This window comes from Leiobunum rupestre, chromosome 4 (genome assembly GCF_980474605.1).
Source record: "Leiobunum rupestre chromosome 4, qqLeiRupe1.1.hap1, whole genome shotgun sequence".
Classification (NCBI taxonomy): Eukaryota; Metazoa; Arthropoda; class Arachnida; order Opiliones; family Sclerosomatidae; genus Leiobunum; species Leiobunum rupestre.
The window spans coordinates 21901502-22043416 of NC_143387.1; the positions used below are offsets into that span (position 1 = coordinate 21901502).

Here is a 141915-nt window from a genome sequence, read left to right on the forward strand (position 1 = left end):
AAAATCACCCAATTTGAGATTAATCAAGTTTTCCATGCTAAAAGTTTTATACAATACGAAAATTGTGTGGAATGATTGCCATCTAATTAAAAAAATTATAGAAATATTAAATTGCGAGAATTTTCGAAGCTCAATATTATAACTTTAATTTTCTTAAGGGTTAATTAGCTAAAAGCTATCGATATATATCATTCTAATCCATGAAGAAGCAACCAGGACATTTCTATATGCCTCATTATTTATGTTTGTATTGGACTGATACCACGTCATTCAGTTCAACAGTACTGTCTCGTTAATTTAAAATCTAACAAGATCATTTTAAGTTTTCATTATCTTTGTTACTTTTGGGAGACTTTAAACTGACCTGGTCCTTTAGATGGCTGAGCAACCAACCCACTCTCAATACCTACTGAACGAAGCATTTATCTTATTTCCCCAATCATCCTGGAGCTAGTTTTGGTGGGGGGCTTGTCTTTGGTATGGTACCTGTTAACCTGAAACATCCGGTATTTCGTGAGCGTGTGGAGTGCCATTCTCTCGATGAAATATGTGGTTGGACAATAGGGTTAGACTGGGATATGTCGTTATCACTTTTCCTAGCATTCGTCATTTGATGGAATTTTTATGAAATTTAATATTTCAATTTTTAGCACGATTCCTGTTGGAATGACAATAGGAAAAAAATGGTACGTAATTTTTTTCTTAGATGTTAAGTAGATGAGGATGTGGTAAAAATTAGCAAATAAATAAATATATTTTGAATTTAGGGCTTCAACGAGGAAGATGCCGATAATATGATGATGCCTTTCTTTGTAAGTACTACAGTAAATTCATCAATAAATTCAATAATTTCAGAAGCAGGTATTTAGGATATTAACATAAGTATCATAATACCAAAAATTGTGACACCGAAGATTTCAATTAACGATAATCTGTAGCAGAGTGATTGTGTCATCGGGCCGTTCGGTTGATGACCAGTTCATTTGATAGCTATAAATATGAGGAAAAACGCATTTAGGTCTCAAAATTCTAAAATAAATACACCGAGAAACCACGTGAGGGTTAATAACAGTCAATTTTATGTTTCGAATCAATAATGTTTCATAACTTCGTTAAAATAACCACTATTTTTCTTTTAAAAAACATTTCAATAAGCTTTGGTTGATCCGTCTAAAATATAAATTTACACGGTCATTGGCAAACAGATTATCGTAACTAACAAATGTAAATTTTAAATATAAATAAAAAAATTTATGGCGTAGTTCTTTGGGTCCTAATGAGTCACAAATGTCCTATGAACATGGGTCCTTAAATGCTTTGTTTCGGAGTTTTAGGCGAACAAAAACTGGGCCCCAAAACCACGAAATTGCCAGTAATGTGAAGTTCGGTATTCTACCTTGAACCCAATTGTTCCCATTTATTATTCATGGGTTTTTTTTAAAGTGAAGCAATAAACACAATAGAAAATACCTGAAGTTCGTTATTGAACTAGCAGAAGGGTGCTACACCCTACAATGATTTTACTAATTTCAAGTTCCATTATTTCAAAGAATTGAGTTTAATCGACACTGTTAAACATGGTCAGAAATTTTGGAAATAGGCCACTTGCACGAGGCGAATGCCAATTCAAAGTACTTTACCCGATGGATGCTGAAATAGTGCTTCTTATTTTGTAAAGCGCACAAATACGAGTGTTAAGGAAACGAAATGTTACTTTTACTGTTGAAAACACGGAATGGTACTTGTTAGTCTTGAATACGCGAAATGGTACTTTAAAATGCTTATAATTGCTTTTATTTAGTAAATATTTGTTTTTTTTTACGGCGAAACGATAATGACCATAACCGGCGTCAATAATAGACTTTAGTATTAATTGTCAAAAGTCCTACAATTGATTTTATAACATTTGTATAAACGTTTTTAAAGAATCGACATCAATGAATTACAGTTACAAATTCAAATTTCAGTTTTACTTAAAACATTGCAAAAATGATTCAAAATGGGCACCTCCGGCTCTAATACAGGCACGAGCTCGTCGTAGAAACGATTCTAAAACTCTTTTAAAGATTCTAATTGTGCTTAATAACCCTCAATTATGCGTTGTCGTCGGTCGTGAACGTCCTGGACTTCAGTCGTGTAAACTAAGTCTTTAAAGGCCTAGGTTTTCTTCTGCCGGTCACCCTTTAAATTTACTTTCCTTCCAAACAAATACCTTGGTGGTAGGCCAACCTGTTCGGCTGTTGGCCTACTACCAGGGTATTTGTTTGCAAGGAAAGTAATTTTAAAGTTGGCCTGACCATTTAACCTAGGCGGAAGGAAAAACAGACCAACTAAATTAAATGGTTACCAACAACACCACACCAAACATTTAGACTAAACTGCACTTGGTGAGATCTAACACTAGTCCCGTGAGGACTACCTTGACTCCACTGGTGAGTTTTCTGCAAGTTGAGTATACCGTAACGGGAAAAATTGGTTTCATCGGCTGTTAACAGAATACTCCAGTACTGATGGACACGACCTACTTTGTCAACAAACCACTGAGAAAAGTCAACTAGCCTAGGATAGTCTGCGTCGTTCAGTGCTTGAACCTTTTAAAGGCGATACGGGTGAAATTGATGGTTATGCAGAATTCGATAAAATATAACTTGATTTACACCCAATTGTCTCCCAACTCGTCGGGTACTTGTTCCAGGATCGTTTTCGGCAATGGTAAGAACCTAAATCGATTATTGTTTAAATCCACTTGGTGAAGCTATTTACTTAACTAAAAGGCTTGGCGAATCATATCGAATAACACGTTTTAATCTAAAACTAGTTGAATCAAATTGGTACCGGTTCCTCAATGTCTTCTGATACGTTTTGGACTCTCTCAGGAGTTTGTCCAGGTTATCTCAAGCGTCTGGCAACAGCGGAAAATGTGCATCGATCTGGTAACGTTCTTAGAGATAACTGTACTCGGTTCAGTTTTTGGGCTTCTACACTATTTCAATGAGCATAACCGCTTTCGCTGAATTAGTAAACTGAGCTATACTTATCTTAAATTTGGAAAAAAAATAATGAATTGTCGATACAGCACCTTTTTCTGTTCTTTAAAATGCATCGTGCCTTTAATAGTAAAGTATAAATAAATTATAATAGTCTAAAGGGCCTCGCTGACTTTCAAAAAAGTCACATAATGATTTTTACATCTATCCCTCTGACCTAATGCGTTCCGAGGGGATTAAGTTAGATAATCCCGACACAACTAGTGTTAGGTATAATTCAGTACACAGCTTAGGCAAAAACGTTCGGTGTGGTTTTGTTAGTGTAATATTTTTCCTCTCGTATTTCGCTCCTGTGCGCTTTCCAAAATAAGACGCACTATCTAAGAAATCTTTTGACCATGTTAATCAGTGTCGTTTAAACTCCATTTTTTGAAATTATGGAACTTGTTATTATAGATACTCGCGAATTTTTCCAAGCGGTGTTCCACTAACCCTGTGTATTATTAATGTTTGATAATTTCTATTTAGGAGTGCCTGTTCAGGAAATCATTTGATTAAGAAACCACCACCATCATGGATAAATAAATTCATTATTTTGAAAAACAAACTGACTTAAGATTCTTTATCTAGGCAACTTATTGGGCCTAAGCTACTGAATTCCAAATGTGACGTAATAAAAATATATGAATCCATGCTGTTAACAAAACCATAAACAGTCGCGGCGAATATAAAATATTTAGTAGGGTTCAAAGTATCCCCCCATGCTCCAAGAACACATTTTATAATTCGAGAAAATAACGTAATAATTAAAATTCAATTTTTAATATTTTACTAACTAATACTCTGGTGGTACTGTACTCGTGTGTCCTGCCTTACCATACAATAACTAAAATCGACTAAATTGCTTTATTCAAGCATTTATTATCCGTACACCATTTTCGATTTTCCTCCTCTAACCAAATTTTCTATAAATCGAATATATTTGGATCATTATAGACTAAAATGAGTTTTATAGAGTTTTTGGTAGTGCAATCTTTTTTTGGGTGACTAGGGACATATTCTACATACATACAATGTACCCCTGTCACCACTGTATATATAAATCAAACGAATGCAAATAGAAATAAAACTTTATTTACGCAATTAAGGTTATAAACAGAAATGCGTTTACTTTAATTATACAATAAAAGTTGTAATTTCTATTTTAATTGGTTTGTCCATCCAATTCTAATCTTCAATGTGGTTTATGTTGTTAATATCGTTCGGTAGATATTTTGCATTAGAAGGTAAAGAAACTGGCACGCTTGATGACTACGTCACTTATGAAGAGGTTATAATTTGTGAATTGATTGGCCACTTCGAACGCAGTGACTGAGTTGACACCGTGTTAAACAAGACGGCCCAGACGAAATATAAGTTTCACATCGTATGTGTTAAGCTACTTCAATAGACATGCCCAAATCACAAACAAAATTTTATATCTTAAAGGGGAATCAAGAAACGTGGAAAAAAGCGAACAACGTCATTTAGTACCATACTTATTGGTATTGCGTTACTTATGATTGAACGTTACCTAGCTTCACTTACAAGTTAGTGTCATACTTGTGGGCATTGCTACGTATGATTGAACGTTAATCACACGGCTCACAGCTTCATTTATCGTCGTACTTGTTGATATCGTTACTTATGATTGTACGTTAAACACCATTCACAGCTTCATTTAGAGTCGAAATTATTTATATTGTTACTTAGGATTTTACGTAAAAAAAGCTTAATTTAGTGTCGTACTAATTGATATTGTTTCTTATGATTGTACGTAACAACGCGTCATTTAGTGGCATACTAATGGCTATTATTACTTATGACTGTCCGTTACACAGCTTAATTCATTTAGTGTCATACTTATAGGTATTGTTACTTATGATTTCATATAAAAACATGGCTTACAGTTTCATTTTGTGGCATACTTAGGGTCTTATTTATATTGTTACTTATGATTGTCATTGTCCGTTAAATATCATTGCTTAGGAAGACAGATAATATATTAAATATTAATTCTTAAATCATTTCTGACTAGGAGTTTCTGGTTGCCAATAATAATAAGGCGTGAGTGACCGTGTGTCAGACTATGATAGAGTTGCAGAGTATTTTGAAAAATCGGTTCAATATTATCGACAGGGACAATAGTTTTCGTACGTCTGGCAACGCTGCCCTCTATAGAAATTTCGCGCAAGTGCATTGAGAAACCAACGGAGATAATAGGAGAACAGCAGAGATCAGAGGGCGTTCCAGAACGTTACGAAATGTTATCTCCTTGGCCGTGAGCGTAAGCACTCCGTCAGGCACGCAAAGAGGCTGGGGATCAAAACCCACTAACTAGTTTAAAAAAATATATATATATATTCACTTGGCACTGGCGCCACCTCGGCGGATTGGGTAGCCTGCTGTGGGGCGGCGGGCCTCCATATGCGGGCACGGCGGTCCTGTTTCCCGGCCTTTTGGGGTCCACCGGGATCTCCGGTGCCAGCTGTGCCGGGTTACTTGGGCTGCTGTGTGCTCGTCGTTCCCCTTTAGGAGCTCTCTCCAAAGGGTTTGACTCCTTACCTACGTAGGTAGGGTGTCGGCTGGAGTTGCTACAGCATCCACTCTTAATCCCACTGCTGTGTGCGAAGTATGGATTGGTCCACCCATTGCTGCACTTTCTGCTGGGTTGAGTGGCTTGCGTCAAAGGTGAGACCATCAGTAGTAGGGTTCTGCTACCCATGCTGGCTTTGTCACCTGTCCGGGCTTGGGGACGCTGGCGTAGGGCACTATGATGATAGGCCTCCGGTGGTATGGTCTTTGTTACTAGGTACACTGGGCTATAAATTCTGACACACTGGCACTGGCGCCATCTCTAATACTGTAGGGGCCCAAGACTACTACTATTACAACTACTACATTTCGATCAGACCAATAGTCCCACTCGATATGTATCTTTATGAGAGCTAAAGATGAAAAATAATATCGTAAAAATGCCTAGTCGTAATTTCACAAATTAAACCTTGTGAAATGTAAAAACCCCTTATTTGGGGAAATCGAGGGGCTAACCACTTGTGGGCCCGGGGTCCTATTGTAATTCTTTCTATGTGTTCTAAAACTTAATTTGCAATAATAAAACAATTACATGAGGCGTAAAAACATTTGGGTAGTACCAACTTATTTGTTTTTCATGACCAATTATTTCAGTTATGAAATGTCTGATTTCCACCATACCAATTCCGTTAAAGGTTTGCGAGCATGCTCTACAACTTGCTCGTTGAAACTTTTCGTCTACCACGTAGCGTTCAAAAACTAACACTTCTAAAACCGTGAAAAATTTCACGATTTTTCTGAAATTTACAAATAACAACGATCTTCCCCGAGATAATACATACTGAAAATTTCCCATTTCTAGAAAGTATAGTTTTTGGGAAAAATGCCTGGGCCGATCAAATGAAGACACCCTGTACACTAGAAATAAATGATTCTAATATCACAGCTTTCAATCACTACTTTCAATTACCTTCTACTCTCGCAAAAATGAGAGGTAATGGCGCCGATGGTGTTGTGTATGTCTATACAGATAACAATGAGATAACCTTGTTCCAAAGTAAGATAAAATATTGTAACATAATTATGGATCTGAAATTATTTAAAAAAAAGGTTTTATATAATCAAATCAAATTTAGTCAAACGAAACAGCGCGTTATTTTTACAGAAAATTATAGCAAACTATTAGAATTTCATTATGCAATCCTAAATAATGAGGTAAAATAAGTGAAACTTGATTCGCAATCTTTACGCATACGTATAAGATCACATTAGAATTAACTTACAACTGATGGTTTCGTCATTTTCCTTTCTTCGTCTTTCGAAATGCCCTAAAACATTTAGAGCGTAATTTTTCTCAAACTGTTTCGAATGTTTGATCATACAAAAACTACCACCAATTTGTGTAATTTTCGATTATTTTTTATGAAAATATTTGACTTTAGGTAATACAAAAACCACTGTCGAAGTATTACAAATTATTCACGACGTCACAGGACTCTTCTTTCTCTAGTCGCCTTTCAAAATCAAGCACGCGTATTGGCCCATCTCCAAATTTATTTATATTTTGTGCGATACTACCTCTACATGTAGTAGACTTAGTACGTGACGCGTTGTAGGCCCACTTTTTTCACAGGCAAAAAATTATTTCTAAATTTAAGAAAATGAACTAACATTAGAACCGCCACCGCTGAGTCATTTACATTTACGGCGCGCCACCGCCGCCGATGATAATCCCGCCATCGAAACTATTTTTAGTTTTTTCGGCGCGCCACCGCCGCCGATGGCAATTCGGCCATCGAAATTATTTTTAGTTTTTTCGGCGCGCCACCGCCGCCGATGATTGATTATTGATTGATTAATTTATTGATGCCATACACAGAGTACATATACACATACACGAGTAATTACATCACCCTAATCCACATGAGCCAAAAGTTCGTGCGTGGAATGGGATTCTAAATAAGCTACCTTTTGAAACGGCAGAAACTATGTTTGTAACATAAAAAAAGAACAATTTAACGAACTTCAAAAAATTAACATCACGATAAATAATTTCACATTAGTACGAAAATACTATAATAAAGTTTACATTTATACATTAATCAAAAGATAAAGAAGAATAGAGTCTATCATATCCATATTCAATCAACCATTGACATATTTTTTTTTAAATATGGATATATTCAGTTTTTTTAATATCAGAATTCAATATATTATATAACTTAGGTCCTAAATAAAGGACATATTTTTGTCCAATTGATTTAGTCATTTTGTCTATAGCTAAATTATCACTCCCAATGAAACGGGTGTTATACATATTAGGTGGTTTTAATCTTTCTCTAATTTTATATGTATATAAAAGTATAGATTTAGCGTATAACTGCCTAACGGAAAAAACACTAAAATTATTATACAAATTTAATCGGTGTTCATATCTGTCTTTTTTTAAACAAATTCTAATTATATTTCTTTGTAATACCTCTAATGGTTCTATAAAGCATTTATATGTCCCTCCCCAGCCAACTATACCGTAAGCTAGCGTTGACTGGATTAGGGCACAATAAACCGTTCTTAACCATGATAATGGGAGGAAGTTTCTAATCTCATAAAATTTATATAAACAGAATCTTAGTTTTTTTATGACATTGTTAATATGAGCATTCCATTTAAGATTTTTATCTATGGTTATTCCTAAATATTTAATTTCTGAAACTTCCTCTATTTCCAGACAGTTGCAATTACACAAATGATCATTATGATACTCGTGTATTATTATATTAAAGTCATGAACATTTTGTAAGGTTCTGCTAGAAAAACAGATATATTTAGTTTTAGACACATTAAGAGTTAGTAATCTATCATTTAATGCTTTATGAACCGAGTTTAGTGATGTTTGCGCTATTTCAAAAACTTCAGCCCAAGTATTTCCATGGCTTAATGTTAAGGTATCATCAGCAAAATATATAAAACGTCCGTTAATTGGGATATTGCAGAGTTCGTTTACATATATTAAAAAAAGTATTGGGCCCAATATAGTTCCCTGTGGTATACCAAAATAAGTCCTGCAGGGATAAATTAGAAAATTACTCAATTTAACAATAGACGAAAGATATCTCAAATAACTATTAAACCAGTTCAAGGCTAGACCTCTTATTCCAATTTTATGTAGTTTTTTTAAGAGTATAGAATGATCAACTGTATCAAAGGCTTTTTTTAAATCTATAAATATACCTATGGTTTTAATATTTTTATCTAAAGAATTATAAAGGTTTTTAGTTACTTCAAACAACGCATCGGTAGTACTTGGGCTATTACGAAAACCAAACTGATTCCCTGACAAAATATTATTTTATCAAGAAAATCAGCCAGCTGGTTTTTTATAAATTTTTCGAAAATCTTTGAAACATTGCTAATTAACGAAATAGGTCTATAGTTTTCTAGAAGCTCTTTTTTACCAGATTTAAATATTGGTACAACTATAGATTTCTTAAATACGTCTGGAAAAATTCCATTACACAAAGATAAATTTAATATATGGGAGAGGGGTTTTGATAATTCAGCCTTCAGCAATTTTAAACTCTTTACATCTATATTGTCATAACCAGTTGATTGAGTATTATTTAAATCGAGAATAATCCAAGGTGCAGGGCGTCTAAGGATTGCGTACGATCCGACGCCTTACTTGTTTTCTCACAAAAAAATCAAAAATAATATTCTCAATATCGTTCGGGGTACATTGACTAAAGAAAATACTATGGACATTAACATCATTATTTTCAGTGTAAAGGACAGTTTGTCAGAATTTATAGCCCGGTGTACCTAGTAACAGAGACCATACCACCAGAGGCCTATCATCATAGTGCCCTACTCCAGCGTCCACCTAGCCCGGACAGGTGACAAATCCAGCTTGGGTAGCAGAACCCTACTACTGATGGTGGCACCTTTGACGCAAGCCACTCAACCCAGCAGAAGGTGCGGCAACGGGTGGACCAATCCCCACTTCGCACACAGCAGTGGGATTAAGAGTGGATGCTATAGCAACTCCAGCCGACACCCTACCTATGAAGGTAAAGAGTCAAACCCTTTGGAGAGAGCTCCTAAAGGGGAACGACGAGCACACAGCAGCCCGCATAAACCGGCACAGCTGGCACCGGAGATCCCGGTGGGAGTCCAAAAGGCCGGGAGATGGGTCCGCCGTGCCCTCATACGGAGGCTCGCCGCCCCACAGCAGGCTACCCAATCCGCCGAGGCGACCAGTTTGCCTGGACCCTCTAAGTTAGCCTGAACCGAAGTTCAGTATCCAGCCCAAACCTGACCGAAGTCGGAGGTGGAGATAGGACCATTTGATCAGAGCTAACATCTCCCAGTGCGCCACCGCCCTTATGGGTTACAAGAGCTGGACCCCAACTCCCCGGTAAAGCCACCAGTTATTGCACACCCCAACCCCTTGAGGGGGTGTAGCTGTTTTACGAAGTCTACCCGAATGTTTTCACAAACTAGACCTCAGTTTACCGACAATCAAAAACTTAAGGGACGCCTCTGGAAATAACGATTATAATATACTAACTTATTTAAGGCGTTTACAATTATTTAAAGCCTTCCATATGCTTTCCCAATTCCAATACGTTAAGTCTAGCAGGTTGCCCACACAGTTGAAAGGTCTGGTTCCAGCGTTTTTTATATTAGCCTCTATGGAGAGATGACCCTAAAAAAGAGTGATCAATGAAGATGGCGTCAACGGTCACCGTCGAGCTGAGGATGTGGTGGACGACCACCCGCTGGTTAGTTGGAGTACCAACACCGCTTATATCCTTGGGGAAAAGGGGGATATAAAACCTTACGAAGGTACTTTTTGAACTGTATACTAAGTGACGTGTAGGCAGTGTCCACTTAAGTGTTGCGTTCGTACGCGGGCTTGCAAACCAAACGTTCTAATTACAAAATCAACTAAATTCTGCGCCAAAGAAATGCGGGGTAAATGGTATTCACTGGAACTTAATGGTTTTTTACATACTATCCCTAAGGTATTTGTTTCTATTGAATATAAAATAGCTGTTTTTGGGATAATAATATGATGTAAAAAATCTGGCATATTTTCATATTTAAAATAGATATTTGCGGTTTTTAAAAGTATTAAGATTACGTTTTTCTTACAAATGACCTAATTGCCTTTAGTCTTCTGGCGGATTTTGAATTATTAGGCCCACTTTTTATAAAGTGTTATTTGATGCGGTCAGTTGAGTTTTTTTTATTAGTACTTTTACTGTTAATGTAGAGTTGTTTGCTGTTTTATAACACTAATTTTCGCAATTGGTTTTTACAGATACTTGTATGTCGTTAGTCAAACTGAAACAAAACCATTTGCTTTTCATCTTTTTATTAACATAAAAAATTTAGCTAATTATTTCCCGGTTAAATAGTTTTTATTTATATTTAAGAACACACAATTTATTAAACACTATCAATAATTATTTCTAATGGCCTATAAAAAGCTCATTTTTATTGGAAACATTTAGCCCTTACCTTTTTTGTCATTAAATCTAAAACTTGTTTAATTAAAATGTCAAATAATAATGGCCTAAAATATGAAACAAAAATCGCGATGAGAACAGAAAATAAAATTTTCAAATATCTAAAAGCTCTTATCCCGTAACAGTTAATCGCGCTATTGTATGTTTAGAAATTTGATTATACCGGACTCCCCGGTGAAGCCACCAGTTATTGCACACTCTAACCCATTTAGGGCCAGTGTAAAGGACAGTATCAGAATTATTCATATGTTTTTTTCTATAATTTTTTTTAGCAAGAGTGGGACCTACAGATGAAAAAAATCTATTAAAGATATTGGGCACTTCTATTGGATTATCTTTTGTTAACACAATTGTATCTCTAAAGTAATTATATTTTGTTATTTTAATGAGCGAATTTAATTTATTTCTATAGGACCGATAGTTTTTTCTTAAATCAAAATTAAAAGGCTCTTTTTTATTTTTTTTGCCATTTTATCTCTATTTCTTATAGCGTTAATCCGGCCAACGAAATTATTTTTAGTTTTTTCGGCGCGCCACCGCCGCCGATGATAATCCCGCCATCGAAAATATTTTTAGTTTTGTCGGCGCGCCACCGCCGCCGATGATAATCCGGCCATCGAAAATATTTTTAGTTTTTTCGGCGCGCCATTGCCGCCGATGATAATCCCGCCATCGAAAATATTTTTAGTTTTGTCGGCGCGCCACCGCCGCCGATGATAATCCGGCCATCGAAATTACTTTTAGTTTTTTCGGCGCGCCATTGCCGCCGATGATAATCCCGCCATCGAAAATATTTTTAGTTTTGTCGGCGCGCCACCGCCGCCGATGATAATCCGGCCATCGAAATTACTTTTAGTTTTTTCGGCGCGCCATTGCCGCCGATGATAATCCCGCCATCGAAAATATTTTTAGTTTTGTCGGCGCGCCACCGCCGCCGATGATAATCCCGATATCGAAAATATTTTTAGTTTTTTCGGCGCGCCACCGCCGCCGATGATAATCCGGCCATCGAAAATATTTTTAGTTTTGTCGGCGCGCCATTGCCGCCGATGATAATCCCGCCATCGAAAATATTTTTAGTTTTTTCGGCGCGCCACCGCCGCCGATGATAATCCGGCCATCGAAAATATTTTTAGTTTTGTCGGCGCGCCACCGCCGCCGATGATAATCCCGCCATCGAAAATATTTTTAGTTTTGTCGGCGCGCCACCGCCGCCGATGATAATCCCGATATCGAAAATATTTTTAGTTTTTTCGGCGCGCCACCGCCGCCGATGATAATCCGGCCATCGAAATTACTTTTAGTTTTTTCGGCGCGCCATTGCCGCCGATGATAATCCCGCCATCGAAAATATTTTTAGTTTTTTCGGCGCGCCACCGCCGCCGATGATAATCCGGCCATCGAAATTACTTTTAGTTTTTTCGGCGCGCCATTGCCGCCGATGATAATCCCGCCATCGAAAATATTTTTAGTTTTGTCGGCGCGCCACCGCCGCCGATGATAATCCGGCCATCGAAATTACTTTTAGTTTTTTCGGCGCGCCATTGCCGCCGATGATAATCCCGCCATCGAAAATATTTTTAGTTTTGTCGGCGCGCCACCGCCGCCGATGATAATCCGGCCATCGAAATTACTTTTAGTTTTTTCGGCGCGCCATTGCCGCCGATGATAATCCCGCCATCGAAAATATTTTTAGTTTTGTCGGCGCGCCACCGCCGCCGATGATAATCCCGATATCGAAAATATTTTTAGTTTTTTCGGCGCGCCACCGCCGCCGATGATAATCCGGCCATCGAAAATATTTTTAGTTTTGTCGGCGCGCCATTGCCGCCGATGATAATCCCGCCATCGAAAATATTTTTAGTTTTTTCGGCGCGCCACCGCCGCCGATGATAATCCGGCCATCGAAATTACTTTTAGTTTTTTCGGCGCGCCATTGCCGCCGATGATAATCCCGCCATCGAAAATATTTTTAGTTTTGTCGGCGCGCCACCGCCGCCGATGATAATCCGGCCATCGAAATTACTTTTAGTTTTTTCGGCGCGCCACCGCCGCCGATGATAATCCGGCCATCGAAAATATTTTTAGTTTTGTCGGCGCGCCATTGCCGCCGATGATAATCCCGCCATCGAAAATATTTTTAGTTTTTTCGGCGCGCCACCGCCGCCGATGATAATCCGGCCATCGAAATTACTTTTAGTTTTTTCGGCGCGCCATTGCCGCCGATGATAATCCCGCCATCGAAAATATTTTTAGTTTTGTCGGCGCGCCACCGCCGCCGATGATAATCCGGCCATCGAAAATATTTTTAGTTTTGTCGGCGCGCCACCGCCGCCGATGATAATCCCGCCATCGAAAATATTTTTAGTTTTGTCGGCGCGCCACCGCCGCCGATGATAATCCCGATATCGAAAATATTTTTAGTTTTTTCGGCGCGCCACCGCCGCCGATGATAATCCGGCCATCGAAATTACTTTTAGTTTTTTCGGCGCGCCATTGCCGCCGATGATAATCCCGCCATCGAAAATATTTTTAGTTTTGTCGGCGCGCCACCGCCGCCGATGATAATCCGGCCATCGAAATTACTTTTAGTTTTTTCGGCGCGCCATTGCCGCCGATGATAATCCGGCCATCGAAATTACTTTTAGTTTTGTCGGCGCGCCATTGCCGCCGATGATAATCCCGCCATCGAAAATATTTTTAGTTTTTTCGGCGCGCCACCGCCGCCGATGATAATCCGGCCATCGAAATTACTTTTAGTTTTTTCGGCGCGCCATTGCCGCCGATGATAATCCCGCCATCGAAAATATTTTTAGTTTTTTCGGCGCGCCACCGCCGCCGATGATAATCCGGCCATCGAAATTACTTTTAGTTTTTTCGGCGCGCCATTGCCGCCGATGATAATCCCGCCATCGAAAATATTTTTAGTTTTTTCGGCGCGCCACCGCCGCCGATGATAATCCGGCCATCGAAAATATTTTTAGTTTTGTCGGCGCGCCACCGCCGCCGATGATAATCCCGATATCGAAAATATTTTTAGTTTTTTCGGCGCGCCACCGCCGCCGATGATAATCCGGCCATCGAAATTACTTTTAGTTTTGTCGGCGCGCCATTGCCGCCGATGATAATCCCGCCATCGAAAATATTTTTAGTTTTTTCGGCGCGCCACCGCCGCCGATGATAATCCGGCCATCGAAATTACTTTTAGTTTTTTCGGCGCGCCATTGCCGCCGATGATAATCCCGCCATCGAAAATATTTTTAGTTTTGTCGGCGCGCCACCGCCGCCGATGATAATCCGGCCATCGAAATTACTTTTAGTTTTTTCGGCGCGCCATTGCCGCCGATGATAATCCCGCCATCGAAAATATTTTTAGTTTTGTCGGCGCGCCACCGCCGCCGATGATAATCCCGATATCGAAAATATTTTTAGTTTTTTCGGCGCGCCACCGCCGCCGATGATAATCCGGCCATCGAAAATATTTTTAGTTTTGTCGGCGCGCCATTGCCGCCGATGATAATCCCGCCATCGAAAATATTTTTAGTTTTTTCGGCGCGCCACCGCCGCCGATGATAATCCGGCCATCGAAATTACTTTTAGTTTTTTCGGCGCGCCATTGCCGCCGATGATAATCCCGCCATCGAAAATATTTTTAGTTTTGTCGGCGCGCCACCGCCGCCGATGATAATCCGGCCATCGAAATTACTTTTAGTTTTTTCGGCGCGCCACCGCCGCCGATGATAATCCGGCCATCGAAAATATTTTTAGTTTTGTCGGCGCGCCATTGCCGCCGATGATAATCCCGCCATCGAAAATATTTTTAGTTTTTTCGGCGCGCCACCGCCGCCGATGATAATCCCGCCATCGAAATTATTTTTAGTTTTTTCGGCGCGCCACCGCCGCCAATGATAATTCCCCATCGAAATTATTTTTAGTTTTTTCGGCGCGCCACCACCGCCGATGATAATCCCGCCATCGAAAATATTTTTAGTTTTATCGGCGCGCTACCGCCGCCGATGATAATTCCCCATCGAAATTATTTTTAGTTTTTCGGCGCGCCACTGCCGCCGATGATAATCCCGCCATCGAAAATATATTTAGTTTTTTCGGCGCGCCACCACCGCCGATGATAATCCGGCCATCGAAATTATTTTTAGTTAAAATTTATTTCTAGTATGGTGGTCTGATAAAATCTTTTCGGTTTTTTCAGATTCTCATCGTTACAAGTTTCATGCTGCAAAATAATACAACCGAATTAGTCACGACAAGTCAAGACTAGACAATATTCGTAAAAGGTTTTTTGTAAAAATAAGCTTGAAACTCTGTAACTTGGGCAAACGCAACTTTAACTTATTGAATTCGAAATATTAGGAATCATGTGAAGTTAATCAAATCAAAATTAAGTCGTTAGAAACCGATTAAAGAAATATACTACCAAAGTCATATTTAATTTTTCGGGAACGCATAAGGCGACCCGTTCACCGAAGTAACCAAATATCTAATCCAGAATTAAATTATCCATTCAAAATGAAACGGTCACTCCATCTGTAGGGAACTTTTTTTAAAAGTTTTTATTGACACAATAATTAAGAATCGATCTACCAACTAGTTAACAGCTTATGATTGAAAGCGTGATAAAGTGGGACGTGGACGGTTTCGAGTTCAGAAACTAGCTTATGTTACGTAGGTTCTCTGTAAACTAATTATGATCCTGATAGAGCGTATTGTGACATTTTTTACCTTTAAATAGAGATCTTTTCCGTTATAGCCACTAAATAGCTTTAGTTGTGCTGCTATTTCGTTTTTTGGAACGCCAATCTTTTCGTTGCAAATTGCTGTGCTCTCTTTGATCATTTTAAAGCATTTTAAATTATATTTAGTCTTCAGAAATTTTTTTCATAAGCTAATAATGTTCAAAATTCTGTAGGCTATTCGATTTACGACACTCAGGCTTGCTCCTAGGCATTATTTCAATTCAGGGGCCCACAAATCGATTTCAGGGAAATGTGATTTTATAAGAATTAGCCAATCAATAGGTTATTCAATCAATGTTCCATTTATGGTGAAAAGTGTTCAAGAAACACTTGATTTGGAGCGTTGTCGTTAAAACACTTGTCTGATCACTCGAGTATTTTCGGTTGATTTAAAATAGCTAAAAAAATAAATATATTTATCTTAGGTGGAAATTTTACTTAATGCATAAAATCTCGACCGCAATTTCGTTTTAGGAAATGAGAACCAATAACGAAATTTAAAATTAAAACGTTAAATTCGTAGAAGTACGAAACATATAAATTTCCTTCATCCTTATCTCCAATTTACTTAATTACCACAAATTTCCTTTCTTTGTTTTTCAAGTTCCTCGGCAGTTTTGCCCTCACAAACTGAAGATGCCAACAGACAAACACTTGCAAAAGCGGCCAAAACTACCATTTTGATCATCGTTAATGGTTTTTTGTTCAAATTAAGTAACTTTGACGAGAATGCCTGAAGCATTGCCGCCTTATATTTACTTAATTTTGCATTTCGAGTCGTCTCTTTCACTATTTAACCAGGCGCTCAAGAATTTCTCTTAAAATTCCTGGAAGCCATTTAAACGATTAAAATTATTTCTTAAGTAAATAATTTAGTACCATGTTCGTGTTGGTTTATTTTAACGGAAGGATCACGTGGTAACCTTGAAATTCTGAATTTATTCAATCGAAAATTGAGCATGTCAAAGTTTTTCCACGTGTCGTCAATCTAACTTGATAATAAGGTCAATTTACGATAACTTTCACTTTGAAAGTATACTTTCAAAATCCTCTTGTATACAAGAGGATTTTGTCGAACATCTACCAAAAATTTAGATATCCTCGTTTAGCGTTCGTATCAGAATTACGTCGCTTCCATTCGCGACCTTTTTACAGATTTAGACTCCCTGTTTATCCAGATGGTTCAATAAATACACAGACTTGATTTTTACTCGAAATCGTTTCAAGGATTGCAGCGATGGCTGAAGTTACATAACGTTACTAATTTCATTAATTGACGTCATAATGTTACATGGTCTTACCAAAGGCGGTTTTGAAGTAAGAGACGTAAGGCATACTTAAATAATATTAGAATAAGGATCCGAGCCATAGTTGAGGCAGAATGCTCTATTAAAAATAGCATGATAAATAATATACATAATTAATTTTGCCCACTAGTTTAGAGTACTTTAACGATGAAATCAAACAAATACTTTGTCGTAATAGGCTTCGAATTTCTAATAGCAGGTCTACTATCATTTTTGAAATTCTTTACGCAATTTAATAATATAAATTTGAAAGTAAAGTAACACCACAACTTTAGACAAATAAGAAAATTTTACAAACGTTTTTAAATTTAAACATGAATGTAAATAATTCAAATGCTTCACTCGTGGTTAGCGTTATTTAACTGATCTCTTTTATGACTATAAAACTGAACTTAAATTCGTTTTAATGTATTACCTTTGATATTCCCTATTCATATACGTGCAGTTAATCTCTCTAAATTATATTTTTTTAATTTATACCGATATTCCGACGAACTATAATTTTGATATTCCGCTATGAACTTTTGCTTAATCTAATAGAAAAAAGACCCCCCCCCCCGGTGTATTAATTAATGTATTTTAAATATTAAAAATAAATTTGAAACAATTTCCAATCATCTTGAGGAATTTTATCGAAAAATTATTTTTAGAGTTACCTGGTCTTGTAAATAAGGTAGCGAAACGCTAATGTTTTTTGGAGTTAGATGGCGCCTACATCAATTGGTACGATATTCAAATATCACCATGTAATGCGTACGCGGGTTATGAGGTCAAGCAGATTGGCCAGAAATCTCACTTAAAATTAAAATTTCCTAATTAAACCGAAAACGTAGTTCGGAAATGATAAGTACTAACTAAAAACCAAGTCGATCTTAATTTGAAAAATTCTAAAGGGCTACCGAGGGGATGATATTTCGTTGCGATTAAGATATCACTACCTTTTCTTACCCTAATTCTGGGAGCGTAATATAGAATACGGCGGCATAGGCATCGGCTACACTGTACGTGGGCCCAATACACACAAATCCCTCAGGGATTGTGTGTAAAATGTGGAAAAGACGCATCAGGGGAACAAAGGTAAAATGGATATCGAAAAACGCATTATTGTAGAATTTACAAAAACTGTTCCAATTCATAGATATAATTGCAATGATTTAAGCGAGCTGGCGACCGAAAGGACCTTCAAACATATTTGACCATAGCACAAAAATTGAAGTTAGCTCACGATCAAGACCATAAGTTTAGAGCTCTCTATATCCCTTTCGTGAATAAATGTCGCTAATTCTAAAATATCCAGCAGGGTACTTCTTCGCTGGGTGTGGCGCCGGAGACCGCAAATATTGCATTTCCCCATCGCACCACCAAAGGATCAATGAAATAAAAATGGATTTTCTAAACGATTCGAACTATTATTAGTGCGGTCTCCGTAATACCCTCTCCAGCCACGAAATTATACCGTTATAGTTACCAGCCCTTGTTTAAAAATAATGTTAGTTTACTTAACCCGGTTTTTAATGCCTCGTTTTCAAAGGGAATTTAAACATGTAAATGGAATAAAGTAAGCTGATTTGCGAAAATAAGCCTCACAATCAAGCAAATTAAAATGGGACAGGCACAAAGTTTGAAAATTATTTCGGAAAATGTATCTTTATTTTTCTAAATCAAATTTAATCAAACGAAACAGTAAAGTGTAAAGTAATGTTTTTTAAAAGAAAATATCGATAACTATTCGGCTTTAACTATGCATTCCTAAATAAGAGAAAAATGGTCAAGGTTAATTTTTTTCTTCAGGAAAAACTTGGTAATAACTTACAAATACCGGTTTTGCCATTTTTTCTTCTTGCTCAGTTGAAATGCCCTGAAAAGAAATTTGAAATGAAAAAAAAAACACCTTCTCATCATGCAGTGCACTTTTATTTAAACTATTTCATTTTTCGTCTAATAATTATCTTTCCCACTTTCGGCGTAACCGAGCTACAGGTCCTCTAAGCAGACGACGCATTTTTTTTTTATCATTTCTAGTCTGGACAAAGTGCATTTTCAAGGAAGTGGTCTTGATGACGAATATTTATAAATTTTAACCCGCGTAGAGGACCTCTAACATGGCGAAAGCTTCCATATTCATTATACGTTTAATTTGCGTGCTCTCAATCTCACTATTGACGACATTTGCCATTTAATAAATATTTACTCGGAGTTGATGGAAGCCTACATTTTCGTGTCCCGTTTCATTACTTTACGTACAGAAACAAGATGTCACGGACATTTAAATACACACAGTCCCACGATGTACTAAATATATTTTAAATATTAAATTTAAATTTGAACAGATTTTCAATCATCTTGTACTTAATAAACCCAATAGGAATTTAATCCAAATTGATGTTTTCGAGTTAACTTCTTTTAGAAATAAGGTAGCGAAAGGCGAACACCGCAATTTAAATTAATTTTAAGACAAAGCGAATTGTTCGAGTTACCTGGTTTTCGAAATATGGAATTGAAATGCGAACGCGTTGAACGCGTTATTTTTTCTTAATTCGGATTATAACGTGTGGGACAAATTCAGTCCGCTCGTCCACCACACGCCGACGGGGGGATACGTGGGGACAGGGTGGGGACACCCGTGGCGGAAGTATTCCGACCACCCGTTTGGGGATTGGTGGTCGTCCTCACACGCCCATCCACAAACTCTGCCTCCCAGAAGCTGGGGATTACAGTAGTACGCCACTACTCCCGGCGAACGCGTTAATTTCAATAATTTTCACTCAAGCCGAATGTTTTTTGACGTTAGATGACGCCGGTATAATTAGTACGAAATTCAAATATTCCAATTGTGCGTACTCGGGTTGTTGGGTCCCACGAATGACCCGGAAATCTCACTTAAAATTAAAATTTCTTTATGGAACTGAAAACGTAGTTCATAAATGATCGGCACTATCTAAAACTATAGTTTTCAACCAAGTCGGTATTAACTTAAAAAGTCAAAAAATTATGTTCATTTAAATTCGAAAATCTAATATTCGAAAATCATTAAATTGGATAAATACCCCACTTCCGGGGGCCCAATCCCCTAATTTTAACAATGCCGACTAGAGCATGATATTTCCAATCGATTGACGTATAATGTGTCTTTTTACCTCTAACGTACCGCGAGAAATCGTGCGAACACCGGCACCAGCGGCGGCGGACACAGTACGTGAAACTAATACACACAAATCGCAAAGGATTGTGTGTAAAAATTAAATGTTTTTGCGCAGGGCACATTGTTGGACCTACGAACGCCAGCTACTTTTCTGTCAACGTTTGTCCTAATTTAAGCCACAATGATTCGAGTGATTAAATATTCTACTCAAAGTATAAAAGTTAAAGCTTTACTGGTTGAGCTAGTGCCAGTCAATACGAGGTCAAAAGCAATCAGACTTGAATCTTACAGATGCGATTAATGGCGTAATTCTTGTATAATTACTTTTTGATCATAGATAAAGTTTCAGACTGACCCAAAGTAATTAAATTAGGGAGCCAATAGTTCTTTTTATAAACTAACGTGGCCTTCTTGTTGAAATGTTGCTCTTACGTCACAGTCTCTTACTTTGACAAGCCTACGAGCGCGCGCTACAGTCGCGAGGAATACAGCTTTTTCTAGAGCGCGTGCAAATCGCTCGTGCGAAGAATACACTAATAAAGCTGGGTCTTGTGACGTAAGAGCAACATTTTAACAAGTTGGGCAAGACCACTTTTTATTTTATAAAATCAACTATAGGCGTAATAGGTCGATTACGAAAGTCAGTGGCTGGAAATTCCCTTCCCCCTATATTGTAAAGACTCACTCAACCACGCCATAATGTCTGCTTCCTCGTCCAGTGGCGGCGCCAGGAATTTTCGCGAGGGTAGGCAAACAAAATAAATGGGCCCCCGACCCAGTACCTCCCTTTTCCCAACGAAATAAAGTAGTGATGTACATGACGAACAAAAAAGTTCTAAAAACAGTAAAACGAGTCCAAATATAACAGAACTGGTTTTATTTACTAGGAGATACCTCAAAAATTTCTAAATATATTATCGACAATTGTTTCATTGTTATTTATTAATAATTTTATCTCTTGGGGCAATTTTGAGACCCTTTCTAGATCAATTTGGGGCCCCTTATAGGATGATTTTGGGGCCCCTCAAAATTCTAAGGTAGGCAGTGGCCTACCTGGCCTACCCCCTAGCGCCGCCACTCTCCTCGACTACTCCCAAGCTTCAAAGAAGCCGACGGATAAGATGACGTTATGATTAATTTCTTGCGTTCTACAGGCTAGAATACAAATCGTAGGTAATGTACCTCTGGCATTACTAATTTTAGAACTTATTTCTGTTCCATCCAAAAAAAATGTTTTTTAAGGAAAACTACTACAATAGAGCCGAAAGTTAGTTAAATAGAAGTACGGTCTATACAGGTACACATTTTTGAAATATGTAAAAAATTTAAGATTAATTTTCTTAATTATTTATAACCTCATCCAGCCTCATAGTTTCGTAACAGATTAAACTAAATCCTACACTAGAAAATAACCCTATCTATTACCACTAACAAAAGCTTAAAAACCACCACGTTTAACTTATCTTATTTTTGGGTAAAATTGATAGTGTAGTAGTATCTTCAATAGAAAAACTAAAGATACTCTTGGGAAAACATAGCTTGAAGTTATGATATCATACCTGTTTTTCCAAGTTTTCGTCGTTACAAGTTTCATGCTGAAAATTAACGTAAGTGAATTAATTACGATTTTCAGATAATAAAAATTATTTATTTTACTCTCTTGCAATTATGCATTTTATGTTGAACTAACTAATTACTGAATTGAAATTTAAGTTTAATTTGAAAACCATAGGTTATCTGAATGTAGATATGTTTATAGGATTTTAAAGCACATAGGTAGGTTACATAGAATGTACAATTTGAACATATTACCGAAATAACGTCTACTGCCTAACCCGGACTGTAACAGAAACTGTAATGCTGGGGATTTAATTTTAAACATTTTTCGTTAAGAATCTACCAAAGATTTTACTATTAATCAATGACGGTATTTTTTTAAATCTATAGATAGCTCACAAGCGGCTCATGTTAACTTGACATATATTTCTTTAATAATAATCATCTACGCTAATATAATACCAAAGGCACAACCCTGGGCCCAAGTCATCTAGCAAATTTAAAGGCCTTTAATTCAGGTGGTCTGGTTAAAAGGTGGTGGCAAGCCCTTCATGCCACGCGAGACAACAGCTCCTAACATTAACTATTACCGTTAACCTCTACAAGTTTTAACCAGCGGGTAGAGAACTTGCAAACTCTACGCCAAATTAGTTGTTCCGAGTTTTCACCCAGTGCCACAAGGTTAGTTCGAACGGCTTAGGTAATATTTATCTGTCATAGCAACGCACTCAGATCCAACGTGTTTACTGATAACTCATCTCTTGTCTTATCTCAAATTTCTAAGGAAAGTGCCAGATCTCTCATTCGCTTCATTACGAAATGATTAATGCTAAAGTTTTATTACGCGGGGCTCAATAAATAATAATAGATTCTGCTCTTCACATCAAACCGGTCACCGAACATTGATAATGGAATCAGCTCTTTAAAAACCTTTAAAATCGGAAAACAAATTACCAAAATAATATAAAATTTAGAAAAATGCACGTGAATGCATTTTAGAGCCGAGAAACAACGATTTTAATTCTAATTATCATTCGTCTCACTTGTCAGTTTGACGAGAGTTTAAGAACGAACAAGAAAGCTCTGCTCTTCACTGAAGCGCTCATCTTTATAGGGTCTGCTCACCTATCTTCTGCTCATTCAATCAAGCTAAAATTTAGGTTCTCGATCGTCTTTCTCATTAATAGCTAAATTACTAATAATTACTAAAATTATTGAATAGCTCTCAATTATTTGAAAGTTACAGCTCATTCTGATTACAAACGCTCCAACCCTTTGTAAAATGAGTGGATCTCGCCCATCTCCGTAATTAATTAAATGGTAGCGTAATAAAATTGGGAAATAAAGGGTTTCCGCTTCAAGAGGTTGCTCTTGGTAACCTAAATATGTTCTTTATTATAGATATTTATTTTTTAAAACCATGGTTAATTTATAATATTAAAAACGTTAAATAAAAGTACTTCGACTTCTTGAAGTACCAGTACTTTTATTTAGCACATTTCATATTATGTTTTGATATTACTAATTGAGACATTTGCTCACCTTAAAGTAGATATCTTTTCCTTCATCGCCACAAAATAGTTTTAATGATGCGGCTATTCCGTTTTTTGGCACACCAATCTTTTCGTTACAAATGGCTGTGATATCTTTCATCTGTTTTGAAGTATTTTAAATTATATTTATTCTTCAGAAAAATTATAAATATAGGTCCTGGATGTTATTTTTTAAAGGTAATATGACCTAACACGTGTTTTTTACTAAAAATCTCAACAATTTGAGGGATAATATATGCCAGTGTTGCTGTTGGGATACCTTGGATACGGTCTACTTTCCATTTCACTCAATTTATTGAGGGTAAAAACTTGCTAAGAAATACGTTTCCGTAGCGCTTCACTAATCAATCGGAGTGATGTTTCATTTATGGTTAATCTTGTTCAAGGAACACTTACTTGTTTTGGAGCATTGCCGTTGAAGCATTTGTCCGCTCGTTGGAGTATTTCTGGCTTATTTAACATAGCTAATAAAATAAAATTAAACTATATTAAATGCATTTTACTGAATACATTTTATATCTACAGCAAATTTCCTATTCAGAATTCAGTGATGGGTGTTTTAGATTTATGAAAATTATATAAAATACTTAAAATATTAGCGGAAAATTGATAATTTTATAGCCCAAAATAACCAGTTTTTAGGCTAATTATCATTTTGTAGAGAGTTTAAAAGTGGAAAAGACAGCTTTAGTTCAATTAAGGACTGCTTCATGTGCTTATTTCTAAATTCCGCTCAACAATAAACCACTCATTTATGGTCCCACTCAATTTCCCAAACTAATATTTGGATTTTGGATCATCTAGCTCAATAATAGTTAAATAGGCTCTTCTCGGGTCAATTATTTAAAATATCCGCTCATTTTGACTCCAAACGCTCCAAACCGCTCTAAAATGACTAAAAACTAGATACAATTAAATTGCGGAGATGAACAAAAACTCTCCAGCCCATTGTCATAACATCAAAAGAATTAAAGCAAATTATTTGGTATTAAATTATTAACCACATATTCCTTTTCTGTCTTTTTCGATTTCCTCGGCGGTTTTTCCCTCGCAAAGTGAAGGAACCAGCAGACAAACAGTTGCTAAAACAGCCAAAACTAACATTTCGATAATCGCGAATGACTTTCGCTTTCAACACAAAGTAAAAGAAAAGTACAAGTTACTTTGACGGAGTGGGCCGTACACGTGAATAGCTAAATCTTTATATATTTTCCACTTTATATACACAACAATATCCAACAGGAATAATTTCTTTCAATATTTAACCAGTTGCTCAACTATAATTTTTATATTTTATAAGAGCAACAGTAATATAATTATAGAAGCAATTCAATCGCTCTCTTCGTAAATATACCAGGGTCATTTTTGTGTACTTCAAATACAACGGGATAACCTAAAAGTGCTCGATTTGTTAAAATCAAATTTGATCAGTCAATATTCAAACGTCAAATGTTTTTTTTAACGGTTTTAGTGTTTTCTATCCTCGTTTAGCGTTTGTATCGGAAGCCGCTTCCATTCGCGACCTATATTCAGACTTACACTCGACGTTTGTCCAGATGTCTTAATAAATAAATATACTAGAATCGTAATTGCTGATTATCCTTTTTTCTTAACGTAAATAGTTCTCGGCTGCCCCATGACAAAACCTTGTAACCAACAAATTTATGAAAAATTAGATTTTTACGCATCTGTATTACTAAGGAATGTACAAAAGTACTGTAAAAGTTTCAGGTAAAAGTCATAAATATTTAACTATTTATGACTTAAAAATGGTTTTGGATTTTATAATTTTCGCATTAAAAACCACGTTAAAATCTTATAACTTAGGTTTTTAAAAAGTCAAATATCTCAAAATTACGATCGTGTTGCTTAAAAGGTTTTGCCATGGGACAGCCGTTCTAGGATAACAATTACGGTTAAGTTACATGATGTTACTCATTCCCTAAGTTTACATCACGATGTTACCTAAACTAACAAAGAAGAGACGTAAGGCAACAGTTGTTACAGCGCTAGAATATTACATAGAAATAGATAAACATAAATAACATACATAAATAATTATACCCACTTGGTTAGAGTAAAATTTATGTTCTAAAAATAATCAAGTCCATTATGGTAAATATTAAAATGCTATCAGGTCTTGTAAATTTTTTAAATGTTTCTGATCTAAAGGGAGTAGAAGTAAAATGAGTTTGAAGACAAAGCAATTTTAATTTTATTGACACTGTTCCAAATAAAATAAAAACATTTTGTCGTTACGAACGATTTTAATTATCAAAATTTAAGATACAAATGTCATAAGATTTCTAAGTTTGTCTAATTTATCTTAGCTGTCTATCTACAGACTCAAACGCCAGTCGATCTGACACCAGTCTTTTAGGAATCTACTGCTGGTTGAATCTTTGAGCTTCTAACCCAATTTTCTTGAGCCCGTCCGTGCAATAAGCGTTCCTGGACCAATGTGCCATATTAGCTACAGAACATTTGTATCTTTAAATTTAATAATTAAAATCGTATCACTAAATTAAAATGGCTTTGTCTTCAAACTCATTTTACTTCTAAAAGGACATTAATGAACTTTTGCCACTTGTTATTAAAGTTTCTCGCCTCACGGATAAAACACAATTGATAGTTTAATGAAAACAATTTGGTTCAAGGAAGAATATTGTTTGCCAGATTTAAGGCTGTGTCTGGTTTTTTGGGAGCCCATATCTCTGAAACGAAGCACTTTAGGACCCATGTTCATTAGACATTTTGTACTTATAGAGACCCATAGAACGCATATAGAAAGCTTCGGTACTCTTATCCGTAACACCCTGTATATTAACTTACCTGATTTTCTCTTTTTTTAACCATATAAATACCTAAAATTAGGTATCACTTTACTTGTTTTTGCGCATTACATTATAAATCTTCAGTACGATAACAAATTGAGGTTTGGTCGTAGCTTTGGCCATGGCCGCCATTGTGGTGATATTTTTCTCCCCACGATAAAAACTATTGAAAAAAAACAGTGACGTAGCACTGCCAAAACTTTTCATTGAGCCTTGTCCCAGTTATTATAGACTCATTTTTTTTGGAATTTTGCTGGGCGCGTTCATTCTCCATATCCTGGGACCAAAGACCCGAGCCTAGACCCCCCACCGATGGTTCCAGGTAATGGCCGACTAGCGGGCGGCCAAAAAGAGGGGTCGAAAAGACCGCGAAAAAGAGTGTATAGTTTCCTGATATTACGTACATGCGTGTGCTCTGATATGGCTGTGTTCTTTTTTTGTCTAAGTCTTCCTACCCAGGGTTTCGTGGCGCTGCCTGCGTTTCTGTAATTCACAACTTTAATACGATTTCGCGGTGCTTTTTCAACATTACCGTGTCGATATTGGTTTTTTAGAACTTACAGTCTAGGATTTATTACCTTTGATCATATTACAATTTGTGTATTAAATAGTTGATTTTATAAAAGGGGGGAGTCTAGCTTGAAAATGTTGCCACCTACGTCACTGTCTATCTTTATCAAGTCTACGAGCGCGAGCTAGAATCGTGAGACGTCGATTTTATTCTTTCGCCCGTGTGAAGAATATTATATCTCGTGATGTAGAGAGCAACATTTTAACAAGTTGGCTAAGACCACAAGTTATTTATAAAATTAACTACTCAAATAGACCCATGATGAAAGTTGGGGGCCATAAATTACCATTTTTACCTGGCAACTCAGCATTTGGACGTAACATCCGTTTCCTTACTTCCGCCTGTATATTTCAATGGCGGTCACGTGGTTCAAAACGTCACAAACAGGATGTTCCGTCCAGAGGTCTCACTTAAGCCTCGTCTGCGGCCTCTCTTTTGTTATGGATCTATTAGGCATTTGAAAAAGTATTGATTTTGGATTTTATAAATAAATTAAAAACACCATTCGTATCGAGATAATATATACATCCACCAACTTTATTCTGACAAGGCTCAATCGAACATTTGGTTTGGAAATCAAATGGGTTGGTCACGTATTTTAGCTATCAACGCTTTAATCCTCGTCCCTTTCATAAAATATCCCAAAAACCCTGACACCTTCCATCAGAATGTTGGCGCCAAAAATACACTTATAAATGGCGTCGCCATTGACGAGTTTAAAAATAATGGGTTACCACTTTTTGCCCACCCCAATCTGTCCGAACACTGCGGGCCAATACCAAATATTTCCATTCTTGCCCGTAAAAGCTTAGGAAGGCCTAACAATAGGCTAAAGACATGGACAAAAGCACTACTTTAATCCCAAAATATTTGCCCCCCAAAAAAGGGGGTTTTCCAATTTCGGCCGAAGGTATGAGGAATTGAGGATTCCTCATATTTTGGTTTACTTCGACACATTTTCTGAAAAAGTATAACACGTATGTACCGTGATCTCGCGTTCTCGTACAGTGTAGAACTCCATTAAAGAGTCGTCATGGAACGACAACGGAATAAACCAGACGTACAACGGTCAGAATACACACAATCCTTCTAATGTATTACGTTTGTTTGAGTTATTCAGAGCAGCCTGCAACGCCGATATCACAATCAATATATATCCACACCTATTTACTTATTTGTTACTTCTATTCATAATTTGAAAGCATCGAAGATTTCTTTTACTTCTGACACTTATTTTTTATTTTGGATCACACTTATTTGTTACTTCAGGTCATACGTTGTAAGCATCGCGTATTACTCCGATAAGTGTCACACTTATTTGTTACTTTTGGTCATATTAGAACGGCCTCCGATAAGTGTCACACTTATTTGTTACTTTTGGTCATATTAGAACGGCCTCCGATAAGGGTCACACTTATTTGTTACTTTTGGTCATATTAGAACGGCCTCCGATAAGTGTCACACTTATTTGTTACTTTGGGTCACAATAGAACGGCCTTGGAAAATGCCAGAGATAAATTCGCGTAAAGTCTCTATAACCACACGTATTTCCAATGTTGGAGTTGATGGGGGTACTTATACGCTGTTCAAAAAACCTTACTTAGAATTAAAATTACGCAACGAAATGGCAATTCTAGGTTATATGGAAACCACAGCTATTCAAAAATATAACTTTCATGAAAATCGGACTCAAATTAAGGAACGTTATGTCGACTTTCAGGCGGAAATATAAAACCACGAACATGGGGGTCCCGTAAATAACCGCGAAAACTATACTTAAATTTAATATTTATTGATATAACCGAAGTTGTAGTTCAACTTAATCCTTACCTATCCAATAATTTTTTTAACGTTATCGGACTTAATTTTAAAGAAAATATCTACCACATAAAGGAAATCACCGAAAATAGTAAATTGGGCAAATGCCCAACTTCTTGGGCTCCGATTTGAAAACTTTATAAAAGGCTATCAATGGCGATGTATGTACATTCGAACGAGATATCATTGACTCTTCTAGCCCCAACCGTTGAAGAGATATGCGCGACACGGCGCCATCGGCGGCATCGGCATCGGCAACGGCTACACTGTACGTGAGACTAATACACACAAATCCTTAGGATTGTGTGTAAAAACCAACGTCAAATCGCGCCAAGAAGAAAGCTTCTCGTATGAAATGGGAAAACAATCTATCAAAGTAAGTGTCTTTTGTGTTTTAATAATTATTTTCGATATATTTACGAAACAGCGTCTAGAAGTTATATTAAACCGGGAATTCTAATCATAATTGCCGTAAAACTACCGATATTTCAAACAGCATAGCTTTGACTGTATTAAAAAGAGTAAGCGTACTCTATACTACCAAAGGCTGTACTCGGTGTACTTTTGAAAAGTCGTTAGCCCTTGGTCTATCCCCGACGATTCGAAAAGCTTTGGCGAGAGATATACAGGGTGTCCTTTTTTATTGGAAAAATTATTTTGTTTTCAACAACCAAACGATATTCTTATGTTTTCGACGTGGCTCTACATTTTTCTCATTGGCAAAATTTTACTAGCTCCAATAAATAAAAAGTTATTTTTTCAGAATTTGAAAATAATTTTTAAAATTGATAAAAATTATGTACAACAATGGCCCCCAGTACTGACAATTCACACTGAAAAATTTTACATTATAACTGAAACGGTTATTGAAAAAAATCGCTTTTTCGAATAAAAGAGGACACCCTGTATACTAAAACTGTCTAATGTATACTACCATAAGTAACATTATGATTTAAGTATGACACTTCATATTCCCCCAACGTTAATTTTGTTATTTATAGTCTTTTATTATCATTACGTGGCTAAGAACTGATAACACTGCGCGAATTGAATCGGGATCTTTATAAAGGACTGACATTCGCGATACTAATGTGACATCGCCGAAGATAATTTCGCCTTAGTCATCGTAGTGCTTCGCCTTAAAACTAGGGTACGTTGTTCGAACCGTCGAAAACGAGATAGATAAATTCCATTTCCAGATAACTCACCCCTACCCCACCCCGAGAGAAAAAAAACTGTAAAAAGAGTACAGTTAATTCATAAAAGGTGGATAACCGTTGCTTTACATTTAAAAATATATACATATATATTTCAGGGATAAAAAATTACGGAGGATTTAATGTTGAATCAAAAGAATCACCAGTCGACGTTCAATCAAGATGAGGGCACTCAGTCAACGATGAACGAAGAATTGGGAAACCTGCCAACGTTAATTCATAGATTAAGGAGGGTTTCACAAAGACATTTCGCTCGCGAATTTATAACCATGTAAATTCTCAGCACGGGATGGCGCCACATATATCAAAATGATGGTGCGAAACAAAGACTAGTGAACAACGAAGCATAGACCATATACACTTTAGGGACTTAAATCCAGTAGCACGTGCTTTTCATTTATCCCAAAAAACACGTGGTTTTGATGGTAAACAGTAGTGAGATTTTAATAATGATTGCCATTGAAGATGACTTTGAAAGCCTATTTAATGGTATGTACATATCAATTGTTTCAGATTCAATGTCATCATTATCATCAGTTGGTGCGAATGAACCTATAACATTGGTTCCTGATCAAATTTGTAATGGTAAATGACTAAATGTATTATATATTTCAAATTCGTTGATGAAATAATACTAAATATAATTTATATGGATTAGAGTCTCAATCATTCTTCACGGGTGATCATTTGGGAAATGTCGCTTATGAACAAGATATCCGACCCGCATCAGTTCTTACAACTTGTAAAGAATGTCTCTCAAGGAAAAATGCCCTTGAGGCAGAAAATGCGAAGTAAGTAAATCAAGTTATTTACTTGACTGATATTATATTGTAAAATTTAAATTTTAACTTTGGGGGTAAAAAACCAAGAACGAAGAAGGCCGTAAACCTCACCTTAACAAGTACGTTAGAATTTTCTATGAAATTAATTTACATTTCAAGTTATTAAAACATTTTTTCATATAATATTTCCGCAACGAAATTTAAGCCAGATGCGAAAGACTTCTTCAAAGAATGCCTTCGGAATATTAATAACGCTGCACAATCATGTCATACAGGAGAATATAAATCTGTATATTCTTGGGTCTCGCAGATGTCTGTTGCAGATATCATGTTCTGGAATCCATTAATTTCCAAGAATTTAACTGGAATATTGCAAGCAAAGTATTCGCAAAAGGTCAAAATTATATTAAATGATGAATCTAAAATAAAGCAATTTATCATAGCAACTATCATTTCTGCATCTTGGGTGAATGCATCCTTTGTGTTTAGGCATTTTCCATGATAGAATAATACCCTAAAAGAAAACAAAAAACACCTTATAACACTGTTTTAATATACAGAGTAACCTAATTTTAAGCTTAACTCTTAAAATCAAAATCTTTTCCAAAGATTTTTTAACTATTTAATGAGATATCTACTCTAATGTAAGCAGGCGAAGATACTTTCGAATTTCGAAATGCCTAGCCTAGCCGAAAATTAATAGCAGACGACAATTTTAAAATAAATAAAAAATAACCCACATGATCGCCGTTTCACCAAAAATCCGCTAGGCGCGCGGCCGTTCGCCCCAGGAACTACCTCAGTACACAGTGAAAGGCAGAAAGGGGGTACATGCTACCACGCGCGATATGTCTTTGTGAAACCTTCCTTAGTCTATGGTTAAATGAAGAGGAGGGTACGCAGTCAATGTCTAGTCATGAGAAAGTCGCTCAACCATTTAACGATATCACAAATTCACAACCAGAGCTCCCGATTCTCCAGGTTTTATAAGGTCAATTTACCCCTCGTTTAAAGATTCTGGGTTAAATAGCGATACTTTGGTTGGCCGTAGGATCGTTGACCCAGTTTATTTTATCCAGCAAATTAGGGAAATGGACAGACACTACTTTTTATGTAATGGTCGGCAAGGTAAATGTTTTGATTAGTCTAACGGGTACTTTAAGTATCTAAAAGAAAGGCGCGTTGGCCTTATTCCCGATTTCGAATGCGACCAATGCCGAAAAATATTTACAGTGAATTCGGATAAAATAGCCGAAAATGTGACAAAAAGAAAAGGGCGAAAAAGAGCTGTCAATTAATGACAAAGTGGTGATGAAATTTATGGGTGTGGGATCGGGATTTGCCAACGTCGACGAAGTATTTTCGGTACTTGGAGTACCAGTTATGGCTGAATCGAGTTATATGCAAATTGAAAATAGAATTGGAGAAATGTGGAAAAAGCTTTTAGCCGAAGAATTAATTTTAGCTGGCCAGGAGGAGTACCGGTTAGCGGCCGAAGCCGGTAACTTTTGCGAAGCCCCTTACAATAATATTTGCTTCATCGCGGTCATTGTAGATGTAGGTTGGATTAAAAGAAGTTTCGGCCATAGTTATAATTCAAATTCGGGCTTCGCTGTAATCATTGGCGCTAGAACCGGAAAATTTTGTACATTGATTACAGAAACAAATTTTGCGCTTTGCGCGAATTCCACGTGAAACGAGGCCATGAGCCACCAAAGCGCAACTGCTTCAAAAACTGGGATGGCTCCTCTAGCGCCATGGAAGCTAACATTCTTTAAAAAGGCTTCAATGCGAGCATGGAGATGCGCAAATTGCAATATCGCGTGTTTATTGGGGATGGGGATTCGTCCGTCATGCACGAACTTCAAAGTAGAAGTTTATGGGCACAAAATTGCGAAAGGGAATGCGCCAATCACGTCTTAGAAAATTACACCAAAGCGCTTTACAATTTAAAAAAATATAAAGATAAATGCGGTAATATTATAAATAATGTTTTAATAAAAAACATATCGAAGGGAACGAGAGCCGCGATATCTAAACATTCATCGACTGACCACTCAGTACCTGCCTTGAAACAAGACATAGTTAATGCGCCCAAACATTATTTTGGAGATCACAGAACGTGCGATGGCAGTTTTTGCGACAAACAAGGTGAAAATAGTGGTAAATGGGAGAGCGTAGCTTTCCCTATTAGACGGAACATTACAGCCGCTGCCGTTCGAATAGCGGATAAAGCCGATAAATTAATTACAAACGACATAAGCAACCAGGCCGAAAGCACGATGTCTTTAATAGGGAAGCATATCGGTTGTAAAAGGAAAGAGAGGCGCGATACCCAGTGTTATCTTGTCGGCTGCCATAAATAACAAGTCGGCCCAGGCCGTAATATTAGTTCCACATCAGTGTATTAGAGTGGAAAAACCTATACACCCTTAGTAGACACAGGTAGGCAAACTAATACAAAAGCTAATGAGGCTACGTGATTTATTATCGTTTGATAAATAAATTGCCACCCTAAGTTAAAGAGTGGATGCCGCCCACCATCAGCTGACCCGGGTGGGCAAACTAATAAAAAATCTGTTGAGCCCATGTGATTTCCTATTGTTTGATATAAAATTCACCATCCTATGTTAAAGAGTGGCCACCGCCCACCCTCATGAAATCAACTTTTTTCCCGGTAACTCTCCCTTTAAGGGGATTGGTCGGAGGGGGCGGAAATTAACGGCACTGCATGCGCGTTAAAGAGTTCTATCGAATGAGACCAACTGTTTTTTTCGGTCACTCTCCCTTTAATCAGAAAGTGCCACACTTATTTATTACTTCTGACCATACACGGTTTCGATAAGAAAGTGCCACACTTATTTATTATTTCTGACCATACACGGTTTCCATAAGAAAGTGCCACACTTATTTATTACTTCTGACCATACACGGTTTCCATAAGAAAGTGCCACACTTATTACTTCGGACCATACACGGTTTCGATAAGAAAGTGCCACACTTATTTATTACTTCTGACCATACACGGTTTCCATAAGAAAGTGCCACACTTATTTATTACTTCTGACCATACACGGTTTCGATAAGAAAGTGCCACACTTATTACTTCGGACCATACACGGTTTCCATAAGAAAGTGACACACTTATTTATTACTTCTGACCATACACGGTTTCGATTAGACAGCGCCTAACTTACTTATTACTTCTGACCATACCCGGTTAGGATAAGAAAGTGCCACACTTATTTATTACTTCTGACCATACCCGGTTTCGATAAGAAAGTGCCACACTTATTTATTACTTCTGACCATACCCGGTTTCGATAAGAAAGTGCCACACTTATTATTATTATATAATATTATATGCTCTCTGCTGCAATGTCTAACGGATCTATCTCTCCTGCCTTTACGGGCACTACTAGTTAACAATCTACTTGTACCGCTATTGAGTAAACGCAAAATTTCGTTCCGCCCCCAATGGAAGAAATGCGCCCCCCTATAGGGCGGGTACGAAACAAAAACTGTTCAAGGGTAAAATTTCAAGCGAAAGCCAGCTGAGGACGGCGTGGCTCGGTCGGTAGAGCGTCGGGTTTTCGGAGATTACGCGGCCAGCGACTGTCTGTGTTCGAGTCCCGGTGAGGCCAGCAATATAAATTATATAAATAAATTATTTTTCGCAGCTCCATCTACCGTGTCGTCGCTTTTCCACGCCAAACAACATACAACACTTAACGACAATCCGTCCATAGCAATAGTCCCACTTCGATATATATATCTCGATGTGGAACTAAAAACAGAGGAGCGGGAATCTACCAAATTCAGTTTTGAAGACATGTTCTGAACTTTCTTCTTCAGTGGTATACGGCGCTAAAGCGTCTAGCCAATGATAAATCTACACACGAAAATGCGCATCTAAGAGTGCTTTGTAAAAGAGAGTACAGTAGAAAAGGGGCTCAAATCTAAATTTAGAAATTTCGCCCCTCCATCGTCACTAACAATTGTAAGTGTGGCGATTTAGATCGTATCTCTATGCGCGAGTGAAGAGGAGAGAGATAATTGTGCCAAGACAAAATAACCAATAGACCAAAAAGAACACTTTAAATATTAGTAAATAGATCATAAGGCGCCAAGATATGACTGATACACTTTTGAACCCTCTGTCCCTTTTGATACCATGCTAAATTTATAAAAGATAATAAATGAAAGAGAAGAATACTACTTATTTAAAAAGAAGACTAGTTTCGCTAACCCGTTCGTGACTAGTATCCTTTCAAGATATAGCACTAAGTACTTCGCAGAGCAGCCTGAGTGCTACCAAACAACATCTTGTTTATTGGTGGATCTTAAAATTCAGGTGAATATGCCTGCCGTACCTTACAGTGTAAATTAAGGTACTGTCACGCGCAAAAACGTAATTTTGAAATCGGTCAAATGCTGCATCTTTTACAGGTTGAACCTGAATCACCTTTTTCCTGGAAATGTCACATCCCCAACTTTTTCTACTTTTTAAAAGGCTCTCTAGTATGCCTTGACAAAAGCTGTAGTGTTTTATCCTCTAAGCGTAAAGATATTATAGTGAGTTGCAGGCTAAGAAAGACAAAATATATAGTACAATCGGCGCAAGGATGCCTCAGATCGTTTCCGGTCAATCCACCGCGCGAAATTTGAATTTGGCCATTTTACGGTCAAATTCGAATTTTGCTCTTTTTGTCGTCTTTTAGTGCCATCTAGAGACCGAAATTGGAATCTTTATTTTTTGATTTCATAATTGTGGTGGCGAGCAAATTTAAAAGATAAGGCATTCCTATCATTCTTAAATTTAAAATAGTATGTATAATTATTTAATTTTGAAAATTTATTTCTACGTCTTACCAGTTAAATCGGCAGTTTCTTTTAAAATAGTTACCACGCTTTCTTGGGGGTAACGTTGTCTTAATGAGCTATAGACGTTTAAAATTATATTTTACTCTTTACTTGTTAACAATAAACCTTTATCATGCTTTTTACCTCTTGGGCTATTTAAAATATTTGGAGCTTCAATTATCGAACCTTCTTTAGCTGCATTCAGTAATTAAACTCATGACAACATGAAATTAAAAAATAGATTCCAATTTCGGTTCCTAGATGGCGCGAAAAAACGATGAAACTCACGAAATTTGAAATTGACCGTAAAGTGGTCAAATATAAATTACGCTCGGTCTACTGGCCGGAAATGGTCTGAGGTATCCTTGCGCCGACTGAACTATATATTTTGTCTTTCTTATCCTGCAACTGACTATAGTAATGAAAGTAGTGGATTCGGGCTCTACGTACCAACGGAGAGAAATAGAAATGTGAAAAGAAATAAAATAAATAGAAATTGAAACCGTGAGCACTGGTTAGCATGGAAGATCCCATGAATTCTAGGATTTGTATTTACCCTGTAGGCTTTCATCTACTCTGGATTTTCTGTAATGCCGCCGCTGACGTTCCAGTGTAAGGGGCGTCTCTGCGGATCATATTTACCCTGAAACCTCTTATCAGGGAACTTTCGGATTACTTCTAATTAACTGGCCACAGGGATGTAAATGTTAATTTTTGTATTTCAAATTAATGAATCATATAAAAATAATGTTAAGTTAAGTGAATACTTAACGCACCTCAAATTTCTATCACACGACATCCTCGATTTTAACAAAGCCTCAGTCAATTAATGAATAATTTAAATGGAAATCAAAAAGTGTCCGCGTGGCCGAGTGGTTGGAAAATGAATCAGTTGGGGGTGAGTTTGAATCCGTATGTGAGTGAAGGAATTAGATCCGTAGTTACAACAATAATTTATTAGATATAGTTTTTTACTATAAAGGTAAAATTAGAAATATATAAATTAAGAATTGTTGGTATTTATTGCTTTACCACTAACTTAACTTTACCAACCTATAAACTATGAATAAAACTTGATTTAGGGATTTAACTCTAAAGGATTAGATCCAAAAGTCAATAACTAGTAGCAGACGGAGAGTAGATATACTTTATACAAAATGCGCCATAACACACAAAAAAACACGCAATAACATAGCAACATACGCCATAATACATATACGAACCACACTTACAAACACTACAAAACATACGTCACCACGCATTACAAACAATACAATACACACGTCATCACGCAAGCCAAATCCCAAATCACACGTACACACATACTATACCCAATGGAAGAAAGAATTGTTTTTGGAAAACACCTTTTCCACAATTTCAAAAACTACGAACGTGGTGATTACACTTTTCCCCGATACAGTGAACAACAGACAGACACACACACAAACAGGCAGACACGATGAGTGTAAATCCTCTCCGTAAACATGGTTCACTCGGAGAGGTAAAAGCTAAAATACATTCGAATATATTTCCTCTTAACACTATTTTTTATCCTCTCAAATACCTGTCCCTTCTTAGCCGCAGTAAACCGACACAAATCCACTGTGAGCTGGCTCGAGCAAGCTTAATATTCAGATATTAAAAATTAACTAGATATTTTCCGTGGCGTGACAAAAACTCGAGAAAAAAAAAGCCACGTCAGAAATATTTAACTACGAATTGAACAAGTTGGCAAGCCAAAATATACCTCTCCTCGGAAGAATGGTCCCTAGTGGTATTAATTTCTCGGCACGACCCCCAAAGATATCTCCGCAATTCAGAGTTATTTACGAAAAACGTATTCTCGGTTCAAACCCTGCCCGGTATAAAATTTTAATTTTAATTTAAATAATTGAGACGAAACAATCGAGTTTAATTTATTCAGAATATTATAAATTAAGTAGTTACAACAGCAAGTTAGACTTACTAAAACAAGGCACAATTGAATTTAACCCTTTTTACAGTACATGTTTATCAGTTGAATATAATACTAAGCAAATTTTAATGAAAGAAATATCTACAGATGGTATTTGTATTTTTCTCGCTTACGAAATACTTGCCGCATCTTTAACGCTCATTTTATTTCAACGCTCGTAGACTTCCAGTTGACGTTGTGACACATACCGCATGAAAAAGACCAATGCCGTCCAATTTCCAATATCATATAATGACTCGCACACCCAGGAAATCATTGACTGCGTTAGAAATCGTAGATATCCAAATATCCACACCAAATATATTTACAAGAAGCAAAAACCTTACCATCAACAAAGCACAGAGAGCCACTTGACTAACCGCCAGCTCTTAAAGCAATTAACGTTAAATTATCTCCTTTGAATTAACAGAACTATATATAGGTCGTTAGGAAAGTGGACCACCCACAGGGTCTACCCTTTAACCCTCTAATCTCGGCTGACTGCGCTAAAACAAGATTTAACCTTTAAAAAAACCAGATTAGGCCTTCATAAATTCATTAATAAAAAAGACTTTATTACCTATTATGCTTACGATGCGTGTCTTAATTTCAGTGAACCTAAGGAGCTATCGGTGGTTCTGTGGTAGAGCGCTCGACTGCCAAGCCGAATGGTCTGGGTTCGAAACCTGGGTGGCGCATTTGTTTTTAATCAATAGAGAAACGCTAAATTAGAATTTCTTCGATGCAATAATTTCAATTTCAATTCTATTTCAATTGAACCAAAATTTCGTACTCTATAAAATACGCTTCCGATAAAGCTGAAGGTCTAAATTTCAATTAGGCTTAACAAGTGTCGGTGGTTCTGTGGTAGAACGTCCGCCTGTTAATCAGGTGGTCTCGGGTTCAAATCCCGCCCGATGCGATCGCAAATTGATACTAAGACGAATACCGTGTACAACTGGTGGAAACCCTGCCATTGGACGTTGTGAGGTAGCATTACACTCAGCACTCGGTCCGTCCCAAAGTCATTAAGAAGAAGTTGGAGAGAAAACGTCCATATAAACACAACAGACTCAACATGCACAACCATCAGAACACAAACACAACAAATTCAACACTGACAACCTACGCATAAACATTACAAAAACGTAATACACCAAACCGTCACGACGGTGAGCGAAAAAACACCATCCAAACCAAACCGCAAATGCATCCGTTAACGCTCACCGTCACATGGTGGTTTTGCCAACCCTTTGAGAAACTGCGTACGCAGTGATTACACTTTGCACCGAAAATGCGAACGCGTTCGCAGGCCTGACAGACCCACAGACCCACAGACAGACACGCTGGTTGTATAACCCCTCCTAGGGGACTTTGTACCCTCGGAGAGGTAAAAAGCGAAATAACCTGACTGAATGTTGTCGTTCAGCATAATACGTATCTGCTTAACCTCCCAAATAAAGCAGTAATTCGTTTCAAAAGGTTTAATTTAGTCCTATTGTAAGTTTTTGTAGCAGTTTAAAATATTTACATATTTATCTCTTAATACAATGACAGATTAACTTATTTTACATTTAATTAACTACCATATAATTCCTTTCTTTTCTTTTTCCAACTTCAAATATTACGAAGTAGAAACCAGTACAGATATCTGATATACTCAGATCAAACGGATTTGACAAGTGAGCTAAATATTTCATTGAAAAAACATAGCGCGTTAACCTCCCAATGCTTATATTAAATATAACAAGTTGGCTCGGCAGTTACAAAAAGTAGTCTCACACGAGCTTACCTAGCAAATATTTGACATTCTACAAGTGATAACCCACTTAAACAGGCATATATATATATAACTAAATAACTAAATAACTCCGAAATGTGTTTTTCTAACCAGCCCAAAAAGGCTCGTGTAAGACTAAAAACTGATCAGCCAATATTCCAACGTTCAAGTCAAAATGTCGCCATTTTTTTTTTAATTCGATTGTAACGTGTGGGACAATTCAGTCCTCTCGTCCATCTGATTAATCAGGGCGAGATATGTGTAACGGCCACGCCAACGGGGGGATACGTGGGGACACCCGTGGCGGAAGTATTCTGACCACCCGTTGGGGGATTGGTGGTAGTCCTCACACGGCCATCCACAAACTCTGCCTCCCGGACGCCTGGGATTACAGGAGTGAGCGACTACTCCCGGCAACGTCGCCAAATTGTCAAATTATTCTGTCAATAGAGCGTTCTATAAAATCGACCCAAAACCAGCCAAACTTTTCATACAGACTATAGAGCTAGTTCAGCTGGACTAACAGCTTTTGTTATTCTTTGGTTTGAGATAATTCGGCTTATGTCCTGTCTTTATATGAATATTTTAGAGACGTACCTTTTAGGAGTTGCAGGAGGGACCCTAGGTGTTGAAGTATGTTTGAGGTTAAGAATATTTTCATGATCTAAGTTTCTTTTTAAACCCGTGGATTTGGGACTAGTATTTTGCTTATTTGCCATCATAAATTTTTTACAAAAATTATTTTATATAAGAAAAACGGTGCGAAAAGCCGGAAATTAGTGAAGCCTAGGCTAGCAACTACGCTACTCCTAAAAGTCAACTGCTCTCAATTTCTTACGGGTTTGCCAGATAGATAATTTTCTCTAACACGAAAAAGCGGCCAAACCTTCACCTCCTCCGAACTCAAAAGGGGAAAGCACACCACACCGATTTTATAGAACACTCTATTCATCTTTTAGAATTTATATTTTAACTTGTTTCCAGCCGTTACCTACATTTATACGATTGTCTAAACTTGAAATAAAAAACCATATGGAAATTAAGATACGTGACGGAGATCATTTCATAAAGACACTTCACAACGTTACCTGAACCACGGCCAACTTCGATCGCGTGTACCGCGCTTTAGCGGCCCTGTAAATCGCCTCCCATCTAATGGTTATTTGCGTGTGTGAATAATCCCGCTAGGGGCGCTACAAGCGAAATCGCGGGAAAATGTTTTTCTTCCGTTTTCCCACTTTCCTTTTTAGAAAAAACAAGGTTTAATAAGTTAAACTATCTTTTCTCAATATATTTATGTATAATTCATATTAGAACATATAGTTTTGAAGGCTGTAGAGTTGTTTAGAGCGTTTTTATGTGTAAATAATGTATCTCTTAAACTTTATAAATCTTTATTAATAATAAAACTGTATTAATAATATATATAGATAGCATATTCACGAGTTTATAACCGTTCTTAGGTAGTATTTTCCGTATATCTAATTAGTTTTAAAGGGTAAGAATTTTAAAACTAATAAGATATCTTATTATTTGAAATAAAAAGATATCTTATTGAAGATAAAAGATACTTAGGTACATGTACATCTTTGGAACTAAATAGGTAAAAGATAGAAATATTCATCACAATGCCTTCGTGTTGCGTACCATATTGTACATCAAACCTTGTAAATAGGAAAGACCTATCTTTTCACGAGTTTCCTAGCGATTAATTATTATGCCTAGCCTTTCTGTTCGGTTTAGTTAGTTTCAAGTTAAAGTTGATTTATGTGGTTGTCAAATTGGGGTTTGATTTTACAATAGGAGTGCCAAGTCAGTAGCGACTTATAGCCCTTGCCCGATCCCTGCAAAGTACTAATGAGCCCGAAATAAGGCTTAACCGGTCAACCGTTGGAAATTCTGCCTATTTTAATTACTTTTTAATTTTTTTTATTCTGGAATACCTATTGGTAATTCCTTTAAATTTGTTTAGGGTTTAGCTTTATTTCCTTTTCACGGCATGGACTTTTAAATTCTTTTGGCTTGTCTTAGCAGTTAGGGTTTCGTACTCTAATTTAATATGAATAAAGAGATAAGAGATGTAAGTTATTCTAATTTACTGCTTTTAAAGTTATACGGTATACTCGTTTTCACAAGGAGAAAAGTATTTTTTACTGTTCTTTCTCCAAAATGAGATTGTGGTGGAAGCTAGGCTTTTTCTTGAAAAATAGTGATATGATGCAGCGCCACGTTATCGAAAATTTGTTTGGAATTTCGTAAGAATTGTTTAAAGTTAAGAGTATCGGAAAGTGTAAAACTTTGTACTTTATATGATACATTCCTCTTTTGTAATTCACTCAGTTTCAATTTTATAGACCCGCTGAAAACATTAATTATTTTTAAGCGAAGTTAAAAAAATGTGCTTTAAAATATGTTCCTGAAAAAAGAACCAAATTTAATTTAAAAATGTATAGCATTTCGTGTTTTAGTCTACTGGGTACATTTCTGAAATATTGGCTAAAGAAAGACTAGGTTATGTAAGTTTTAACTTTTGTTTTTCAGATGTGCATAATTTTATCTTTTTTCAATTTGCAACGTGGAAAACAGTAACGTTATATTCCATCTGAGTATCGCAGAATAAGGAAACTTTGAGCCTGGAGTCGGAAACAAAGATTTTTGTAACCTATTTTGACTTCAGATAAGCGCCGTAACCAGCCTTAAAATGTGAGTAGGACACTAGTAGGGCACTGTTTTTAGGGGCGAAGTATGAGCGAGCGTGGCGCTCCGCAAATATATTTTTAAATTGATGCTGAATGGGCAGAGCCGGTAACGATTGATTGGTGCCCCGTTTGTGTTAGATTCACTGCAAGTTTGCACGCGGAATGAGCGCATTTAGGCGGCCATGATCAGACTAGCTTTAATACCCGGCTTCGCCCGGGGTCTTAGATTTAATGAATTAGATCTGATTTGTACGTAAGAAAGGTAAAACGCTGTAGCAAAAACGAAACACGCGTAGCAAAAACGGTAGCAAAAACGAAACACGCGTAGCAAAAACGGTAGCAAAAACGAAACACGCGTAGCAAAAACGGTAGCAAAAACGAAACACGCGTAGCAAAAACGGTAGCAAAAACGCAACACGCGTAGCAAAAAGTCCTGAACTACTTAAAAATCCCAACTAAACCTCCCTTTCTACGATGTCCCTTTCTTTCACACTAACTCCCCTTCTACGAATTTCACACTAACCCGTCAAAAGGTTTAAAGGTCGGGACGGGCGCAAGGAGCTCAAGAGAGGAAACAAACCGGGTGGCAATTTCCAAAAAAAAAGATCCGAAAAATATATAAGGGAAGCAAAGGGGTGGAAGTCGAGACACTAATTTGAAAGCCGAGACCAGATGAGCTAATAGATAAGGGAAGCAAAGAGGCAAAATATAACTCTCCTCGGAAGAGTTTTTAATTTTTATAGAAGCGTACCTGTATCCGTGGTTCTGCGGTAGAACGATCACCTGTCGTGCAAGAGGGCTCGGGTTCGAATCCCGGCCGATTAAAAAAATTTACTACACCCAATGACAAAAAGAGGGCGCTTTTGAAAAACCTTTTCCCTGATTCTAAGAAACTGGGTACGCAGTGATTACGCTTTGCCTCGAAAATGCGAACGCGTTCGCAGGCCTGACAGACAGACCCACAGACAGACAGACAGACTGACAGACAGACAGACAGACAGACAGACACGGTGGTTGTATAACCCCTCCTAGGGTACAAAGTCCCCTCGGAGAGGTAATAAAATTGAATTATGAGTAAAATTTAATTATATTAATAACCATGTCAGGTATTTGGAATTAGGCGCGTTTAGTTGGAAATCAGGCCCTGAACATTGAGTTAAAATTTCAAAGTACTCAATGATGTTGGTGATTTTTGACTATTTTTGATGCCATACCGGACATAACTCTTCAACCATTACATTTAAAATAGTAACGGATACGTCATTAAATAGTGCATTACTGACGCCGAATTAGACTAATATTTATTTCGGTGACAGGGAGGCGGAACTTTGGCAATGCCCAATTTTATGATTTTGAGGTACTCTACTAACAAGGAGAGTACCCGAGGTGTTTATTGCCGATTTTTTTCCAAGTCGGGCGTGATGTAGACCTATATGAGGTACGAAATTTCCCAAAAGGAGACGTTGCACTACCCATTCGATTTGCCATGGCAACCGAAAATGTTTTTGATCACTTATAACAAGTAAATCTCCATTTAAAAAAACATCGGATTTTCTCTGTTTCTACGAAAATTTTGGAAAAAAATTTAAAATCACGAAATGGGTAATTTGGACCACATTTAAGTAACTTTCACCAAGTTTGGGTAAATTGGAACATTTTTGGGGTAAAATTGTAACAATTTTTGGGTAAAATAAGGAAAAGATCTTATTTTGTTTTTAGTGGTCAAATACATTTTCGGTTTCCATGGCAAATCGAATGGGTAGTGCAACGTCTCCTTTTGGGAAATTTCATATCTCATATAGGTCTACATCACGCCCGACTTTGAACAAAATCGGCAATAAACACCTCGGGTACTCTCCTTGTAAGCTCCTCGACCGATAGGGTTAGAAGGGTAGATTATACACCAGTCGATAAGAAATGTCTCCACCCTCACTGCCCGTACATCAAAAACGTGTACAGTACCTATTTTTGATTTTTTACCATGATGGCTTTATTGATTTCCCAACGATGCTCATAACTTTCCAACAGATTGGGTTAGGAGGGTAAATGAACCATCATTCGATAGGAAAAGTCAAACACAAGCTGCCGTAGTGATTTCGAACTCACAAACCCTGGCCAGCTATAGGGCAGCTCCAGTTTAGTGATTTATCTAGGGATGCACCGATATATCGGCCGATATATCGGCTAATTTTACAAATATCGGTATCGGCCAATATCGGCTTAAGCGAGGTCGATATTAGCCGATACTTCTGGTATTAGAAAAATATTTTCAGGAAAAACTTTAAAAAAAGGCGATACTCAACTAACTAATTAATGGAAAACATTTATTGCCACAACCTTACATTTCCTTTTAAAAAGGCCAGTTGATCGCTGTTGTAGGAAATAATTATTCGCGTCCAAAACGGTCAGGAATCATAAGTGGTTTTTCGACTCCAAAAGCCATAGATCATATCATTTTTTAACAGGTGGTTACGAGAGTAAACAAAAAAGCATAATATTGTGATAGGTAACTTTGTTAATATCGGCCGATATATCGGCTATCCTAGGCCGATAAAATCGGCCGATATATATCCCTAGATTTATCTAACTCCATTTTACTATTTTTGCCGTTAACTATTTTTGTGATGGGAGTCCAAAGTTTGCAACAGGATGGATGGCTTTAATGAGGTGTTAAATTTAATATTTGTATCAATGGTCGTGTTTATTGTTATTCTGTTAGGTAAATAATAATACAATTATGTGCTTTTGTCAATGATGTTCATTAGTTAACTAGATTTTCAGAGAATGAATAAAAAAGTGGTTAAGATCGTTCTTAATCTCTTGGGTTGTTAAGAGAGTCCAGCTTTTGGTGAAAATTACTCATAGGTTCTTATATAGCGCTTGTCAAGTTAATATACAGAGTTATTGCAAAATTGTTACTAATAAACAGGGTGATTGAGAAAATGTATAATTAATTTTTTTCTTGTAAAGTTAATCTTCGGTTATTAAGGATTAGTGTCATGATTATGTTAAATGACTGGGTGATTGAGTTAATGTAGATGGTCGTTGAGATAGTGAAATTTATACTTAGGTAGTTTTAGTGAACTTATTAATAAAATGTACATGATGATTGAAATACTATTCAACGTAACTTTTCTCAACCCACTTGAATTATAAAAGCTAGGGAAAAATTTTAATTAATAAAGTTCTTTCAAAATAAAGCCAATTTGTGTATTATTTTAAAGTACGACTATGAGTTATATGTAGCATACGTTTATAATGCATTTAAATAGTTTGTCCCAATAGACCTATACTCTCTCCGCATTGTGTATCAACATAGCCTTCACATCAACTTGAAATGCCAAGCCGACGTTTTTCTAATACGGTTTGGTGCAGGGCTAGCCTTAACTGTCAAAAGAGAGATACATTACAGTATTCCCCTGCAATTTTCGTTCCTCCCAGAGCTGCAGAGGTAAAGCAAGTCGTTTTCCCATCAACTTTACTAGGTGGAACCACCTAAAATTAACCTCGCACCGCTAAATTTAGTTTCATTCTCGACCGCACAGCGGCGCTGGGTCCGAGATTTTTTTTTAAATTTCATTTTCCCGGTAATCGAAGATATACGTTTTGACATCACATTTTCTACGCAAACATACCATCTTGTAAGGGGTTATTTGACTACTTACAAGGAAACATCCCGAGGTGTTTCTCCCCGATTTATTTCAAACTCGGGTTTAAGTAGACCTAAAGGGACAAGTTTCAATGGCCATTCGTTTTGCCATGGCAACAAAAATGTTTTTCACAACTCAAGTTCAAATTTTCTCTACGTAAAATAGCGTAAAATTTCAATATAAAATTTTGGCAAAACCATTTGGTAAAATCGATAAAATCGGGTAATTGATTTTTGCCAATTTTATCGATTTTACCCAAATTTATCAATTTTGGCCCTTACAATCGTGATTTTCCCATGTTTACGTAGAGAAAGTTTAAACTTGAGTTGTGAAAAACATTTTTCCCCTTAGGAGCTTTCAAGGTACATGAAGGTCTACTTAACCCCCGAGTTTCAGAAAAATCGGGGAGAAACAACTCGGGTTGGCTCCTTGCTAGAGGCATTATTAACTTATGGTTAAAGTAATTGATAAATTAGATGTGTCGTAACATTTGAGTGCTTGTGAAAACCCTTCCCTCATCCCTTACTGCGTTACGTAATTTGTGAACTGGTCCTTAAGTTTATTCATAGCATTTATTCAAGAATAATTCATTTGATAGGTGAATAAACATTCAGAGTGCCCTAAATGTGAATTTCTTTGCATTTTGAAAAATTTATATTTACCTTCATTTAAATCATTCACTAATGATAACATTTATTTAATTTGTTTTTAATTTTTTTTTCGGAAACACAATTAATTTACGCAATTGTTTTGCTAAACTCCATTGACCATCACGTGCATTTCTCTTACCCCAATTTTGTTTTCCTCAATTTGCTATTTCGATCACTAATATCATACGTAACACAATTTCCAATAAGTATGTCTGTATGTAAAGAAAATACGAAGACACCTTGTTTCACATCCTAAATGGTAAATTTCACGTGCTATTGAAAAAGGTACCACCAAGAACTATACATAAATTAGTTCTTGGTACCACGGAAACAAAATCTCGTTCTTGTAATAAATGCTATGAAGTCATATAGCCTTAAAGTGAGCGTAAAAATGATTCTAAACTCATGAATGGTGAAAAATTTGCCGTAGCATAATGGGATAATTTGGAATTATTAACACAGGCATCAAATTAAATATTCGAGAAGGCATCGAAATACGAAAACATATTTTCAAAAAACCCGCGTTGAATAAAAAGCCGGTAACTATTATAGCACCACCTGGAAATGTATTCTTTGAAGAAAATACTTAAGAATTTAAGTTTTAAGATAAATTTAATAAAAATATTTGTCATTTTCATTTTGTAAATTTTGTCAACTAATTAACGCTAAAAATGTAAATTAAAAACCCTATCCTAGATGGCAGCACATACGTAATATAAGACAAAATAAAAAAAATTGAAAACAAATTAACATAATTTCAATATGGCGAGTTTAAAAAACGGTAGAGACTAGAGACGGTATGTTATTTTCGTTTAAATTATTTATTTTGTTATTTTTAATTGTAAAACATGGTTTCCTTTTTGTATCTTTTTAATAAGAGCCAGGCGTGAGGTGATGTAAACCTCTGTAACGATGGCGTTCTTTGTCTCTGGTGATGGTTTACTAAGTGGGCCGAATTATTCAACTTTAGAAGGCTGAATTACTGAAGCTTTAAAATGGCTTTCAGACTTTCTTTCCCCGAATTCTCCCCATTTTTTCATGATTGCACGGCAGCACCATCTAGGCTAATTTCATTGAGTAAACATAGCGGTAACTGTAAATAAATATTTACTAAAAATATTTACTTTGTAAGTTAAAACAGTAAATAAATTATATTAAATTATTTTCATAAAAAACTGACCCCACTATTGTTCACTTTTTTCACAAGGTTCTATTTATTTGCAATCGTAGTTCACAAATCTACACGAAGACCCCCTCTTCACTCAGGTGTGGGGAAGGGAAGTCTGACTTATTGTGGAACAGTCGTATCAGTTTCTATTACTGGTATATGTCGTAATCAAACCTCCTAAAATTTGAATAATCCTGCCCCTAGCAAGTCCGCCTTATCCATAAGGCAGACTGGGCAAAGTGCCTAGGGCCTACGAACATTTTAGGAGACATTAGGGCTACGATTCCATATAATTAGGCCTACGAAGGTCCGAAAAGTCGGTAAATGAGAGATTTTTGCCTAAGGCCTACGGAAAGGCTAAAACGGCCCTGGCCCTTAGTTCAACTAGATTTAAATATTTGTTTAATGTGCGAAATTTTACGTAGTCAACTTATTTTGAATTACAATTCCTTTATAGAAACGCAAAAGAATTAATTTCAAAAATAAATAATTAAATGTTATCCGTTATCGTCATCAATAAGTTTTTTGGCGTAACATTTTCAAGCAGCTTTAAGCGAGACCAATATATTTCACAGTTAAACGTATTTATATTCAATTTAATATACATGGTGTTAACTAAAACATGGACCAGGGCGAATATCTCAAAATGTGATTTAGGTAGAGGATAGCGCCGCAGCTTATTTAGGTAACGCCGAAACGCCGCCGCCGATAAATTTAATTTCGGCGGCGGCGGCGCTGCCGAAACATTTTCATTTCGCCGCCGAATTAATTTCCATTATTTAAGTATAATAATTACGTTTTGAGATCTAAACTACATAGATTTTTCTTTTGGTAGTGCTACGATTCCTAGGCTGTTGGGTGCACCGTACTAGCGTTATAAAATTAAAAATAATTAATAATTTCCAAAAGATCTGGCACCACTGCATCGCGCGCACCAAGATTTTCTGCAGCAGATAGCTGGGATAGGAGAGAGCGAAACGAAAACGGCTTTGGAGTTGCCTCGCCTCGTATTTTGTAATAAGTACAGAAACGTATCACCTGCATTGGCTGCATTCAGCAATAACTATTCTATTACATATTAAAAATTCCTTTGATACAAAGATAAAATAATTTGTGATAATAGACTTAAATGCGCGGGGAAAAACCGGATTTGGGGGGATTAAATTTATGCGGTAGAGGGCTGGCTCGTTGGTTGTCTGTACGATAATGGCGGCGCCCAGCAAAAGTTTCTAAAAAGAGTGTATAGATAATAATACTAGTGAAATGGTAGTAAATTAGTACAGTATTGTTATTACTAGCGTAAATGTTTTAGTTTAATAGTATCATATGTGACATAGTTACTCATAAGTGTGCCTCTGTTTAACATATCTGTATTAAAAATTTAAATGAGACCTTGTTTCACAGCCACCAAAGACTATATAAAGCTACGCGTAACTTTATATAGTCTTTGACAGCCACCAAAGAAAATACAGCACTAACGTCGCGTAAAACTGGTTTTAACTTCCTTCCCCCCCCCCTACGCGAGAACTAGTTTTGATGACGATAAAACCGTCATCGACTGGGAAGTGACGTCAATAACGTCATATCCTTGCAACAAGGTATCATTATGAAAAAATTCTTTCAGGCACACTTATGATTAAATAAGTTACATCTGATAGTATGTAACCAAAGTTACCTCTTCTTTGTTTTGGAAACAAGTGGTTCCTATTCTAATAAAATACATTCTATTAAATATGTATTTTTTTAAATGTGTTTAACAATTTAAGTTCTAGCGGTCTTTTAAAAGGCTGGCGCTATTTCTGAGGGGGGGGGGCAGTTTTTCCCCTTAGGCGCCGCCGCCGCCGATTTTTTTCAACGCCGCCGATTATTTTCTGAAAATTTTAGGTTGTTATAGAGCGCTCAGGGGGTCAACCAACTATGAAAATTTCAATGACCTTGAACCATGTCTTCAAGGTCGTTCGAAAATTAACTTGAGAACCGTAAGAGCTACGAAGTTGGTTCCAATTAGAAAGGTGTTCCCCGTCACATTTTATGGCTAACTAGCTTGGACTCGATCTGATTTGCAAAATAGGAAGTTGAGCAATGTTAGGCCAAAATCAAGAAGGTCGTTAAGTTGATAACGTGTTCAACTGATAACTTTAAAAGTACTCTTGTTAGAGTACTGAAATTTGTAGGACAACCTCATCGTGGTTGAGGGTCTATAGTTTGAAAATCTCCGCTCCACACGTTATCAACTTAATGACCTTCTTGTTTTTGGCCTAACATTTATCGACTTCCTATTTCGCAAATCAGTTCGAGTCCAAGCTAGTTAGGCATAAAAGGAGACGGGGAACACGTTTCTAATTGGAACCAACTTCGTAGCTCTTACGGTTCTAAAGTTAATTTTCGAACGACCTTGAAGACATGGTTCAAGGTCATTGAAATTTTCATAGTTGGTTGACCCCCTGAGCGCTCTATAACAACCTAAAATTTCAAAATCGTACCTAAAACACATTTTGAGATATTCGCCCTGGTCCATTTTTTAGTTAACACCCTGTATATACACTTTTCGGAAAAGTCAACAGATACACACGCTGGAAATAGTCTCGGTTTGCTCGCTCGAATGATTTCGGGTCAAATCGCGAAACGACATTGAACATTCACTAAAAAATAAGTGAATGTTAACAGAAACAGCTCTTTGAAACGAAATCTCAGGCAGTTACAAACCCAAATATAATTTCTTGAAATAATTAATTCCTTTTGCGACACCTTACTGAAGCGATATATTTAGCTTTGCTGCTAGAAACTGGTATTAATTAAAGCACTTCGTACAATGACGGTTCAACGCCACCAGTAAGATCGTGAACGCTTATTCCCATCCATCTACCTTCGAAAAAATGTAAAATTCAGTGGTGGACTGACTCTAAAAACATGGGGCATTAACATTATCACCACAAAATTATATGTTTATACTTGGAGATCCATTGGAAATGTGCTGACAATGCGTTTGGAGAAACGGAAGGGGCTTAAAGGCCGACTACATAGTGGTTCACTTTTCTCTGTCTTTTCACCGGGAATAGGTAGTCGACCTTTAAACTACGTCGAATATAACACGCTGTGCGTATTTTCAAAACCATAAGCTACCATATTATTTCTTAAATAATTCTTAATGTATTACATATTTAGTTCCCGATTTACCATATAGTCTTATGTTTTAGGGGCTAACTTTTCATCTAGAAAGCTAACACTGTCTAGTCCGCCACTGGTTAAACTATACAGGGTGTCTTTTGGTTCGCACAAGTATTTTTCAAACGAAAACTACATAAGGTAGAAATTTTAAATTTATGGTTAAGTAAATACACCGTGGCACATTGATTGGTGAAATTTCATCGTTTTCTGAAAATATTTTCACACTTAAACAAATATTTTTTCGCTACTAGGAGCTAGATAAATTTTGCCAATTGAGAATTTGTAGAGCATCATCTGAAACCTACTAATACCTTTGGTTCGGTGGGAAAAGACCTATTTTTCACTGAAAAAGCGACTTGAAAAATTTACAAGTTGAGCAAGTTGTTTGATCCTGGAAAGCGATAGTCGCGCACTTTATTACGAAAGCATAACTTACACATCTGAAATTTCTATCATTATTATTGTTGCAAATGTTTTTTAGCCTTTAAATAACTTTAAAGTTTACGTACATTTTTGGTATTTCAATGGAAGTCACTTTTTTAACATCATCGAGATCGTCAATCTAATGACTTATGGTTCCAAATTGCTGCCCTGTATTTGGGGGGGGGGGGGAGATGGTGGCCGAAATCCAAGACGAGCTGTCAGTGACTTTCAACAGTTTGATAGTGTAGAACCGAGGTTTCGTGTATTGGGTCAGCCTAATTTGGACTTAGAGAACACAGTTCTTGCATATTTCGCCGCTTACCCTGGAAGAAGTTGCGCGACCGCTAGTGCCGATTTATGTTGATGCCCATGAAACGGAATGAGTGCATATCTTTGTTATCTCTTTCCCGGATCAAAGAAAGTTTATTTTGGCTTGCCCAGCTTGTCAATTTTTCAAGTCGCGTTTTTCAGTGAAATAAAGGTATTCGTATGTTCCAGATGATGCTCTACAAATTCGCAATTGACAAAATTGATCTAGCACCTATGGTGAAAAACTAATTTTTCTAAAAGTGTAATAATGCATTCAGAAACTGATGAAATTTCACCAATCAACGTTTTATTTTACTTGGGGTCCACCAACTCGGTTTTAAAGGGCCCCGGAAGAACCTCATCTTGCTTTGTGGCCCTCAAGCAAGGTCATTTCGCTACGTTAGATATTAAACTAGGTATCCCAAAAACTTAAATTTGGCAAATGTAACATTGTTTTCCAATTAATTTTGAATATTTTTGTTAGAAATGAAAATTGAAATTCTTTTTTGTATAAAGGCAAAATGCAAATACCCGTAAGTCGATTTACTTAGTTTTGAAACTAAGGCTGCGTATTACCTTTTGTAAAAATCTAAAATAGGGCCTCAAGAATTAATTTATTTACACTTAAGGGAAATGACAAAGTTGATATGATCATAGCCACGGGAAAGGGGATAAAATAATATCACCTGCGTGCTTAGGTCAGATATTTTAAATAAACATTGTGAGCCTGAGCCGAGATCAATAAGTTTTCACGTTAAAGCCGAGCCCGAGCTGAGGTATTGTGGAGCGCATATTGTAACTAGTGAGCACGAGCTTGAGCCTCTGTTAAAATACAAATTACTGAACCCAATTCATGATTCACATTACTTGGAGCTCGAGCCCGAGCCCGTATTAAAAATTAACGTACTAACAATTAGACGACCCGAGGTGTAACACACCGATTTTGTTCAAACTCGGGGGTTTGGTAGACCTTCATGTAACTTGATAAACCCCAAAGGGAAATGTCTCCATAGGCAACCGTTTTGCCATGGCAACCAAAAATGTTTTTGACAACACAAAATGGACATTTTCCGATTGAAAATAACATTGCAATCTGACCAATATTAAGGGTACCCCCCTGTAAAAAAATTTAAATTTTTGAAAATGCTTAAAATAGAAAATATAAATAAAATATTATGAAAAAGTTCGAAATTAATTAAAATTGTTACAGGGGGTACGCATAAAATTGGTCAGATTCCCATATTATATTCAACGGGAAAATTTCCATTTTGTGTTTTCAAAAAGATTTTTGGTTGCCATGGCAAAACGGTTGTCTATGGAGACATTTCCCTTTAGGGTGTTTCAAGTAACATGAAGGTCTACCAAACCCCCGAGTTTGAACCAAATCGGTGTGTTACACCTCGGGTCGTCTCCTTGTAAGAGCTCAACCTTGAGCTCGAGACTGATTTTGGTAGTTTTCATATTAAAGGTGAGCCCGAGACCGATTTGAATACTGTTCTCGTTTCTGAGGATGAGCTCGAGCTCCTTCCAATTCGCGATATTGTTTAGCTCTAAGCCCACGTTCGAAATATATTTTGACAAAAAAAAGCGTTAGAAGCTAGCGAGGCCTAGCGGTCTGGATTCCCGGGCTCCGGGCTGCCTGAACGCCTCCGACTGTGGCCCAGTGATGCCGGAATGGAGCTCGAAAACACTAATTGGGCTATTTGATAAATAAATTGTGCGATTAAACATCGAGCTCGAGCTTGAGTCTTTAGTATTTTTAAAACATAGTGAGACCGAGACCGAGGCTACCATTTTATTTGTATGTAACTATAGTGGCCTGAGCCCTGAGCCCGAGATCACATGTCGAATTGTAATTGTTGCGAGCCCGAGCCTGACCCCGAGACCACCCGTCGATTTGTAAATATAGTGAGCGCGAGCCTGAGACGGCCCGTATATTTATAACTACAGTGAGTCCGATCCCGAGACGGTTTGTAGGTTTTAAATCTACTGAGCTTGAGACCTCACATCGGTGGGGAAATTTAGATTGCGAGGTCTAGCCCGAGACCCGACCAATAATTGGTGGGACCAAGGTGAGTCCGAAACCAACCGTAAGCTAATATACGAATTCAGTGAGGTGAGCTCGAGCCCAGCTCTTGGCGTTGACCTATGCCTGAGTTTAATTCAATCGCGCGAGTTTCAGATGACGGCCCAATTGGATTATTTTTAATTCTTACTATTTGAGCATAAGAGGGATTTGAATCAAAACTTAAACTCGTCTCAACAAAGTATTCATTTATACCATGAAACTATTTAACCCGTGAATATTCAACTGGAATACCCTAGGTCACCTGCGACGCGTGGGGCGGAGCCAATTTATAGTGACGTAGTAGTGGAAGTAGAACTAAGCCTTTATTTATAAGTAGTCGAAGCGTTAGTTCCTAAAATGACACAATATGGTTCAGTTTCCATTTTTCAGTATTTATCAATAATCTATTTAATTAAATAGGGTTAATTAGATTCATGGTATAAATGAATGCATACTTGGATTATCAGTTATGTGGATTGTGTACATTACGCGAAGCCCTAACAATATTAGTGATTGTACATTACAAAATATTGTTGTATTATTTATGTTTCATTATTAAAGCAATTCGTTTAGCGCGTAAAACCAGCTCTTACGTACTAACTCAATTGAAAGCCTACCCATATTTATATATATATATATATATTAGATTACTAACACTTCTGATATTTTATGTTCAGAAACCTTAATATTTTATATTCAGAGACTATTCTATTCACTGGACTGATCTACTCCATTGGATAATGCTACCGCTGCTGTTAATCTGCATTTTGTGCTGGCAACATCTAGTTACTATTTTGGCAGAGGTACATTTTATCTCTTGATGTCTTTATTTATACTATAAGAGAGAACTATGTTCAGCCAAACGTCACCAAACGTGAAGGATCATACTGGCAGACTGTAAAGTAGTTTGAGCGCTAAGTGTAGTCTCAACATACAAATTTTCTCAAAGTATAATTAAATACATTCTTGTTTTCACATATCCTAACCAATTTAACAGGAAAGTAAAGTATTTTTACTTAAAATTCAAAAATTTTGTTTATGAAAAATATCGAAATGACGAAAGAAAATTGAAATTAATTCTAGGAAGCTACTGAGCGAAAGCGTCCATTATACATAATTGGTCATTTAAGCAACTCGATCTACGACGTCGAACAATACCTTCAAAGTGGAGCGAATGCCGTCGAGTTCGATGTGACATTTGATCCACAAGGTACTGCGGAAAAAATCTATCATGGATATCCATGTGACAGAAAGGTTTGCGACAGACAAACCGATCCAGATGCGTTCCTTAAAGCTCTAGCAAATTGGACGACTCCTGGTAATTCTAAACGTAACTACTTAAATTAAGAAAAAATACTAACAAAGGTTATTTTACCAAATAGGTCATACGGATTTTAAGAAAAATTTGGTGTTGATTTATTTCGATTTCAAACTTGATAACACGAAGCGAAGTTTACTCGAAGAAGCGGGGGAAAAATTGGCCTCCATTGTAGTTGATCGTTTAAATTGGAGCAAGGAGAAAGGTTTGTCCTAAAGGTGTTGATAATTTTCCGCTCTATCTTATGCGGGGCTGTTTTGAAAGAGACGAAAATTGCCTCCGTAAGAACGAGGGTATACGTACGAAAATTGGTTTTCAATTTCCTTACGTGATTTCCTTTAGCATCTAGAAACGTTTGACAATGGTGGCGACAGGGATAGGCGAGGTATGCTAAAGGATGATAAATTACGCGAAAAAGTAGATTAGTCCATAATTAAAAGGGATAATATAGCTAAATCCTAAACAAATTTGAAGAAATTAAAAAACTTACTAATAACTCGTACCAATAGGTCTTCGAGCAAACGCGAAACTCGGATCAAATAGATCTTCGAGTAATAAACTAAATTTAAATAAATCAAATAAAATAGCCAGAAATTCCAACGGTAGACCGGTTTCGTTCTATTTGGAACTCATCAGTACCGTGCGGGAAATCTGGCTGGCGACTGTCAAATCTAAAAGAGAAACTAAGCCTAAACGTTAAAAATTTCAAAACGCGTTGCATATAGCAACGGAAAGCCGAAAAGGGGGGAGTGTGGTGGAGAATTGACAGTCGCCAGCCAGATTTCCCGCACGGTACTGATGAGTTCCAAATAGAACGAAACCGGTCTACCGTTGGAATTTCTGGCTATTTTATTTGATTTATTTTTAATTTAGTTTATTACTCGAAGATCTATTTGATCCGAGTTTCGCGTTTGCTCGAAGACCTATTGGTACGAGTTATTAGTAAGTTTTTTAATTTCTTCAAATTTGTTTAGGATTTAGCTATATTATCCCTTTTAATTATGGACTAATCTACTTTTTCGCGTATTTTATCATCCTTCTCACAGTCCATAGGTGGTTTCTTCAAACTTAACTGAGGTATGCTAAAGCCTACCTGGAAATTTTAATGGTACCCCAAATTCCTACCAAAGGGTTGAAACATTTAACATTATCGAAAACCTTTAGGGGTTAATTTCGTTAAAATGATGCTGAAATTTAGTTGAAACTGAGATTTTAAGAATGATTTTGCTAGCTTTGGGAATCAAGAAAAGGGCTCTAAAATCCTTTTAAGCTAAAAATAATGGGCGGCCACTTATGCTTGACTGAAGTTTGACCAAGTTTTTAAATCAACAGTGTAACTATAAATAATAACATTTGTTCTGGTTTCCAATAATATTTTTCAGTTGTAGGAAAAACGGAAAGGTCGCAAGCTTACGCTTTGTTCTCGATTGAAGTTCCCAGGTTTTATAAGTTTCTAAGAGGTGCCATGAAAGCATTCCGAAATCTTGTTCCTGATGAAATATTTCGGAAGAACATAGGTATAACCAGAGGTTTATAATACACATCTTACTATAAAAGTATCCATTTATACAAATAAAACTACGGTTATTTCCATATGAATTAATCAGCCTGGCGAGGTAAATTTTAAAGAATACACTGTGTAGAGATAACTCCTTATTTATAAGTGAAATCAAAAGCGTATAATATCTATCTTACGAGAGATGTATTTATTTCACCATCCCGCTAAATACCTTCGCAGGCTCGAGATCGCCGATTTCTAAAAATGCTTTTTAGAAGAAATAATAATAAAGACATTTATGTAACAAAACTGGTAATAAAAATGTTTTAAATTTTAAACAACGAATAATACAGAAGTTTCTTGCGAGAGAAGAATTTATCTACGCATCTTGCTTATGTAATTCGCTCGCTGATTTTTCAAAATTATATTTGGAAGAAAACGTAGTGCGGGGCGAAATTTCTAAAACTTAAACATTATAAAAATGATTCAATAATTAGTGCATATTACTATGCCATTTTATATGGTTTGTAAAGTTAATACGCCTGGAAAATAGTGCGGTTTGGCGGAATTTGCGAAGGTACATATTTCATTTTTGTGGCCTATATGGATACTTGTCTCGTAAGAGATACATTGCTGACTTCTGGTAATCGTTTAAATCTGTTTAGCGCCTCATTATTTTTTCATCTGAAACGTATTCTGAAAATTCAACGGGAACCTGCAAAAGTACCCGTTTCAAGGAAATGACACTAACAGAATAGTTAGACCAGCGGTTCCCAATTTCTTTTTGCTACGGAACCCTAAATTATCCACCTAATTCTCTCGGAACCCCAATTATTTTTTTTTACTTATCTTAAAAGACTCTTGACAAAAACAAAGATGGCCGCGCTGCGAATTCTTGGAACCCTTGTGCCCCTTCCGCGGAACCCACCTTTTGGAAACCGCTGAGTTAGACGAATACTTATCTCATTAGAGGTAATTGAGTGAAGCTCTCACTGTCGTGACTTCAATAGCAAACTTGGCTGTGTGTCCGGCGTCGCGAGGTCACACTGGGGGCAGGAGGGGCGGGGCAGAGGAGAGAGGGAACTTAACCGTGTGTCAGCCGTCACTCTTGTAGAGAGGTGTTTCTCCCCTATTTTTTTCAAACTCGGGGGTTAAGTAGACCTTCGTGTACCTCGTAAGCTCCTAAAAGGAAAAGTTTCAATGGACATCCGTTTTGCCATGGCAACCAATTTTTTTTTAACAACTCAAGTTTAAAATGTATCTACGAAAGCCCTCTGGATGTCTCCTTGTGAGTAGAATGTTTTGGGAAAGGAGAGATTGAGGAAGGGTAGAGAGGGTTATTGAAGCGATGGCGCTGAGAAAGGGGAGTTAGACTATGCGCAGTGAGGAAGAGGAAACTGATTATTTAAAAACGTTTCATTTTGAAGACAAAAAACTTTATCCATAATATAACTTACGTATTCTACTGCTTCAATGGGTATACCACCACCACGAGCTTCCTCCACTTGCCGTGTCGCGAGTAAAAACTTTAGAGGGATGATATTCGATCCAGGTTTTAATTTTTCCAGGCTTTTAAAAATAAACAAAAAGGCGGGCTTATCCGCCCAGAACTAGAAAGACTTAAATAAAGTTATTTTGGATTTGTTCTAATAAACTGCTTGTAGACTCAAAAAAATATATAGTTTTCTGTTGATATTAATCTCCAATTAACATAGAGATGACTTTCTTACCAAACTTATAAATATCTTCGATATCTACGTAATACACGATTAACGTTGCGCACGCTCCGCGTATGTTTTGGTCGAAAATGCCGATTCAGGGTTTTGAGACGTCCTAGTAGATTCTTCCGATATAACGTATGTGCCAGTCGAAGTAGATAGGTAAAATTTCAATTCTACAGGGAATTAGAAGTTTTAATAGTCCTTCTACGATTCCACCATGGATTAAATAACCTTAAGGTTATTTAATTCATGATTCAACCGTGTCATTCCAGGGTCGTCTTTCGATTGCGGACCTTGTTCTCAACAGCGAGCCATCGAATTCTGGAAACGCACCAACATCAACCGAAATGCTTGGCGGGGTTACGGTTCCCCGAGTTATAGTTGTAAAAGCGTCAATGAACTCGTTCTCGAAGAAGCTATCTGCGACCGTGAATCCAATAGGTCCACAATTCCTAGCAAAGTGTGTCGCTTTACCATTGACGACCCTGAAACTATTTCGTTCGTTCTCAAGTAAATTATTTTATGCGTATATGATACGGTTATTTCGGATGGGGTGAAACGTTTGTGTCCTGGAACTTGGGATAAAATGTATGATGGCGTGTTATTAACCCCGATTCTGAGGGAGGGGCTTCGGTGGCTCTTAACCCACAGGTAAAACCAAAATCGCCACCCGATCGCTACTCCCCACTTTATTCCTCCTAGTCTATGATAGACGTAAATCGCGGTCCCTCGAGGATCACGTGGTGCCATCTAAGCTCACTAACCGAAGTATTTCGAATTTAAAGGCTGACAAAATGCTCGTTTCACTATATATTTAGCTCTAACATTGACCTAGTCAAATTTAAACGCAAACTATTCGTTGAAGTAAACATCATTGTCGTGAAAATGACCCCAGTGACTATTCAAGTGGCGAAGCGGGGAGGATGGCAGCCATGCCTTCACGAACTTCCCCTTTTTCAGCTAGGCTAAGTTAGGCTAATACCAAGGCACCACCAGGGGCGTAGGAACCAGGGGGGCAAGGGGGGCAATGCTCCTCCCTAGAATTTTACTGGGAGGGGCAACTAATGTTACTGCCCCCTCCAACTTTTTGGTCAGTTGAAATCTTCGCAAGGCTCAAATTATAATTTTAAAAGCATATAAAGCTTATAGAACCTCAACTGTGTTTAAATTTTAGTCTTTTCCCGCCAATGTGTATAGTAGTAAAATGTACAAATGCATTCGGAGAAGCTACACCCCATTAAAAATTCAAAACCATTCTCCAGACCCCTTTTGGTTTCACTTTTTCCCCTCCAACTTCTAGAACGTTCCTACGCCCCTGGGCACCACCTTAGGCCCAAGTCATCTAGCGACTTATTATGCCTTTTAAACAGGGCGCCGGGTTACAATCAAAGGTGGGCACTTTCTGCTCATTCACATTTTGAAACCTGTATCTGAACAGGGAAAATCCAATAATGGGAGTAAATAATATTTACTTCCGAAACTACGAGCTTAAATTTAAAACATGAATATCTCCAGATATGAGACCTAGCAAATATTCTTTAGAAATCTATTCGTTAAGAAAAATTACGTCAGAACACTAACTAATCAAAAGATATTTCGAAATAAATTTGGTTTGAACATATATTTTGCGATCAGTTTGAAAATTACTACCGTAATCAGATATTATAATAACTTGCGAAGGTCGTTCTCGGCGAAATCATTTCAAATAGATTTTTAGTCTAATAATACCGCTGTTATATTGAAAATCTTTATCGGGGATACATAGTTTTATAATAATATTTTTGGTTTGGGCGAACCATAATATTAAAAAACTGGTCCAGACAGTAAGTTTCTAGTTTAGTAACAAATATTGGACCTATTATTTTGTCACGGGATTTTAATATTTTATTTCCGCTATACGCTCCTCGTAAATGTTATCAGTTTGTTAAAAAAATAAAAACATCTACTAAGGCTGAAAGGCTAAAACAATGAATTGATTGTTAAAACATTTTGTTAATTTTAGTGTTATTCAGATTGCATTATATTAGAATTGAAGATTGGATATTTACACTTATCATAGGGTCCTACTGTTGTGTCAGGTAGCCTAAAGTTTAATGCACCTCCCGCATACACTTCCAAGAACATATGTACGTGAAAACAAATGTATATTCCACCAAAGCTCGCCCACATTCAGATTATTTATTTCGAGATATATTTTTAAATGCAAAAGAATATATATTTTCACAACAATAAATGTGTATATATTAATGTTCTATGGTTTAGTACTTGGCTCTGAATACGATAGTAGCAATGTGTTTGTAAGTAGGTAACTATGAGAAAGTAGCTAGGTATGCGCCTAGGTAACTGTAATTAAGTATCTAGGTAAAGGTTAGTAAGTTTACGTGTGGGAGTTGGTAGGCGTGTGTAAATAGGTAGACGTGTATAAGGAGGTCGGCGTGTATAGGTATAGGTACTCGTGTATAGGTAGGCAGGCGTGTATGGGTGGGTAGGCGTGTATAAGTAGGTAAGTTTGGCATTGTCTTAGTTAACGTTTTAACCTTTGGATTACTGATAACATGCCATTAGCTGTTAGGTGGCCAATTCACCCTTCAAGAAAAATGTTACTCCAGATTCCATTTATGAAACACTTTGGTCATACGGAAGACCTCTACGAGTTCTTTTAAAAATTTCAATATTAAGTTATTCGCAATTTCAAAAGATTTGAGTTTTTATGTTCATTTTTATTCTATTTAAATCTTTCGGCTGATCAAAAAATAAACACCACAAATTATCCGTACTGAGGTGTTTGATACTACAGTACATTTATTTAGTACGCGCTATATATACCTTAAGTTATCGGGTCTCGATATATATTTCTTATGACCTTGGAGACATAGTTTAAGATCATTCGAATTTGGGAAAGTCCCCCCCCCCCTTTTATATTTTTCTTTTTGCGAAGAAGCGTTTTCTTATTTTTCAATCGTCGTTTTAAGCGCGAAGCGCTTTTTACTTCGTGTCTCCTGACGGAAATAGTGGTATTTTTAACATTGTTTCTAAGGTAACGACTCTCTACCCCCTAATATGTATTTTTCCTGAGAGGCAGGCGACCAGAGGGAAGTAAAATGGGAGGAAGAATTATTCAATAATTAAAAAACCAATAATAAGTAAAGAAAATATTTTCGGATATGTTTGGAAATTTCCAATCAAATTGAATAATGTACTGTATGGGTCCCTTTGTCCAAGTAATTGATTTAAGGGTCAACGACTCAATTGACACCCAATATTTCGGATATGTTGCCTATCGTTCTTTACCTTCCCCTTGTCAGCTATAACTCAACCGAACTTATAGTTACCATCATTTCAATTTAGTGGCGATTCTGATTCAAGTAAAATTCGATAGCTTTCTGTGTCGAGTCTAGTATTCCAGAAACGAAAACGCTTTAACTAGACCATCACTGAAATGACGTCCCCAAACCGTTGTTGGATTATTTTCTTGTTTAGTGTTTGTGGATTTGAGTAAAGTTATGATAAATATCTTGAACAACCTTGATTGTATTTCAAGGTCGATCTCGCTTGGAACTATTAGAACAAACAATTTCATTTAAAATATTCGTATAGTCAGTTGCAGGCTAAGAAAGACAAAATATATAGTACAGTCGGCGCAAGGATACCTCAGACCATTTCCGGCCAGTCTATCGCGCGTAATTTAAATTTGACCACTTTGCGGTCAATTTCAAATTTCGTGAGTTTCGTCGTTTTTTCGCGCCATCTAGGAACCGAAATTGGAATCTATTTTTTAATTTAATGTTTTCATGAGTTTAATTACTGAATGCAGCTAAAGAAGGTTCGATAATTGAAGCTCCAAATATTTTGAATAGTCCAAGAGGTTACTATACAAAGCATGATAAAGGTTTATTGTTAACAAGTAAAGAGAAAAATATAATTTTAAACGTCTATAGCTCATTAAGACAACGTTACCCCAAGAAAGCGTTGTAACTATTTTAAAAGAAACTGCCGATTTAACTGGTAAGACGTAGAAATAAATTTACAAAAATAAATAATTAGAACTTCTATTTTAAATTTAAGAATGATAGGAATGCCTTATCTTTTAAATTTGCTCGCCACCACAATAATGAAATTAAAAAATAAAGATTCCAATTTCGGTCTCTAGATGGCGCTAAAAGACGACAAAAAGAGCAAAATTCGAATTTGACCGTAAAATGGCCAAATTCAAATTTCGCGCGGTGGAATGACCGGAAATGATCTGAGGCATCCTTGCGCCGATTGTACTATATATTTTGTCTTTCTTAGCCTGCAACTCGTCGATTTCGATTTCTTATGAATACCGGCGCTGGACGTTGTTCTCGATAAAACCTGAATGACGACGAGCGATACATTTTTTTATTACTCTAGTATTCTGTTTTGATAAAAGATTATTCAACACTTTTAAAAAATACCTGTGTTCAGTAAAAAGATCCTTTACGAACCGATTATAGTTAAAAAACGATATTTTTTCAAGCTACGAAATGGAACGTTAGCAAAAAAAATTAGTAAAAATATTGACCAGAAATAATTTGCTAATGTTATCTCCGATATCCGTTGTTGAAAGTCGCCGATAGCTTATTCGTACGTTGATATTTCGCAAAAAAATCAAAATTAATTGGTTTTCAACTATAAAATACTGTCGTGAATGAAAGATACCTAGGTTTTGTACTGAAATATTTAAAACCACCAGTTCAGCCCTTGATCTCGATTGAGGATCCATACAAAAACCGATTCTCCAGTGAATAGTATTCAAATATATGATCACTTTTATAAATGAGATGGTAATAACCAAGGGCTTTGTACTAATACCAGGTATTTTGTAGATGATTTGCCTCACAGATGAACGTCTCATTATAGGGTATTTAAGGTCAGATTGTTCGAGCGAGCGAATGAAACGAAAACCAAAATGTCACGAAATGCCCACCTTTGGTTACAATGCGTAGGAGGGTGGTTGAAAGCCCTTCAAGCCACGCGAGCCAACAGCTCCCTATACTAACTATTATCGTTAATCTCTACAAGTTTCTACCCATAACTTCAAAATACCTTCCGAGGCCGGGAAGCCATTGCAATTTATTTTACCGTTTATAAGGCAATCCCTTACTAGGTTGATAAAACATTTTAGAGATTAAATCTGCTATAAATCCTTACAATAGAAAGACGAAATTTGGTTTTTACACTAGAGCTATCTATAGAATGGTAGCCGATCCACTGTCTGGAAGACAACCGTTTCTAGATTCCCGCGAAGTTTGATAATTCTAGAAATTAATCAAGGAAGGCATACTTTCTAAAGATTTATATACCCCCGTACCGTAAGTAAATACATACCGGGGTTGGAAAAGAGAAAAAGAAATAACATATTTATAAATTAACCTAAAAATTTGAAGGAAGGCAGTGGGCGTGGTTTATTTCTAATAATAATCTGTTAAGCGGTTTCGTTATTCAACATTTGCAAGTAAGTGACAAACGGGAATTCGAAATTAATTTTACTTCTTATCGGGTTTTTAAAATTTTAATGAAAAACCATAAAAAGTAGAAGAGCCTTAACAGTTTTTACCCCTCTTAATGATCTGGGTTGCGGACATTGCTAAATGGTAAAATTGCTATATACCCAACGTGCACCAATGATAAACATAGTCCGCACATGGAAATACAGATTTGCTTAACTGAATAATAAACTCTCTAACTAAATTTATCTAACTTTCATCAGCAAGACCATAGATGCAGTCATGACCAATTTCCCTCAAGTTGCAGTGGACATTTTGAACGACCAATTCAGCGATTTCTATAGAATGGCTACGTACGAAGATGACCCATGGCAAAAATTTTAATTCATTTGATAAACAGCAGTTTATTTTATGTAAAAATTAATGAAACCATATGTATAAAACTTAACAACTAATCACAACCATTATCTTAATTTTGTGTGAATTTACGTTTATTCTTTACTAGGAGTCATAATTACGACATAATTTATCAGTCTATTGGAGACCAACATTTAGGGGCAACTAAGCTTTATTAGGGGAACAAGTGAGGTACTTTGGCCTATATATAGGCCATCTGGGCGAATACAAAAATTGAAAGAAAATTGAACCAAAAGCCTCAGAATTAAGAAAGCAAAAATAGAACTAAAAGAGAATAGAAAAGAAGAAGACCGGAAAAGGAAGATGGCGGACCAGCTATTCTCTGAAGCAAATAAAAGGATGAAATCAGTAATAGCTCATAAAAACTTTGAGGAAGCTGAATTAGCACCAGCCATGCTCCGAGATGTCGTGAAGGTAAAAGAAGGTGAGGAATATGAAAGAAGGGCGATTGCATTAAAAAAAATTTATAAGAAGAAACCCAATATAATTAGTAATATTTTTAAGAAAATATAACAAAACACTACTTTTAAGACATAGAAAGTTACTATTACAAATTCTGTGATTTTTCTTTAATAAACTGTTTATTTTTAGTGACGTTCTGATTACTATGTATTCACTTTTTAGTCACTATTTTCAAAGTGGCTTGTCACTATTTACATTAAAATTTAAGGTTACTCAATTAGCACCGCAGCTGTAAACACGATCAATTAAGGTTGTATGTCTAAGATCACCTACCGAAGTTAAAACTACGTATAGTTGATGCATAGGCTAATAGTAAGTAGTATGTTTAATTAAGACAGAATCATTAGGGGCGTTGTCGAGTAATTGATTTTAACGTGGTTGAGCCCTCGTTCCATAGAGAATACGCAAGTTTGGATTTGAATCGCGACAATATGGGTATAAATCCGCTGCTTTTCGAAAGATGAAACTTATCATAGAAGTTGCCCAAAACCACCCAAACTTTTCATACAGACTATAGAGCTAGTTCAGAAGGACTAACAAGTTTTGTTATTCTTTGGTTTAAGTGAATTCGGCTTATGTCCGGTCTTTATATGAATATTTTAGAGACGTATCTTTTAGGAGTTGCAGGAGGGACCCTAGGTGTTGAAGTATGTTTGAGGTTAAGAATATTTTCATGATCTAAGTTTCTTTTTAAACCCGTGGATTTGGGACTAGTATTTTGCTTATTTGCCATCATACATTTTTTACAAAAATTATTTTATATAAGAAAAACGGCGCGAAAAGCCGGAAATTAGTGAAGCCTAGGCTAGCAACTACGCTACTCCTAAAAGTCGACTGCTCTCAATTTCTTACGGGTTTGCCAGATAAATATTTTTTCTCGCACGAAAAACCGGTCAAAACTTCACCGCCTCCGAACTCAAAAGGGGGAAAGCACACCCCACCGATTTTATAGAACGCTCTATTCAATCTTGGTCACATTAAGTGAAATTAATTGTGAATAAGTTTTAGTCTTCGCAATTATTTTTACAGTGTTAAATGGTAATTTTTTATTTTATCGAAATTACACTATTTTACCCCAAAATTCTAAAGCGTAAGATTTTGAGGCACCGAAAGATAACGATATCGTAAAAATTAGGTGAAAATAATATAAGGTAATATGTATTCACGTTAATTTAGTGGTATTACCGAAATCACACTATTTTACCAAAAACTTTCAGGTACTTTTTTTAGTTACATTATTAATCGTGGTTTTTGCGATTTGCCGAAAATCTACTTTTGACACAAATTTTTTAGGTACTGGAGGCCTATCATATCCTCAACATTTAATAAAATTAATTGAAGGTAAATATTACTATAGCTAAATCTTTAATTACAGTATCAATAGGTATTGGCGAAAATTCACTATTTTACGACAAATGCTCAAATCTAAAAATTTTACACCTCCTGAATGTTAACGGTACAGTGAAGAATAGTTTAAAGAAATGTCTACTTGACTAATTCTTTAATTGCAGTGTTTATTGTTGCTATTTCTGTTTGCCGAAAATCCACTATTTTACCCCAAATTTACAAACCTAAATATTTTACACCTCCTGAATGCTAACGGTACAGCGAAGAATAAGTAAATCGAGTTTAGAGTAAACTAATTCTTTAATTACAATGTTTATGGCTGTTTTTTCTGTTTGCCGAAAATTCACTATTTTACACCAACTAATTCAAATCTCAGGCTCTTACCCCAATCGAATTTTAACGCTACAGCGGAAAATAGGTAAAATGATTTAAGACTTGATCAATTCATTAATTACAGTGTTTATTGTGTTTGTTCGATTTCCCGAAAATCTACTATTTTACCCCAAGAGAGTTTCAGAGTTTACTAATTGTTAGTTTACGGCGTTTATTATTGATTTTCTTTTGTGCCAAATATTTACTGCTTAACGTCAATCTTAATGGTTAAGTTAATGTTGAAAATCGTATTTGTTATTAAATTACACCATTTTTTGTAGGGAAAATAGGGTGCCGTTTATCCAGGTCGTCTCGGCAACCTCTCTTCCCAAAAAGACTTACGAAATGACCGATCCCCAAAGATGTACTTAATACATCAGAGCCAGCGCCGGCCCTAGGGTAGAGCAAGTGGAGCGGTCGCTCTAGGCGCCACGACAGTCAGGTGGAAAGGGGTGCCGAAATTCCCTTTGAGAGGCGCGGGGCGGCGTGGCAACAATAGAAAAAAATATCTCGCTCTACCCTGACCAATGGCTTGGGCCGGCGCTGATCAGAGCGGGGTGGAGCATCCGTGGTAACTTGTTTAACTTTTATCTCTTACATTAATTATCTGAGAGGACAGGGTGGAGTATGAGGCTACCATGCCCACTTAAAAAAACGGAGCGTTTCTATCTCTCGAAACAACTGCCAACGTTTGAATTTCATTATTGTGTATATCAGAGTTGTTTTTGGAAAATTTTGAAATATTCGGCAATAATAAATTTAGGGTAAAATAGTCAGTTTGCCGAAAAGATATATTTTTAAGATAAAACAATGAGTTTGCCGAAGGATGTGTAGTAGGAATGGTACTATATGGATCTTTTTAGCGTTTCGGAAAAATTCGGCGAAAAATATTTTAAGGTAAGATAGTGAGACCCGTCCTAGCAGCTATGACCACACGAGCGACAGCGTTGCCAGATTAACAAAAACTAATTATTAAAGAGTTTAATCAAGCTAAATGTCCAGAAAACGTGTAAAGATAACTTGTGGAAGGTGCAGGCTGTACACACAATGTTACGCCTACAATCTTACAAGTTCCTCTTACACGTTTTCGGGCGGTGGCTAAACCTGTCTATAATATTCATTCTGTCCCCTTTGGTTCGCCATTGAAACCTAGATAGGTAGAGGCTAAAGTAGACATTAATTATTTTTCCTCGTCGTTATTCGTAAATTTGACTTTATAAATAATTATAATAATTTAATATAATATTTGCATCGTTGCTTATATTGTAATAAGTTTAATATATTATTATTTTGTCTGCGCCGTTACGCCACCTCGACTCGTTTCGGTCGCGAATAAGAAATGCATGCATAAAATAAAGCTCAAAGTAGTTGCGTACGGGAGCGAAAGTTTGCTTAAGCATTGGCTCCGAAAGAACCTTTCGCAGCATGTCTATGGGTAGAATCAGCTGCAATCTTAATTGGTGCTTTTTCTGTCAACAGCATAATAATGATGCGAATTGCGTTTAAAACCTCTCTTTAAGTACCACCACTGACGGGTTGGCCGATTTTTTAAGGCGATGGCCTGCTTATCCGTTGGGCATTGCCCGCGTGGGTTCGAATCCCATCCTCGTCGTTCAGTCTCGATAATAATTTTTAGCCTATTTAATTTCGCTTAAGCGATAGATGAGAGGCGAGGGAGACGGGGTGGCCGAGTGGTTAAGGCGATGGACTGCTAATCCATTGGGCATTGCCAGCGTGGGTTCGAATACCATCCTCGTCGTTCAGTCTCGATAATAATTTTTAGCCTATTCAATTTCGCTTAAGCGATAGATGAGAGGCGAGGGAGACGGGGTGGCCGAGTGGTTAAGGCGATGGACTGCTAATCCATTGGGCATTGCCAGCGTGGGTTCGAATCCCATCCTCGTCGTTCAGTCCGAAATAATTTTTAGCCTATTCAATTTCGCTTAAGCTCTAGATAAGTGGCGAGGGAGACGGGGTTGCCGAGTGGTTAAGGCGACGGACTGCTAATCCATTGATCATTGCCAGCGTGGGTTCGAATCCCATCCTCGTCGTTCAGTCTCGATAATAATTTTTAGCCTATTCAATTTCGCTTAAGCGATAGATAACTGTCGAGGGAGACGGGGTGGCCGAGTGGTTAAGGCGATGGACTGCTAATCCATTGGGCCTTGCCAGCGTGGGTTCGAATCCCATCCTCGTCGTTCAGTCTCGATAATAATTTTAAGCCTATTCAATTTCGCTTAAGCGATAGATAATTGTCGAGGGAGACGGGGTGGTTAAGGCGATGGACTGCTAATCCATTGGGCATTGCCAGCGTGGGTTCGAATCTCATCCTCGTCGTTCAGTCTCGATGATAATTTTTAGCCTATTCAATTTCGCTTAAGCGATAGATAGTTGTCGAGGGAGACTGGGTGGCCGAGTGGTTAAGGCGATGGACTGCTAATCCATTGGGCGTTACCCGCGTGGGTTTCGAATCCCATCTTCGTCGTTCAGTCTCGATAATAATTTTTAGCCTATTCAATTTCGCTTAAGCGATAGATGAGAGGCGAGAGAGAAGGGGTGGCCGAGTGGTTAAGGCGATGGACTGCTAATCCATTGGGCATTGCCCGCGTGGGTTCGAATCCCATCCTCGTCGTTCAGTCTCGATAATAATTTTTAGCCTATTCAATTTCGCTTAAGCGATAGATGAAAGGCGAGGGAGACGAGGTGGCCGAGTGGTTGAGGCGATGGACTGCTAATCCATTGGGCATTGCCCGCGTGGGTTCGAATTCCATCCTCGTCGTTCAGTCTCGATAATAATTTTTAGCCTATTCAATTTCGCTTAAGCGATAGATGAGACGCGAGGGAGACGGGGTGGCCGAGTGGTTAAGGCGATGGACTGCCAATCCATTGGGTATTGCCGGCGTGGGTTTTGAATCCCATCCTCGTCGTTCAGTCTCGATAATAATTTTTAGCCTATTCAATTTCGCTTAAGCGATAGATGAGAGGCGAGGGAGACGGGGTGGCCGAGTGGTTAAAGCGATGGACTGCTAATCCATTGGGCATTGCCCGCGTGGGTTTTGAATCCCATCCTCGTCGTTCAGTCTCGATAATAATTTTTAGCCTATTCAATTTCGCTTAAGCGATAGAGGAGAGGCGAGGGAGACGGGGTGGCCGAGTGGTTAAGGCGATGGACTGCTAATCCATTGGGCATTGCCCGCGTGGGTTCGAATACCCTTCCTCGTCGTTCAGTCTCGATAATAATTTTTAGCCTATTCAATTTCGCTTAAGCGATAGATGAAAGGCGAGGGAGACGAGGTGGCCGAGTGGTTAAGGCGATGGACTGCTAATCCATTGGGCATTGCCCGCGTGGGTTCGAATCCCATCCTCGTCGTTCAGTCTCGATGATAATTTTTAGCCTATTCAATTTCGCTTAAGCGATAGATGAAAGGCGAGGGAGACGAGGTGGCCGAGTGGTTAAGGCGATGGACTGCTAATCCATTGGGCATTGCCCGCGTGGATTCGAATCCCATCCTCGTCGTTCAGTCTCGATGATAATTTTTATCCTATTCAATTTCGCTTAAGCGATAGATAATTGTCGAGGGAGACGGGGTGGCCGAGTGTTTAAGGCGATGGACTGCTAATCCATTGGGCGTTACCCGCGTGGGTTCGAATTCCATCCTCGTCGTTCAGTGTCGATAATAATTTTTAGCCTATTCAATTTCGCTTGAGCGATAGATAATTGTCAAGGGAGACGGGGTGGCCGAGTGGTTAAGGCGATGGACTGCTAATCCATTGTGCGTTACCTCGCGTGGGTTTCGAATCCCACCTTCGTCGTTCAGTCTCGATAATAATTTTTAGCCTATTCAATTTCGTTTAAGCGATAGACGAGAGGCGATTGAGACGGGGTGGCCGAGTGGTTAAGGCGATGGACTGCTAATCCATTGGGCAATGCCCGCGTGGGTTCGAATACCATCCTCGTCGTTCAGTGTCGATAATAATTTTTAGCCTATTCAATTTCGCTTAAGCGATAGATGATAGGCGAGGGAGACGAGGTGGCCAAGTGGTTAAGGCGATGGACTGCTAATCCATTGGGCATTGCCCGCGTGGGTTCGAATCCCATCCTCGTCGTTCAGTGTCGATAATAATTTTTAGCCTATTCAATTTCGCTTAAGCGATAGATGAGAGGCGAGGTTAGACGGGGTGGCCGAGTGGTTAAGGCGATGGACTGCTAATCCATTGGGCATTGCCCGCGTGGGTTCGAATCCCATTCTCGTCGTTCAGTCTCAATAATAATTTTTAGCCTATTTAATTTCGCTTAAGCGATAGATGAGAGGTGAGGGAGATGGGGTGGCCGAGTGGTTAAGGCGATGGACTGCTTATCCAGTCGGCATTGCCAGCGTGGGTTCGAATCCCATCCTCGTCGTTCAGTCTCGATAATAATTTTTAGCCTATTCAATTTCGCTTAAGCGATAGATGAGAGGCGAGGGAGGCGGGATGGCCGAGTGGTTAAGGCGATGGACTGCTAAGAGAGTTCGCTGCTAGGTTTGGTAGTGAACGGTTCGTCTTTTTTCGCTCCGTTTTCGCTAAGCCTGTTTACCGCCTTTAAGGTGTTATTTTAGTTCAAGTTTGTTTTTTCTTCTCTGTTAAAACCTTTTTATCTAGTTTCGGTTTCTTGCGGGTGATTCCCCTCCTGGGTCTTCTGATCCAGGATGGATATTATTAAACGGTCGGTTTTTGTGGATTTTGAAGGAAAATTACCGAAGTTTGACGATGTTGCGGAGGCGGTGAAAATTGAATATGGTTTGGATGCGGTGAAATCTGTTGTTCCGTCCACGGGCGGCTACATATTGGTATTTTCGTCTGAAACTTTGATTAATGATGCGATTGAAACTGGGTTGGCGGTATACAGCATTACTTATGCCATTTCGAGCGTCACCAAAAAAACTGTTACGGCAAATTTTTTCGGCCTTCCGGATTATGTTACTGATGAGGCGTTGCTGGCGAAGTTGACGATGATGGGCTGCGAAGTCAGAGGTACGATTTCGTGGCGGGAAAAAGCCGGGTTCTATTGTGGTATCCGATCAGTCCGTTTGACGCTCCCGGAAGGTAAATTAGCGTTACCTTAAAGTCTTCGAGTTCCGGATGTCTTAAATAGAGAAAATTCTTACCGTGTCACTCATGAATCGCATGTTAAAGTCTTTAATATGTGTCTGTCATCCGATCATTTATATAAGGATTGCCCTCAATTTATTTGCCGTAAATGTAAAACACAAGGTCGTGCTGTGCGTAATTGCCCTACTTGGGAACGCCCTGCAGTGGAGATGAAGGGACAGGAGCGTGGACAACCCCCTGTCATTGTCGCGGGGGGATCGATTGATCAATTCGCTGAGGGTCGTAAGGATGCCGTCGATTATACGCGATCGGGGGTGGTTTTTGGTAACTTTGTGAGTTCTCGAATTGATTATTTTTTTGCTTTACATTCAGATGTATATAATATTTCAAAGTGTATGCATGTTTTTTGTAGTTTATCTGACCATAAGGGTGTTTCTCTGATTTTTGAACCTAGTGGTATTCTTAGGGGGCCCGGAACTTGGAGTTTTAATTCCACTTTTTTGGAAGACGCATTTTTTTGCACGGCCATCGAGCGAACAGTTAAAAATAGTTATTCTTGGCCATGTTATTTAACCGATATCTTCGAGTGGTATGATGCATTAAAAGTTAAAATTCGGGAGTACTGCATTTTTTACGGGCGTCACAAAGCGTTGAGGAAGCGGGCTGTATGGGCGGACCTACAAAATAGGCTTCGAGACCTACAAGATTCGCCATTAAAAACAGATACGATTTTAGACGAAATAGCTGCGATAACGAATACATTACGAGATATGGAAGAGAGCGATTTGCAGGGTGCAATAGTTCGTTCGAGGCTGGAGTGGAGAGATTTGGGGGAACGCCCCACTCAATATTTTTTGCGGCTGGAGAAATTTCGTCAGCGTCAACGTCAAATGACTTCTCTGACTCTCCCTTCGGGGGCGATTATTAAAGATCCTGCGTTAATAAGGGAGGAAGTGTTCCGTTTTTATTCGGAGTTGTATACACGAGGCGTTACGTCTCAAGCCGCTACTGACAATTTGAAGAATTTAATCTCAGGGAGGCTTACTGAAGGTGACCGCGATTCCTGCGAAGCCGTCGTGACCTGGAGCGACATTTACACGGAGTTAACTAATTTGGCCGGAGGGAAGGCCCCCGGTAGAGATGGCTTTACCAATGAGTTTCTGCGTTTCTTTATCCCTCTAATTAAAGATGACTTTATGCGCTTGGTTGCCGAATGCGAAGCCCGTGGCCTTTTGCCGAATAGCATGCGAGAAGGGATGGTGGTTTTGTTGCCTAAATCGGGGGATTTGACTCTTCTGAAAAATTGGAGGCCAATTACCCTATTGAATGGCGATAGGAAACTCCTTGCTAAGGTTTTTACTCGCCGTGTTTCGCCGCTTTTACCTATAATTACGTCACCGTGTCAAGCTGGTGGCATTCGTGGGCGTACCATTTCCGATACTCCCCGTTTTCTGTCTGATGTCATGGAGTTTTTAAAAATGGAAAATAGGCCAGGGATTTTTCTTCAACTCGATTTGCTAAAAGCGTTCGATCGGGTGGAATGGCCGTATCTATTTGCAATCTTAGAAGCCTTTGGTTTCGGGAAACGCTTCCGCGCTTGGATTCAGATGTTTTTAGTTGGCGCCAAGACAGCTATTAAGCTTCATGGATATGTTATTGATTCTTTTGTCATTAGCCGCTCGGTTCGTCAAGGGTGTCCGCTCAGTCCTTTGCTGTACGTTCTATCGTCTGAACCTTTTTGCGCCTTACTCGAAACGGACAAACGTATATGTCGGATAATGCTCACGGACTTAACACCGTCCCCTGTGGTGTTTCAACATATTGATGATACTTCCATTCTCGTCACTGGGCCTAGGGATGTTACTTACCTTTTGGAGGATATCGAACTTTATTGCCAGTCTTCGGGAGCTGCCATCAATCTTGCAAAAAGTTCTGGTTGTTGGCTCGGTTCCTTGCGATTTCACGCGGACCAGACTGTGGCTGGACTTGTTATTAGCGCCCGTTCAATAAAGGTATTGGGGGTGACCTTGGGCTATGACCATGACGTCGTTTCCACGATCAACTGGGAGGGCCGGTATGAAAAATTTAAAAATGTCCTACACGTTTGGAAGGGTCGTAGTCTGATCATTTTTGGGAAAGTCATTATCATTAACGTGTTAGAAGCGTCGATATTGTGGCATATACTGGAGGTTTTTGATTTACCGGACAGCTGGTTCTCTGATTTTAAGCGGCTCATGTTGGATTTTATTTGGAAGGATAGCCCACATTCGATATCGTACGAAACCTTAACTCGCCATAAGAGTCAAGGTGGGTTTGGATTAATCAATCTTCGGATCAAACAGAAGGTACTTCGTCTGAAGGAATGTTTGCAGCTCGCTACCGGGTCCAAGCCGTCGCATGTCGCATGCGTTGCGTCTCGGTTCTTTGACGAATATGGCGGCGGACTTCGCCAGGGTCTCTCAATGCTACGGATTAGAATTGAACGTCGTCTGCTTTGCGCTATGCCGAAACGCCATGGATCAATGTTATTGGCTTGGAAAGAGTTCTTGGCTCTCACGCGATGGACCTTGGTTCCTTTGACCAACCCTATTATGGAGCCCCTATTTTATAACTCAAATCTTTTAATCACGAATATTTCTTTGACTGAGCGGCGTCTTCTTGCTTCTTGTGGCGTGGTCTACCTGAAAGATATTTGCTACGAGGTCATCCTGGGGTTTCTTCCGGATGAAGCGTTTTTGGAATTGACCGCCGATTCCGGAATCGGTTACCGTCGGTTGTTGCAAATTTTTCAAAGGATCAAAGATTCTCTCCCTCCCGCGGTACATCGAGTGATAAATAGTAAAGAGGTCTACGAGCTTGAGACAAGGTCAACGTTCGCGCTAGTCGCGGACACAGGGATCTCTGGAATCGAATGGTGAAGAACGTTGGCGGGCTTACTTCGGGGGCCCTTTACAGAAGTTCCGGGTTCCATCACTTGTCAATGCTACGTTGGGTCCCCGTTTGTCAAGTATGAATCTCCGAGTGTATCATATTATTATTATTATTATTATTATTCTTTATTGTGTACATTAGAATTATTACATGGTCATAAACAGACATACTTCATATATACGTACACTTGCCCTTCTACAAAAGCAAAGCTTGTATGTAGGGGGCACAATTAATTTATAGTTAAGGTGATCAACTAAATCACCGTACAGGTAAAAAATAAAAGACAATTTAATTTTTATAACAGAATGTTAGGTTTTTATATTAAGTTAGAACATGTTACTGATGGTATCATAATTATCAGCGGTCCATTTTTTAATTTTGGTTTTATATGTTTTAAAGTCTACCTCATTTCGAAAATCGAGACTCAGTTGGTTAAATATTAATAGGCCATAGTACATCGCGTGCTTTTGACTTTTAGATTTATTAAATTTAGGTATTTTAAATGTAAAAGCATCTAAGGATCTTGTGTCATGCACATGTTTATAAATTAATTTTGGTATCGACTTATATTTATAGATATTTGTTAACACATTTACTCTACTTGAAACTCAGAGTATAATTGTACAGTTGGGTACCGTATCGGTTTAAAAGTGCATGTTTTAATTATTCTATTTTGTAATCGATTTAGTGGATTTAAAACTGTATTTGTGGCGTTTCCCCATCTTAAAATACCATAGGACAATAGCGACTGAACCAGTGCATAATATACCGTTTTCAACATCGTATTACTCAGGATACGTCTTAGAAACAACAATTTAAACAGACAACATCTCAATGACCCTATTAAATAATTTATATGGATATTCCAGTTCAGTTTGTCGTCAACGTAAATTCCAAGATATTTCCAAGAATTAACTTTTTCTATTTCTTTACAGTTACAACTACCTATTATATTTTTACAACAATCAAATTTACTATGTAAAAACACACCAGAATTAGAATTATCGCTTTCGGAGAAGGCTATATATTTGGTTTTATCTACATTTAGGCTTAGAAGATTTTTTATTAACCATTGATTAACATTATAAATACCAATATTTGCCTTGAGTACTACATTATCCCAGTTTTTTCCAATAAAAACTTGTACGGTATCATCCGCAAAGGAAAACAGAGCATCTGCCATCTCACTTTTACAAAAATCATTAATATATATTAAAAATAATATGGGACCAAGTATCGTCCCTTGGGGAACGCCACAAAGCAAAGGCTCTTTAGAACTAGTATGTTTTCCAATTTTAACACTCGAAAAACTGTTATTCATGTAAGAAACAAACCAGTTCAAAACAATTCCACGGATTCCTATAAATTGCATTTTTTTAAATAACTAGGACGTTGCAAAAACCGAAAACGGAATTTTCAACAAATACTTGAGCGGAGCGAGATGCAAATCCGGTGGTTAATTAGGCTTAGATTAATTAAACTCAAGTAGAGAAAGGAAAGCGAGATAAATAATTTAGTTTTTAAAGATTACTCTTTATTTCAATTCGTTTGCATTCATGAGTGGAGAAACAGTTTTAAGATGCGGGGAACGACTTGCCGGTGTGGAATCTGAGGTCGACGTCGACGTGGCCCATTGTTTAAATGTTCTTTTACGTAAAATTTCAAAATAAATTTTTAAACGTGTTGTTTTTTTTAAATAAAAATATAAATTTCAAAACTCATTTAAACGTTTTGTGTTTTTCGGTCATTGTCAGCTGTTGAGTCTTTTTAGTTTTACACGAGCCTAGTATAGGCTAGAGTAAAACTCCCGTAGCCGCTACGGTCCCCGCCACCGACGCCGCCGTTCGCTAACACGCCGTTTTCGAACGCCACGGTAGGATTCTCACCGTCCGCAATAACGTCGTTCTCTTACGCCACGGTAGAATCCTCCTACGCTCGCGCTTTAAACCAGAGAGGGAAAGGCCGTAGAAAGCTAGCCATATGCTGCTATAGTTATACCAGCTTTTCATCCCTAAAATTCACGCGGTTTAGACAACCAACAACCTTGCAAGTCAGGCAATCGGGATTCGGCGTGCTTCTGGCGTTTCCGTCTCTGGCGTTTTGGCGTTTTCGTTCGCACACTGTTTCCGCAACAGCGCTTGCCTCGCGCTTCCATTCGGGTGGGGGAGGGTAAGATATGGCGACTCTCCCACCGAGCGCTCCTATCTATTGTTGGCGACTCTTCGGAGCCCAGCCATTCTGTGGAATTTGGGAACTATGCTATCACCTTCCCTGAGCCCCTAGGTGTGAAGGGAGGGGAGGGGGCGGCATGGGTTTTCGTAAGTGCATCTCTAAACGTGGTGAAATCGCTTCTGTTGGTTTTTTAACCCTTTAGCCCAACCACTCTGGGTAATTTTTGAAATTGTCACCCCTATATTTCCCACAAACATATTTCGAGCGGTTCCCATATTACCCACAAAAATATTTCGAGCGGTTTTTCTCGACCGTTTATTTTATTTGTTCATGTTTCCGTTACCGGTTATACTACTATTCGTGTGTTCGTAAAGCTTTGCTCGAGTGAAACTATTATTTGGGACTGCCGGGCCCACTTGTTTCCCCTCTCGTGGCTCCGTCAGACAGCAATTTTCTGGCGCCGGCTCTTCTGGAGTCGTTTTTCCCCCCAACACGACCGATTAACCACTCTTTCCCTTTCGACTCGTTTTCCGAAATCCCACTTTTTTCCCCCCCCAATTCATCGCAGTGAGAGAATACCAATTTTTTTTAAAGCGCGGAACAATCACCCGTTTTTCCCTCTCGAGTCGTTTTCCGAAACGCCCCTTTTCGTTTCATCCAATAGCTTCTCTAGGACCGGACAGCCACTTTTTCTGCCAGTTTCCACAGTGAGAGCTACGCTCGCTCGCTTCGCTCACTCGCTCCGCTCAATAATTCGTGACTTATCGTGTCAAATGCTTTTGCAAGATCTAAGTAAACTGATATTACTTTTTCACTTTGGTCAAGCTTTTCAATTACGTATTTAGTAAAGTTATAAATGGCATCATTCGTACTTTTTCCAGCTTGAAATCCATACTGATTCTTGGAGATAATATTATTATCAAAAACAAATTTGCATAAACGAATCTTCATACACTTTTCAAATATTTTTGAGAAATTACTGAGTAGTGAAATAGGCCTATAATTTTTTAATAAAGTTTTATCGCCGGCTTTATATATTGGAATTATTACTGCTGTTTTTAGTACACTAGGAAATTCACTACATTCAAAGCTTAAATTTATTACGTGTGCTAAAGGAACACATATACAGGGTCTTTTTTTTTGCTCGGAAAAGTGTTTTTTTTTCAAAAACTATTTATAGTACCGATTTCAAATTTGGAAGGTCAATTCTCTATACCGGGGGACATCAGTTTGAGAAATTTGAGCGTTTTCGGTAATGTTTTTCACCAATTTTGAAAAATTATTTTTCGACCACTAGGTGCGAGATAAAAAATTTCTATTATAAAGTTGTAGGCCGTCATCGAAAACCCTTAAAAATTGTTCACTCGACGAAAAACAATTTATTTATCAGTGAAAATTCGAGCTTGAAAAATTTACAAGTTGGTGAAGCCAAATTACGATTGTTTGAAACGATAATTGAAACCGAATTACCTAATCCAGTTGAAACTTTGGTTAAAAAAACGACCGGATTTAAAAAACACGAGGCTATAGGTCAATCCTAAACATGCATTGGGTATTTAAAGGAAAACTTGGGAGATTATTATCAGTGTTTGATAATATTTCGAACAATGCCTCGTTATTCAGTAGCTGAGCGTACCGAGATAGTTGCCATTTACTATGGAGAAGCAGCGCAAAACCTTAAAAGAGTGACTGAAATCTTCGCAGAAAGACATCCAAATGGAGCACCATCTGTAAATACAGTAAGACGAGCAATTCACGATTTCAATCAATTTGGTAACTTGCAACCTAGGTTTCGCGGATTGGGTCAACCGGATTTAGACTTCGAGAACAATGTACTCGCGTACTTTGTGGCATATCCTCGTCGCAGTTGCGCTAACGCCGCTGCTGATTTGGGTTGTTCTGCAAATCGTGTGTGGAAAATTCTTCGTAAGAATCGCTATCACCCATACAGAGCTACGCTCCACCAAGGACTAATTGACGGAGACCATCAAAGACGTCATGAATTTAGCAACTGGTTACTAAATGCTGTCCAAGAAGATAGACAATTTTTGCGCCATGTTTTGTTCTCCGACGAAGCGTCATTTTCTAGAGATGGGCCCTTTAATCATCAAAACAGCCATCTTTGGTCTGACATCAACCCACATTGGGGTTTTGAATATCATCACCAGGTTCAATTTGAACGGGTCAATGTTTGGGTTGGACTTGTTGGAAACCGTTTGATTGGTCCCTTTCTCCTGCCGACGAACCTCAACGGCCAAAGGTATTTACATTTTCTACAGAACGAACTGAGTGACGCAATCGACGACCTTCCATTGGCTGAAAGACGTCAGTTGTGGTTTCAGCAAGATGGCGCCCCTCCGCATTTTTCCCGGCAAGTAACTGAGCACCTCAACAACGAGTTTCCTGAAAGGTGGATAGGGAGAAATGGTCCAGTGCATTGGCCAGCAAGGTCACCTGACCTAACACCGCTGGATTATTTTCTCTGGGGATTCGTTAAAGCAAAGGTATACGCCGCGCCCATTGAAACTAGGGAGGAACTCATTAGACGAATAATCAGTGCTTGCCGAGACGTCACACCAGAAATGGTAGAGAAAGCGTTTGAGAACTTAATTGTCCGCGCACAAACCTGTGTTGCAGCCAATGGTGATATTATTGAAAATGTTTTGTAAAAATTTATGTGAATAAAATATCTGCATTTAAAAACCAAACGTGTACATTTTTTCAAGTGTGAAAACTCTACTACGTTTGTATTAGACTTGTTCCCTTTTCAATTATCGTTTCAAACAATCGTAATTTGGCTTCACCAACTTGTAAATTTTTCAAGCTCGAATTTTCAATGATAAATAAGTTGTTTTTCGTCGAGTGAACAATTTTTAAGGGTTTTCGATGACGGCCTACAACTTTATAATAGAAATTTTTTATCTCGCACCTAGTGGTCGAAAAATAATTTTTCAAAATTGGTGAAAAACATTACCGAAAACGCTCAAATTTCTCAAACTGATGTTCCCCGGTATAGAGAATTGACCTTCCAAATTTGAAATCGGTACTATAAATAGTTTTTGAAAAAAAAACACTTTTCCGAGCAAAAAAAAAGACCCTGTATATAACTTTATTATTTGTAAACATTTTGTCGAAAACTTATCAGATACGGCAGAATCTTTTAACTCAGAAATATGATTAAAAATTTCCAATTCTGTAACTGGGTTTAAAAACATAGATTTTATATTTGGATCTGAATTTCTTAATGTTACATTACTAATATTCCGAGTATTTGACTGCTTAATGTTTTCAGCCATTTTTAAACCCACTGTTGAGAAATACTCATTAAATGTAGTGGCAACGGTATCTGGTTCAACAGCGGAGTCTATGACACCGCCATCAGTTTTAAGTTTTATATTATCATTTACATTACTTCCCTGTTTTTTATTAATAATTTCATTAATTACTTCCCAGACTTTTCTCGAATTATTATTAGCTCGTTCAATTTTTAATCGATAGTAAATATTTTTAGCTTGCCGTATAATAGTTGTTAATTTATTTCTATAATTCCGATATTCATTTTTTAGATCTAAGTTAAAAGGTTCGCTATTTAAACGCTTACGCAACCGATCCCGTTTTTTTATACAATTTATTAGGTTTTTCGAAATCCATGGTTTGATTGGTTTGTTTTTTCCAGAAACATTTACATTTTCTTTTTTAGATTTTGACAAATGGATATAAAAATTTAAAGTATTAACAAATTCTATCATAGCCTTATCAACATTTGTACATTTTAAGACCGTATACCATTTTTCAAAATTTAATAACATTTGTAATTTAGCATAATTTACCTCGCTAATTTTACTCAGGTTATTGGTTAATTTCACAGGTTGTTCACTATTTACATTTAGATTTAGTAAAACTATATAATGGTCCGAAATATACGTTTCAAGAATGCCTGAAAACATATTTTCAGTCGAGTGTTGTTTACCTAGTTTCACAAAAATATGGTCAATACAGGAATATGTTTTATTAGTTACTCTTGTAGATTTATTAACATACGATGTAAAACCATAATTTGATAAAATATCAAGGTACTCGGAATTTTTTGGTGTATTAATTTTGTGAGATATATCAATATTTACGTCACCGACAATGACGTAATTTTTACACATATCATTATACGACATTAGTTCAATTTCTAAATCAGAAACAAAAGAACTTACTTCCGAGTTAGGTGACCGATAGATGGCTAATATATTACAAATTGACAAATTAACCGCGTTCATTAATTTTACCTTCAAACAATTACTTTCACCCAATTTAACCTCCGAATGCTGAACATCATATTCTTTTTGAACATAAACTACAAGGCCGTCCGAACGATTATTATAATTTAGGGTGGAAAATGTGTTATATTTATCAATGTGGAATAATTTCAAGTCTATTTCAGTTAACCAACATTCGGAGAGAACAATTACGTCAAATGCTATTTTTAAGTCATCAAGTAAGACAAGGAGCTCATCAAAATGTTTATTAATACTACTTATATTAAGATGCATTATTTTAAATCCGTTAATATTAAATAAATCGTAACACTCTTTTAAGGTCTTGCAAAAATATTCCTTATTATTTTGAGTATTGGAAAAAAATACACTGTTAGTCATAAAAAAGAAGAAAATAAATTAAACTACAATATTTAGTCCTCAATAAAAAATTCATTATTCCCTTCCGCTAATCTTTTCAATATCCAACAAGTTTTTTATCTTCAACGCTTTTGAACCCTCTTCTTTCCGAATAAAAACTTGGCCTGATGCCACCCAGACATATTTGTAACCCTTCTTACTCGCGAAACCCTTGGCTTCGTACAGAATTTTTTTCCTATAACCAGTTAACTGCTCATTTAAATAAACCTTATTCTTTGGTAGCGAATTTGCAATATTAGTCGCGTAGTAGCCATCCATTTTTTGTTTTTTATATGCCATAAGACAGTCGTTACGAGTGTCTTCGTTTTTAAATTCGAATATTATATTTCGTGGTTTATCTTTTAGACTTCCTTCCGCGTGTTTTTTATAAGCTCTGTATCCCTTTTTCATCAGTTCTTTTTTAAATGGAACTCCCAAAGATTTAGAAATTGCGGACGCCATTTCCGTAAAATCTTCATTAGTCGTTTCGGGTAGGCCTACAACCTCAACGTTATTTCTAAGCTTGTCTTGTTCCGTTTCTTGTATTTTAGTGTCCATATAAGATACCTTATGCTCTAAATCTGCAACCTTGGCCTTCAAATTATAATTTTCCTTTAACAAAGTGTCTGTGGCCTTGTTTAATTTATCCATATCGATAAGGAAATCATCAATTTTACCGCAACAAAAGTCAACAGATTTTTCAAAATCTTTTATCCGTACTTCAATTTGGTCGAGGTTGTTAAGTTTAGTAGTTATTTCGTTAAGTTTAGCCATAATTAGCGATTGCTCACCAGTAGAATCCATTTTCTGTCTCGTAGTTTCTTCCAATGTATTTTTAGCACCGCCACCCTCAGTCGCTTGTTGCTTACAACTAGAACACACCCATGAATTTTTCTTACTTCCGAGTTTGCTGAGGTTAGTCTCCGTTTTAATATTCGTACATTGTACGTGAAATGCGCCTCCACAGTCACCTTTACAGTCTATGGTTTCTTTTAACGTACCGAGAGGTTTATTACAGGCTTTGCAACTCATTTTTCATTAATAACAATAGCAGAACGTAAACTTGATATGGGGTTCATGGTCAAGCAGCGGTTATTTCGCGCCGGCATAACAGATGATGATCAGTGCCCGCTATGTGGCCTTGAAAAGGAGACAGTTTCGCATTTATTTTTGGAATGTCAAGATACGCACGAATGGCTCGATTGGTTATTTTCTTCAGTGTTGTCGCTGCACACGCTGGTTGGTGCAAAAGACATGTGGAAGCGTTTTATCGTCTTTGGACTCATGCCTAAAAATGCGGCCTCTAAAGAGCATTGGGAGGTCGCTTCCATATTAACTGCTATCGCCAAAGAAGCCATTTGGAGTAACCGTTGTTTGTATAATTTGGGGAAGATAACCAATGAGCGTACGCTTTTTTCCCGTTTTCGTGCTCTCATAAAAACCAAGGCTCGGTACCGCGTGCAATGGCTACTCCTTCATAAGCCGGGTTGTACGGCCGCCATAGATATTTTTCGTAACATATGAGGGGTCAATAATCTTGGAGATATTCTTATGGTCATTAAGATTTAAAGTACTTTATTCAAATGTGTATTTTGTTGTACTTGCAGTAGTTATTATTTTCTATAACTGAGGATTTTTTATCAATGATATTTTGCGTATTTATTTTTCATGTTGTTTCTAACTTCAATTGTGTAATGCTTTTAATAACACTGCTTCACATATATATAACATTGCTGGATGTACGTAGGTTTAAATTGTTAAATTTGTTTTAAATATTAACACTATGCAATAATGCATGTAACAAAATAAAAATTTTAATAAAAAGAAAAAAAAAGCGATGGACTGCTAATCCATTGGGCATTGCCCGCGTGGGTTCGAATCCCATCCTCGTCGTTCAGTCTCGATAATAATTTTTAGCCTACTCAATTTCGCTTAAGCGATAGATAATTTTAGAGGCAGACTGGGTGGCCGAGTGGTTAAGGCGATGGACTGCTAATCCATTCGGCATTGCTAGCTTTGGTTCAAGTCCCATCCTCGTCGTTCAGTCTCGATAATAATTTTTAGCCTATTCAATTTCGCTTAAGCGATAGATGAGAGGCGAGGGAGACGGGGTGGCCGAGTGGTTAAGGAGATGGACTGCTAATCCATTGGGCATTGCCCGCGTGGGTTCGAATCCCATCCTCGTCGTTCAGTCTCGATAACAATTTTTAGCCTATTCACTTTCGCTTAAGCGATAGGTAAGTGGCGGGGGAGACGGGGTGGCCGAGTGGTTAAGGCGATGGACTGCTAATCCATTGGGCATTGCCCGCGTGGGTTCGAATCCCATCCTCGTCGTTCAGTCTCGATAATAATTTTAAGCCTATTCAATTTCGCTTAAGCGATAGATAAGTGGCGGGGGAGACGGGGTGGCCGAGTGGTTAAGGCGATGGACTGCTAACCCATTGGGCATTGCCCGCGTGGGTTCGAATCCCATCCTCGTCGTTCAGTCTCAATAATAATTTTAAGTCTATTCAATTTCGCTTAAGCGATAGATAAATGGCGGGGGAGACGGGGTGGCCGAGTGGTTAACGCGATGGACTGCTAACCCATTGGGCATTGCCCGCGTGGGTTCGAATCCCATCCTCGTCGTTCAGTCTCGATAATAATTTTTAGCTTATTCAATTTCGCTTAAGCGATAGATATTTGTCGAGGGAGACGGGGTGGCCGAGTGATTAAGGCGATGGACTGCTAATTCATTGGGCATTGCCCGCGTGGGTTCGAATCCCATCCTCGTCGTTCATACTCGATAATAATTTTTAGCCTATTCAATTTCGCTTAAGCGATAGATGAGAGGCGAGGGAGACGGGGTGGCCGAGTGGTTAAGGCGATGGACTGCTAATCCATTGGGCATTGCCCGCGTGGGTCCGAATCCCGTCCTCGTCGTTCAGTCTCGATAATAATTTTTAGCCTATTCAATTTCGCTTAAGCGATAGATAAGTGGTGGGGGAGACGGGGTGGCCGAGTGGTTAAGGCGATGGACTGCTAGTCCATTGGGCATTGCCCGCGTGGGTTCGAATTCCATCCTCGTCGTTCAGTCTCGATAAAAATTTTTAGCCTATTCAATTTCGCTTAAGCGATAGATAAGTGGCGGGGGAGACGGGGTGGCCGAGTGGTTAAGGCGATGGACTGCTAATCCATTGGGCATTGCCCGCGTGGGTTCGAATCCCATCCTCGTCGTTCAGGCTCGATAATAATTTTTAGCCTATTCAATTTCGCTTAAGCGATAGATAAGTGGCGGGGGAGACGGGGTGGCCGAGTGGTTAAGGCGATGGACTGCTAATCCATTGGGCATTGCCCGCGTGGGTTCGAATCCCATCCTCGTCGTTCAGTCTCGATAATAATTTTTAGCTTATTCAATTTCGCTTAAGCGATAGATATTTGTCGAGGGAGACGGGGTGGCCGAGTGGTTAAGGCGATGGACTGCTAATTCATTGGGCATTGCCCGCGTGGGTTCGAATCCCATCCTCGTCGTTCATACTCGATAATAATTTTTAGCCTATTCAATTTCGCTTAAGCGATAGATGAGAGGCGAGGGAGACGGGGTGGCCGAGTGGTTAAGGCGATGGACTGCTAATCCATTGGGCATTGCCCGCTTTGGTTCGAATCCAATCCTCGTCGTTCAGTCTCGATAATAATTTTTAGCCTATTCAATTTCGCTAAAGCGATAGATAAGTGGCGGGGGAGACGGGGTGGCCGAGTGGTTAAGGCGTAGGACTGCTAATCCATTGGGCATTGCCCGCGTGGGTTCGAATCCCATCCTCGTCGTTCAGTCTCGATAATAATTTTTAGCCTATTCAATTTCGCTTAAGCGGTAGATATTTGTCGAGGGAGACGGGGTGGTTAAGGCGATGGACTGCTAATCCATTAGGCATTGCCCGCTTTGGTTCGAATCCCATCCTCGTCGTTCAGTCTCGATAATAATTTTTAGCCTATTGAATGTTCGCTTAAGCGATAGATAAGTGGCGGTGCAGACGGGGTGGCGGTGCAGACGGGGTGGCCGAGTGGTTAAGGCGATGGACTGCTAATCCATTGGGCATTGCCCGCGTGGGTTCGAATCCCATCCTCGTCGTTCAGTCTCGATAATAATTTTTAGCCTATTCAATTTCGCTTAAGCGATAGATATTTGTCGAGGGAGACGGGGTGGTTAAGGCGATGGACTGCTAATCCATTAGGCATTGCCCGCTTTGGTTCGAATCCCATCCTCGTCGTTCAGTCTCGATAATAATTTTTAGCCTATTCAATTTCGCTTAAGCGATAGATAAGTGGCGGGGGAGACGGGGTGGCCGAGTGGTTAAGGCGATGGACTGCTAATCCATTGGGCATTGCCCGCGTGGGTTCGAATCCCATCCTCGTCGTTCAGTCTCGATAATAATTTTTAGCTTATTCAATTTCGCTTAAGCGATAGATATTTGTCGAGGGAGACGGGGTGGCCGAGTGGTTAAGGCGATGGACTGCTAATTCATTGGGCATTGCCCGCGTGGGTTCGAATCCCATCCTCGTCGTTCATACTCGATAATAATTTTTAGCCTATTCAATTTCGCTTAAGCGATAGATATTTGTGGAGGGAGACGGGGTGATTAAGGCGATGGACTGCTAATCCATTCGGCATTGCCCGCTTTGGTTCGAATCCCATCCTCGTCGTTCAGGCTCGATAATAATTTTTAGCCTATTCAATTTCGCTTAAGCGATGGATATTTGTCGAGGGAGACGGGTGGTTAAGGCGATGGACTGCTAATCCATTGGGCATTGCCCGCTTTGGTTCGAATCCCATCCTCGTCGTTCAGTCTCGATAATAATTTTTAGCCTATTCAATTTCGCTTAAGCGATAGATATTTGTCGAGGGAGACGGGGTGGTTAGGACGATGGACTGCTAATCCATTCGGCATTGCCCGCTTTGGTTCGAATCCCATCCTCGTCGTTCAGTCTCGATAATAATTTTTAGCCTATTCAATTTCGTTTAAGCGATAGATATTTGTGGAGGGAGACGGGGTGGTTAAGGCGATGGACTGCTAATCCATTGGGCATTGCCCGCTTTGGTTCGAATCCCATCCTCGTCGTTCAGTCTCGATAATAATTTTTAGCCTATTCAATTTCGCTTAAGCGATAGATAATTGTCGAGGGAGACGGGGTGGCCGAGTGGTTAAGGCGATTGACTGCTAATCCATTGGGCAATGCCCGCGTGGGTTCGAATCCCATCCTCGTCGTTCAGTGTCGATAATAATTTTTAGCCTATTCAATTTCGCTTAAGCGATAGATGAGAGGCGAGGGAGACGAGGTGGCCAAGTGGTTAAGGCGATGGACTGCTAATCCATTGGGCATTGCCCGCGTGGGTTCGAATCCCATCCTCGTCGTTCAGTCTCGATAATAATTTTTAGCCTATCAATTTCGCTTAAGTGATAGATATTTGTCGAGGGAGACGGGGTGGTTAAGGCGATGGACTGCTAATCCATTCGGCATTGCCCGCTTTGGTTCGAATCCCATCCTCGTCGTTCAGTCTCGATAATAATTTTTAGCCTATTCAATTTCGCTTAAGCGATAGATTAGTGGCGGGGGAGACGGGGTGGCCGAGTGGTTAAGGCGATGGACTGCTAATCCATTGGGCATTGCCCGCGTGGGTTCGAATCCCATCCTCGTCGTTCAGTCTCGATAATAATTTTTAGCCTATTCAATTTCGCTTAAGCGATTGATAAGTGGCGGGGGAGACGGGGTGGCCGAGTGGTGAAGGCGATGGACTGCTAATCCATTCGGCATTGCCCGCTTTGGTTCGAATCCCATCCTCGTCGTTCAGTCTCGATAATAATTTTTAGCCTATTCAATTTCGCTTAAGCGATAGATATTTGTCAAGGGAGACGGGGTGGTTAGGACGATGGACTGCTAATCCATTCGGCATTGCCCGCTTTGGTTCGAATCCCATCCTCGTCGTTGAGTCTCGATAATAATTTTTAGCCTATTCAATTTCGCTTAAGCGATAGATAAGTGGCGGGGGAGACGGGGTGGCCGAGTGGTTAAGGCGATGGACTGCTAATCCATTGGGCATTGCCCGCGTGGGTTCGAATCCCATCCTCGTCGTTCAGTCTCGATAATAATTTTTAGCTTATTCAATTTCGCTAAAGCGATAGATAAGTGGCGGGGGAGACGGGGTGGCCGATTGGTTAAGGCGATGGACTGCTAATCCACTGGGCAATGCCCGCTTTGGTTCGAATCCCATCCTCGTCGTTCAGTCTCGATAATAATTTTTAGCCTATTCAATTTCGCTTATGCGATAGATAAGTGGCGGGGGAGACGGGGTGGCCGACTGGTTAAGGCGATGGACTGCTAATCCATTGGGCATTGCCCGCGTGGGTTCGAATCCCATCCTCGTCGTTCAGTCTCGATAATAATTTTTAGCCTATTCAATTTCGCTTAAGCGATAGATATTTGTGGAGGGAGACGGGGTGGTTAAGGCGATGGACTGCTAATCCATTGGGCATTGCCCGCTTTGGTTCGAATCCCATCCTCGTCGTTCAGTCTCGATAATAATTTTTAGCCTATTCAATTTCGTTTAAGCGATAGATATTTGTCGAGGGAGACGGGGTGGCCGAGTGGTTAAGGCGATGGACTGCTAATTCAATGGGCATTGCCCGCGTGGGTTCGAATCCCATCCTCGTCGTTCATACTCGATAATAATTTTTAGCCTATTCAATTTCGCTTAAGCGATAGATGAGATGCGAGGGAGACGGGGTGGCCGAGTGGTTAAGGCGATGGACTGCTAATCCATTGGGCATTGCCCGCTTTGGTTCGAATCCCATCCTCGTCGTTCAGTCTCGATAATAATTTTTAGCCTATTCAATTTCGCTAAAGCGATAGATAAGTGGCGGGGGAGACGGGGTGGCCGATTGGTTAAGGCGATGGACTGCTAATCCATTGGGCATTGCCCGCGTGGGTTCGAATCCCATCCTCGTCGTTCAGTCTCGATAATAATTTTTAGCCTATTCAATTTCGCTTAAGCGATGGATATTTGTCGAGGGAGACGGGTGGTTAAGGCGATGGACTGCTAATCCATTGGGCATTGCCCGCTTTGGTTCGAATCCCATCCTCGTCGTTCAGTCTCGATAATAATTTTTACCCTATTCAATTTCGCTTAAGCGATAGATATTTGTGGAGGGAGACGGGGTGGTTAAGGCGATGGACTGCTAATCCATTGGGCATTGCCCGCTTTGGTTCGAATCCCATCCTCGTCGTTCAGTCTCGATAATAATTTTTAGCCTATTCAATTTCGCTTAAGCGATTGATAAGTGGCGGGGGAGACGGGGTGGCCGAGTGGTTAAGGCGATGGACTGCTAATCCATTGGGCATTGCCTCGTGGGTTCGAATCCCATCCTCGTCGTTCAGTCTCGATAATAATTTTTAGCCTATTCAATTTCGCTTAAGCGATAGATATTTGTCGAGGGAGACGGGGTGGTTAAGGCGATGGACTGCTAATCCAATCGGCATTGCCCGCTTTGGTTCGAATTCCATCCTCGTCGTTCAGTCTCGATAATAATTTTTAGCCTATTCAATTTCGCTTAAGCGATAGATATTTGTCGAGGGAGACGGGGTGGTTAGGACGATGGACCGCTAATCCATTCGGCATTGCCCGCTTTGGTTCGAATCCCATCCTCGTCGTTCAGTCTCGATAATAATTTTTAGCCTATTCAATTTCGCTTAAGCGATAGATATTTGTCGAGGGAGACGGGGTGGTTAAGACGATGGACTGCTAATCCATTCGGCATTGCCCGCTTTGCTTCGAATCCCATCCTCGTCGTTCAGTCTCGATAATAATTTTTAGCCTATTCAATTTCGCTTAAGCGATAGATAAGTGGCGGGGGAGACGGGGTGGCTGAGTGGTAAAGGCGATGGACTGCTAATCCATTCGGCATTGCCCGCTTTGGTTCGAATCCCATCCTCGTCGTTCAGTCTCGATAATAATTTTTAGCCTATTCAATTTCGCTTAAGCGATAGATATTTGTCGAGGGAGACGGGGTGGTTAAGACGATGGACTGCTAATCCATTCGGCATTGCCCGCTTTGGTTCGAATCCCATCCTCGTCGTTGAGTCTCGATAATAATTTTTAGCCTATTCAATTTCGCTTAAGCGATAGATAAGTGGCGGGGGAGACGGGGTGGCCGAGTGGTTAATTCGATGGACTGCTAATCCATTGGGCATTGCCCGCGTGGGTTCGAATCCCATCCTCTTCGTTCAGTCTCGATAATAATTTTTAGCCTATTCAATTTCGCTTAAATGATAGATATTTGTCGAGGGAGACGGGGTGTATAAGGCGATGGACTGCTAATCCATTGGGCATTGCCCGCGTGGGTTCGAATCCTATCCTCGTCGTTCAGTCTCGATAATAATTTTTAGCCTATTCAATTTCGCTTAAGCGATAGATATTTGTCGAGGGAGACTGGGTGGTTAAGACGATGGACTGCTAATCCATTCGGCAATGCCCGCTTTGGTTCGAATCCCATCCTCGTCGTTCAGTCTCGATAATAATTTTTAGCCTATTCAATTTCGCTTAAGCGATAGATAAGTGGCGGGGGAGACGGGGTGGCCGAGTGGTTAAGGCGATGGACTGCTAATCCATTGGGCATTGCCCGCGTGGGTTCGAATCCCATCCTCGTCGTTCAGTCTCGATAATAATTTTCAGCCTATTCAATTTCGCTTAAGCGATAGATATTTGTGGAGGGAGACGGGGTGGTTAAGGCGATGGACTGCTAATCCATTGGGCATTGCCCGCTTTGGTTCGAATCCCATCCTTGTCGTTCAGTCTCGATAATAATTTTTCGCCTATTCAATTTCGCTTAAGCGATAGATAAGTGGTGGGGGAGACGGGGTGGCCGAGTGGTTAAGGCGATGGACTGCTAATCCATTGGGCATTGCCCGCGTGGGTTCGAATCCCATCCTCGTCGTTCAGTCTCGATAATAATTTTTAGCCTATTCAATTTCGCTTAAGCGATAGATATTTGTCGAGGGAGACGGGGTGGTTAAGGCGATGGACTGCTAATCCATTCGGCATTGCCCGCTTTGGTTCGAATCCCATCCTCGTCGTTCAGTCTCGATAATAATTTTTAGCCTTTTCAATTTCGCTTAAGTGATAGATAAGTACCGGGGGAGACGGGGTGGCCGAGTGGTTAAGGCGATGGACTGCTAATCCATTGGGCATTGCCCGCGTGGGTTCGAAACCCATCCTCGTCGTTCAGTCTCGATAATAATTTTTAGCCTATTCAATTTCGCTTAAGCGATAGATATTTGTGGAGGGAGACGGGGTGGTTAAGGCGATGGACTGCTAATCCATTGGGCATTGCCGCTTTGGTTCGAATCCCATCCTCGTCGTTCAGTCTCGATAATAATTTTTAGCCTATTCAATTTCGCTTAAGCGATGGATATTTGTCGAGGGAGACGGGTGGTTAAGGCGATGGACTGCTAATCCATTGGGCATTGCCCGCTTTGGTTCGAATCCCATCCTCGTCGTTCAGTCTCGATAATAATTTTTAGCCTATTCAATTTCGCTTAAGCGATAGATATTTGTCGAGGGAGACGGGGTGGTTAGGACGATGGACTGCTAATCCATTGGGCCTTGCCCGCTTTGGTTCGAATCCCATCCTCGTCGTTCAGTCTCGATAATAATTTTTAGCCTATTCAATTTCGCTGAAGCGATAGATATTTGTCGAGGGAGACGGGGTGGTTAAGGCGATGGACTGCTAATCCATTCGGCATTGCCCGCTTTGGTTCGAATCCCATCCTCGTCGTTCAGTCTCGATAATAATTTTTAGCCTATTCAATTTCGCTTAAGCCATAGATATTTGTGGAGGGAGACGGGGTGGTTAAGGCGATGGACTGCTAATCCATTCGGCATTGCCCGCTTTGGTTCGAATCCCATAGTCTTCGTTCAGTCTCGATAATAATTTTTAGCCTATTCAATTTCGCTTAAATGATAGATATTTGTCGAGGGAGACGGGGTGTATAAGGCGATGGACTGCTAATCCATTGGCCATTGCCCGCGTGGGTTCGAATCCTATCCTCGTCGTTCAGTCTCGATAATAATTTTTAGCCTATTCAATTTCGCTTAAGCGATAGATATTTGTCGAGGGAGACGGGGTGGTTAAGACGATGGACTGCTAATCCATTCGGCATTGCCCGCTTTGGTTCGAATCCCATCCTCGTCGTTCAGTCTCGATAATAATTTTTAGCCTATTCAATTTCGCTTAAGCGATAGATAAGTGGCGGGGGAGACGGGGTGGCCGAGTGGTTAAGGCGATGGACTGCTAATCCATTGGGCATTGCCCGCGTGGGTTCGTATCCCATCCTCGTCGTTCAGTCTCGATAATAATTTTTAGCCTATTCAATTTCGCTTAAGCGATAGATAAGTGGCGGGGGAGACGGGGTGGCCGAGTGGTTAAGGCGATGGACTGCTAATCCATTGGGCATTGCCCGCGTGGGTTCGAATCCCATCCTCGTCGTTCAGTCTCGATAATAATTTTTTGCCTATTCAATTTCGCTTAAGCGATAGTGGGTAGACGACGGAGACGGGGTGGCCGAGTGTTTAAGGCGATGGATGCTTATCCAGTGGGCATTGCCCGCTTGGGTTCGAATCCCATCCCCGTCGCTCAGTTTCATTTATAATATTTAGCTTATTTAATGTCGCTTTAGCGATGGGATGAGTGACGTTGGAGACGGTTTGGCGGAGTGGTTAAGACGATGGACTGCTAATCCATTGGGAATTGCCCGCGTGGGTTAGATTCTTATCCCCATGTAAGTTATTATAACTATTTACATACTATTCCGCTTAAGCTGAGTTTATAATTTTCAGGAAGCGTAACATGTTTCTGTAGTTCTGTGGTAAAACACTCACCTGGCATGCACGAGGGCTTGTGTTTGAATCCCGCCCCATAATATCGCCAATTAATAATACGACGTATACCGTGATTATTTTGTGGAATCCATGCCATTTGGACGTTTAGACGTTTACTGTTCCTCTCAGCGCTCGGTCCGTTCCAAAAGTTATTAGCCAGTTGGAGCGTAGGTACCCAGTACATACAAAACACAAATATCATTCGAAAACATGATACAAACACAACGACGCACAAGCATACGCACGACCTGTAACCGTATAATAATGTACGCCAACCGCAAAAAAAGATATACGTGTTTTTGGAAAAAAAACTGTTTTAGAAAATGTTTTACCAAATCTCAAAAACTGCGAACGGGGTGATTTCACATTGCCCCGGAATTGCAATCGCGTTTTAGCAGCGAACAACAGGCACACACACACAAACACCCAAACACACAGACAACCAGACTCACACACAGACATGGTGACTGTAATACCCCTCCTAGGGACTTAAAATTGTAATACATAGGATAATATTAGTTCATCGGTTTTTGGGACTGGACTAGATCTTTGTTCCATAAAACCCTGCGAAGTTTATTTAGGTTAACTAAAATTTATTCAATATATCTGAAGCAGTTTCCTGTTAAAACTAAATTGTCTTCTCTAATACCTGTCTCTTCTTGCCCGCAACGAATGACACAGGGCTACTTATTAGACCTTCTTTTCTCAGCGTAGCCTAGCTTTTTCCTATAATTTTATGATTATTATTCCCTCCTTTAAAGTTCGACTTTGATATGGTGTTGTGAGAAATTTCGAATGGCAGAAAAACATTTATATTTTCAAGTGTGTCAAAAAATGGAACGTAAAATAGTTTTATATTTCGTTTACAGTTTTTGAGTACGATTCCGTAATTTTTTTTGCCAGTTTTACGCCATTCGTTGCTAGTGAATGTACAGTATATAAGGTTATAAAAACTTTTATCTAGATATTTATTTTTTATGAGATATCTTTGATTCTTTAAAAGTAAAATGGTTTTATTTGCTAAACAAACACGTTCAAAAAGCAAAATAGTTTTTTGGTTACCAAAATCGTTACTTGAGGCAATATAAAAGGAAAGCACTATGGCAGATAGATCATTCACGCTTCTAGTTATCCCTATTCTGTAACACGGTTCATTCCATAATCGTGCAATATGTCAGTCGCAAAAGAAACCGTGCTGTGTTGCGTAGTACTGGTTGCCATTATTACTTCGTCGAAAGGTAAAGTTTAATGTTTAATATCATCATAATTTTGAAAGTCGAGATATTTACTTACACTTATGTTTGTTCTCCAGGCGATGTAGTTGACGATATATTTGGAACGCAATTACCGGTGACCGAGTTAACGCCTGCAATGAGCGACGGACACGGAAGTGACGTCTTTAAGCCGATCATCATTTCTCACGTGTTTCATTTCATATTTGGCAAGAACGCTTTCTCAAGTGATACACAGAACGGAACGTCTATACCAGTTTATGACGCAACCACCGAGGTTGCGGATGGTTCGAGCAAGTTGCCGCCGACCGAATCTACTGGCACTACGACTTTCGTTCCATCTAGTACATCCGTCACACCTTCTTCGTCCCCGGTAGAGCCCACCGTCGACCCGGATCAAGATGACGATGGTACTGGTATCGGAGCAGGTTGGCTCGCGGCGGTCATAATGGGTGGTGTGGCTGGAGGCGTCGCCATCATCTTCTTGGTCATCTTCGTAATCCAGAAACTAGAGAAAAGGCGTTCTGACGACGAGGCCAATTCATTACTCGAAACCGATGCCTGAGTTCATCGTATCAATTTCATTTAATTTAATTTAATATAGTTCTGTGTTTTAAATAAATGCTTTCTATGCGTAATACTAGTACTTAATTTATTTTAACAACAGTACGCGCGGAGGTGGGTGAAATGTTATTTCAGAAAGTGAGGTGTATAATCTCCATTAAAGAATGATGGTGGCTGAAAGAGGTAGAAGGCTCAGTTTCTTGAGTTAAATTTTTAATAACAAGTTTATGTGCTTCTTTCTTTGGAATGGACCTTAAAAACCTATTGCTTCGCGTTATGGTATTCCAAATGTTAACAATATGTCATTGCACAGTGACGTCGTTAGGAGGTTTAGCTACAGGTCACTTATATTTCTGGCGGTCTAATTTTTTAACAGAGAAGACAATTGTTTTAGTATAAATTATGTTCAAATAAAAATGATCATAGTCAAGTTTTTCATTATGCATCGGCGCCGAGATAAAAAATAAATACTGATAACGCTTTTCTAAAATTAAAAGATACTGTTATTGCCTTACACTTCTACGTGCAGTAAAGAGAATGGCTGAATGAAGTATTTCCGGTTTGGTTGCTTACCAGATCAACCAATCAGCCAGCAAGCAAACCACACCGATTCTCAAGTCAACCAGGTTTGACACAAACTTAATTATTTCCTTCATTATAATGGCTAGCCTCGACTTAAAAATCTCGGTTAGACCTAAGAGTATTTTCTCCTCGCGCAAAAGTTATCCGTCAAGCCCAACAAGAGATTTTCATGTTGACCCTCACTATCACCGCGTTTCACTAGTTTTTACAAGAACCACATAAAGAGAAGATGGCAAGTGTAGGCTCAGGGCTCCGACGTGGTACTTAACAGGTGGTAAATTATGTGGTATATAATGGTAAATAACGTTATGGTGTAAAGTGAAAAAGTGGTTGATAATGGCCAATGATATATTTCCATGAATTATTTGCGGTATTTAAAACTTTAAACGACATTTAAGAAGATAAACTTGTAAGATTTAGAACAGACTCGTAGAGTAATGAAAATAACGTTTAAGATCTTCTAAAGTTGAGATATTAACTTTTAATGTTTTCTTTTTTCACATATTATTATGTAATATACAACAATATTTACCATAATTTTCTATATTTTCCATATTTACCATTAATTACCATAATTTTCTATATTTTCCATATTTACCATTAATTACCATAATTTTCTATATTTTCCATATTTACCATTAATTACCATAATTTTCTATATTTTCCATATTTACCATTAATTACCATAATTTTCTATATTTTCCATATTTACCATTAATTACCATAATTTTCTATATTTTCCATATTTACCATTAATTACCATAATTTTCTATATTTTCCATATTTACCATTAATTACCATAATTTTCTATATTTTCCATATTTACCATTAATTACCATAATTTTCCATTTGTACCATTATTTACTATAATTTTCCATATTTACAATTATTTACCGTATCTTCCCATATTTACCATAATTTTTTTATATTTACCATTTCTTTACCATAACTTTCAATATTTAGCAGTGGTATGCACAATATCCGAAAAAAGTAGTATTTTTGGAACAATCTGCAGGCCTATTAAGGGTGATGCAATTGCCGATGCCTAGTTAATCTACGAAAATTTCGTAACCTTTATAAATGACCCCAGCGCATCCTGCCGGGTTATCTCGCCCCTCTCGCCGAGGATTAGGCAGTATTTAGTGGTTCGCCAATACTCGCGCGGCTGACCAATACTTTCGATTTTCCGCTGAAGTGCTCCTCTGTGTCGGTTTCGCGAGGCCACGAGCCAACTTCGCAGTCCAATAAACTGTCATCGACACCGTATATCGCCGCGTGAGCTCCGACGAAGTTGAATCGAGTTGTTAAGCTTTCCAATAAATGGTCGCTGGAGTGTACCTTCATTAATAAAGACGGAAAAGAAATAAATCTAGCGAATCTTAGTTTTCGATAAGGCATTGCTACCGGGACGTCCTGAACGAAATTAGCTCTCGAAGACAGAGCTAAATGGTCGTCCTTAAGCAGGAGCTCAAATCTACGCTTACAATAAATTCGGTTAGCTTCTATTAGAATTCAAAGATACCAGATAAGTACCAAGTCAAGCCAAGAACGCGTAGAGCTCTTAAAGATTACATCGTCCCCTGCTGCCATGACTTTATTCGTGTATTTCTCAGAATGGTAAAGCTTTAAAAATCTGTCTGTACGCTATCTGAAAATTGCGAAACAATTTGAAATTTTGGTTCGCCCTGTTTGAAAATTAAACAATTGGTAGTCGCTGACTGAAGCGTTATAATTTATTTAATAATAGATAAGTAAATAAATAGTTAGATAATAGATATATAAACAAATAACTTTTATTTAAATTTTAAACTAAAATTGTATACCAAGCTCGTTTAACATAGCAATTATTACACTTTTATACATGCATGGCAATCCAAAAAATGTAGCAAACTGGAGAGCGATCTCCCTTTTAAATTCCGATTTTAAAGTTTTATCAAAAGTCATCGCTAACCGGATCCGGAAGAAAATAAGGAAAGTGATCGATCCTGATCAAACATCAAGTGTTCCCGGACGCAGCATTCAGTCAAACCAAAATATCACAAGAGACATTCTCAACCATTATAGTTTCAATTCAAGTGAAACTTTATTAATAATATCCTTGATCAAGCAAAGCGTTTGACCATGTCAAACATATTTACCTGTTTAAGATTATTATTTTCGTTGGATTCGGTAATATGATCACAAATTTTAAGCAAACTGTTTACTCCTCTACTGAAGCGAGAAATAAAATTGAAAACAATTTGTCCTCGAAATTTCGGATTGCAAAAGGCATCCGCCAGGGCGATCCGCTTTCCAGCTTTTTATTTCACCTCTCCAATTTCGTAAAAATTTGGCTGATTATTCTATAAGATTATCATTTAATCCTAGACCGTTGACTGTTTTATCGTTTGCAGACTATTAATGCACTTTTATCACAAAGGAAAATGGGTTTGAAATTTTTAAAAACGAATGCACAATATAGCGCTATCAGCAATTGCAAATTTAATATCGAAAAAGTGATGGCCTTTGGTAAAATAGAGCCAACACTCCATTTTGTGTAAGTTGAAATAATAGCAAAATCCTAGGATAAATTTTACAACTAGAGAAAATCCATTAAATAATCAAGCCGAAAAACTAACGGAAAATGTTACCATAAATTAAATATATCGTTTAACGCCCATTTACCTGTATTTTAATGAATATTATTAAAATGGCTATATATTACACCAGGAGACTATATAGGTATACACTTGGAATGTCTAAGGAAGATTTTTACGGCCGTGATGAAGCTCGTAGAAACGGGCGTGTCTTAAAGCGGGAAAACTCAGGACAAAAACTTTCGCGCCTCGCTACCCTAATTCGACGAAAACTCGTCATTAAGCCTAGTCACGGTTATTATCTTATTAGCTTACCTGATTATCTCTTTTATAACCATACAAATACCTGAAATTAGGTATCACTACACTTCTTTCGCGAAGAACATTATAATTACTTCAAAATATTAAGTACGATAACAAATTGAGGTTTTCAAATCCATCGTTTTATAAGCCTTTTTAGCGCGGGAAGATCGCCTATTTGTTACCATGACGACGCATTATTTTCGCGTCAAACCTTGAGCCAATGAATTTTAAATGTCGTGTTACGTCCAGAGATAGGCAAAAACCAGTAAGTAGTTCGAGCCCACGCTGCGCTCATCTCTTTTAGTTAGAGGTGTGCAAATACCTTTTTTTGGGGATCGAATCGAATATCAAATATATTTTTCAAAGCACGGCAAATACCAAATCGAATATTTATAACGTCAAATAATTTGGTCGAATATTTTTAGGGCAAAAATTTAGACCAGTTAACTGATCAAATACCAAATAGTATTTCGAATATCAAATTATTCGACGTATTTGGTTTTCAAATAGCCAAATAGTTTGCATATTTGTCAAAAAAAGTAATTGAAATCACTGTTCGTTTTACTTGAAAATAGTAAAATATTAAACCTAATACAGTATAGCCTAGAAGAAAGTTCCCTTTGCGAACTTGGTAAATCAGTAGTATAATGAGTTAATGACGGGCCCGTCCTAAAAGATGGTCTTTTAAATTTTTAATTTTACTTAGCCTTCTCTAATGCTCTTAATAAAAAACACTGAAGGGGGTCCATTGTCTCAGGCTGCAGGCGGGCCCATAATTTTATATTACGCCACTGTGGTAAACTCTAACTTACCATTCAAATTAATTATAAATGTTGTACAAAATTTCTTTATTTTCTAACTTCCTTCGAACAATTTTTTCGATTTGATCAAAATGAGTTAATCGTAACCTACAAAAATATAGTGCATATCAACTTATCAATTATCATACATATTTTAATTGGGTACCATGGCAAAATAATAATAATAATAATTAACTAGGCTAATACCCTAGGTACCACTCCAGGACAAAGTCTTCTAGCGACTTTTAACCTTTAGTAACTACTAACTACAATTAAAATCAAAGGCAGGCGAGTAATCTGGCCAATAGGCGCTAGAATAAACAGCTTCTGCCTTTCGCTGAGAAGTTTTAATACAAACGGTATGGATAATGGACGTGCAAGCTACTCTTTATATGGTCCTTGGCGCTGCGGCCTAAAGAGAGGTGCCAGAAATAAGGACTAGTTCGGAAATTTCACTACGCTCTCCTGGGATGGCCTTGAACTTCAACAAATTAGAAAAAGACCCGCGGTTATTCGACCAGTTTGCAAACTATTTGAAAATACCAAATACTTTTTTCCTATCTTTTCGAATATTCGACTATTTGATCAAAAAATTCGATTATTCGCGAACTTTTCCAAGCGCTATTCGATTCGACGAATCGAATATTCGATTTGGTATTCGATCGAATTATTTGGTCTGACCAAATATTTTGCACACCCCTACTTTTAGTACAAGAAGGCGAGCCCACGCTCGCGCTCATCTCTTTTAGTACAAGAGGGCAAGCCAAACGTTTATGATTAAAATCGGTGCTATTTAAAAGGGCCCCGAGTTGTTTTTCGCGGGGGGGGGCGGAGTTCCTAGTTACGCCACTGGCTCGCGCTCATCACTTTTAGTACAAGAGAGCGAGCCCGCGCTCGCGCTTCTCTCTTTTAGTACAAGAGGGCGAACCCGCGCTCACGCTTTTGACTTTTAGTACAAGAGGGGTAGCCCGCGCTTCCGCTCTTTTAAGAGGAAGAGCTAGAGCTCGCGGTCTGCTCGTAATGAGAAGCGCCCTCTCTCAGAGGCCGATAGATTCTGGGAAATTCACATTCAGAAAAAGCACCACGTGATGTGATTCGTGAAGAAAGGCGGGTATCAATTGTTTTAAATTTCGCTCTCTAAGAGTGGCGCTCGAGCTCTTCTCTTTTATCTTAGAAGCTGAATGGAGCTCACGCTCTTCTCTTTTCTCCGGAAGAGTGGAGCTCGCGCTCACGCTCTTCTCTTTTCTCCGGAAGAGTGGAGCTCGCGCTCGCGCTCTTCTCTTTTCTCCGGAAGAGTGGAGCTCGCGCTCGCGCTCTTCTCTTTTCTCCGGAAGAGTGGAGCTCGCGCTCGCGCTCTTCTCTTTTCTCCGGAAGAGTGGAGCTCGCGCTCGCGCTCTTCTCTTTTCTCCGGAAGAGTGGAGCTCGCGCTCGCGCTCTTCTCTTTTCTCCGGAAGAGTGGAGCTCGCGCTCGCGCTCTTCTCTTTTCTCCGGAAGAGTGGAGCTCGCGCTCGCGCTCTTCTCTTTTCTCCGGAAGAGTGGAGCTCGCGCTCGCGCTCTTCTCTTTTCTCCGGAAGAGTCGAGCTCGCGCCCAAAAATAGCTCTCGGACTCTTTAGAGCCCAGAGTCTGCCGATCTCTGGTTACGTCTTACACTTGACGTACTTAAGCCCCGCCTTTTTCTCGACCCGCTTTCGTAGCACCGTCCCAATGGAACCTTAGACATTCCAAGTGTATACCTCTATAGTTTCCTTATTACACTTATCACATGCGAATGAACGAAAAAAATGATAATCCTTTGTTAATGTTCAACAAGAAATTGTTATTATGGATATTAACTGAGTTTGAATTCCATAAAAAGAATGATACGCACGCTTTCATTGATTTTGTAAACGCAGGAATTTGTACTCACGACGGAAAAAACGATACTATTCTTTTAAACTTGTAAAATAACGATCGTTAGTTATTTTTGATTGTTGGTTACAATTGCATTTGTAATTTTTTTCAAACCATGAAATAACCACCTAGGCTTATCAAAAAATGAAATAAATAAATTGATAGATAGCTAAATACATTGATAACTAATAAATAGATAAATAGATAAATTAATGGTCTTACATTTAATATTTTGATAAGTCCTATTTACTATTGTGCGTTCTTAGAAACGCAAAGACTGAAAGTTGGTTTTATTTGTCGGGTATCCAATTTCTATCTCTTGATATTTTCTCAGACAAAACAAGACATTTTTCTAATAATAATTAGATAGATAATTATTTTAGATGTATTTTTGTTAATTATTTGAATAAAATATGTACTTTAGATTCGACTAAAACACTTTCGACTAGATAATTACCTTAGATTAATTATTATTTTTATTAAATTAGGCATTAAGTATCTCAGAAACCGTGATGGTGTTAAATGAAAATGATGCAGCCATGGGTAGTAAACATATAGTGCGGCAAGCATTTTTACGAACCTTGGGTAGTAAATAAGTAGGCGTCATGGTAGCAATATCAATTTGGGAAATTTGGAGGGGACCAAATTGGGCATTAGATGTCTCAGAAACTGTTAGGGTGAAAAATTTAAATGTCGCATGACAGGCCAATCAATTTGGGGATTAAATATATCGGAAGCTGTTAAGGCGATAAATATAAATGATACATCGATGAAGAGGAAATGAAAAGCTTTCGCTATCACAGTTTCAATTTAAGAAAACATATTTATATGCCGACCTTTTGGGTATTTAGCTTAACCTGAAAAAATTGCTCTAGAAAACATTCAGAACCCAGTGTTTTTTTGTATAAACAAACTGTACATGTATGTGGCTAACATCCTAAATGCCAACTAATTGATTTAAATTTTAAGCCCCATAACTAAGCAATATAGTTGTGGGTTCGAGTTTCGAAAATCACTTCTGATTTGGTATTCGATTCGACGAAGTGCTATCCTTGAGCATTCAATTCCTTTTCGATCATTTCGAATTGTTTAATATTCGATTCGGTGAAGTGCTACCCTCCAGCGTTCGATTCTTATTCAATCATTTCGAATTCTTTAATATTCGATTCGGTGAAGTGCTACCCTGCTGCGTTCGATTCGTATTCGATCATTTCGAATTGTTTAATATTTTCGATTCGACGAAGTGCAATCATCGAGCGTTCGATTCCTATTCGATCATTTCGAAATGTTTAATATTCGTTTGGAGCTTTTTTCTAAATTCGATAAGCTGTCCGAATTGATCGAAATGGCCTTATTCGCAGGGCCCTACATTCCTTCTCTATGGTTACTGAAAACGAGACAGTAAAAATCTTTCTCGCGCTGCATGCCAAATTAGGGATTCTTTCTACCGTTGCCTACGTTAATCAAGGCCGGGGCACGCTCCTTTGAACTTGTTTGTTGCGTAATATTCGCTACAGACAGCGTCCTGAATTTTACTTTTCGAAACTAAATATTAGGGGTCATTCATAAATTTTTAAATCTCAATAAACTAATTTATCTAGAATAATATGCCTAAGGCCCAGATTTATAGTTTAGTTAAAACATTAAGAACTAAATTATTGCCATCTATTTCATTAACTAATTATTAATTAATAAAAGATATTTATTTTACTTAACTATGCAAAAAAGGAAGAAAATCATCCCAAATACCTGGCTCTCGTTAACCCATAGAAAGAATTACACGAGTCGCGAAACCAAAGTTTTAAAAGTCTTATGACGTAACCCAAGAAATTCAGAGCGTGCCAAGCGGCAAAAATCTGCAAACCAAAATTATGAATATATCTCCAAAAATTTCGGGGCATGGGCCGTGATTGACGTAGGCAATGTTTCTACCACTGAAAGAAAGCTTTCGTTTTATGAAAACCATCTCTGGGATTTGAAGGATTTGGTTAAATGGTAATTATACTCTATTTGGCTTCTAACTTCAAATCGCACATATTTCAAACGCTAGAGGCTTTGGTTTTTACGCTTTACCCTTGGCAACGCCAGCAATGGGCGGGGCTAGGCTGCTGCTTACGTGAGTTACAGAAGAGGCCGTCAAAAGGGGCCTCCAAATAGTTGTCATTCGAAGCTCATTTCTTGGTTAACTTAGACAAAATTGCAAAAAAAGTATCTCAACGGTTCCTAGGTGAAAATAATATGAAAAACTCGAAACAGAATAGTTTACCCCGGTACCTCTGTCCAATGTCCATTGCCCCCTGGATTAAGAGAAGGCCTAGAAATCGTTTTTCGACAGGGGGCGGCAAACATTTTTTACACGCTCGCGAAACACTCCAACCTTTATATCGAGACGATCAAGGCGGGAATTTTAAATATTATCGCATAAGCCAATGCCCTTAAGCAATAGCAGCCAATCTTTCGCTGTCAACCTGACTTGATGACGTCAAAATGGAAAGATCTAGGGCCATCTTTCGGCCAACAGAGGCATAAAACTAAAATTGATTTTGCCAGTTTCAAAAATTCAACACCTGCCCATTTCTAGGCCTTCTCTTAATCCAGGGGCAATGCTCGGTCTGATATGCCGGAAAATCCACTTCAAGGGGTAAATCAGGTAGTTTTCAATACAGGTTGTCAACTAAAACGATACAGGGTCAATAACTCAAAACGTGTTTTAGCTAGAAATTAGAAATTTTCAGGACACATAGAATATGCAAGGGGCACTTGACAACGAAAATTTCCCTGACCTTGAATCATGTCTTCAATGTCATTCAAAATTAATCTCGAGAACCATTAGATAAACAAAAATGGTTTCGATTAGAAATGTGTTCCCCGTCACATTTTGGACTAGATAGCTTTCGGCCCATTTCATTTGACCAATAATAAATCGAGGGATTTTAAACAAAAACCGGTAGGTCGTAAAGAAAATATTGTACCAGAGATAATGTTGAAGGGCTAATTTCATGTTTCTATGTTAACACACTAGGTGGCACCACATCCTTGTACGTATTGTTCTATTATATCGTCTTCCCCTAACGATACTTGGAAATAGAGAGGCGCGCTATAGAGACGGACTAAGACAGATACGCGGCGAGCTAGAAGCTCTTAATTATGTATCATTCTTTAGTATTGAATAAATGTTAGTTGTTGTTGTCACCTGTCCGGGCTAGGTGGACGCTGGCGTAGGGCACTATGATGATAGGCCTCCGGTGGTATGGTCTCTGTTACTAGGTACACCGGGCTATAAATTCTGATACTCTGTTGTTAAGAATTAATGGTACAGTCTATTTATTGACCGTAGGTTACAGACTACTTAATCAGAGCTCAGGTTTATTAGAACTAGCTTAGACTTTAAATGAGAATTAACGAGTAACGAAATTAGGCTTCAGACAACAACATAGCAGCTAATAACTCGAAAAGTACTCATGCTAGAGTATCAAAATTTTCTAGACATACTTATCTGGTAGCGGGTCTTTAGGAATTTCCAACTTAGATGACCTTTAACTTATGGTTCAAGGTCATTCAAACTTTATCTCGAAAACAAATGGATTTAGAGAAATGGTTCCAATTTGAAAAGTGTGTGAATTGAAATTTTAAGTCTAACTGACTGTAACGCGATAAAAAAACACCATGATGGAAAAACTTTGTATGTGTAATGGTTCTCTAGATAAATTTTGTATGACCTTGAAGACATGGTGCAAAGTTATGGAAATTTCCGTAATCAATTGACCCCCTGAACGTTCTATGTGTCCTGAAAGTTTCAAATTCGTAGCTAAAACACATTTTGAGTTATTGGCCCTGTATCGCTTTCAGTTAAAATTACAACAAAATACATCACAATGGTTTCTGGGTGAAGAAAAGCGCGATCAACTAGAAAAAAATACTTTACCTCGGAATCGCTGTCGTATTTCCTGGAAAATCCCCTTTAACAAGCAAAGACTGGATATACATATTTTCGGTTAACATAGCCGAAATTTACCCTAACGCGTTGATGGGCAGAAGGTGGTTCGCAGGCCTTTTGGGAAATTTACCATTATTCATTAGTATTGTAATTGGCAGTTGATTTTTAGGTTACCCGTGCAGGTTTAAGGCTAGACCGGTTAACTAGCAATTCTAGCAATTGCAGGTTGGGTGGATCATTTTTTTTTGGGAAACATTAAAATTTACAGGTTGCATTATCGGTTGGAGTCTCTTTTCTAAGAGGGTACGAAAATTTTCGCAAATTCAAGGCAAGAGAAGCGGTGCTAGTTGAAGCATTTAGAGTACAAAACGCAAGCCTCAAGTGTTGTAGGGTCAATTTTTCGAAGTTCAAACCTTTAGATGGCCGTTATCGACGAGCTGGATCATCTGGTAACTCCACGTTATAGGTGTACACGGCCCTATCTTTGACTGTACTAATGAGAGTAAGCGTACTCTTATAATTTTGCACCTTTAACAGTGCTAAGTACGCTTAATCGGTGTACAGGTCATCTGAGAATGGTTAGCCCCTAGGTAGTGATGCTGGAATATTCCCGAACAACAAAATGTGTTTCATCTAGGAAGGAGTACGCAGCTAGTCTTTAAACATGCTAACGCAGTGCTGTGTACAAATTTACTTGGGCGAGCCTTTTACGGAAAGGGGAAAGGCAATTTCCGAATTTTCGTCTTCCGACGGCAGCAGGTGGTAAAGCGTCTAACCAATGAATATTGTACACAATAAAATAAATGACTTTTGTCGGGTTGCGTTCTCCTTGGCCGCGTTCAGTGACGCTCAACGGAGGGGAAATTGTTAATTAACCGTTGATCTCCGTTGGCGATCGTGACGTCACGTCTGTTGAACGCTTTTTTACGATTGTTGTAAATTTTATAAAATATCGTCTGTCGTGTCGTCTGCAACTAGCCTTCACGCGTGCTGTGACGTCACGATTGCGTTTATCAACAAAATAGCCGGCTCTTCCAGTCGCTTATTTCGTTGACTCTCCGTTTGCAAACATAACGTCAATCCCGGAAGTGAAAAAAGTCGTACAGTAGCGAATGCGCATTCAGGGGTCCAACCGTTTGCTGTTACTGAACGCGGCCCTTGTGTGGGGTGCTTTTTTTGGTTGCTCCTAGGTTTCACCAACTCAACCAAAATTGACAAAAACCACTTCGGGGAGGAGGGAGGAAATGGCTGCCTTGTGCTCAGCATGGATTCGCCACTACAACGTTTTAAAAATATATCTGTAGAAAGTGCACAGGAAATTAATAATAATCAGCTAGGCTAATACCCAAGGCACCACCTTAGGCCTAAGTCATCAAGCGACTTTTGAAGCCATTAATTCAGGTGGCCGGGTTACAATGCGTAGGAGGGTGGTGACAAGCCCTGCATGCCACGCGATCGAGCCAACAGCTCCCTACACTAACTATTACCGTTAACCTTAACAAGTTTTATATTAAATATGTTAAATATTGTTGCTTACGTTTTTTTCCCACTAGGTTTTTGAAGAACTTGAAATTGGCCCGCCATCTAAACTAATTGTCCAGCACTACCCAAACGGCTTCTAAGTGGATATATCAGAGGCCGTTCACCAATCAGGTAACAAAGTGAGAGGGTACGGGTGTGTTTAAGCCTTACTAAATGTTCAAAAGGGAAAGATTGGCCAAATTATGACGTAACAAAGAGAGTTTAAAATGTATTTCCGTGTTTGTGTATCGGAGATTCAACTCCCTAGTTATAATAATAATATCGATAAAATTAATTTATTTCTTGCAAATAAACTTAATAGCAATAATGTATGCGTACTGGAATTAGGAGAGTTTTCAGTAAAGTTGCACATCGTTAGTATGGGTTTCTGTTTAAAGGCAGTATTTACAATTTCTATCTAGGAGCAACAAACACAACACCCCACACAAGGAGAACGCAACCCGTCAAAACTTCAAAAGTCGTTCATTGGCTAGACGCTTTAGCGCCTGCTGCCGTCGGAAGGGGAAAATTCAAAATTGGCTCCCCCCCCCCCCCCACCCGTAAAACGTTCAGCGTAAAGGCTCGTGACACTCGTCCAATGAAATTCGTACACAACCCTTCGTTAGCGTGTTTAAAGGCTAGCTGCGGTCTCCTTGTGTTTGTTGCTCCTAGATTTATATATATTACAAATGTCTACATTTTGACCGTATTAGATTAATTATTTTCTTTCCCAGAGCAAACAATTGATTAAAAAATAACAATTTGATCGTACAAGCATACATTTCGGAAGGGTCATATTTCTGACAACAAATAGAAGCTTTGGTTTCACTTACGTTAGATATAATATCGTAAAACATAGTGGTATATTTATACTCCTCGCAATTTAGACCGTAAAAAAATTTCTATAGCGATTATTTGTGGCATTTTGAATTTCATCTGAATATCTAGTTTAACCATTTATTTTGTATAGATAATTTATTACGTTTTTCTTCTTAAGTGTATCGGTCACTACGTAAGTTTTGTCCTCATTTCTTGGAATATTGTTTAAGGTTCACCAATTCTGAAGATTAACTAGATTTTAGTTTAATTTTTGGCCGTAGTTTCATTACAATTTTTTTTTATCTAACTTGTTATCGTTGGAGAATAAGTAGATTTTAGAATTTTAGAGAATCACCTAAATTTATCAAATTTTTCAGTTACAATTACAAGTTAGTACTTAACTATCTCATTAATAATTTAGAGAAAGTCTCGACCACGTGACGAAAAGGTGACTCCGCGATCGGATCTTAAGAGAGCCGGGTGTACTGCGAGGAAGACGAACGTACATTGAAGTTAATTCACGCTTTTCGTATTGACAAATGCTATTTTGGAATACTTCTTCCCCTTAATAATTAAAAATGCCGTAAACAAACGTTGTGAAATTTGCAAGAATTAAAATTTTACACAATTCACAGGGGCAAAACTGTAGGTAAAAAAAACAGTAAGGCCATCGTTTTTTCTTTAATACATAGTTAATTTAAAAATATAAAATTCACCAAACATTTATTAAAAAATAGAGTTTTAAGTATTTTTCAAATTTGAGTTAGAGATCACCGCACGGTTAGGTACTTTTAACAAAATCACAAAATTAATAGTTCTTTCTTTATACACCATTCTTTAAGATTGAACCCGCGAACGATTAGTAAAAAACGTTGGAAAAATAGTCTCAGTCGATGACCTAGGAGCATTTATAGCAAAAGTACTATTTTATTTGCAGACAAAATTTCGTAATTTAAATTATTTTTTATACATTTATTTAAGGTGAAAAACTGAAATTAAGTACAAAAAATGTTCGAGGTAATTAAAAAAAATTTTCAATACAAATCTCGAACAACAGCTTCTGGTAAACACCTTAGCAATATTTTCGACAATTGCTTGTCACACGCTTAATTGGCGTAAGGAAATATCAAATTGCTATGGTCACCAAACTAAAGTTCAAATAAAAATTTCTATAATTTTGTAATGAAGATTAAAATTATTTATACCATCTTCAGCGCGCATTACTGAAGTGACGAAAAAAATTGTGCCAATATTTTAGCATTAGTCAAGATTAGTATGGTTTCATTATTAAAAAAAATAGTCTACGCTTATTAATTAAAACCTAATTAAGCAGTTGTTTCTCGCATATTGACAATCCGATACCACTCTGGCATGGCTTTTCTCTTCACTACACAAGCTATAATCAGAAACAGAGCCGCCGAACCTACAATCATAATAAATAACGCGCCTGTATAGAAATAATTCCACGAATCGTGCGCCTTCTCTGGCGTTGTGCCATTTGACAAAAGCATATTAACACCCAGGCTCACTTCTTGGTAAAACGCCGTCGAAGATTCCGCACTCGAGATGTTTTGATTAGCCATGAGCACTTGGCTCGTTTGAGCAGATATTCTGTTCCAATAATGTACTATCCAATCATAAGGAGTTGATCTGTTCTTATCCGAACCAGCTGCCAGAGAAAACCATCGTTATTTAAACAAAAGGCAGATAAATAAATTACGAAATGTATAGTACCTTTTTGAAACGCAATAAAAACTATCAACGAAAATAGTGTTATACTAAACTGCATAATTTAGGCAAAGTTTCAGTTTTTGCTGTAAATTATAAGCTATATAATGACTAGCAACTTGGGTCTTTTATCCAAGATTAATTATCGCAACTGAAATCGGTTTCAGATTCGAAAAGTAATTTTGAAAGTTAAATACCTTGAACTCGGAGTAGTAATATATAAAGTCGACTGTAAAAACGGGTGTTGAGTTTCGTAATACATCCCACACTTTCACGTCAAAGGAAGAATAAAAGCAGAGTAAATACGGAATAAGTAGCGACACAAATAACAGAAATGGTCACACAAGCAGTTTAAGTTGTAGGGCAATTCGTGACCGAAAACTATCACTATACGCTCTCTTTGGTTCACCATTGAAACCTACATAGGTTGCCGTTAAAGCAGACGCTATTAGTTTTTCCTCATCGTTATTTGTAAATTAGAATTTATAAATAATTTTACTTGCAAACGTTAGATCGTAGGCGCTAGTCGGAGAAGCTAGCTCCGTTACGCCACCTAGACTCATATCGGTCGCGAATTAATAAACGCACTAAATTATTTCTGCTCTCCCGATCCCTCTTCCGACCAAAAATGCGCATGTGCGATTGTATCACAAGTAGTCGCCATGTTTTTTGAAACATGAATATTCATCTTGATAGCTTCGTACTTACTCAGTCGCTGTTATTTCCCCCGATATAGGGATACGAATAAGCTTTATTTACCAGTATTTACCAAAATAGCTTTATTTACCAGTATTTACCAAAATAGCTTTATTTACCAGTATTTACCAAAATAGCTTTATTTACCTGTATTTACCGAAATAGCTTTATTTACCAGAATTTACCAAAATAGCTTTATTCACTAGTATTTACCAAAATAGCTTTATTTACCAGTATTTACCAAAATAGCTTTAGTTACCAGTATTTACCAAAATAGCTTTATTTACCAGTATTTACCAAAATAGCGTTATTTACCAGTATTTACCAAAAAGCTTTATTTACCAGTATTAACCAAATAGCTTTATTTACCAGTATTTACCTAAATAGCTTTATTTTCCAGTATTTACCAAAATAGCTTTATTTACCAGTATTTAAAAAATAGCTTTATTTACCAGCATTTACCAAAATAGCTTTATTTACCAGTATTTAAAAAATAGCTTTATTTACCAGTATTTAAAAAAATAGCTTTTTTTACCAGTATTTACCAAAATGGCTTTATTTACCATTATTTACTAAAATAGCTTTATTTACCAGTATTTACTAAAATAGCTTTATTTACCAGTATTTACCAAAATAGCTTTATTTACCATTATTTACTAAAATAGCTTTATTTACCAGTATTTACTAAAATAGCTTTATTTACCAGTATTTACCAAAATAGCTTTATTTACCAGTATTTACCAAAATAGCTTTATTTACCAGTATTTACCAAAATAGCTTTATTAACCAGTATTAACCAAATAGCTTTATTTACCAATATTTACCAAAATAGCTTTATTTACCAATATTTACCAAAATAGCTTTATTAACCAGTATTTACCAAAATAGCTTTATTTTCCAGTATTTACCAAAATAGCTTTATTTACCAGTATTTACCAAAATAGCTTTATTTACCAGTATTTAACAAAATAGCTTTATTTACCAGTATTTACCAAAATAGCTTTATTTACCAGTATTTACCAAAATAGCTTTATTTACCAGTTTTTATTGATATACCATTATTTACCAGTTTTTATTGATATACCATTATTTACCAGTTTTTATTGATATACCATTATTTACCAGTTTTTATCAATATATCGTTATTTACCTGTTTTAATCAAAATACCGTTACCAGTATGTATAAAAATATCGTTACTTATCAGTATTTACCATAATAATGTTATTTACCAGAATTTATCAAAATACCAATATTTGCCAGTGTTTATCAAATTACCGTTATTTACCAGTATTTATCAAAAATCTTTATTTTCCAGTATTTATCAAAATACCGTTATTTCCCAGCAATATTATGAAAAAATTGTATTTTTGGAACACGGATACATATGTTACATCAGCATGTCGTATTTCCGAATGTATTTATTATTGAATTAACGCCAATTAAATTTTTATTTAAATTTCATATGGAAAAAAATTAAAATAACTATATTGCTATACATAATTACAAAGCCCTTAAACTTCAAATAAAAATGGTACATATTTAAATCACATTTTGACACCTGACTTTTTTTATCTTCCAAAAGGCGCCGGACAAAAGAGCAGCCCATAAAAGAAGAAATAAAAAGATCCGTCGTTGTCCGACGCATTCTCGTGAAAGGGGAGGAGCCTCTCGCTCGTTTGAAGAAAGAGTGCAGATAGAACGTCAGCCACGTGCTTCGAAATCGGGGAAAGCCTGGAAGAGAACCCTGGTGGCTTTTGTGGCGCGCCATCACGTCTCGAATAATGGTGCCACTTTTCTAGGTCGAAGAGAGAAAATTCCTCCTTTCTATAGCGTTTGTTTTGGGGGAGATATTTTTAGGGCCTTGTATCGGAGAATGGCACTTTTCTGTTGCGGAGCTATTCTCCGATATCGAGATTACCGTTCACACCCGGTTACTGTCGTAGTCGCTGAGAGGAACACCAACGAGCGACGTGTCAACAAACACAGCTGGAAATTCCTGCGCTTCCATTTTACGCAAAGTCGCCAGCAAACTGTAGGTATATAGCACAATCGATACGGCTTTTTTTATCATTTTGAGCGTGTTTGTAACATGGCTTAAATATATTTTAGAAATATCGTTGTTGTTTGTTCAAGTGTTTAAAGCAACTTTGGGATCAATGGCGTATGGTATTTCCAAGAACTAATTTACGCCAAGAAGAATTTAAGACTCCATCTGGTTTTTAGGTCAAGAACGCCATCACTTGAAAGGAATACGAAACGTTATTCGTAAATATTATTTTAATAAATACATATTTTGTAATATTAATCTATGAATATACCTCTGTATTACATTTATCCATATTATTTTGTTGTTTTTATTTTATATGTAATGTAATTTTACTCATTTATATTTCATATTATAAAAATAATAAAATTTATTTAAGAATTATCATTATCATTACAGTATTTTCCAAAAGTATATTTATTAAAGTTATGCATTATTACTTTCGATATCGCTCAATAGATTGCGGAATCTGAATCTTAAAAAAATAATATAAACAAAATTGTAGAACTACATGGAAATTAAAACTGACTCGTTTCCAAGTTCTTCCTTACGTAAATCGGTTCTTGGTATTTCCGAGAAAACCGTTAGAATTCCTTTTCTTGAAAATTCAAATTATCCGCCTTTGAAGGACATATAAAAATTAGCAATTGAAATTGAAACGCGTACCATATTTTGTTTAAAACATCTTTTGTCGAAAACTCAAAACCATGAAAAATCTGTGTATATTTTCTAGTTCTACGATTGGGCGCCTTACGGAAATTGGTGTAATCGTTGGTCAAATTTGAAACTATTATAAAAAAGATTTCGATATTGTAGCTGCTTCCATAAAATCCTCGCCAAAGTCAAATAACAAAGGCTGGTGCTACTGCCAAAGCTGTCATCAAAACCAAATATTAAAGGCTGGGGCTACTGCCAAAGCTTTCATCAAAGCCAAATATTAAAGGCTGGTGCTACTACCAAAGCTGTCATCAAATTCAAATATTAAATGGTGGTACTACTGCTAAATCTGTCCTGGCAGAAATTATAAATACAAAATTTGTAAAATCAAATCAAATATTCACGCTTATAAGAAAATTTCAACATAATCATGCGCTCACTAGCATTTCATTCTTACAGATTTTATCACCCGAAAATAAAATTATCAAAGGGTTTCACCTATAGCATAGTATAGTAAAGAGTACAGTTATTAATTCCATTTTTTTAGATTTTTTCCCTTGTTACAGAATAATACCCCAGAATAAAAGTAAAGTTTACGAAATTATAAATTGCAATATTCAGTAATATACTAAGTCATATAGAATCAATTCTCACAACTTACTTGGTAAACTCCCGAATGGATAAGACATCACATGAATTTAGAATATTATATCTTTATAACAATATCTCCACTGCCATACTCATTGTAAATATAATAATCATATCAAGCAAAACTTGTGTAAATAAATGTCGAGAAGGAAAGATTTTCTCATTTTCCTTGGTTTCATTCTAAAAATCGCGCTATCAATTATACCATAAGTGAATAGTATTTTTACATAAGTGTGTCAACGTTTCGCGTCCGCTTGCTAACGCGTCACACGTAGCCTTTGATAGCACTTCGCTACTCGCTAGGGGAGATTTTCTTCTTGTGATGACGTCACTCCGTTACTAGCTCTTAGTAAAATATTCCCCAAAGTGACAAACTTATAGAATAATATTAGAGACTTATGATTGTACCTAGAGTAACTAGCGCCAGTTAACGCGAGCTTCTGTTAAACCTGGTGGCATAAAACGGAAATTAGGTTTTCCAGGGGCTGAGGGGCGTAGGAACCAGGGGTCCCGGGGCAATGAACGTCCCAAATATTGGTCTGAGAGGGGCAACTAATGTAATTGGCCCCCCACAATATTTTAATCGGTTCCAAACGTAAAATTGATGAGTTAGATGTATTAAAAACTTCATGAATAAATATCACCGTAAATGGGAAAACATATTTGATGATCCAAGCTACGTCTTTGGTTTGGAATAAATATAACTTTTTAATTGAACTATACTTGGAAATTACTCAATTGTATCCGTTTTTGCGTTTATTAACCCCTTAAATCTTTTAGGGATACAAAATAACATTAGATTTTGACAGTTTTTCGCTGACAAAAAAACAACTCCTGAGCGCTGGGTTCCTCAGGATTTAAATTGCCTTACCCCCTCCAACGTACACGTTTTTACGTCCCTGGGGTGGTTTTCAGTCGCATCGACTAAAAGGCTCCCACGTTATAAATCGCGTATAGATCTTATATTTGATCTCTACAACTTCTTTCTCTGTAAGTGACAATAACGAACTGGCGTTTGAAGACACGTCATTGTCTTAACGAGAGCCATCAAAAGCACGCCATCCTCACTAAAAGATACTTTGTACGCGTACGAAACAGATAATCCTATTATGGAGGAGACGATTAGCTTCCGTGGAAAAGCGCATTAACGAATGTCAGCAGCGGATTCTATCCGCGTCTCTCTCAGCCAGTGGCGCTGGTCGCGCGCCACCCCATTATCGCTGGCTTTGAAGTGAGCCACCCACTCTTCACATGATAGATTTCGTTCCCCCGCGAGGCCAAAGTTCGCCCGTCAAGAGACGCTGTCGTATCGGACACTACAACGGAGAGGGAGGGACCATCGAGAGAGCGACCGCCACGAAATCCCAGTCAGAGGTCGAGCTCGCAGCCTGAGAAGAGCTTCTTCCGCTGGCGTACTTCACCGTGGAAAACTTCACTTTGCTTTCTCGACTTTTACTTTCAGAGATATTTGAAATTTTATAATTAAATAAAACGTATAATTTAACAATAATTCATTATGACAGTACTAGGCAGTACCTATCGGTACGGTTAGTTACATTTTAAAAAGCGTCGGCTTAAAATACGGACTTTTAAAAGTGTCCGAATCCGAGTTGACAACGATGAAAGTACTTTTACTGTTTGCCGCTGCGTTTCTTGTGCCGGTTATCGTGGGATTTCCCAAAAGAAATTCTAATCCCGGAAGCGATTCCACACGGAGATCTCCGTTTCCGGAAGTACTGGCTTCGGAACACGAAAGGGATTCAAGAACGGGTGTAAAAGACAACAGGAAAATGGGAAGTCGTATTTCTGCAAGTGGAACGGTGATTTGGAAGCCGGCGAGACCAATAGTAAGTCTCCCATTTCCACATATTCATTTATGAAAGTTAATTTCCCCCTTTTTAAATATTTGGTTTTCATCATCTTTCTGGGGTCCATCTTTTAGTTTTGACATTTATATATATAGATTTATAGAAATAACTTTGGTAATCACGCAACGAAATATTAGCTCTTGGATTTCAATTTGAATTATATAATGAATACGAAATACAAAGAATAAATAAATTAATTTATCACTACAGATTACGGAATATCCGTTAGAAAAAGAATGTAAAATTTTATTTTCGCCATTATAAAAATAAATTTAATAAATCTGAATTGCTCCTTCCTCGTTCTCTAGCTCGACTTGGATATAAAATTTCAAGAATTTATATCGAAAATTTTATCATAAAACGAAGCTCGAGTATTAAAAATGTTTCCATATCAACATCAACTTCGCGTACACTCGTAGACGTTGAATCTCAAATGCGTTTAAACTCTTGTGGCGAACAAACTATTTGTTTATTGGTTTGGATAAGACTCGCTTAAAATCTCTAAGATCGCATATTTGAAAAGCGAACGCCTGAACGAAGATTTAATATTATTGGGAAAGAGAAAAAAATGTATGGGTTTTAGCAGTCCTTTATTTTTGGTTCTTTTTAAACTACGGAGATGAATGCTTCCAAATCTCTTGCTAAAATTTACACTCAATAATTTATGTAAAACATAATTTACAATTCCATTTTCAGGCTTATGGAATTAAAATTTTAAAAGATATATTGCTTAGGGTATGGGAAAGGTTTAGAAACAATAAAATTTATTAGTGGCATAGCCAGGAGTATGGTTGTATGTACAATTTATTTTTTCAATTGCGCGCCTCACCCCCGAACCAAAATTCTGGCTACGCTATTGAAATGCAGTAGTTGAAAGGTGTAAAGTATACCTTTATAGTACAATTTCCAGCCAATCAACTGCTGACGCGACATAAAAGGCGTGCTCGCTCATTTGTTTACGTTTCAATGTAAACATTAACTACTAATACGGTATGCAGATCAAAGCAGAGCCGTAGCAAGCCTATTTGGCGCCTTGGGCCAAATACCCAAAATGCGCCACCCCAAAGTGTTTTAAATACTTGGAAATATTGATATTAATATTACACTAATAAATAAAACCATATATATCAGCCTGACCTTTTCGTACGTGACATCTTATTAAATAAGGCAGGCTACCTTTCTGAACCACCCTAGCTTGGTAAAAATATACAAGAGATTTAACCTACTGTTAATTATTGGCATTGCTAACGAAGTTTCGTAATTACACTTCCGCTATCTCTGCAATTGTTGATTTATCATTATTGAGCGGAACTAGCCTTCGTCGAATCTCGCTAGTATCCAGTAGCGTAGCCAGGATTTTGTTTCGGGGGGGGGGGGGCACACCATTGAAAAAAAAGTAAAAAAATAAAAATATTTGTACGTACGACCATACGTTTCGGGGGGGGGACATGTGCCTCCTGTGCCCCCCCCCCTCCTGGCTACGACACTGCTAGTATCGCTAATTAATAGAACCACTATGAATATTAAGATAGTGACGCTTTAGCGGTTGTAGCGCGTTAGTCGCCCTGACACGGAAGGATCGGCTTATTCTTATGACTTTTAACCGGCGTTTGTGTGTGTTTTTTTTCTTCAAAAAATATATATTAAAAAAAACAAACAATAAATAAACAATTACAGAAACAAAGAAAAGTAACAAAATAAAAATTTAAACTCTTATACAACAATTATTTATAAAAGAAAGTTAAGCAACATTTTGAACAAATAGCTTAGCCTGTTTTTTCAAACATTTTAGACCAACTGAGGTGGTACATTAAGGTGTAGGCAAAAAATAAAGTAAAAATGTTACATTGTCGCGTAAGCCAATCCTATTTCAGGCAGCGGACGAATTTATATAGCCGACTGCAATTCAAATCAATCAAACGTTCTTCTTTCCTATTTACGTAAATTTTACCCCTACAATCAAGAAAAAAAGTGGCACACCAAAATGTTCCAAGCACAGATTAAGTACTAGTCTTGTAGAATTGGGAAACAAAATTTTTGGAAAACGAAAAAGTGCAAACTTTTCATCTCAGTATCAAGCGAATAATATAATCCTTTTGTATGACATTGATAAATTTGTAATGGGCCAATGAGTCAGAAATATAACGTTTTATGGTAAATCTATAGGCCCGCGTAGTAATTCTTATAGCTCTTGGTTTTATAAAACGAAATATGCGGTTATTGGCTGATCAAGCGAGATTACTAGAGGAGTAGAAAACAATTTGCCTTTAATCTGTGTTACGCGAAAACTGTTCTAAATTTGAATTGAATGCCTTAAAACTTCAAGTCGATTAGCTTTGTCCATAAAAAACCATTTAAAAAAGAAATTATTAAATACTTTTATTATTTTTCAAATGAGATTTTTAAATCGAACGTATGCGGGCAAAATCATTCAAATTTATAACTAAGTCCCACTGTTAAAGGAATATTTTACCAAAGAAATCCGATTTTACTATTAAACTTCAAGATCGTTATGTCTTTAATTTTACTAATACAACTGTGGAAGAAAAAGAAATTGGATAGATATTTGGCAGAGCCGCAGACGGCTAACACATAAATAAAAAACCCATCTCGCTGGGCTCAACAAAAACCTTCTTTCTTTTTGCTTTAGTTTAGTCTACAAGTATATTTAAATAATCGCGAGGCCTACTTGAGATCAAAAGTAATTTTTAAATATTTGCCTTCAGTCGGCTATTTTTGCGGGTTTTTGTAGGCTGTTTAATTGTTTGAGATTCTGGATTTGGTCTACCACATAAACTAATTGCCCATTTGTTTTATATAATTATTTGTTCAGCGTACCAAAAAAGGCGATTTTGGGTTACTCATAATTTTGCTCTGGATCAAAGACGGGGAATTAAAAACTTATTATCATATAAAAGGTGATGTTCACATTATTTGGATGTTCCCCAAGACTTTCACAGAGGTATTCCAATCTTTCGAAATCGTCCACTTAATCCTATAATGCCTGAACTTTACAAACATCTGCTCCGAGATGTAAGCTTATTAAATGTCTTTGATAAAACTGCGTAGAAAATTTGGAACATATACAAAATCAGGGGCGTTTCTTTGGGGGGATAGGGGAGCCTCCCCTTGCCATAATTTTAGTCAGTTGGTACAATGAGGTCCAGTTATTAAAATTAAGATTTTAATGACCTTTTAATGAACCATTTATATCAAGATAAATCCGATGAAACATTTCGTTATGAATGCGGAAAGTTAGCAATCATTAACGTTTTCCCCGTCTGTACGCAATGTATTAAATAAATTAGTCAATTCTATAACCTAAATAATCTATAACCTGGAATAATTATTTCTCTGGAATAACTATATTTCTGGGATAATTATCTCTTTGGAACAATAATATCTCTGGAATATGTATCTCCCTGGAAAAATTATCTTTCTGGAATAACTATTTATCTGGAATAATTATCTCTGGCGAGGGGACTCCGCGTAATCGGTGTACAAAGCCGTAACTTTGACTGTACTAATGGGATTACGCGTAATCTTAAGTCCCTGCCTTTGGCAGTGGTAATCTTAGCGTAATCCGGTGTACAGACTTTCTAAGAGTGGTTAGCCCCTCGCTCTCTGGTATATTAATCTTTCTGGAATAACTATTTATCTGGAATAATTATTTATTTGGTATATTAATCTTTCTGGAATAACCGTTTATCTGGAATAATTATCTCTCTGGTATATTAATCTTTCTGGATTAACCGTTTATCTGGAATAATTATCTCTCTGGTATATTAATCTCAAGTTCAAGTTCAAGTTCAAGTTCAAGTTTTATTGACAATCTGATATATTTTTATACATAAGGTATTCTAGGGCCAAGTCAATGAGCGACTTATAGCCCTTTTAATTTAAGGTAACAACCTTCTTTAAATTGTAAAAAACCGACAAAACAAAAAAATAAATAAAAAGGGACTTGTAAAAAGAGTTCCCTTTTTTGTATAAAGGAAAAAAAAAGAAAAAATTAACGGACACAAAAAGATTAAGTGTTAGAAAGTTAATTTGCAAATCAATTAAGAATTACTAAGTTAATTAAAGAAATAAAATAAAAAATATACATAATACATTTATGCAATAGAGCTTTCCAAGATATGCTGTTTTACTAACTTTTTAACAGAGCAACCGATGTAATATCTTTTAACTTTGTATACAGCTTATTAAAAAGTTTTACACCAGAATAAAATACCGACAAGATTTTGTTTTTTTTTTTCTTTCTGGAATAACCGTTTATCTGGAATAATTATCTCTCTGGTATATTAATCTTTCGGGAATAATTATATTTCTGATTAATTATCTCTAGAATAATTAATAATAATAATAATCAGCTAGGCTAATACCCAAGGCACCACCTTAGGCCTAAGTCATCATGCGACTTTTGAAGCCCTCAATTCAGGTGGCCGGGTTACAATCTTTGGAATAATTATCTTTCTCGGTTAATTCTCCTTCTGGAATAATTATCTCTGGAATAATTAACTCTCTGGAATGATTATCTCTCTGGAATAATTATCTTTCTCGGATAATTATCCTTCTGCAATAATTATATCTTTGGGATAAAAATATTTCTGGAATTATTATATCTTTGGAATAAGTATATTTCTGGGATAATTACATCTCTTTCATAATTATCTCTCCGGAATAATTTTCTTTCTGGAATATTTATCTCTCTGGAATTATTTAATTTCTGGAATATTTATTTCTGGAATATTTATATCTGGACTAATCATCTTTATGGAATAATTATGTCTCTGGAATAATTATATCTCTAGAATAATTATACGTTTGGAATATTTATATTAAATTCAATTTATTTTCGTTATAATAGTTTGTTTACTGATACATTGGATGTGGCGGGCCAAGTCGTAAGTGACTTATAGCTCGCACGCAAAATTAATATCTCAGTTTTGGAAATGCATACAATCCGGAAACTATGTAGGTATACATTTGGAATGTCTAAGGAAGATTTTTACGGCCGTGATGAAGCTCGTAGAAACGGGCGTGTCTTAAAGCGGGAAAACTCACGACAAAAACTCTCGCGCCTCGCTACCCTAATTCGACGAAAACACGTCATTTAGCCTAATCATGGTTATTATATTATTAGCTTACCTGATTATCTCTTTTATAACCATAAAAAACCTGAAATTAGGTATAACTACACTTCTTTCGCGAAGAACATTATAATTATTATTAATTACTTAAACTATTAAGTACGATAACCAATTGAGGTTTTCAAATCCATGATTTTATAATCATCGTCCCAATGGAACCTTAGGCATTATAAGTGTATACCTCTATAGTTTCCTGATACAATAAATACACATTAAATATTTAAAAATACTTGTATAAATTTCACATAATCATGTTTTACAAAATCCAAAAAATTACAACACAACAAGAAAGACCTTTACGTTTTGATATTATTAACTTTTAGTTTTAAAGTGTTTTTATAAATAGACCATAATCATTAACTCTATAGAAATATTAAGTTGATATTGTTGGTTACGTTGGTATGTTTTTTATCATCAGTTTAGCTGCATTTAATGTCTTGCATACTGTTAGATATTTATATATACTGTTAAATTTATTAACACCATTATAGAAAATGGGGTTAAGTTTTTTGGAATTTGAATAAAATGGGGAGATAATAATATTTTGGTTACGGGTATACTAAGCTCTAGGATTTATATCGATTAGATATTTTTTTATTTTATGTTTTGGTAGATAAAGAAAAATCTATAGCTTTTTTGAAAAAGAGGAATGGTTTAATTCGAAATTAAATATTTTTCTTAATATTCGTATTGGGATGATTAAAATGCGATTGATAATTTGATATTATTTTGTATAGTGTTACCCCAAGCGACAATTGCATAAACGGAATTTGAATATCCCTGGAATAATTATCTATCTGGAATAACTTTATCTCTGGAATAATTAACTATCTGGAATTCGTTTTCTTTCTGGAATAATTATCTATTTGGAATAATTAACATTCTGGAATAATTATATATCTGAAATAAATATATCTCTCGAATAATTATATATCTGAAATAATTAAATATCTGGAATTTCTTTCCTTCTGGAATAATTATAAATCTGGTATAATCTTATGTCTGGAATAATTATAAATCTGGAATAATTATATATCTTTAATGAATATATCTCTCGAATAATTTAATCTCTGAAATAATTAAATATCTGTAATTTCTTTCTTTCTGGAATAATTATAAATCTGGAATAATTGTATATCTGGAATAATTATGAATCTGGAATAATTGTACGTCTGGAATAATTATTTATCTGGACTAATTGTATATCTGGAATAGTTATCTCTCTGAAATAATTATATAGCTGGAACAATTATATGTCTGGAATAATTATACCTCTGGAATATTTATATCTCTGGAATAATTATCTATCTGGAATAATTATCTTTCTGGAATCATTATCTTTCTGGAATAATTATATCTCTGGAATAATTATATAGCTGGAAAAATTATATGTCTGGAATAATTATACCTCTGGAATATTTATATCTCTGGAATAATTATCTATCTGGAATAATTATAGAGCTGGAATAATTATATCTCTGGAATCATTATAAAGCAGGAATAATTATATCTCTGGAATAATTATACCTCTGGAATAGTTATATCTCTAGAATAATTATAGAGCTGGAATAATTATATCTCTGGAATCATTATAAAGCAGGAATAATTATATCTCTGGAATAATTATACCTCTGGAATAGTTATATCTCTGGAATCATTATATCTCTGAAATAATTATCTTTCTGGAATAATTATCTTTCTGGAATAATGAATTAATTATATCTGGATAATTATATCTCTGGAATCATTATATCTCTGAAATAATTATACCTCTGGAATAGTTATATCTCTCGAAAAATTATATCTCTGAAAAATTATATATCTGGAATAGTTATCTCTCTGAAATAATTATATATATAGAATAAATATCTCTGGAATAATTATCTTTCTGGAATAATTATCTCTCTGGAATAATTATATAGCAGGAATAATTATATCTCTGGAACCATTATATAGCAGGAATAATTATATCTCTGGAATAATTATACCTCTGGAATAATTATATCTGGAATAATTATCTTTCTGGAATAATTATATCTGAAATAATTATATCTGGAATAAATATATCTCTGGAATCATAATATCTCTGAAATCATTACATCTCTGGAATCATTATATCTCTGGAATAATTATCTCTTTTGCATCATTATATCTCTGGAAAAATTATCTCTCTGGCATCATTATATCTCTTGAATAATTATATATCTGGAATAATTATATATCTGGAATAATTATCTCTCTGGAATAATTATATCTCTGGAAAATTATATCTCTGGAATAGTTATCTCTCTGAAATAATTATATATATAGAATAAATATATCTCTGGAATAATTATCTTTCTGGAATAATTATATAGCTGGAATAATTATATCTCTGGAATAATTATATAGATGGAATAATTATATCTCTGGAATCATTATATCTCTGAAATCATTATATCTCTGGAATCATTATATCACTGTAATAATTATGTTTCTGGCATTATTATATCTCTGGAATCATTATATCTCTGGAATAATTATCGCTCTGAAATAATTATATCTCTTGAATAATTATATATCTGGAATAATTATAAAGCTGGAATAATTATCTTTCTGGAATAATTATATCTCTGGAATAATTATATAGCTGGAATAATTATATCTCAGGAATAATTTTACCTCTCGAATAGTTATATCTCTGGAATCATTATATCTCTGAAATCATTATATCTCTGGAATCAATATAGCTCTGGAATAATTATCTTTCTGGAATAATTATATCTCTGGAATAATTATTTAGCTGGAATAATTATCTTTCTGGAATAATTATATCTCTGGAATAATTATATAGCTGGAATAATTATATATCTGGAATAATTTTACCTCTAGAATAGTTATATCTCTGGAATCATTACCTCTCTGGCATCATTATATCTCTTGAATAATTATCTCTCTGGAATAATTATCTTTCTGGAATAATTATATCTCTGGAATAATTATATAGCTGGCATAATTATATCTCTGGAAAAATTATACCTCTGGAATAATTATACCTCCGGAATAGTTATATATCTGGAATCATTATATCTCTGAAATCATCATATCTCTGGAATCACTATCTTTCTGGAATAATTATATTTCTGGAATAATTATATAGCTGGAATAATTATATCTCTGGAATAATTATACCTCTGGAATAGTTATATCTCTGGAATATATATATCTCTGGAAACATTATATCTCTGGAATAATTATCTCTCTGAAATCATTATATCTCTGGAATCATTATATCTCTGGAATCATTATATCTCTGGAATCATTATATATAGAATAATTATATCTCTGGAATCATTATATCTCTGGAAACATTATATCTCTGGAATAATTATCTTTCTGGAATAATTATATCTGGAATAAATATATCTCTGGAATCATAATATCTCTGAAATCATTACATCTCTGGAATCATTATATCTCTGGAATAATTATCTCTTTTGCATCATTATATCTCTGGAATAATTATCTCTCTGGCATCATTATGTCTCTTGAATAATTATATCTCTGGAATAATTATATCTCTGGAATAATTATATCTCTGGAATAATTATATCTCTGGAAAAATTATACCTCTGGAATAGTTATCTCTCTGAAATAATTATATATATAGAATAAATATCTCTCTGGAATAATTATCTTTCTGGAATAATTATATAGCTGGAATAATTATATCTCTGGAATAATTATCTTTCTGTAATAATTATATAGCTGGAATAATTATATCTCTGGAATAATTATATAGATGGAATAATTATATAGATGGAATAATTATATCTCTGGAATCATTATATCTCTGAAATCATTATATCTCTGGAATCATTATATCACTGGAATAATTATGTTTCTGGCATTATTATATCTCTGGAATAATTATATCTCTGGAATAATTATATCTCTGGAATAATTATATCTCTTGAATAATTATCTCTCTGGAATAATTATCTCTCTGGAATAATTATCTTTTTGGAATAATTATATCTCTGGAATAATTATATAGCTGGCATAATTATATCTCTGGAATAATTATATAGCTGGCATAATTATATCTCTGGAAAAATTATACCTCTGGAATAATTATACCTCTGGAATAGTTATATATCTGGAATCATTATATCTCTGGAATCATTATATCTCTGGAATAATTATCTCTCTGAAATCATTATATCTCTGGAATCATTATATCTCTTGAATAATTATCTCTGACATCATTATATCTCTGGAATCATTATATATATAGAATAATTATATCTCTGGAATCATTATTTCTCTGGAATCATTATATCTCTGGAATAATTATCTCTCTGGAATCATTATATATCTGGAATAATTATCTCTCTGGAATCATTATATCCCTTGAATAATTATCTCTCTGGAATAATTATCTTTATGTAATAATTATATCTCTGGAAAAATTATCTTTATGTAATAATTATATCTCTGGAATAATTATCTTTCTGGAATAATTATCTCTCTGGAATAATTATATAGCAGGAATAATTATATCTCTGGAACCATTATATAGCAGGAATAATTATATCTCTGGAATAATTATACCTCTGGAATAGTTATATCTCTTGAATAATTATCTCTCTCGAAAAATTATCTTTCTGGAATAATTATCTTTCTGGAATAATTATATCTGGAATAATTATATAGCTGGAATAATTTTATAGCTGGAATAATTATATCTCTGGAATCATTATATCTCGGAAATCATTATTATATTTCTGGAATAATTATATGGCTGGAATAATTATCCCTCTGGAATAATTATTTTTCTGAAATGAATCTAATAGTGTGAGATATTATCAAAGTGCGATACCTCAGCCGTGGGCCTAAAACACAGGCAAATATGGAATCATATTTTGTTTAAAGCGTATTTTCAATGTATAAGATTAAGAATATAACCAGTTTTTTTAATTCCTTTCTATATAGGGGGCTTTACGATTACCCTTAGTGGATCAAATGAAAAATGATGCCAGGCGATCTCAAAGGCCACACACTGCGGTAATATATTTCAGAAAACATTTCTAGTTCTTGTAATATCGCTGTTATTTTGTGATTAAATAAGTGAATATTAGTTAAAGGAATTATTGAATATGTATTGTAATTTAAAGTAACTAGCAACAATGCTCCAGGGTAAAGCAAATTGCCTCTACCCGCCCAATGGCCTCTGGAGGAAACGCCTTCTTTACATATGGTCAAATCATGCAGGGATCAATTTATTATCGTTTTTTTCTGTTCTACGAATACTTCACATATTTTAGATATGGAAATATTTTAACTTTAGTTTATTATATCAGTAAATAACTTAATAAGTGGTTGACCCATTTGATGAAGCTAAAGTCTATTTGCTTAATTCACGAGCCAGTAGTATTCGGAGCTAAGTATTGCAGATACGTAAACACTGTCTTTCGAACACTGCCATAACTGAAACCTAGACGGCTTCATGATTTGGTCATACATATATTATTGACACAAATGATCGTAAAACTAATGCATTGAGCTGAAGTGAACGAATTCGATAGAATGGAGACAATTGATAAATATACGTATCTCAATGTACAAGATCCTTAAGCTTAACCGGGGTGTTAGTTGAAGTCAGTGGCGTAGACAAGGGGGTGTTTCCGGGTCTAGACCCCCCCTTGGAACTACCTTTGACTGTACTAAATTCCCACCCCCTTCTCGACCCCCTCTTAACATACACATACTTCGAACCCCCCCCCCCTTGACGAATTTCTGGCTACGCCACTGGTTGAAGTTCTCTGATTGATTAGAAAAGTTAATTGACCTCCCGAAAACGTGTAGGAGGAACTTGTAGCTGAGTGTAGAAGTAGCTTTATTGTCTACTTTCTACATTCCTACAGGTTTCCCGTTCACGTTTTCAAGGGGTAGCTTAACCTGTTTATTATTTTGTGTAAACTGAACAAATTCGATAATAAAATAACCGTTTGGTAAACCTAGTTGCATTCTTTAACACCTCCTCAATACCAAATTAATTTTAACTGTCTGTAATATAAAATATCATCTTACCCTTTAGCTACACTGTTTCTCTCTCCAATCCACGCCTCTTCTAAACTCTATAAATTATTCCAACGGAATTTTCTTTGGATCAGAAAATCACTTAAGAAATTGATCATTGTCTGTTCAATCTTTTTTTTAATTGAATAAATAAGTAACCCTAAGACTATCAAGGCCCCCCTAAGTTTGAAACGAATGGGATTTTAACGTTAGGCTAAATACTGGCCAAACTGGCTACAATAATCCATCTGGTGGTGATAAACTGAAACTTATGAACAAATCCCCCAATGCATGCTACAGGGTTACAAGAGGTAGCAGGTTGTCGGGGTGATGGGGGTTGGGAGGGTTTGCTCTTTTTCTCCGCAAGGTAGCGTAGATTATATTTCTTTAACTAGGGCTGAATACATGCGTCTTTATGCCAATTTCAAACTTAGGGCGGCCTTGATAGTCTTATGGTGATAGTTTAGTCGTTTTTACCCCAAGTCTAAAACCAATAGATCATAAACAAAAATTACCAAATAAACGAATATCACTTCCGTTTTGATAGGTTCGTCCAATGCCGTTTGACCCTCGCCACACTTGGCTGACGTTCCTTCGGCATACAGAACGAGCGGAAGCAAGAAACAAAAAAACTGCCAAAGCCAAGCAACGGGTCAGAAGTGGAGGCAGATATTTGGTAAGTTTTAATTATTTAAAATAAATAGAAGACTAACTTACGTATAAAATAAGAGATAATTTTTTAAAACATTACAACTTTAATTACGCAATAAAAGCAAGTTAAAAACATCTCTACTAGTCTGATGATGCTCTCGAATGAGACGCGAATATATGTATCAATTATTTCACAATGACTTCACTATCTCGAACATCATCAACCATAGCAACATTCGCTTCGACAACCAAATAACATTCAACTAAAAATTAACGATTGGGCAGAAAACCACTGAGCTTGTGTAGAAAGTTCTTAAGTTTTGGGATGGTAGTGGCGTGGGTAATGTTATTTAGAGGTCGGGGAAGGTTAACTTTTATTCAATAGATTAAGCTCTAAAGTGCTAACCACTCAGCCACCCCACCTTACAGGACTACGCCGCTAGTCCCGGCTTGTGTTCGTTATTCGCTGTCGGCCTTTTTGGGCTCGAAATCAATGCTATATGATTAATAAATAGCCACGGAGCTTCATTAATTGATCCATAGATGTCGTTACTCGTCTGCCATTGCTTTAGCGGGGCTATTTTTAAATAACATTAGAGGTCGGTAACGGTTAATCATTATCCATGTTTAAATTGATTTTTTTCGTGAAAAAAATGTAAACAAAGAAATTTACCGGTTAATATTTCGGAAAATGATAAAAAACATGTATTATTCGTAAAATTTGAGCTTTATATCGAAAAAAACGTCGTTTTACCGATTCATTTTACAAAATTTATAAAAAAAATTAATCGGATAATACAGAAATATAAATTACTTGATCAAAACGTTTTACGAATAATTTTTAGAGCTTTATCTATTTAATAAAAGTTAACCATCCCCGACCTCTAAATAACATTACCCACGCCACTACCATCCCAAAACTTAAGAACTTTCTACACAAGCTCAGTGGTTTTCTGCCCAATCGTTAATTTTTAGTTGAATGTTATTTGGTTGTCGAAGCGAATTTTGCTATGGTTGATGATGTTCGAGATAGTTAAGTCATTGTGATATTATTGATACATATATTTGGAATGTCTAAGGCTTCATTGCCATTGGTGTAATAATAATCAGCTAAGCTAATACCCAAAACACCACAAGACATCGAGCGACTTTTAATGGCTTTAATAAATGTATACGAATTCAATATATGCGGGAATGATTATATAGTAACTCTGGCGGCGAAATGTCTTACCTACAAAGTTTAAAATTTTTATTTCGTAGCACATGCCTTTATTAACAATTAATCGTCAAATTAGAATATTAATTAAATTAATTAAATGAAATAACGTAGGAAACCGATCGTTCTTTACTGACTAATATCATTTTAATTAATTAATTAATGAACTGTACTAACAGAAACACATGGTTTCTTAATGATATTCAATGATGGGAGGTATTGAATGTATGGTCCCTTTGGCTGAAAAATATAGCACATTCTTTTAGAAGGTAACTTCTACCCTTCTAAAAAAGGAATAATTTAAATGATAAATGTACCTAATTATAATATTTAAAAATTAGTGTGAAATAGCTAATTAAGTATTTCACACAGGAATTCCAATTCCTTTCAAGACATATACCGTTATAAATATATCCAATTTATAAATTATTTAAATTTACTTAAAGGCCACAGAATCGTTCTAATTTCGGAACTAATTCTTGAAAATGCCAAATCTGCTTACACGGGGTAGGGAAGGGAGGCGCTACTTGAAATTTGCGTAAATTTTTTCGATTTATTCTTTGGCCCGTTAATTTAAAAATTAGTTGAGTGTTGCCTATTTGTTGACGTACAACAACTTGGGTAATCAAAATTGGATTTTAACTAATTTTTCTGAAAAAAATTACTTTTATTATATCCTAAAAATGCCCACGAGAATCAGAAGCGCATGTTCTGCCTTTTTGAACACCTTTTCGAATGCAAGAAAAAATTATATTTTTTATTTTATCGGAAACAAGAGTCTAATCTAAATCTTTTACATATTGGCAATGCAGAACTCGATTTGACTCTCAACTTAAGATTGACAATATTTATTTATTTTCAGCCTGGTCCGGCTGGACCCCAAGGACCTCCAGGACCGAGAGGTCCCAGAGGACCATCTGGAGCCAATGTCACCAAAGAAGAAATGTTTGAGAATTTCAGAGACCTTGTTCGTGGTATTGCATACACCTTTTACTACCCTTTCTAACCATTGTAATAAAGCCTGGTTTGAAGCTTGGGTTTTAGTTAACTAAGATTATACGTACACTCTCTAGTAGTGGTTCTCATTTCTAACTCTTAATAAATAACATTAGCATAATAATCGAGGCACCACCCTATGCGCAAGTCCTCTAGCGACTTTTATTGCCTTTAATTATTAATTAATTAATTAAATAATAAAAGCTTTTATCTAATTTAAATGAACTGTTTTAAAGAATTGCCTCTCGTAAAGTAACTTTTACTGTATCTGATATCTCCGATACATCAGATTTTAAGGTCAGTATAAGAAACTAATTTTAATTGAGTGCTTTTATTCAGTCTACTGTGAACTATTATCTAAAGATGGCTAAAAGATTTTTTAATCTTATTTTGATAACAGTTGAAAAAATCTAACCAAGTGTTATTAGACATAATAACAAATAACAGCTATCGCGGTAGAAAGAATTACTAGAAAAATTAAGACCCTGACGAAACTTCGGCTTTAATAAATAACATGGTTTTATTTTATATAAAAATAAACTGTAAATAACTTAACACTTAGTTACTAAATGAATGTTTTGCATTTCACAGATGTGGCCGAAAAACGAACTCAGCTTATTGTAGATACAGATGTAAGCGATAGTATTCAAAAGACAATTCAGTTCTTGTTCTTAATTGTTTTGTGTTTTAGTGCGGGGAAAATTGTACTTCAGTATTAAACTCCAACAAAACTCTGCTTTTGCCGCCTTTGATTGACATCGATTCCACAGCCATCATTCCGAGAATTCCCGTTGCATTCATTTGGAGACTTAGTTCCGACATTAGAATTGCCAGGAAAACGTTCGTTGAAATAAAGAATTTAAACCAGGTACACTCTATCTTGCGTTACAGTATTTTAAAAATTACACTAGACCCAAAACTCATTTTTTCAGAAACAAATTTAATTTAAAAATTAATCGTAGGTTCACATAGACCTCGAAAATAAATTTTAGCCTTGGCATTACGACACCACTTCTCGGTTAAACATTTCATTAAAATCGGTTAATTTGAATATTCTTTCGACGATGACAAATATTTTGCCATTTGGGTCGGTGATAATGAAGCGTTGCTTAAACTAGTATAAATGTAAATTATGATATTTTGTGTGCATGTACATCGGGGGCAGTATCATACTCGTTCCGATGTAATTACTACTTTAAAAAACAATTTATAACACTCGAAATGATACGTAAAATACCGCATTCTATTACTAAACATATAAAAATGAATGGCATTATACTTAAGTAACTTTAAATAAAATAGGAACACTAAATTGTGGTGGCGGATTGGTTACCACTTTCGCGCCAGCTTATGGTACTAGGTGGAAACTTGGAAAAAATCCTCGAGTTCTTTGATTTCTACTTTCCATAAAAACTTGTGGAGATTAACGGTAATAGTCAGTGAAGTGAGCTGTTGGCTCACGTGGAATGGAGGGTTTGCCACGACCCTCCTTCGTATTGTAACCTACCACCCGGGGTACGTTCAGCAGCGCTCATCGGACTCACCGATTAGTAATCGCTGACATCGGTTTCCTACTGTACGCTTTGTCGCGTGTCCGGTTTTGACGTCACGATAGTCATCGGTTACTCACTGAATTCATCGGCTGGAAGAGTCGGTTTTTCCGATGACTGACGTCATTACTGACGTAAAACTACTATAAATGCTACGCCATTTTAAAAAACACCGATGACTGAATAAAAGAGTTCAGCAACTTACGACGTCATTATGACGAAAAAGCTCATCGGTTAAAAATATCAAATCCATCGGGTTTTTTTCCTTTGACTGTTACTGAACGTACCAATGGTTTAAAGGCATAAAACGGCGCTAGATTGGGCCTAAGGTGGTGCTTTCTAACTATTTACCCTATCTAATCAATATCTCTAAAATCACTTTCCAAAAATAACTGAAATTGGCTAATTAGTTTAATTTATAACGCTTAAACTTTTGTTCTGCTATAGCCATTCATGCGAGGGGCATTTCACCGAGGAGAAACCGAGTCCTCCGAGGAAGGAAGGTTTAAAATAACGAAGAAGGGCTTTTATGTCTTCTACGTGTCAGTGCATATCTTGAACAGGGCGCCATCTGGAAAGAAGAAAACGGTGGGCCCAGGCGACGTGGTCACGCTCCTTTTATGCATAGATTCCATGTGTGACAAAAACGTGTACGTATTTCAATTCACATTTTTTTGTTCAATTGTCAGATTTGAGGGTAGAAAACCGATTTTTACCTATACTATCAGAGTTTTTTACTAACAGAAAAAGGTCACTGATATCTTAAACTTGTCCCAAAGGTAATCAGGTGCGTTTCCTTCCCGAAGTTTAATTATTCTTCTCATTCAGTCTGGTATGGAAACATGCGCGGTGCTGTTCTTGATAATAAATTTGTCCACTGGTCTTCGTTTTTAAATCTGTCCCCCTATCCCCAAAAAGGCATACTTAACTGTTCCACATATCATCAGTAGACATGGGACACTAGAGCATGAGCTACGTTATATCCACCAATCACTGACAGTTGGTTCTGCGGTCATCTAGCGACTTCGATTGGCATTAATTTACATGACCGGGTTATAATACGTAGGATGGTGGTGGAACCGCTTCTCATACTTATTTTAGGCAGTAGGGAGATAACTTACAAACTCTACGCGGAAGGAGTTGATCCTAGTTTTCACCCAGTGCCGCAAGTTGGGATCGAACGTGCCTCCTCTTGCCGCAAGGCGAAAGTGTTTACCACTCCGCCACGCCATCAGAGTTAGAAGTTCCCTCAAATAGTCTACTACTAAACAGTGTTGAGCATGGTAATGGGCATAAATAATGCACAAGAAATTATCATTGATATTACCATGTCAGAAAACGTCTAAAATGATTTTCCCATGAAAATCAGATTTTTCAGATTCACCTGACAACTTTGGTGACGTTTTTTGTAATTACTTCCGTTAGCTTCTGCGGAAAATGCAAACTCAATGCGTGACTAGTTCAGAAATTTTAATGAGTAATCAGGACAAAAACACGAGAAAATAACATTAAGCTCCTCACTTTCTTTAAGTAATTTTCGGAATTAGTTAAAGAGTTAAATGGAATAGAAATATATTGACAATCTGTCATATTATTGTCGGTTTAACTTCTAGACCACTTCAATTTCCTTGTATTTATTAAAATATAATTTCAGATCATTGGAGTCAACTTCTCTTTTGGAACTTGGGAGAAAATTCACAATTTCGCTCAATGGAATTCTCTACTTAGAAGTAAGATACATTTTTGTACCATTTCATTGACACTTTGCTCTGTTAACAACAGTAAAACAATAGCACTACAATTTTTTAAACGTAACTTAAAAATCTAATTCGCTCATATTAGACATCCACCACTTGAAAAAGGGAACGGGGGAACGTCCTGGAGTGTAGTTTGTACGCAATCAAGTTACATCTATACACTAATACAAGTTTCACGTTTTTAAGGGGTGGCCTAACCTGTCTAGTGTTACTGGCCTTCTCTTTTCACGTTTAGAGAAATACGAAAAGTGTCTATTTTCAATTAAAAACTACCTGAGTGGACAGCGAAAGGCTCATATTTTCGTCATGAAAACTGCTGAATGAACATAATTCAATGAGACTTTATTGGATAAATTTAATCCCTCTTTATTGGAGGAGGGGTTGCTAGAAATGTGACGATATTTTCCATATGTGAAACAAATTTTAACAGATGAGGAAAAGGTGACTTCATTTAAAGGCATACTTCCACAACAAAGGCTAATTTCGTTAAAAAATACTACGATAATTCGTCATTTATATGCTTTAGTAAAAAATATTAAAAATTAAGTAGAAAACGTTCTCAAAAGTAAACATTTCACCGTGTCATTTCTATTCGGCCTCACTACGATTACCTTTACGACGTCATAAGTGTAAATATCAATCTTCATTTTGGGAGGATTTAATTTATATTTTACATGGTACTCCTTAACTCTCCCTTCGATGTATCAAAAAAGACTAAACTTTTTAGCCCGAGGATTGATTTATATATAATTGGCATTTTAATTATAAAATATAATTACGAGTTCGTAACGGTCGAGTAAACTAAGAGCGCGCTAATAGACAGATAAACCACCGCCCGAAAACGTAATGGAACTTGTAGGGTTGTAGACGTACCTTTTCTGAATTAGAAATTGCAACTGTAAATGGTTTTGAATTAGAAAACTGTAACCGTCACTCACAGCAACTGGGTGTATCGCTTTAAAGATATAATTTACAACCTTTTGTTTGGCTGCAATGTTCTAAACTTTCTTATATTATGGAGACTGTGTGAGTTTTTACTGCGCTTGATACGACGCAAGAGGACACTTACTTCCAGTATAATTATGCATAGAAAGTTACCAACTTGGACAATGGCTCTTGGGTCTTAAAGCCAAAATATGACATCAAAAAGTTCCAATTTTATATTGAGACCATTTGTTTGCAAATGTGTGAATATATTTCATGATCAATATGTTGTTCACAAACTGCGGAATTATTATCTTCTAGGCAGGCGATTTGCTAGTATTAAACACAAAAGGTCTGCTTAGCATACGAAAATCCAGCAAATTTTATGAACTTCTCGCTTTGACCGCTGCGTGGCTGTGTAATTAAATTTTGAAATGAAATTACGTTTTTCGCTTGTGTAATTAAATTTTGAAATGAAATTATGTTTTTCGCTTGTGTAATTAAATTTTGAAATGAAATTATGTTTTTCGCTTGTGTAATTAAATTTTGAAATGAAATTATGTTTTTCGCTTGTGTAATTAAATTTTGAAATGAAATTATCTTTTATAGGAAGGACAATATGTCTCAATTTTCGTGGACAACAATTCAAAATTTGTCATAAAGGTATTGGAGGGATCGCAGTTGTCAGGATTCCTCTCTGGAATATAAATTTCAAACATTTTATCGAAACATTCCACTACAAGCATTCCAATTCTATCAAAGCTATAATTGAACAATTTAAAAAAAATCGTACTTTTAAAGTGTTTGTACATTAAGTGACTTTTGTAATAAGACATTTTTAATGCTAAATGTTAAAATATATTGCGATAATAAGGCGTTTGTGCAGCAACTGAGTTGCGGATCAAGTATGTTAAATGCCCTACGTAATAATCTTATGTCCCATTTAGAGATAACTTAAAACCAATGTATTGTGACATATGGCAGTCCCTTTTAATATAATGTAATAAATATTTTTCATTTTGAAATTCAACAGTATTAGGTTGATTTCCTAAAAAGTGCTCAGAGATTGCTCAATGGATAGGTTAAGCAAGCCCACGAAAACTTGTAGGGGAAGCCTGTAGAAGTGTAGATTATACAGAAAAAAGCTAAGTCTATATTACGACACGTTTCCAAGGGATGGCTGGGTGGTCGCTTAACCTGTTTAATCCACCAGTGGCGTAGACAGAGGTGGTTGCCGGATTACTCTATTTGGACATAGCTCTAATTTCCGCCACCATTTGAAATTTTACATAGGTTGAAGAGATTCTGTCTATGCTACTTTTCTTATTTTATTGTTATTATTTGATTAATTTCTTTTTTCAACTGAACTAATTAAGGTTATTTGACAAGAGATTGATTATTTTCGACGAAAACTACTTGCAAGTTTTGTTTTAATTGAGATTCATATTTTAAATATATCTTTGGAATATTTATTTTATAAAGATTCTGTATAGACTGCCTTTATTAGATTGATTTTGAAAAAATTAAAATTTACAATACTATCGGAATCATCCACAAATATAACAAATTTACTCCCGCAACAACTGAATTTAATTAAGTATTTATTACCTAATTGACCTAATCTGTTTTGTTCAATTTATTCGCGTCACTTTTAATTTGAAGCGCACATTACCCCTTAACGAGTTCAGTAGATCATGCAGCTGTAAATCTGGAGCGCGTAGACAGGTGGGTCAAATGATGAATGTTTCGTGAAAGTTTTCGAGTTGGTCGGCGTTGTTGCATGTTCGACCCATCCGTTTTCTCATGGGTGGTAAATTGGTTGGGATCTATCGCCCATTGACCTAGAGAATAAAAGCACGCCTTTTACGCTCTCCGAACGTAAACGTGCACGTGCAAAGTCGAAAGTATTTTTCTTCGCCCCGATGGGGTAATATCCCCCTCATTTTGCGCCTCTCAAAAAAGATACGCTTTTGTAGCCAAGCAGTCTGGCCCTAGCCGACTCGTTTTCTCCCACGAAAACTGTCTTTAGAAATTGTTAACAAGTCAGCTAGGCCGTAATATCAGGTTTCACATCGAGAAAGGTTAATTTGAGACCTTGGGTACGCTCAACAGCCATCTGATTCATTCTCCAATTCTGGAAAACCACAACCAATGTTGAACGATTTTTTGTTTCGTCCGTTTGTAACGTCGCGATAGGCATCAGAAGGGTATCCAGAACAGGTAAATTTGATACGTTTAATAAACGTATGGTTGTTGAACGGGCACTTAGAAGAATTTTGTTATCCCTAGAGATGTGAGCCGGTAAATTTACCAGTAATGGTAAAATTACGGTAAATTTACCAAGTGGTTTTACCGCTAAATTTACCAATTTGTTTATAAAGTAAAAACCACGCAAAAATATTTTGTTAAACTTCAAATAAAAGAGCCGGAAAGCACACCTTAAGCTTTTAAAGACATCGCAAAAAGAATCATTACCAGCTTTACTAGCCTATTACGGAAATTCTCGTCTCTGGTTATAGACTATTTATTAGAGCGTTACTCTAACAATATGGCGGGATGCCGAGGAAGTTCTTACCCCATCTGGTGACAGAAAACGTTATTAAACATTCACAGGGTTTCCTTTTTACAATTTCGGATATATCTAATGACCAATTTTTCGTGACACCAATTACCCAAATTGGTATTGCAATTAATATTACTTTGCTTACAAAAACAATAGCAAAAAACTAAAACTGTAAGTTGTGATTGTCAACCTAAACATATTGCTGGAAAATTAGCCTTTGTAGCTTTTCTTATTACGTCACTCTTTTTATTTTCTTCGCTTGGCATTTTCTATATTGAATAATAAAACGGAAATGATACAAAAGTTAATAGAATTGGGGATGACTTTAACGAATAGTCTACGTTACGAATAGCATACCATTATATTTAATGGCGATTTAAATGTTTACAAGGCATGCAAAATATAACACCGACAAGAGTAAAGGTTTTTATTTAAAAAATTATGTAAATCAAATCTGAAGCATATCCTTTTTGAATTTTCTTTATTTAAAACCTCTTTCCTAAAATATTAAATATATTTATTTGTAATTCTTTAAATCAAAAAGTTGATTGTATTTCATTTCATTTAATTCATTCATTACACATGTAAAAAAGTATTAACAATTACATAAATTCCCGTTTCATAATTAATCGAGAAAAAATGTTAGAAGGCACTCACAAAACGGAAACTTAAATTGATCACTTTCAAAGTCAAAGCTTTTTTTAAATTTGAGATTTTCAAGACAAATGGGCATCGCACTCTTTTAATGAGAAATAGCTTTCGACAGATTTTATTGAAATTTTAATACATCATTAAAAATTAAATTATTAAAGAACCAAATTGTCCATTACCCTTTTTCACCTACGACCCATGGTTCGCCTTCTATCAGTGATCAAAATGTGGTCCAAACTTAGTATAGTCTCTATGTTAAATATTTATCGTTTTAACCTCGCACATCGCTGGTCCGGATCTATTCCCAGACGAACCGATTTCTTTCAATAGGCGCTTAAATACAACATATTCTAGGAAGTCGCCAGGCGGTAATATATCCGAGAAACAGGACCTGCAAGACACAATTTTCGGAGTCGTGTCGTTTACTGCTTTCAATAATATCTTGGGAGCAGAAGTAACGAACATACAAAGAAATAATGGATGTAGAAAAACCTATGTCACGGTTACATTTTAATTTTATTATTGGCGGGGAGTCTTTTTAAGTTGAGATTTGTTGTTAAGTGATTCTTCATTCAAAATAAAACGAGCCAAGAAAAATAAACAGAAATTAACCTGGACCGGCAACGCGCGAGAATAAATTAGTCTACAGCGATTATTATCATACAGACTAAACTAAGTTTTGACAAAAATTTGACCACTGACACAAAAGAAACTAGGTGGGAAAGGTAATTGACATTTTTGCTTATAATGCTTAACAATAAATTTCAATTTGAAAAATATCGGTTGGAAAAAATGTTCTTTCTAATATAGTGAGTTGTCTTGTCCTGTTTAAATATATAACTATTTCTCATTTGGTATTTTTTTTTGGTATGTACAAAGTTCTCACAAAGCAATCATCTTAAAATTAATTAAGAATATGTTTCAAAAAGGTCAGACCTAAGCGGTAAAAGGCTTCTCCTTATCCAACAAAACCTAATACTGACCTTTATTGATTTTATGTAGGTGCTACCATCTACCGTTAGTAGAAAGATATTATCATAATATCCAACTTAGTTACTATTGTTTATTATTCAAAAATGAATTTTTCATTATCTTCAATAATTGTGGAGATAAATCTTACTATTGGGTGTTTAAATTAAAACGAAAATCGACCCGAATCGGTGACTAATTGTTGGTTGTTTTGAAAAAGGCGTATTGTAGTTAGTTTTGTTATTCGGATTTTCATTTGATTTTTTCAGTCGCCTAAGCAGTTTCGACTGTCTAGGATTTACTTTTTCTCTGGGATATTTAAAATGCGTGGTGCATATACATGTTTTTAATGTTTAATCTTGAAACCCAATTTCGTTTCATGCTGATTAATACAAACGTAGAGAAAAAGAATACTGGTGTGTAGTGACTAGCTCTGCTCAAACCATACTTGTGCAGTCAGTTGGCTAGTTGGTTAAACAAGCTATAAACTTTGTCTACATAGACGAAAAACTATTTTTCAGCTACTGATGTCAAACTAATAGTTAAGTTTTTTTGGCTGAATTACGTTGATAGTGATGAAAAAGACTTTTTGGTTTCAAATTTAAAAATAAATACCTTTAAAAACAAACTTAGATATTTAAATAGTTCACTTCATATTCCGATTAATTAATAATAATAAATCAGCTAGGCTAATACCAAGGTTCGTAAAAGAAAAGCACTATAGGGTTGGCTCTTGTAAGAGTGGCGGGAAAGTGGATTTCGGCAGCCGCTGGGAAAGGGGAAAAAGAGCGTTGTTTCCCCTAGTCGCTAGTGAGAAAAATTAAACAAGATGTGGCGTTATATTATATTTGTTATATCTACGGCGCAGGTGCAAAGGAATAAAAAAACAACTTCCACCTACAGATCTTCCACTGAATGGATATATCAGCCAAATTTGATTATAAACAACAAAAATAGATATTTCTGATTTACTTTAGCAAACGTTTCATATTGATATCTGTTTTTTAGAATTGATTGTATTTTTAATTCTCATACATTTAATACTATAAGCTTTAAATTAATATTGGAGCTTAGTAACGTAAATATGGTACATATTAATCTTATTTTATTGGGCGATTTTTATAAGAATATGTGTGGGCTCAGTTAGGCCTAATGGTTACGATTTTCTACAAACCACGTGGCGACGATGGCATTGTTATGATTTTCAAATTGATAGTAAGAAAATAATTTAACAATGAATTTAATTTTTTTAATATAATATCTACGTTTTAATTTATATTCGTGTATCGAATTCCAGGCTTCAGTTTAAGTTCTTTTATCTCTAAAACACAACAAAGCTGCCGCGGCTATCAAAATACAGTATTTTAATAGAAGGAAAATTTATATCTTATTTTATAGGATTTGGTACATTAAATTAAGGTAAAAAACAAGTGGCAAATGATATATCATTAACATAGGTTGGTTTGATTCTTACAGTCGCATGACTGTTGTTTTAAAGATTTTAATATTTCTATTTTGTTCCATACCCAAATTGTGGCATTGAAATAAAAGATTTATTTAAGAAATTATAGCATTAAAATAAAAATAAAGGTTTTTTAAAGAAATTGTGGCATTAAAATAAAAAATGTTTATTTTTTGGGTTGAGTTTCGTATAAGCACTAAAAGCACTATATAGCCATATACAATGGTGCGTATAAGCAGACTACTTTTGAAAGACAGACTTAGAAAGAGACAAATGCAGCCACACCTAAAATCGCTCTCTTCAAAATCTGACCAGTGACGTCACTGGTCAGATCGCCCGCTTGCTCTCTCTTCACGTTTCGACTTTCTCTTCAAAAACGAGTTCCTGAGATGCGCCCCCGTTGGGCTAATACCTAGCTAATTAGCCCTTATTTTCATAGGCCTTGGTCTGACGCGAAAATTAGCTACAGGAGGAGATTACTCGCCATTGTCTGTAACGCAACCAGATAGATATTGGTTAAGGTGTCAGTGATATTTATATGTCCTTTAAAATAAAGCTATATACAATATATTATTCAAAATTACAACATTTTAAGCCCCATTTTTAGGTCCGATGCAGAAATTACCATTGAACGGAAAAGCTGGAAATGACGAGCGAGCACTTGAATATAAGGGGAGATAAAAGAGATATGCGGAATGGAGCTATTCTTGGCGATCTTAAAGTTTGGAACATGAAATTTTCGTTCGAAGTACGATAATTATCTTCTGAATAATGCGGTTAAGTATATATGTCCACACTTAGACATTCAATGTTGAGAAACTAAATGTGTCACTGTCAATGTGTTTCTCCGCGTGCAACTCTGGCGTTTTACAGTTGTTCGCCTTGTCTTTTTGATTCCGCTTTGTCCGCTTCCATTTCATTCTTCTATTTTGAAACCAAACCTTGACCTAAAAAGCATTGTCGAATTAATTTCTTATATGCAAACTACAATTTCCACTTAATATGATAATCAAATCAAGACAAAGATCCTTTTAAAATGAAACCAACGTAAGATCACTGCAACGGCAGCGAAATCTCAATTCCTCGTACATAGCCGATAATATTTATCCGCGGTCTCACCAAGTCTATATCCCCTGATACAAGTCTATTCTCTAAATTTGGTGTGTCATATCGTAATTGTGGAACTCATACATCGATGAAATCCGCTAGGTGCTAACCACATTCTAGAAATCTCTTCATCGATTACTAGGCATATGAAACCGAGTACAATTTGTGCAATAGGGACTTGGCAGTGCTACGTCACAGGTTTTTTTCAATAGTTTTTATCGTGGGGAGAAAAATATGACCACAATGGCGTCCATGTCCAAAGCTACGGAGTGCCAAGTCTCTATTCTAAATCTGTAACTAGCTATGTAATAACTTTAGTACAGTCAAAGCTACAGGCTTGTACACCGTTTGCAGTGAGTGATCAGGCGATCAAAAACCCGAATCCCTCTAAAGGAATCTTAAATTTGTTTAAATACTATCAAATACTAAACCTTATTATATAATTTTAAATATTTCGTATATTAAAGAGCCAATTTCATTATTTAATATTTCTTTACGCTCCTTCAATTTAATATGTACTTATAAGAACTACACTACTAACTACTATCTTCATAAAATGCCTTCTTTACTGGGCTCATCAGACGTTTAAAATAAATCCCTTGCCAAAGAAGTATTTTATCTAGGTCATAAAAATGAACCTCGTATCTTCTCAGGCTCGATGTAGTTTCTAATGGGCGTGATTTATTGTCAATCCGCAGAATCATACACCGTATCAGCTACGCCACTGTGTATATCATGTATTTAAAACCACACTATTCACGCCATATTTTTGCTACCGTCGAAAACTAGATAAGTAATCTATTAGCAGACGCTATTACCGTTTGAAATGATCTTTTTATGGTATTAGAGGGTTATAATAAAAACTATAACTATGTATTATATTTTTAACCTATATATTAATGTATTCCTTTTATTATAATATTCGTGGCAACACAGACCAATTTAGACATCTAGATTACAGCATAAGTAACATAATAACCATAGGTGTGACACTTCATATTTGTTCAATGCTAATTGTCTAACCGAACATATTTTCAACACTGACTTGGGTTGGAAACTGAATTGAGTAGTATATTATCGTCCTTGGCATTAGTATATTTCTATTTGTGCATATTTTAGACACTAGGGGGTCTGTGCTGAACGACACCTGGATTTAGCAATAACTGTGTTAATCAGTTCGGTGATTATTTAGGCTATTTGAGATAACTATATCTATTGTGTTACTTATGATTAAAGTAATTGACTCTAATTTGGCATTAGTAGCAATAAGATCATAGGCGCTACCTCGGAAGAGTCTGGCGCCGCTGTGACACTCATTTCGATCGCTAATTTTACCTTCCGAAATATTTTTTCGAAAAGCTGTGGTAGCCTGTGATGGTGCAAGCCTCAAGCGAATATATTTATTAGTATAGGAAAACAAATAATAACGCGTAAGAGATACGTGTTATACTGTTGGCATGGCTTGTATAGAAAGGTTAGAACTCGGTGTACTTTCGTACGTACTACAGAAAGGGGACCATTGCGCACTGCTGGCCTTTATCCCCATTGGAATTATAGCTTCCCAAGCGCCACCTTGATTGTGAAAAAAGTACTAATTATTATAAATATTTTAAATGTAAGTATAATTTAATTTTAACTAAAGTAAAAATTTATGTTTTAAAATACTATTTTCGAAAAAATTATATTTTAATTAATAAAAATAAAAATTAGAATTCAGGTCGCGCTACTAACGAGCATCTACTCCTAAAGCGCGAAAAATGTTTAACACGGCTTAGCCGTGTGTTTAGTAAACATACGAAAGGCTTAATTGAGAAATATATGATTAAAGCCTAAACCACATGCCTCTGCCTGAATTTTCAAAGACTTGTTTATTTAATAAACAATATGAAGATGTAACATAATTATTTACCTCTACACTGCTATTTAAATCTAGGAGCCACAAACACAAGAAGAATGCAACTAGCCTTTAAACACGCTAACGCAGTGTTGTGTACAAATTTCATTGGACGAGCCTTTACGCTGAACGTTTTATGGAAAGGGGGAAGACAATTTCCGAATTTTCCCCTTCCGACGGCAGCAGGCGATAATGCGTCTAACCAATGAAAAAGGTACACAAGAAAATGCACGACTTTTGACGGGTTGCGTTCTCCTTGTGTGGGGTGCTATGTTTGTTGCTTCTAGTTTAAATTATCTTAAGAAACTAAAATAAACATCCGCTAATTCACGACTCCATATTCCATAAAAATACAAAAAATATCTAAAAAATAGTCTCAATAATTCATCGATAGATGGCGCGTTGAACGCCATAACTCCCCTGGGCCGCCATCTAGCAGTTCGTAACGGTCCTAGCTGATTATTATTATTATTATTATTATTATTATTATATCGCTTTTGAATTCTAACCTGTGAATATAAACCGTGCTGCTTACCTGCCTTTCGGTGAGATCCAGCGAAACAGCGATCTCGTAGCGTCTTAGTCTCGTCAAGTAATTGTGATGAGTGAACTCTTGTTCCAATTCTTGCAGCTGAGATTTGGTGAACGCCGTCCTTTCTTTCCTTGGCTTGCCATTTCCGTCTTTCAACAAATACGCTTCGCACCCTATCACAAGGTTCAAACGGAAAATGTACTTCAAATGCAAAAATAGCTCCTCTAGCATTTTTAAAGGAAACTTTGTCGAATAACTAGAATTGCCTTAAGGAAGAGGAGACACCAACGAAAAAAGTGCACAAATTTTATTTAAAACTTTTTTCACCCGACTAGTTTCGGACACGTTATCGGACCGTCATAACTAGTCGGGTTAAAAATGTTTTAAATAAAAACTCTCGTGCACTTTTTAAATTTCGTTGGTGTCTCCTCTTTCTCAAGTATATTTAGGCAAGTCGCTAAAATTCTTTATTATTAACTAGAATCGTTCTTAAATTTGTTGCAATCGATGAAATACAAGGTCCTAGCTGCGTTCTCTCTTGGATTAAGCCTTGCAACACCCAAGTGCATTTTCTGGTTAAGGAGCCACAGTATGTCCTTAAGATCGAACTCGTTTAACTATAACAATAACTCTCCAAACGATTAATAAATATTGAAAGCGGTAATGATAGTAACAGACCGTCGGAGCAAACGCACCGATACAAGCCGTATTGATTATTCAATTCTTCTAGCTACTGCCACATAAATGCTGGCCAAGGCTCTGAGATTTATTAATTAATGCAGCCTTAGTGTGAGAGTACGAACTAAACAATTTGCTTCAATTTTCATGTCTCAT

General features: G+C 37.0%; 4 protein-coding genes and 47 non-coding genes across 52 annotated transcripts; 50 read left to right on the forward strand and 1 right to left on the reverse strand.

Annotated features, from left to right (window-relative positions):
• The first annotated feature begins 47485 nt into the window (after window positions 1-47485).
• On the forward strand, window positions 47486-63748 carry LOC149947093 (dermonecrotic toxin LspiSicTox-betaIE1ii-like). Its single transcript, XM_090170840.1, has 7 exons — window positions 47486-47546; window positions 54060-54162; window positions 54443-54677; window positions 54742-54882; window positions 56060-56194; window positions 58169-58406; window positions 63628-63748. The coding sequence occupies exons 2-7, from the start codon at window positions 54100-54102 to the stop codon at window positions 63746-63748; spliced, it is 933 nt and encodes a 310-aa protein (XP_090026966.1). The 5' UTR covers window positions 47486-47546; window positions 54060-54099.
• Window positions 63749-67639: 3891 nt separating this feature from the next.
• TRNAS-GCU (transfer RNA serine (anticodon GCU)) lies at window positions 67640-67721 on the forward strand. Its single transcript has one exon. It is a non-coding gene; the product is annotated as a tRNA-Ser (tRNA).
• A 65-nt stretch (window positions 67722-67786) lies between these two features.
• Window positions 67787-67868, forward strand: TRNAS-GCU (transfer RNA serine (anticodon GCU)). The gene has a single exon. It is a non-coding gene; the product is annotated as a tRNA-Ser (tRNA).
• A 210-nt stretch (window positions 67869-68078) lies between these two features.
• On the forward strand, window positions 68079-68160 carry TRNAS-GCU (transfer RNA serine (anticodon GCU)). Its single transcript has one exon. It is a non-coding gene; the product is annotated as a tRNA-Ser (tRNA).
• Window positions 68161-68364: 204 nt separating this feature from the next.
• Window positions 68365-68447, forward strand: TRNAS-GCU (transfer RNA serine (anticodon GCU)). The gene has a single exon. It is a non-coding gene; the product is annotated as a tRNA-Ser (tRNA).
• Window positions 68448-68512: 65 nt separating this feature from the next.
• Window positions 68513-68594, forward strand: TRNAS-GCU (transfer RNA serine (anticodon GCU)). Its single transcript has one exon. It is a non-coding gene; the product is annotated as a tRNA-Ser (tRNA).
• Window positions 68595-68659: 65 nt separating this feature from the next.
• TRNAS-GCU (transfer RNA serine (anticodon GCU)) lies at window positions 68660-68741 on the forward strand. Its single transcript has one exon. It is a non-coding gene; the product is annotated as a tRNA-Ser (tRNA).
• A 65-nt stretch (window positions 68742-68806) lies between these two features.
• Window positions 68807-68889, forward strand: TRNAG-GCC (transfer RNA glycine (anticodon GCC)). Its single transcript has one exon. It is a non-coding gene; the product is annotated as a tRNA-Gly (tRNA).
• A 65-nt stretch (window positions 68890-68954) lies between these two features.
• On the forward strand, window positions 68955-69037 carry TRNAS-GCU (transfer RNA serine (anticodon GCU)). Its single transcript has one exon. It is a non-coding gene; the product is annotated as a tRNA-Ser (tRNA).
• A 65-nt stretch (window positions 69038-69102) lies between these two features.
• TRNAS-GCU (transfer RNA serine (anticodon GCU)) lies at window positions 69103-69185 on the forward strand. Its single transcript has one exon. It is a non-coding gene; the product is annotated as a tRNA-Ser (tRNA).
• A 65-nt stretch (window positions 69186-69250) lies between these two features.
• TRNAS-GCU (transfer RNA serine (anticodon GCU)) lies at window positions 69251-69332 on the forward strand. Its single transcript has one exon. It is a non-coding gene; the product is annotated as a tRNA-Ser (tRNA).
• A 65-nt stretch (window positions 69333-69397) lies between these two features.
• Window positions 69398-69479, forward strand: TRNAS-GCU (transfer RNA serine (anticodon GCU)). Its single transcript has one exon. It is a non-coding gene; the product is annotated as a tRNA-Ser (tRNA).
• A 65-nt stretch (window positions 69480-69544) lies between these two features.
• Window positions 69545-69626, forward strand: TRNAS-GCU (transfer RNA serine (anticodon GCU)). The gene has a single exon. It is a non-coding gene; the product is annotated as a tRNA-Ser (tRNA).
• A 65-nt stretch (window positions 69627-69691) lies between these two features.
• TRNAS-GCU (transfer RNA serine (anticodon GCU)) lies at window positions 69692-69775 on the forward strand. The gene has a single exon. It is a non-coding gene; the product is annotated as a tRNA-Ser (tRNA).
• Window positions 69776-69840: 65 nt separating this feature from the next.
• On the forward strand, window positions 69841-69922 carry TRNAS-GCU (transfer RNA serine (anticodon GCU)). The gene has a single exon. It is a non-coding gene; the product is annotated as a tRNA-Ser (tRNA).
• A 65-nt stretch (window positions 69923-69987) lies between these two features.
• TRNAS-GCU (transfer RNA serine (anticodon GCU)) lies at window positions 69988-70069 on the forward strand. The gene has a single exon. It is a non-coding gene; the product is annotated as a tRNA-Ser (tRNA).
• A 66-nt stretch (window positions 70070-70135) lies between these two features.
• On the forward strand, window positions 70136-70217 carry TRNAS-GCU (transfer RNA serine (anticodon GCU)). Its single transcript has one exon. It is a non-coding gene; the product is annotated as a tRNA-Ser (tRNA).
• A 65-nt stretch (window positions 70218-70282) lies between these two features.
• On the forward strand, window positions 70283-70364 carry TRNAS-GCU (transfer RNA serine (anticodon GCU)). Its single transcript has one exon. It is a non-coding gene; the product is annotated as a tRNA-Ser (tRNA).
• A 12561-nt stretch (window positions 70365-82925) lies between these two features.
• Window positions 82926-83007, forward strand: TRNAS-GCU (transfer RNA serine (anticodon GCU)). Its single transcript has one exon. It is a non-coding gene; the product is annotated as a tRNA-Ser (tRNA).
• Window positions 83008-83072: 65 nt separating this feature from the next.
• TRNAS-GCU (transfer RNA serine (anticodon GCU)) lies at window positions 83073-83154 on the forward strand. Its single transcript has one exon. It is a non-coding gene; the product is annotated as a tRNA-Ser (tRNA).
• Window positions 83155-83219: 65 nt separating this feature from the next.
• TRNAS-GCU (transfer RNA serine (anticodon GCU)) lies at window positions 83220-83301 on the forward strand. The gene has a single exon. It is a non-coding gene; the product is annotated as a tRNA-Ser (tRNA).
• Window positions 83302-83366: 65 nt separating this feature from the next.
• Window positions 83367-83448, forward strand: TRNAS-GCU (transfer RNA serine (anticodon GCU)). The gene has a single exon. It is a non-coding gene; the product is annotated as a tRNA-Ser (tRNA).
• Window positions 83449-83513: 65 nt separating this feature from the next.
• On the forward strand, window positions 83514-83595 carry TRNAS-GCU (transfer RNA serine (anticodon GCU)). Its single transcript has one exon. It is a non-coding gene; the product is annotated as a tRNA-Ser (tRNA).
• A 65-nt stretch (window positions 83596-83660) lies between these two features.
• On the forward strand, window positions 83661-83742 carry TRNAS-GCU (transfer RNA serine (anticodon GCU)). The gene has a single exon. It is a non-coding gene; the product is annotated as a tRNA-Ser (tRNA).
• A 65-nt stretch (window positions 83743-83807) lies between these two features.
• On the forward strand, window positions 83808-83889 carry TRNAS-GCU (transfer RNA serine (anticodon GCU)). Its single transcript has one exon. It is a non-coding gene; the product is annotated as a tRNA-Ser (tRNA).
• A 65-nt stretch (window positions 83890-83954) lies between these two features.
• Window positions 83955-84036, forward strand: TRNAS-GCU (transfer RNA serine (anticodon GCU)). The gene has a single exon. It is a non-coding gene; the product is annotated as a tRNA-Ser (tRNA).
• A 65-nt stretch (window positions 84037-84101) lies between these two features.
• TRNAS-GCU (transfer RNA serine (anticodon GCU)) lies at window positions 84102-84183 on the forward strand. Its single transcript has one exon. It is a non-coding gene; the product is annotated as a tRNA-Ser (tRNA).
• A 65-nt stretch (window positions 84184-84248) lies between these two features.
• On the forward strand, window positions 84249-84330 carry TRNAS-GCU (transfer RNA serine (anticodon GCU)). The gene has a single exon. It is a non-coding gene; the product is annotated as a tRNA-Ser (tRNA).
• Window positions 84331-84395: 65 nt separating this feature from the next.
• On the forward strand, window positions 84396-84477 carry TRNAS-GCU (transfer RNA serine (anticodon GCU)). Its single transcript has one exon. It is a non-coding gene; the product is annotated as a tRNA-Ser (tRNA).
• A 65-nt stretch (window positions 84478-84542) lies between these two features.
• Window positions 84543-84624, forward strand: TRNAS-GCU (transfer RNA serine (anticodon GCU)). The gene has a single exon. It is a non-coding gene; the product is annotated as a tRNA-Ser (tRNA).
• Window positions 84625-84846: 222 nt separating this feature from the next.
• On the forward strand, window positions 84847-84928 carry TRNAS-GCU (transfer RNA serine (anticodon GCU)). Its single transcript has one exon. It is a non-coding gene; the product is annotated as a tRNA-Ser (tRNA).
• Window positions 84929-85132: 204 nt separating this feature from the next.
• TRNAS-GCU (transfer RNA serine (anticodon GCU)) lies at window positions 85133-85214 on the forward strand. Its single transcript has one exon. It is a non-coding gene; the product is annotated as a tRNA-Ser (tRNA).
• A 65-nt stretch (window positions 85215-85279) lies between these two features.
• Window positions 85280-85361, forward strand: TRNAS-GCU (transfer RNA serine (anticodon GCU)). The gene has a single exon. It is a non-coding gene; the product is annotated as a tRNA-Ser (tRNA).
• A 620-nt stretch (window positions 85362-85981) lies between these two features.
• TRNAS-GCU (transfer RNA serine (anticodon GCU)) lies at window positions 85982-86063 on the forward strand. Its single transcript has one exon. It is a non-coding gene; the product is annotated as a tRNA-Ser (tRNA).
• Window positions 86064-86128: 65 nt separating this feature from the next.
• TRNAS-GCU (transfer RNA serine (anticodon GCU)) lies at window positions 86129-86210 on the forward strand. Its single transcript has one exon. It is a non-coding gene; the product is annotated as a tRNA-Ser (tRNA).
• Window positions 86211-86413: 203 nt separating this feature from the next.
• Window positions 86414-86495, forward strand: TRNAS-GCU (transfer RNA serine (anticodon GCU)). The gene has a single exon. It is a non-coding gene; the product is annotated as a tRNA-Ser (tRNA).
• A 65-nt stretch (window positions 86496-86560) lies between these two features.
• Window positions 86561-86642, forward strand: TRNAS-GCU (transfer RNA serine (anticodon GCU)). The gene has a single exon. It is a non-coding gene; the product is annotated as a tRNA-Ser (tRNA).
• A 204-nt stretch (window positions 86643-86846) lies between these two features.
• On the forward strand, window positions 86847-86928 carry TRNAS-GCU (transfer RNA serine (anticodon GCU)). The gene has a single exon. It is a non-coding gene; the product is annotated as a tRNA-Ser (tRNA).
• Window positions 86929-87140: 212 nt separating this feature from the next.
• TRNAS-GCU (transfer RNA serine (anticodon GCU)) lies at window positions 87141-87222 on the forward strand. Its single transcript has one exon. It is a non-coding gene; the product is annotated as a tRNA-Ser (tRNA).
• A 204-nt stretch (window positions 87223-87426) lies between these two features.
• TRNAS-GCU (transfer RNA serine (anticodon GCU)) lies at window positions 87427-87508 on the forward strand. The gene has a single exon. It is a non-coding gene; the product is annotated as a tRNA-Ser (tRNA).
• A 65-nt stretch (window positions 87509-87573) lies between these two features.
• TRNAS-GCU (transfer RNA serine (anticodon GCU)) lies at window positions 87574-87655 on the forward strand. Its single transcript has one exon. It is a non-coding gene; the product is annotated as a tRNA-Ser (tRNA).
• A 65-nt stretch (window positions 87656-87720) lies between these two features.
• TRNAS-GCU (transfer RNA serine (anticodon GCU)) lies at window positions 87721-87802 on the forward strand. The gene has a single exon. It is a non-coding gene; the product is annotated as a tRNA-Ser (tRNA).
• Window positions 87803-88144: 342 nt separating this feature from the next.
• TRNAS-GCU (transfer RNA serine (anticodon GCU)) lies at window positions 88145-88225 on the forward strand. The gene has a single exon. It is a non-coding gene; the product is annotated as a tRNA-Ser (tRNA).
• Window positions 88226-89418: 1193 nt separating this feature from the next.
• Window positions 89419-89500, forward strand: TRNAS-GCU (transfer RNA serine (anticodon GCU)). The gene has a single exon. It is a non-coding gene; the product is annotated as a tRNA-Ser (tRNA).
• A 204-nt stretch (window positions 89501-89704) lies between these two features.
• On the forward strand, window positions 89705-89786 carry TRNAS-GCU (transfer RNA serine (anticodon GCU)). The gene has a single exon. It is a non-coding gene; the product is annotated as a tRNA-Ser (tRNA).
• Window positions 89787-89990: 204 nt separating this feature from the next.
• On the forward strand, window positions 89991-90072 carry TRNAS-GCU (transfer RNA serine (anticodon GCU)). Its single transcript has one exon. It is a non-coding gene; the product is annotated as a tRNA-Ser (tRNA).
• A 1036-nt stretch (window positions 90073-91108) lies between these two features.
• TRNAS-GCU (transfer RNA serine (anticodon GCU)) lies at window positions 91109-91190 on the forward strand. The gene has a single exon. It is a non-coding gene; the product is annotated as a tRNA-Ser (tRNA).
• Window positions 91191-91255: 65 nt separating this feature from the next.
• TRNAS-GCU (transfer RNA serine (anticodon GCU)) lies at window positions 91256-91337 on the forward strand. The gene has a single exon. It is a non-coding gene; the product is annotated as a tRNA-Ser (tRNA).
• A 1482-nt stretch (window positions 91338-92819) lies between these two features.
• On the forward strand, window positions 92820-93599 carry LOC149947141 (uncharacterized). Its single transcript, XM_090171769.1, has 2 exons — window positions 92820-92967; window positions 93042-93599. The coding sequence occupies exons 1-2, from the start codon at window positions 92901-92903 to the stop codon at window positions 93524-93526; spliced, it is 552 nt and encodes a 183-aa protein (XP_090027895.1). The 5' UTR covers window positions 92820-92900; the 3' UTR covers window positions 93527-93599.
• Window positions 93600-107117: 13518 nt separating this feature from the next.
• Window positions 107118-107950, reverse strand: LOC149947142 (uncharacterized). 2 transcript variants are annotated; one of them, XM_090172065.1, is made up of 3 exons: window positions 107689-107950; window positions 107484-107623; window positions 107118-107377 (listed from the first exon to the last, which is right to left on the reverse strand). In XM_090172065.1, the coding sequence occupies exons 1-3, from the start codon at window positions 107741-107743 to the stop codon at window positions 107357-107359; spliced, it is 216 nt and encodes a 71-aa protein (XP_090028191.1). In that variant the 5' UTR covers window positions 107744-107950; the 3' UTR covers window positions 107118-107356. The 2 variants fall into 2 exon arrangements, with proteins under 2 accessions (XP_090028191.1, XP_090028190.1); XM_090172064.1 differs by having other exon boundaries at window positions 107118-107623; window positions 107689-107943.
• A 5397-nt stretch (window positions 107951-113347) lies between these two features.
• Window positions 113348-132659, forward strand: LOC149947143 (adipolin-like). Its single transcript, XM_090170841.1, has 9 exons — window positions 113348-113575; window positions 123724-123795; window positions 125357-125485; window positions 127539-127650; window positions 128264-128304; window positions 128364-128540; window positions 129670-129872; window positions 130877-130952; window positions 132513-132659. The coding sequence occupies exons 1-9, from the start codon at window positions 113348-113350 to the stop codon at window positions 132609-132611; spliced, it is 1137 nt and encodes a 378-aa protein (XP_090026967.1). The 3' UTR covers window positions 132612-132659.
• Window positions 132660-141915: the final 9256 nt, after the last annotated feature.

Excerpts from the sequence above, each read along its gene's own strand:
- LOC149947093 (XM_090170840.1), top strand. The coding sequence starts at position 54,100 with ATGCTACCGCTGCTGTTAATCTGCATTTTGTGCTGGCAACATCTAGTT. Across the intron at positions 54,678-54,741 it reads AGCAAATTGGACGACTCCTG|GTCATACGGATTTTAAGAAA; the intron begins GTAATTCTAAAC and ends TTTACCAAATAG. Across the intron at positions 56,195-58,168 it reads AATATTTCGGAAGAACATAG|GGTCGTCTTTCGATTGCGGA; the intron begins GTATAACCAGAG and ends GTGTCATTCCAG.
- LOC149947141 (XM_090171769.1), top strand. The coding sequence starts at position 92,901 with ATGTCAGTCGCAAAAGAAACCGTGCTGTGTTGCGTAGTACTGGTTGCC. Across the intron at positions 92,968-93,041 it reads CATTATTACTTCGTCGAAAG|GCGATGTAGTTGACGATATA; the intron begins GTAAAGTTTAAT and ends TTTGTTCTCCAG.
- LOC149947142 (XM_090172064.1), bottom strand. The coding sequence starts at position 107,743 with ATGCAGTTTAGTATAACACTATTTTCGTTGATAGTTTTTATTGCGTTT. Across the intron at positions 107,624-107,688 it reads TTTTATTGCGTTTCAAAAAG|CTGGTTCGGATAAGAACAGA; the intron begins GTACTATACATT and ends TTTCTCTGGCAG.
- LOC149947143 (XM_090170841.1), top strand. The coding sequence starts at position 113,348 with ATGAAAGTACTTTTACTGTTTGCCGCTGCGTTTCTTGTGCCGGTTATC. Across the intron at positions 113,576-123,723 it reads GGAAGCCGGCGAGACCAATA|GGGGCTTTACGATTACCCTT; the intron begins GTAAGTCTCCCA and ends CTTTCTATATAG. Across the intron at positions 130,953-132,512 it reads ATGGAATTCTCTACTTAGAA|GAAGGACAATATGTCTCAAT; the intron begins GTAAGATACATT and ends TATCTTTTATAG.